Raw genomic sequence first — 144,179 nt, forward strand, 5'->3', positions numbered from 1 at the left:
TCAAAATATCTCCATACCAAATTTCATGAAAATTGGTTCAGTAGCGTGATTGAGTTACAGACAGACAGACAGAGTTACTTTCGCATTTATAATATTAGTATGGATTATAGGATTATACATCTATATTTTTTCATTTTGTAGAGTAGTAATTAAAATGTTGGTTTCAAACAATATAATGAATACTATTTTTTCCTTCCTCCGAATATACCTACCTACTTGTAATTAGGTATGATAATATGTAAACGTCTGATGCACACATTATACAAGACTAGTTCAGTAATTTAAAAAAAAAACATTAAAATATTTTGGCATTGTGATATCTCATTTAGCACAATAAATAATTATTTAATACATTTATAATAAAGTTCCTATTAATATAATGAAATTTATTTAAGTGTGTGAAAAATTCAGAATATAAAGTGCATACCTACATAAATAACGATAAGCATAAGTATGTAGATATTCAATTATTTAGAAAAAATGGGAAAAAATTGAAAAAAAATTACTAGTATTTTTTAATTGGAGGTACACTGGAACTAAAATTATTACAAGTATTACCCATGTCATTTATGGTAATAAACGTCCTAGTATCCTTAAATACCCTTTCAGAGTTCACATTATTGATTAAACAAATGATCAAGGTTCTGACATAGACCTACTTAATACGTTGATAATTGTCCCAGAAACAACTGCTCACATGAGAAAATGATATGGTGCCTTGAAATGCAAACATGGGTAAAGGTTAACAACTTGGAAAAAGTCAGTTACATTTCTTTCGCAAGATTAACATAAAATGAACCGATGTGCTTTGACTATGGGGCTCTGCTCTGACGTTATCAGTCTCTTTGACCAGATCGCAATAAATGATAACGCAAAATACAGCGTGGTTTTATCTGTGGCGGCGCACAGACACGCTCGCGGCGCCCCGCAGCGGCCGTCTGCTAGCAAATATTGACAGCTGAAACCGTCAACAAAATGAGAATTCATTCCGCATAAACACGGCCAGCGATCAGTTACCATTCACGATCACGCCGAAACGCGAATAGCACGTGGGGATCTAATATTAGAACGAAGATACTCGTTTCCGAAACATAACACAATACGGACACAGTGTTCGCCCACATGGACTGTATTGCCGGCACAGAACATTCATAAATGTTTTTTACAAGAAATTGTGTGAATATTAACAATGATAATCAGCCGCAAATGGAGGGAATATGTCACTGCACTCAGTGGTGAGTAATTTTATTACATTTTTAATATTCATTTATAATGTAAACAGTTGTTTTTCCGTACGAGCAACACTGCATAAATTGTAAAACTTGGCCTGTTTATAATGTATTGTGAGTAACGCCTAAGCTTGTCTAGATACAAGTTTATTTTTGTTACAATATAGTTTGGCTTTGAATTATAATTTGAATAAATTAATGAGCGGTATCGACTCTCGATTTAATTCTTCGATAGTCTTGTGTGATCGATATCCGTGAAATACACATAAACCGTTTGTAAATTTGATTATTGAACAATGTGATCTAATATGCCCAATTTAAATATAATAGCCATATTATACTAATTGGTTGCGCAATCATTACGTATATTTATTCAACCGCTAAACGAATTAATTATCTACCCACTTACCTACCAATTTACATTTTGAAAATATTCAATTGAAACCGTTACTGTTAGTTGAAACAGTCCGATAAAAATGTTGTGTAGTATCATAATTTATTTTATGTATTTTAGTCAGTCAACTTTATCCTTTTGATATCGTTAAATGAGTGTTTTTAATACATTTTCATATATTTTAAATTATGTATAATTAAATAATTTTCTAAATTTGATATACTTACCTTGTTGATTCGTAGAAGTGTATCTAATGTAGATAATAATAGGTAACACTTCTTCGATACTTTTTTACTTGTTATAGAGTACACATTGCAATTTTCTTACATTACCTACCTATGTCAAATATTTTCTCTGCTATCCTTCTAGGATCGCAGGACCAACCATCAAAATATATCTTGTGTCTTATAAATAGTATTTAAAGAAATGTAATTAGTCGATTCATTAAATACTGATAAACTTAGCCACATTCAATACTTTTGAAAATAAAATGCGACTTTTACAAATATGGTAGGAAAATTGACAGTAAAGTAAGTTTCAGAGGAAAATGGTAAATAAAACATTATTTATACCATATTCGAATGGGTCAGTATTGATAAGAGTATATACGTAAATGTATTTAAATTTAAAATGAAATACAAACAAAAATTTATATTCAATAAGTTCGATATGAATTTAAAATTAGTTTACGCATTAATGCCGTTCACGTACCTATCCAGAATACACTATCTTCTTATCTTTTGGCCTCATCTCGATGTCTTCATTCATATAAATCAAATTGTTAGTTAAAATTTTTAAATACAGTAAACGTGAAGAATAATTGATAACCAATCAACTTTTCTGGAATAAATAGAAACATACTGTAATAAGAACGTAGAAAATAGGATTATCCTAGAATGTTCCAGAGCCGCGCTCGTAATTAAACTACTTTATTAGACTAAACCCGAGCCGTGACAGCAGCATTCCTTTTTGATTAGTCCCGTTGCAATCGCCATATAACCTAATTGTGAATGAAAAGAATCTAAGTGTTATACCGAGAACTCGGAATAAAATTAGGTTAAAAATAATATAGTGTTGCGCAAATAGAACAAACTTCCAACAACCAAACGCCATTACTACAGATTAAAAAAATTGTGCAATGTTGTAATGATTTTGGCCATAGAAATCTAAATAACAAGACACTAGAAGTCGTAAGCGTGCGTGACCTTGTCGCCACTCAGGTGATTTGCACATCACCAGTGCATTCGTCACTGTTCAGTTGCTCTGGAGACGTATGAGTGTATACATGGTGTGTTTCAGCAATTCCCATTGCGGAAATTCTTCCACAAGTTGTAATTATACTTATAAAGGAATAATATTTCATCGGAAAATATTTTTTTTTAGAAATAATGCCGTTTTTCCTTAAAATTACAGAATATTTACAAGTATTACGAGTGTCACCATAGTAATCGAAATAACAATGAATGACACAGTCGACCATTCTTATTATCACGTTTGTTCGTATTGGAGCAAAAAGTCTCATATACTTAGGGATGTTATTCTAAAATAAACCGTAAATTCGTGCGTTAGGATACATATTCAAAAGCTTAATTTAATAGTTAAGTTAGTTTTCACTAAAATCAAGCTGTCCAATAAAAGGCATAGTTTACTTGTGTGTACTGTTTAGCTTTCGGTTTGAATGTGTTGATTTTGGCGACAGCGGTTTTCATACGAATTATGACAATAAAGCACTTCTATGTGTCTTGTTATTTAGATTTCTATGGATTTTGGCAATAGTATACTGAAAAGATAATAAAAGTTGTACAACGAGATAGAGAAGTTATCACAGATTTGGATTGAATAGATAACCCTAGTTCATAAAAATCAATCTGAACCGCACCTCATTTTGACACCTGGCAACTGTTGTTAGGTCACGAAACTGCTTGTTAATGTTGGCTACTCACGAACAAATTAATCATTTAATTTGTGTGAGTTTTGTAAATAAATACCTTTACCTATACCACCACTTAGTTACTACTTTCCTTTTTATTTTTTTATACATATTTGTAAATTAAATCTAATGATATGAAACTATTTTTTTGCAGCTATGTTCACTTGCATTTCAAATTATTATCAGGCGACAGCTGGTAGTGCTAGATATTTCTATTCCCTATTTCACCACTGACAACTTTTTCTCTTCGAAGAAAGAGTCCTTATCGAAGATTCTATTAGGCTATACATAAAACACCAGCAAGAATGTTGGCAGTTCAGGCATGACAGGGAAAACGCAACATACAAAACAAATAGGGTTACTTTCGCATTTATTATATCTTAATAATTATGAATGCCATACGTCATAGTACAAAGTATTTTATAAAGTAGTTAATCTTACATAGAATATAAATTGTTATTGTAAAGTATACAGTGCGTAATATACGAATGAATAGTTGGGATTCTTTAGATGCATACAATTGATCTTAATTATTTTTAATCACTACTACTAACCAAGGGGCCCCTTTGAAAATTCCATGGTCTTATGCAGGCGCTAGACATGTGATCAAATACGCAAATACCTACAAAGTCGCGAAGTGTGGCACTGACATTTGCCTATTTGTTCAAAGTTTGAACACATATTTGAAGTTTGCCGAGTCGAGTCGGTTTTTCTGCGAACATCAAAGTAATCAAACTTCAAAGTTGCTTCAAAGTTTGTGCGCCCTGCCACACTTGTTGCGTGTGCGCCGCTGAACGGAGCAGTTGTATGCAATAGTTAATCTGTGAGTGGTATTTTGAGCGTCAATAATGGAGTGGGGTAATGACGCAGTAATAGAATTATTTATTGAGCTACTTCAAACAAAAAAATTAAAGGCACTCAAATAAAACAGTCTGACGGAGTCATCAAAATCGTCGTCTATTCTGTGAGCCATCTTTGCGGTAACTGTGCCCGTAAATCATTTGAAATACAAGTCTAGCCGGATACATTTGTGCATATAAAGTTTGATCGAAGTTTTGAAAATGTGTGCTCAAACTTTGATCCCCATGTCTGGCGCCGGCCTTAGGCCAACCGTTATTTCTAGAACGTTTGGCAAAAAAAGTTTAGGTATTCTGCGAAGTATAAATTTCATATGAACGTTTAATATTTATAAGTCTAATGCTATTCTGAGAATTATTTATTGTTTGCTGGTATCATCAAAATCGTCAACACATTCACACCTTGTTTTATGTGAAATCCGATTACTTATGCAGAAAAAGTTTTATACTAAAAAGTATATACACTCGGTATTTACTATTTAGTCAGATTATTTTCTTTGAACGTGATTTAATGATCTATGATCATAATTCATAACCCAAACAAATTGCGTTGCTTATACTAACTGACAAGAATTTTTTTTTTTTAGTTACCACTGTCTTTCTTTTACAATATAAAAAAATACACATAAATTATATAATCCACGTGTTCTATTGTTATAAGGTTTATGTATGAGTATACGTCTGATATAAGCTACTCAATACACTATGATAAAATAATGTCGCCGTCTGTAATTAATTGTTGGTATTATGGATAATTAACGACGTATCAATTAAAAGTTATAAATAATAGTAAAAACCCGTGTAAATATACGGCTAAGGATATCGCTAAGACGGTAAAGGGCATGTCACGTGGTAAGTCCCCAGGCATTGACGGACTTAGTTTAGAGCATATAATACACGCAGGGCCGGAAATTTTTCGCGTTTTGGCAGACTTGTATAATTTATGTCTAAACTTTTCTTATCTTCCTCCTTATCTTATGAAAACTGTTGTGGTGCCAGTTCCTAAAAATAAAACGGGTGAACTTTCGAATTTAAACAATTACAGACCTATTTCACTGGGCACAATTCTGGGAAAAATTCTTGAAAGACTTATTTACCCAGAATTGTCGAAGAATGTTGTAATACACGACGCTCAGTTTGGTTTTCGTCCCGGGCTCTCAACAGATTCTGCAATTTTTAGCGTAAAAAGTGTCATAAATTATTATAAAACTCGAGATACTTCCGTGTACGCATGTTTTTTGGACCTCAGCCGCGCTTTTGATCTTGTAAATTATAAACTACTTTGGAATAAACTGTCTAATAGTTCTGTTCCATCAAATGTTGTTGATTTGTTGAGATACTGGTACGAGAACCAAACCAATTGTGTGCGATGGGGCGACTCGCTGTCTAACGAATATAGGTTAAACTGCGGAGTGCGTCAAGGTGGGCTTACCTCACCAGATTTGTTCAACTTGTATATAAATGATCTGATTGAGGAACTGAGTAGAACGAAGGTGGGTTGTCATATTGGCAGTACTTGTGTTAACAACTTGAGCTACGCCGACGACATGGTTCTTCTCAGTCCCTCAATCAATGGTCTCAGGCGCATGCTCTCAATCTGTGAGCGTTATGCGCTTGAGCATGGTCTGAAGTATAATGTTGGGAAATCACAGGTGATGGTGTTTAAGGCAGGTCGAGGGCCGGATATGGTTCCTAACGTTTACTTGAATTGTACACCCGTTGAACGTGTGGGGCGGTTTAAGTACTTGGGACACTTTCTCACAGAAAACCTAAATGATGATGAGGATATTGAACGTGAGCGACGAGCGCTTGCCGTCAGATGCAACATGCTAGCACGCAGATTTTCTAAATGTAATAAAGAGGTAAAATCGATTCTATTTAAAACATATTGTCAAAATTTGTATACTTGTCAATTATGGTCAAATTTCACTAGAAAAGCTTTTGGCACCATTAGGGTGCAGTATAATGATGCATACCGCATCCTAATGAAATTGCCTAGGTACTGCAGTGCGTCTAGCATGTTCGCAGATGGCGGCATCAATGACTTCTTCGCAATTATTAGATTGCGAATAGCATCTTTTTGGTCACGTATACGCTCCTCTAATAACAAAATCATAAATACGCTCTCCGAGTACTTAAACAGTCCCATTTTTAGGTATTGGTTGTGTGTTCATTTAGGTAGGAACCGTAAATAGTTCAATTGTTTTTTTTTTATATACTGATAAATAAGTTAAAGTTAAATGTCCCAAATATATGCCAAATTGTAAATGTATGTGTAATTATATTATGTATGGATATTGATGTCTGAAATAAAGATTTATATATTATTAAAACGCCCCATGGAATTCACCGCACATAGATAATGATATGTTGTACTATGTAGGAAAATTGCTTAAATAACCCAAGCATAGCTCCGTCACGCTGGAACCCGCTTTAAAAAAAACCTTACTTTTTTTCAGCCTATTTTACCTACAAACGATGCTAATAAATGTAGTATAGGTCAATTTTTTGTAGTCTTATTAGTTACTTAGAAAACATCATTGATATCGTTCGAAGTAAAAAATATAAATAACTAGCGACCCGCCCCGGCTTCGCACGGCGGCCGGCCGGTACCGCGCCGCAAACGCTACGTCCCGCAATTTTTAAATCTGTAATATCTTCGAAAATATTCACTTAAATCATACGGTGTAAAGGACCATATAGATCTATATTAAATGAACAATGTATTCAAGGTATTTAATTCGTTAAGAATTAATGCTGTATTGGTTAAAATCGCTTCGAAAATTAACCATTATTTGTCGTAAAAAGTAAATAACAAAAAAAAGTTATTGTGGGTTATCCATAAGAGATAGACATATACCATCGCGGACTTTTCTGTAGACCTTTTCAACGTGTACAATACTTAGTACATTATTTTGATAAAACTCGTAGGGTTCAGCCTGCGTTTGCAATGTAAGCGGAAAAAATGTAATTATTTACGACATCACATTAGAAACCTCAAAAATAACAGTACTTCTCCACTATTTAATGGATGTTATTATACATATAAACCTTCCTCTTGAATCACTCTATCTATTAAAAAAAACTGCATCAAAATCCGTTGCGTAGTTTCAAAGATTTAAGCGTACAAAGGGACATAGGGACATAGGGACAGGGAAAGCGACTTTGTTTTATACTATGTAGTGATGATAGCGTGTTGATTAGTTTTGGAATGGGTTCCAAATTGATTGTAGTTTATTGTAGTGGCAAGAAAATTCTTTATTTGCGTTGTTTTATCTCAAATTATTGCAAGAAGGTCACAATAACAAGATTTTAAAAAATAAATAACACTTGTTCAAAAACTACAAACGATGCCAATAAATGTAGTATAGGTCAATTTTTTGTAGTCTTATTAGTTACTTAGAAAACATCATTGATATCGTTCGAAGTAAAAAATATAAATAATAGCGTGTTGATTAGTTTTGGAATGGGTTCCAAATTGATTGTAGTTTATTGTAGTGGCAAGAAAATTCTTTATTTGCGTTGTTTTATCTCAAATTATTGCAAGAAGGTCACAATAACGAGATTTTAAAAAATAAATAACACTTGTTCAAAAACTACAAACGATGCCAATAAATGTAGTATAGGTCAATTTTTTGTAGTCTTATTAGTTACTTAGAAAACATCATTGATATCGTTCGAAGTAAAAAATATAAATAATAGCGTGTTGATTAGTTTTGGAATGGGTTCCAAATTGATTGTAGTTTATTGTAGTGGCAAGGAAATTCTTTATTTGCGTTGTTTTATCTCAAATTATTGCAAGAAGGTCACAATAACAAGATTTTAAAAAATAAATAACACTTGTTCAAAAACTACAAACGATTTTATTATTAGTTGAAATTATAAAAATTTCATGCATTCATCAGCATCGTTTGTAGATAAAAATAAATAAAAAAGAAATATTTTTTTGCTCTTGAATCACTATAAACGCAGTATAAGGCTTTCGATGAACCAATTTTTAGTCTTCAAAAAGCTCTACAGTTTATAAAATCGTTTGTAGTATACGATCCTTCAACTGTATCGTAGCTGTTGTTAAAAATACTAACAATTACTCTCTGATTATTGATTAACAATTTTCAATTATCAAAAAGTTTTACACTTTCAGAAATTATAATTAAAAATTCAACTCATTTGCAGCTCAAGTTTTCAATACTTACGAAAGTCCGTGGATAGTTGGCTGTCATTATTTTTTAATACGAAAAACAGCACATACTTGTAAGTCCAACGATTTTGAATTTATATTTTGAGGTATAATCGATGCTACATTTACTGTAGGCACTATAGTAACTGTAAACTTGTGTACGCACGCTTATATTTAATCGGTAATGTCCATATACATATAAAGGTATGCTGTCGGAAGACAAACTGTGAAACTACGAACGATTTCCTTTTCTATTTTCTAACGTCTTAAAATGTATCACTCTATCAAACACTAAGTAGATTTATTCATTCGCACTTATAATCAGTAATAAGCAAGACATACAAATATAAAGGTACTGTGACAATTGTTCATATCGTTTGTAGTTTTTATGCCAGTGTCATTTTATTATACCACTACAATTTGGCTAGTTTTATCTGATTTTTCTTGAAGTTATTTTAGAGGATAAATTATTTTACCAGTACTATAATAAACGATAAATGACAATATTAATTCCAATTTTTTATATTGCACTTTTTTGAGTTTTTTTTCGTTTCGGATGGAATTTATCCATTATTTCATTTTAATTACTTTTGTCGTCTCAGCAGTTTCGGATTATTAAGTGACTTTGTAACATTGAACAGCAAACTACTGAACATTAAAGATATCAAACTCTTTTTTTTTTAACATATATCATGTGCAATTTAATGTACACTAAATTACGAAACTCCCACTCGCATACACAAACACGCACGTGTGGGAAGATGTATGTATGAGCATGAATATTTTTTTTTCTAAAACTACAAACGACACGAAATCCAAGTCTCATAATTGTTTTGAATATATTAACTTATTGAACACTAATTTTTTTGTTTTTTATTGCTTACAGGGGTTCAGCAGCCACTACAAACATATGAGTTTAGCTACAATCAACTACATTGTTTGTAGTTTTTGAACAAGTGTTATTTATTTTTTAAAATCTCGTTATTGTGACCTTCTTGCAATAATTTGAGATGAAACAACGCAAATAAAAAATTTTCTTGCCACTACAATAAACTACAATCAATTTGGAACCCATTCCAAAACTAATCAACACGCTATTATTTATATTTTTTACTTCGAACGATATCAATGATGTTTTCTAAGTAACTAATAAGACTACAAAAAATTGACCTATACTACATTTATTGGCATCGTTTGTAGTTTCTGAACAAGTGTTATTTATTTTTTAAAATCTTGTTATTGTGACCTTCTTGCAATAATTTGAGATAAAACAACGCAAATAAAGAATTTTCTTGCCACTACAATAACTACAATCAATTTGGAACCCATTCCAAAACTAATCAACACGCTATTATTTATATTTTTTACTTCGAACGATATCAATGATGTTTTCTAAGTAACTAATAAGACTACAAAAAATTGACCTATACTACATTTATTGGCATCGTTTGTAGTTTTTGAACAAGTGTTATTTATTTTTTAAAATCTTGTTATTGTGACCTTCTTGCAATAATTTGAGATAAAACAACGCAAATAAAGAATTTTCTTGCCACTACAATAAACTACAATCAATTTGGAACCCATTCCAAAACTAATCAACACGCTATTATTTATATTTTTTACTTCGAACGATATCAATGATGTTTTCTAAGTAACTAATAAGACTACAAAAAATTGACCTATACTACATTTATTGGCATCGTTTGTAGTTTTTGAACAAGTGTTATTAATTTTTTAAAATCTTGTTATTGTGACCTTCTTGCAATAATTTGAGATAAAACAACGCAAATAAAGAATTTTCTTGCCACTACAATAAACTACAATCAATTTGGAACCCATTCCAAAACTAATCAACACGCTATTATTTATATTTTTTACTTCGAACGATATCAATGATGTTTTCTAAGTAACTAATAAGACTACAAAAAATTGACCTATACTACATTTATTGGCATCGTTTGTAGTTTTTGAACAAGTGTTATTTATTTTTTAAAATCTTGTTATTGTGACCTTCTTGCAATAATTTGAGATAAAACAACGCAAATAAAGAATTTTCTTGCCACTACAATAAACTACAATCAATTTGGAACCCATTCCAAAACTAATCAACACGCTATTATTTATATTTTTTACTTCGAACGATATCAATGATGTTTTCTAAGTAACTAATAAGACTACAAAAAATTGACCTATACTACATTTATTGGCATCGTTTGTAGTTTTTGAACAAGTGTTATTAATTTTTTAAAATCTTGTTATTGTGACCTTCTTGCAATAATTTGAGATAAAACAACGCAAATAAAGAATTTTCTTGCCACTACAATAAACTACAATCAATTTGGAACCCATTCCAAAACTAATCAACACGCTATTATTTATATTTTTTACTTCGAACGATATCAATGATGTTTTCTAAGTAACTAATAAGACTACAAAAAATTGACCTATACTACATTTATTAGCATCGTTTGTAGGTAAAATAGGCTGAAAAAAAGTAAGGTTTTTTTTAAAGCGGGTTCCAGCGTGACGGAGCTCCCAAGCATTCGCGTGGTCAGCGCATAGTGGCCTATCATCATTAATTGTTTAATGCATCACCTTCTTTCTAACTACGAATATGTTTGCCACGTATTCATTAGATACTAAGCGGCTAGATTCTTAGATATCTTGTAAGTTTTCAAATGCAACATAGTCATCGGAAGCAAAATAAGGGAAGCTTATATAGTCATCAACTCATTTGAGAAAATAATGTAGTTAAATGTTAAGGGCTATACAACAGTTTGATCTTTTTAATAAAGCTGACAATAACTAGCAGATAAGGGTATATTATAGATAGCATGTGTTCAGTTTCTATCACTAAATGCAATTCTTGAATGAATATCGATTCTTTCAGGACGTGTTCATATGTTCGGAGAATATTGCTACGTTGGACTTGACTACCAAATGTCTTCATGTGAATTAAAGTTCATCTATATCCTAAAATGAATGTGTAAATATTTATATTCTTTAACAAAAAATCTACTTTATATTGTTACATTTAGAAACAAGTAATCAAGTTGACAACAATGTAATATTGAAGTTCGACTACGATTAAACCTGACCTGAATGGGTATCGTTAAATAATTCATGATTGAGATATTGTTATATTGTCTAGAAAATTCTAAATTTAATGTTAAGTTGTTTAAAGATATTTAATATTCATAGACCTTTTGATATAGGTACGTAGAATAACTAGTTACAAAGAAATCATTGCATTTTAATATTATGTTTTTACTTTTTTTCGTAAAATAACAGATCTCTAGATAACACAGAGAAATATTAGTTTTTGATCGGAACGGGTAATAAAAGACCTTCCTGCAATATAAATACACTTGAAACAGAACCAAGCTCACAATTCTGAACAACGTATATTTTTTAGATTTTTAACTTTCCTGAGCTTTATCTTAGCTAGATATTATTATAAAATAAATAATTAAGGAAATATACACTGAAAAGTCATAAAATGTAACAAAAATTATTTTTAATGTGTAGTATAATTACAGCAATATTTTGAGTGATGCAAACAGTTTAAAATCTTACTTAAAAGTCCTGTGACACATACCTATAGGTACATCATTTACCTATCTCTGCAAACTCTCAATGACCGCAGATATTTTACCATTCAGTGATAATCCATCAGCCTATGTTACAAACAATATACAAAAAAAATATTATTGATGACTTTTGTTCTAGACAGGCAGTGACGAATTTGATTCGAAACGTTATAAATAATCAAACACGTTTATGTATTTATTTGATATCGAATTCGTATTAAAATGATTTCCAATTCCTTCCCTAAACGTTATGGTTATAGGCGATATTATAGTAATCAACCTCGCAATCAATTAATTCGCGTATCAACCAAATGTGTCATAATGGCTTTGCCAGATAGAATGCGTTCTTATGGCGCGTCAGAACGCTAAACAAACGCCGCGCTATGACTGTGCTATGACGCCATAATGTATTGTACTACGACCTATTGGCTTTTTCAAATAGAACGCTCTGGTGGTATCTGCCCACGTAGTACAACACAATTCGGCGTCAGGTAGCGCTCTCACTCGCGCTAATAACGCGTTCTATCTGGCAAAGTATTAATGTATATTAAGTATGTATGTATATAATATATTAGCACTTCCTGTTTGTTGACGACGCGTTTCTGTCAAGCCAAGTGTATGAAACACGATATCCTATAAAGATAGACGTGTTATAAAGTTGCAGTGGTTTTTCAGGTTTTCCTTTTCACTGAATATAAATAAAAACTAATGAGGAAGTATCTTTACTGCGATATTCAAATAATATGTTCAATATTTTATTATTTTATGAAATAAAATGCAATTTTATTCATAGCTCGTCCTCATAAGCTAAGTTTGATACATACCTACATGTAAATATTTCCAGAATATAAAAATAATTTATGCGTAATGTATTCTCTATTCTATCAAAAGAAGCTACTTTCCCCAGTAATGACACATTAAAATAATTACAGATTACATTTTCTTTTTATTTATACATCTATGTACTGTCAAATCTACTTTCATAAAAGGGAATCGCAATTTTCATAAGGGGATAAGTCTTATCAAGGGCCTGGTGTCATCAGCCACAAGTCAAGCAAATTTATTTCAAATATATAAATTGGGATTAGTCACTTTACATACAGTTTATATTAAACCAGATAAATAAGATTCACTTTTAATTCGGATGATTATAAACTATTTGCTGCCAACACAATCATGTATTCTTATTTTCGTATCAAGTAATAAGCCGCTTATCATTTTTTTTAATAACTTTAATATTTTTTCCATTTACAACCTAATGAATGAACTACTGTTACAATCAATTTAATAATCAGTTATTAAACATTTTGTTTACTTCTAGAGAATAAATACATTATTATAATAATAAAACATAGGTAGCTAGCGCTACTAGGTATTAAGTATTCTGTGACAAGGGTTTAACTTAATGTGTGAAATTGAATATGTATATTATTAACGAAAATTGCTACAAGACCATGCAAATCTATATATATAAAACTCAAAGGTGACTGATATAATGATCTATCAACGCACAGCACACACTGGACGTATCGGGCTGAAATTTGGCATGCAGGTAGATGTTAGGACGTAGGCGTCCCCTAAGAAAGGATTTTAGAAAATTCAAAGGAGTAAAATAGGGGATGAAAGTTTGTACGATGAAAATTTATCTTTTCCACGCAGGCGAAGCTGCGGGCAACAGCTAGTTTAAATATAAACGGCTTTTTAATATAAGTATGCTTTTATGTTTGTTTATGTTTATTCGATATAAATAAGCAACTTGTTTGACCTGTAACAGCAACGATACTGGTAATGACTAATCAAATTATGAACTGAACCACATAAGCAAGTCGTATAATGACATTTTGATAAGTGAACAATGATATGAAAACCGTTTAACTGTAACGTCACTGAGAACTGTTATAGTAATTATATAGTCATATAAACTGTTTCACAATACAGTTTAATCATTAGCACAATAAACGAGTTGCTAACTAGTAACTGTGAAATACGTTACATTATAACGCGAATCATGTAAAAAGAACGCTGGATGAAAGTGATGGTGTGTGTTTTGGCATGTATCGAGTTTAGCACGAAAGTTATTTGCTGCTTATTTTATTTTTGAAGTAGGCTCTTGAGTCGTGGCTTCGCAACTACATATTTGTTATTCTTATACCACCTCATAACACCAAATAGACCAATAAATCGCCAATGCGCAGCTTAACCGTCAGCGTTCTTTTTACATGACGCGACCTATACATGCCATGATAGGCACAACGCTGTAATATTTTGTCGATTATACATTATCCTATCCTATCCTACTACTACTAATCCTATCCTTATATCCTATCCTACTATTCTATCCTACTAATATTATAAATGCGAAAGTTTGTGAGGATATGTATTAATAAAAAAGTGTTTGTTACTCTTTCACGCAAATACTAATGAACCGATAACAATGAAATTTAGCACACATATAGAAGGTAACTTTGATTAACACAGGATAGTTCCATCCCGGAATTCCCACGGGATCGGGAACTATGCGGGTTTTTCTTTGAAAACGCGGTCGAAGCCGCGAGCGGAAAGCTAGTAGGTTATAAATAAAAATGTTGTTAAGTATTAACTTATTTATAAGACTAAAAGCAATAAAATAACCACTTAACTTATTAATTATTATATATGCGGCTCCCAGACTGGACTTGCAGAACTTGAATTTTGTCCATTTGTGTTACGAATAAAAAACTTTAATGTCATCATTAAGATTTTCAACAATTAAAATTTTATTTCCTCAGATAACAGTTTTACTACGCGTGAATACTCTATTATCGCCTTTACAAATGATACGTATGCTAAATAATAGCCAATGACAAAATAAACGAAAATTAAACTTCTAAAAAAGGAAATGCGGCTAAATATACTTACATTTTCATATTACTTAGTCTACCTGTATTTCGTAGATTTTCCTGCATTTTCAATAATATATGACTGGAAACATAATCAGATATTACATAGGAAAACATTTTGTATTGTTTCGATTTAAGAATTTCCAATGGAATTGCATCGATGATAAATCCATACTAATATTATAAATGCGAAAGTAACTCTGTCTGTCTGTCTGTCTGTTACTTCACGCCTAAACTACTGAACCAATTTTTATGAAATTTGGTATGGAGATATTTTGATACCCGAGAAAAGACATAGCCTACTTTTTATCCCGGGTAAATGATGTAATCCCGGAAATCCCACGGGAACGGGAACTGGGTAACGGGAAACGGGTTTTTCTTTGACTGCGCGGGCGAAGCCGCGGGCGGAAACCTAGTGTAGAAATAAATGATAAGTGTATACAAATAATGTACCTAATATAAATATAAAAAATAATCTTATAATAATTCTATTATGTCGAAATTTGAGCTCAAACACAACAATCTACTTAAGTTTTTATTCAAATTGATAAAACTAATATAGATTTTCCGCAGTAAATTTGAGTTTTTTATAGAAGACCATTTTGATCTTAAAAAATGCATAATGCCTTTTTTGTTCTTTCTGTAAATGCTTTATTTAAACATATGTATAATATGTTTAATTTTTGACCGTCGAATAAAAAATATACTTAAAATGTTCATTATGTGTTTATGTATGATTAATGAATGTATTATTATTGCTATTCGGCGTTTAGAATTCAGGTTGCGATTTGTGAATAATGACAAAATAACAAAATAAATTCTTATAAAGATCACGTACAATACAATAAAAATGCAATTCATCTAATTTATTGTTGTCTTGTAGGTACGAAGTCAGCAAAAATGACCACACCACTTATGTATCTCAACAATAACTAAAAGGAAAAAAAATGCGTTGTCATGTTTTTATTTTATCGTACCGTTATGATTATCTCTTTCATAGATATTTTTACTATATTTTTTTCCTCCTAATAATTATTACCTGAATCATTTTTAACACGCTTTTATTAGCTTGTATGTTTGTATAGCTTTGTAAAGCGCGCTTTTTTCACAAAAATACTATGTATTGGTTATTGCTTGATTCCTAGATTAAGAATTATTTTTAGTTGTATCTATCTTGCAAGCGTGTTTTTTAGTTTTTCAAACTATATTTATTATATGAATATTTGATTTCGGGTCTTAAAGAATTGGCTCAGTTACTAGCAGACAAAATTTAGATGAATAAAGAGAAAGAAATACCATTACAATTATTCTCAAAAGACTCGTTTAACACTTTATTTGTTAATTTTGTGAACGACCGAAATATATAGTTTTCTAAAAATATTCTTAACCTGTTATTAATAGCACGTTACCAGAATACCTACAAATTTGACAAATATTTTATGAAATGTAAAAATATGTTATGTAGGTCATGCGTTGATGAGTCACCCAACTCGAGGTAGGCAAACTTTATCGCGTCATCACGCCACTTATTTGATATTCTTATTATGATGAATATTTTAATTTTATTGTTAACCAAAACTCCTGGGTCCTCTATAAAAGTTTAATAATTATAGATTATAGGTACTTAATCCAAAGTATCGAAAACATTACACTCAACTCAATATGTACCTACTTAGGTAATTGTATAGATTTCAGTAGATTTATTTCGAATATTAAGAATCAATAATCTTATCAAATGAATAGTAAATAGTTAATGATATAAAATTGAAATGGTAAATGAATAATCTAATCCTAGCAATGAGGTTAACTAGATAAGGAATGTTAATAAGTCTAATTACTAAGTCCTTGTCCATCTACTGAAAATTTACATTCTGCGGATGATAAAACTATGATCTTATTCATTGGATTTAAGCTTGATTTAAAATAGAATGTGCTAATATATCACCTAAAACATGACTTTTTAACCTTTAATCTTTTTGTAGATTTTATTTCATGGCATCTGTGGCATGTGTATTCTGATACAGTCCGTCTGGAATGACATACAATTTTTACTTTATATGTATAAATAAAGCTCAGACTGTAATAGTACCTACTTATTATAAATCGACTTACAGTTTAATTAATAATAAAATTAATAAATATGTAATTATAAAAAATAACACATTATGTAGTACCATTTCGGTAGTACTATTATATATTCTGTGGTTGGTGACATTATTCATATTATGATATCTTATGATTTATGTCTCGCCGTTAATAGTAGGTACTTAATTATATTATAATAATGAGTACTTATTAAGAAATCCAGATTCTTTGCTTATCTATAAATTTGTCCCATATTTTAATCGTTATCTATAACTCCTTTGAACCTATCTGATATGCAGATGATAGGCCGAGCGATAATCATATGTAAATTGTTTATTTATGTTATTTTTCATTTGATAATAATTATCTAAATCAATGAAGTTTCCGCCAACACAGCTTAGAATAACCTCGTATAAAGACAGCTGCTGTTTAAGGAAACGCATGGTAAAATATACGTCTTCTGCATGTAAATTGGTTTATCAATATTCAATATTGTATGTAAAATTTAACTTCAAAAGGAAATATATTGGCTATACTATTAATCGATATAAATAGTAACAAATTTAATATTTAGTATTTGAGGTTTTCCCATGAAAGTCCTTTACGCTCATTCCTGCTAATTCAGGAATACTTAACTAAAATAATAGAAATAATTAACCGACTATAAATTTATTATTTCAATAGTAGGAATAATCTTCCCAATGATTTATCAATAATTTGATTTTTTAAATCAATGAGTTACCTTCGTTATTGAATTGCATATAGGTAGCACACATTCAAAAAGCTCCATCATCAGGTTGTAACCATAGAATTAAGATTTTTGTTATATCTACCTATACAGTATATCTTCCAATCGCGTTAGAGTATATATTCTATGCTGTTACTGAAAACCTGTGCAACATTCCTGTATTTATTGTGTAACCCGCGCACCGTAAAATGTGAAAGGATTTAAATTGAATTGAAATACATTTTATTCCCAACTTGAACTCAAAACTTCACTTTTCAGGTATACTTGGGCGAAGTTTAATCAAGTTACTTTTCGACTTAAATTTGAATATGAAACTTTAGATTACTAAATATGCAGTTACTCTGAGTGTGATTTAAAATTCAAAATTAACAACAGTAAAATTCAATAATAAGATCTGTCATCTGTCTAATAAGATCTGTCTATCATCCATTTGAAAATTAAATGAATTAGCATTTGTTGTGAAAATTAGCAATTATTTAAACGCTTAGTTGCAATGAATCTAGGTTCTGTTGTCACATCTAGGTTACCGATTTCAATTGAATAAATGAAATAGAATAGAACATCTTATTAGAATTTTACAGAACTACTCACAGATTTATGCATCGTCATTCCTTAAGCTTTATTTAATTGAACAAAAGTATGATCTTAATTCAATTGAACATTCCACATTACTTTATTATAACGTTTTCAAAACAGCCACTTTCTACCCAACATTCTCTGTCATAGTATTCCTGTTCTCTTAAATTTTCAGCAACACGATCCTATATCGATACAATAAATTGTTTTTGAACAAATACTTCATTTGGATATTATAATAAAGCGCAGCTGAATAAATTAAAAGAGATATAACATGAGTCAGATAATAGCATCATTATACAAAAATAAATACAATACGAAATGGCAAATCACTTCATATCTTTGGTATATTTAAAAAATCTTCTACCAAAATATAATTAATTATTCATTCGAGTATGCAGCTTATTAGAAATGTTAAATTATAGACCTGTACTGTCGTATAATCATGTTAAATAATTAATAACCGGAGTGCGTGTTGAACCACATACAGTGAAGGGTGGAAGCTAGGTTGACGCTTTAAGATTGCGTTTCAACTTTGAGATTATTTGAAGTACATACAAATACATTGAAAGTTTTTTATTGATTTAGAAATTTTCTTTTGGAATGTCACCTATCATTGCTGCAATTGCTATTTCGAATTAACTTTTATTTTATAAGAAAAAATGAAAACATTGAAAGCAATATTGCGAATAAACTAGACTTGTTAGTTACTCGGTTACAAGTTACACTATGTATCTCCTAATTAGGAATATTATGACAACCTAACAAGTAAAACATATAGTACCTACACACAAGGTACATAGATCATAAAATTATTTTTTAATTACCTAATCCATACGAAATTTCATAATATTTAGCAAGATGTTTTCATACCATGAGGTAATCATTAAAAAGTCTCTCGTAACAGGTTTAATGTTTTCGAGATAAAAGAGGATCAAATATCAAGGGTTAGACGATGCATAATGCGTATAATGCAAATTACATGCAAATGTAAGAGATAACATCTACCTTTTATGTTTCTTAAAATAAACCATATATTCGACCGGTATAAGACGCAATAAGATCTTTCCAGATCAAATAAGATGCAAAATTCTAAATAACATAAATTGAGATTGATCAGAATTTCTACTATTGCCAATTTCACCATCAAAAAAAATAGTCATCGTCGTCGTCGTCGACAATGTTGACTGATTCTCAGATCTACCCTGTGCTCAAAATTTCATATCATTCTATTAATATTGACTGAAGTTTGATATTAGGTACTGTATACTGTATTATTAATACTATAATAATATTAATATTTAATGTTAATCTGACTTACACAATTTTTCGAAAAACATTTTATTTTATAGATAAGTATTTAACACAAAATTGTCGTCTAACTGAACTCTATAAATAGACGAAATACAAATAACGTATTTTATGTTCGCTACCAATATATTTTGCTATTGAGAAATGTTATGATATCATACAATTTATCAAAATAAGGTATTCTCTTCATAATATTCAAGACACGAAAAGTACTGTTTTCAATAGTAAACAAAGTACACCACGTATTCCTTTGTTTCTCTGTTTACCTAAAACGTGTACCTACTTTGGTGTACGCTATTGTAACTATTATATTAATAAAATTGATATACATAGTATTATTATCTTTTGTGGCGGTTGTTGTATGCAAAATTATTACATATCTACCCATTGTAATGCTGTTTACTTTGTTAGAAATTCATACGCTGATACCATGAAAAGGCATTTGAATATCTTTATATTCTACAATTACTTACCAATTCCAAGTGCATAAAATAAAATGAGTATAAAAAAAATATTTCACCTCCTCAGACAGTGTGACTGAAATTAAAGAGAGCAACAGCATAGGTATAGGTACTATAAAGTTTAAGGAAAACAATATACTTATACTAATTAATTGTCATCTATTAGGTCGTGTACCTTAGGGAGAAATTTCCGAAATCACTGGTCAGTCTTCCCTCATATTACATTACTAGCTGTACCCCGCGGTTTTACCCGCATTGCCCCGCTCCTGTTGGTCTTAGCGGGATGGTATTGCCTTCCTTGATAAAAGGACACTAACAGTTAAGTTTTCAAATATTACCCGTAGTTCCTGAGATTAGCGCGGTAATAAACAAACTCTTCAGCGTTATAATATTGGTATAGATGATTACTAAGTCTACTACAAAAATGTATACTTGTTAGAAATATACTAAAGAATCTTGATGTATTTTTCAGCGACTCTGATCACGGCGGCGGCCGGCACGACGGTTGGCTGGACCTCCCCGACGCTCCCAAAGCTGCTAGCAAAGAACTCCCCCATAGAAACGACGCCAGATCAGAGCTCATGGATCGCCTCTCTTATGATATTGGCTTCAGGTAAATAGGGTTTAGGAGATACATTTTCGACATGCTGATTTAAGGATAGGTACTGCGCTGTCTATAGAGAACTATACTAGTTTCGTAATGACGGAAAATGGTAAGAAAAAAATTAAGTCAATCGCAGTGTTTTTAAACCCTAATCAGCGACATTTAAACTTTATTTAAATGGTAAATTAAGAAACAGTTTTGAGTTAACCACTCATAACCAAAATTCCCAGTCTTAATATATAAAGATTAAAATATATTATCTGATCTTCACCGTCGAGTCACTTGATCGAAATAGTTTAAATTTGTCGCATTCAGACGGATGACGTCGTTTATACCTGTGGCTATATATATTTTTCATGAAACTAGCCGTGCCGCGCAGATTCACACGCGGACGAACCCGTTAGCTTGTGTTTTTCTGATTTAACTATTATTATCCACAAGTGAAAGAGTAACAAACATACCTACAATATATCCATCCATACAATATATCCATACATCGCAAATAATATTAATCATTACATAACAATAGGTTCCCCTATAATATATTTGTCATTTATTATAACCACAAACTGGTTATACAAATAAACGTGTTTATTTTTCTAGATCGCAATGTAGTTAAAAAATCTGCAAACTATATCTTTATTACGTTGTTTGATAATATTCCACTTATGTCTACGTATTCACGTAATTGTATGTAATTAAGAATAGGTACTTGCATGTAATCCTATAATAGTCTACATGTACAAAATAATCACCATGAACTCTGATCATTGTCCAATTTTAGTGTGCGCTTCAAACTTGAAATATCAGTTGTCAAATTCAATTATCATCTTTAAATCAACCGGGGAAACCAGTTATTACTGATGAAAAAAAAATTATGCATACGTTTACAATGTAACACGAGTAAAATTATTCTAGTACGAAAATCATATTGAAAATAACACTTAGATACAAAGCAATCGAAATGGCTATTTTACGATACAATTTTCGCAATCGGTTATGCAATAGGTACTATATTATTAAATCTAATAACTACATATAGGAACTTAGGAAGTACATATAATTCAGAAGTATTTAAAACGAAGATCTTCCAATGAATTTAAATTAAACATACACGTATGCAAATCTAATGATGATATAACTATTCTAATATGTATCAGGTACCCGCTTTACAGACAGACTAAAACTATCTATACTTTAGAAAACACATTAATGCATTTAATTAATTAAAATTAGTACTTAATATTACATTTGTACGTTTCAGCTGTAAGTCCGATCCCTGCGTCGTACCTGGCCGACAGGATAGGCACAAAGAGAACGCTTTTGCTCGCCGCGATACCATATATAATTGGCTGGATCCTCGTGATGCTGGCGAACAATGTGCCAACCATATACGCAGCTCGGCTCATATCAGGGCTCGGCTACGGCATCGCCTACACCGCAGCGCCTATGTACCTTGGTGAAATCGCCTCCAATGAAGTGAGGGGTGCCATGGCTACTCTAATCACAGTCATGTCTAAGGTAAATGTTTTAAACGGGCAAATAATTGCCATGTTTAAGTAGTTTAACATCATATAAAACGGCTATTGTTGACATTTGAAAAAGAAAATTATAAATAGGAACATTTGTAGATTATATTGGTATTTTTTCAATATCTCATTAGCATGCAGCAATATTCTAATACGATGTATAATAAAACGAGTAATAAGCAACAAGTCCAAAAAAAAAAGATACCTACTCGTATTAAAAAGTATACAATTTGCTCCATTACAAAATGAACATCACATTTAAAATCTTCCAATACATGTAGAATACCATAAAACGAACAGCTTATTTTTTGAATAAAGAATATAAAATATTAGTTTCAACATAGCCCATTTGATGGACGTACCTTAGCCCTGTATAAAAATATTTGATTTTGTTTCAGTTTGGAATCCTGTCACAATACTGCATTGGACCATACGTCTCGATGCTGGGACTGGCAAGTTTTAACATCGCGATACCAATTCTGTTCGTGGTCACATTTAGTGCGATGCCCGAGTCTCCATACTATTTCCTCAAATCGGGACAGAACAATCTGGCTGAAAGATCCTTAAAGAAATTAAGAGGTCGAGACTACATGATGGAAGAACTCGAAAGCATGACTCATCTCGTCAACGAAAACATGAAGGAGAAGAGCCGGTGGAAGGATCTTATCGCCGTCGGTGGAAACAAAAAAGGACTGATCATATTATTAGGAATCTATTTTACTCAACAGTTTTGTGGAAGTACAGCTATAATATCGTATGCGGAACAAATATTTGGAGCTGCCGAAGGTGGATTAGGTCCTCAGGAGTCATGCATTCTATTTGGATCCGTCCAACTCCTAACATCTGCTGTATCATCTCAATTAGTGGATAGATTAGGAAGGAAACCTCTGCTATTGGTGTCTTCGTGCGGAGTCGGTATAGCAAATATTATTATAGGCGCGTATTTCTTTATGAAACATGAGAATAGTGAATACATCGTTAGTTTAAGGTTTATTCCTATCGTTGTGATACCAATATTTATATTCTCTTATACTATAGGTTTAGCTACAGTGCCTTTCGCTATTACGTCGGAAATATTTCCCACGAACATCAAATCAAAAGCCACATGTATTATTCAGATATTCGTGGCAATTATGACATTTGCTGTTACTAAGTTGTATCAAGTAATTGCCGACAATTTAGGTAATTACGTAGCGTTTTGGTGTTTTGCCTTGTTGTCTGTCGGTGGTGTTATTTTTATATTAATGTTACTTCCCGAAACTAAAGGGCAATCTTTTGCTGCGATACAGGAAAAATTATACAGTAGCGAAAAAGTTGTCTATGAAAAGAGAGAAGGTGATGTGGCCAGAGTACGAATTAATTTATGAAAATTGTATTTAATACAGCGTCAATTGCTTATTTGATGTACTTAATGCTTCCGTCCTATATATTTATTGAAAAGCATTCCGCATTTAAATGAGCCCTACAATAGTCGGCTTAAATTGTCTTATTATCTCATTCAATTACTTACCTTACTAATTCTGTTAAAATATTCAAGAAGATGAATACCTATCGTAAAAAATTCCCATGATTTGTTCACTTCTCAAATCTTCGAATATCTAATTAATTCATTCATTTATTTAAATACAGATTAATTTAGGATATTAATATTCGTGTCTCATTTATCAATATCCATAGATAAGCTCCAAGACAAACAAGATTTTAAGTATTATTATAATTTACTAAATTTTATTATGTATGATTATTTAAAATATTAATAGAACAAAATATCGAACTTATTATAACTGGAATATGAGACCATTAGTTGTAAGTAAATAGTATAGTATTATTTCTATTTTTATGTATATGTACCAAAAATGTATAGAAAAAAATGTAAAAATATGTATGGAGTTTGAAACTAAGTTAAATTGCCTGTAAGGTACAGCTGGTAATTATTATACAAAGTATTCTTGAATTGCGGTTAGATGTTTTCATTCAATTTATGTTACTATATATTATAAGCATTATAATAAATCTATTTTTAGGGTAATAATTAATTCACCTATTCGAATAAAAAGCTTTATTACAATCCGATTTCTGGCATATGTGCATTTGCATGTTTTTATATTTATTTTTCAAGGTACTTTAGTGAGTTTAGACGAATATAAATCCTGCAAATGAGTAATTTTGTATTGTTCTAAAGAAATTGATGTCGTAAAATATTTTATAGAATGAAATTTAAGGAAGTTAAATTGTTAATATTTTTCTACTCTACTGAATTTGAAATGCCTCGTAATTTCTTAAGGTAGCATAAATCTGAACGAATTAATATGAATAATATAAATAAATTAATAATTATATGCCAATGTGATGTTATACATTCCTAGTGCCTTACTTATTGTGCCATTTTCATCTGTTGTGCAATCTCGGTTATTTTAATAAAGGGAATCTAACATTAGTATACTTTTAGGAGAATAAAACTATTTTTGATTGTTTATTTCTTGTTTTTTTTGCATTCCTTAAACTTTTACTAAAATTACACCTCACACTGACAGAAAAAGCTAACGCTAAATTTAATTATATACCTAGTTGTTCGTTGCTTGAAATTAAAAGAACTAGGTTCCTATAATCTCTAAGTATAATCTACATATACAATACCTACTAGTTTCAAGACTCATTACAGTGATTTACAGTTATGAACTATAAGTATGATTTTTAATCATATTTTATTAATGGGACCAATATGGGAAATTCTTCATTTTTAGATAAATCGATTTCTGTGCAGAAAATGACAAAAAACATCTAATACCTACTTAAGACTCTTATGAAGTACAAATTACAACTTGAAGTGTTTTATGGACTTGTTAAACGCAAATGATTGTACATAAATTATATACGTACATAAATAAATACGTTTATAATTACTTCCAATTCAATCTTAATTATTTGTATGTTAGTATCTAGTGCCAACTAGGTCAATAAAAAAGTAATCAATTTGTACTCTACACAGGCTACAGAAGTCATAATTTTTACTAAACATGTTTATTGACTTTTTAAATATTAAATGTAGGAAAGATAGATCATTTTCATACTCAAGGAAAACAGCAAAAGATTCTGTGGAAATCATAATTTCAATATGTTTTCGAAACGTTGACAAAAAGACTTTTCCTTTCATGTTTTCCTTTCACTGAATTTTAACTGAGCTTTTGGAATTAAACTTAAATTGATTCATACAAGAATCTAAACTTTTGCTTATATTAAATCTAATAGAATTATAGAGTAACTAGCTTTCCACCCGCGGCTTCGCCCGCGTTTTCAAAGGAAATCCTGCATAGTTCCCGTTCCCGTGGGATTTCCGGGATAAAACTTATCCTATGTGTTAATCCAAGTTACGTTCTATATGTGTGCTAAATTTCATCGTGATCGCTTCATTAATTTTTGCGTGAAAGAGTAACAAACACACATACATCCATCCTCACAACTTTCGCATTTATAATATTACTAGATTTCCGCCCGCGGCTTCGCCCGCGTTTTCAAATTAAAACCCGCATAGTTCCCGTTCCCGTTGGATTTCCGGGATAGAACCTATTCTATGTGTTAATCCAAGTTACCCTCTATTATGTGTGCTAAATTTCATTGTAATCGCTTCAGTGGTATTTGCGTGAAAGAGTAACCAACATACAGACATCCATCCTCACAAACTTTCGCATTAATTATAATGCTACTATTAGGATTGGATAGGGTTCAGAGGAAGTACTATGATTCAGAATGTTATCTATTACCAATAACGAATAAAGAAAAAAAGATAAGAAATCTGTACATTGAATTTTTTTAAAGAATACTTGGGGCGTGATCTACAATCGATATCGAACCTACATTATTATATATTTTATTTATACTAAGAATTATTTAAATAAGAGAACATCGTTGTACCACACGTAAAGCAAGCCAATTTGCGTAGGCGATATAATTTTCTAGTGGTAAATAATTTAATATTAAATCACTGAAAATGTCTGCATAACTATTTTTAGCCATTATGTGATTTCGTATTTGAATAGCTACAAAAATGTATGCAATGTTTAGTTTTTTATGTTTGACGACACTAACATTTTATATAAATACCTATATATATATACTTTGACTCTACTAAATGACTTAATTCATTTTCTAACTGCTTCTTTTGATGTTCAGGATTACCATAGTAGCATAAAAAAATTTAGAGTTAACAAGTTAAAAAAACTGATGAAGTTGCCTTTTAAAAATAACAAAAAAACTATTACTCTCAAATGGCGGATTAAAAAAAATTGGAAGATTTCATTCAAATAATTAAGACAAAAAATCAATCAAAATTAGACCTTATAAACCTGAAACACATTCTATAACTTATTGTCATTTCCTCAATTTATTTGACCCCATTGTCACTAATTGGATGTCAAAAATAGCATAAAAGGAATTTATTAAGTTAACTAATGTATTTGGAAAGTAAATATGTATGTTAAGTTAACTAGAAACTCATATTGTTTTACACATTGAAAGAATGTTTCGAACTTTCATGTGCTACTGCTTACTGCTTTACTCGGTAGGTTTCAAAAGGACCTAAATACATTATAATTATACATTTCTGAAGTAACAAATGCCATATGCAAAAACTACATATTATGTCAAAATCCATGTAATTTTAAAACGATAACAAATCTATTAAACTCACACTTATTATTATTTATTTATATTTATTAAAAATTCTACGCTTTCTACAGTAATCCTAAAAAGTATTCTGCTCTTCACAAGTGCATTCTGTTCATTACTTCAAAACACTAAACAAGATAAAAACAGAAACACTTTCATTCACCTGTTTTTCCACGTCAAATTGATGAAATTTACATAAATTTACCCAGAGATAATTATCATTAAATTATCCAAACATCAACAAGGGGTGACGCTATCCTACGCATTAGAAAATAGAATTATATTTATTCACGGAGTAACGTGTTTAACTAACAGTATGTTTACAGTAGGTATAGTAGGTATAGCATTCGGTTATCGCTGTGGGTGTGTTCATACGTCACTGTTGAATATCTAAATACATCTAGATAACAGTTCACCGTTCACCCGCTTCATTATTGAATATATTATTATTTATTATTATTTTAAAACTACACCGTCAAGCGCATATCATTTAATGTCACTGGGTCAAGGTGTTCATATTATCATGTTTTTCATATAATAAACATTTATTAAGAAAACTAGATACTCCATTTATTGTTTTCCCAATTTAAAATGCTCAATAGCAGTTTTTCTGATAACAAAAACTAATTGGTTTGGGATATAAAGAAGGGACAAGACCGCACTAAATTGTATAATTTAATTCATATTTTATAGTCACAGAACGTATATGAAAATTTTATAAATAGGCTTATAGAGTATATTGTCTATGACTGTACCTTTAGTGAGATATAATCTCAATGTAGAGCAATTGAACAATCAATTAAATAGTAGTAAAACTAATTTACTTTTGAAAAACATGTCATAAACGTCAATTAAACATTGTCAAGATACACATTTTCACGTCCAATGATAAGATTATTTGACACGATTTGCACAATTCTGTTGTTGGCTTTCATCAGATCACGCTAGCAACAGAACAATTTAATGTAAATTTTCAGTATTCGTCCCCGCATGTAGTGTACTTGTGTGCAATTATAAATCTCTCACACATGCTGAATGCCAACCGTGTAACAACGATGTGTATTAATGAGTAATGAGACACACATGCACGTGGTGTGGTTTCCATGTGTGTGTGAGCTTCACGTGTCGAACGGCTGATACCACGTCCACATTCCAGCTCACTCGTGAACGATGTGAAAAGATACAATGATTGTCACATATCTTTTTTTAATTAATAAGCTTGGCCCGTGATAAGGAAACAATGTGTCATTTTTAAAAATAGACCAATAAAACCTTTTCACAATACACTGTGTGTATATACCCGGAAGATAGATAAATCTATAACAATGTTTTTATACATACTTATGACCTTTGTGTAAAACATTTAAAAGTACATAACAAAAGAAATTATTTTGAATTTATTCTGTACGTATTTTAGTAACATTTTAGTACCTACATTCTAGTTATAATATAAACAAATGTTATCAAATGCATCCGTGTAAATATTTCGAAAATCGACTGACTTAATCCCTAAAGAAATATAACGTCGACTGCAAGCAAACATTATACTAACAGGCGAACCTAAAATTTCCCTTCCCTTTAAACAAACAATAAAACTAATATTATTTGTTGATCAAAACAGTTAAATATGTTATAACAACTTCGATAAGATATGGCTGAAAGTGGACGCATGTCGGTATGCACTCTTGTCCTTACAAGCTTGGAATCTTTTCACTTCATTTCTACTTTAAATGGTTTACTTGTCTTTATTTATTTATTTAATACTTTAAAAACATAGAGAAACACTGAAAGAACATAGAATAAAATAAAAACATGTAGAAAATCGTGGTATAGCATTTAGAGATCTTAAGTATTGCGTAAGGAGAGATAATATAATATGAAGGAGGTGAGTGAACAAAAAATTAGGCGTTAGGAAAAACTAATACTAAAACTAATACTAAAACTGCGAAGATTTTTATAATTTTTTATTGGACAACAATAAAGCCATTCGACTTATTCAAATGTAATACGTATAACGTACTAGCTTGGATACCTATTGCAACCAGTCAATAATAAGAGCCAACACCATATAAAATAGGAAAATCCGAATCTGACTGATATTACAAGCACTCTCATAGTACGAGAAAGTATTACTACAATAATAAAAGCTCGTGCCAAAAAATGCACATTGGTTCATCGATTTTGTAACTAAAGCCAGTAGCCACATGTAGAGCTCTGATGTTGATAACGCTTAACCTATTTTATTGTTACGAAAATAAAAAGCAATCATTAAGATACGCATAGATCCGTTCGAAGTGTCGCCATAGTATAAAATACAACAAATAAATGCTTTTTCTTAAATGTTATTAAATATTTCAGGACATTTTTCACACACAGTACTATAATCCCATACTAAGCTTTCGCTTGTGCAGTTATGGAAACCAAATGGTTGATAAACATACTTATATAATTTTAAATGAATACTTATAGATATAGACTATAGATAATTAACATCCAGACAAACATCAGAGCAAACATCGATGTTCATCACACAAATGTTTGCCCTGGGTGGGAATCGAACCCACGACCGATGACTTGGCAGGGTCACTACCAACTACGCTATCCGGTCAGTCAAAAAACGTTAAATGTTACCAGTAAGTTAAAAAATTGAACTATCACTTAATAACTAATATCATAAGCAAAGTTCACTTCTATAAGTTACTTACAGCTTACTGCAAAATTTGATAGATCAACTATTATTATACTACGTAATATGTCAAAGCAAAGCTTTCCTATCTGAGCTTTTATGCTAATCAGCGGAGGTTATGACGTTTATCCTCTCATTAATCTATAGCTCATTATCATAATTTACACGATATTGACAGGTGTTCTCTGTTTCACTATATTGATTTTTGTAAAGTCAAGTAGGAATATTCTTTTTTACTGCCAAACTTAAAAGACTTGTTCAAATCTATAGAAAGTCGTGTTAGTAATACCTAAACTTTATGATTTAAATGATTCTTATCTCTTCAGATTCTTTTAACTTGGATTAGGACAATACCTACATGAAAATTTGTAAAATATACAAAAAATGTCTACCGAGTGGAGCCGGGGCGAGCAAAAGCATATTATATTATAATAAATAACAATAGACCCATGAATGATATAATAGCAATTTTTATAATTATAATTGACGATTTGATTGAACACGCTCTTATCTCATTATCCATACAGTTATGGATATTAGAAGCTAACAAGCATTTGTCATTGTGCACAATTGCATTATCCGTTTATTAACAAACTATACAGGCTATTGCCCGCGACCTCGCCCCTTATATTTTGGTATTATTTTAGTTTTCCAGAAAACGGTACATACTTAAGTTATCTGTCTTATACTAATGTAGTGGCCGATTTGAAAGCATTTAAAGTTATCAATAAAAATAAAGTTAAAATTAATATTGGAGCTTTCGTTATATTCCTGTAAGTTGTATGCGTAGTATATTATTATTAGTCTGTGCTGTAAGTATTTATTGAGAAGATTCCTAATAAGTTACTTTAGTCCATTCTTTAGTCACATTAATGTAATGTAACGATTAATGTGACTAAAGAATAGTTAATTGAATCGTAAACAATGGACTATTGTTAATTATTTAAAATAATAATTTAAAAAATATATTCATGAGTTTTCAATCTGAGGTTTAAAGTTAACTCAAAAATGGAGCATTTTCGTAAATTTTCTAAAAAATCTTAGAGAAAGTGTAAGAAATGTATGCTATATATTCGTGATCTACTCAATAAGCTCTTTCATTTGATACCCCATACGGCATGTTTTGGAAATTTTTATTTTTTTCTTTGTATGTCATATTTAATTACCGGGGTGGGGGTAGGGGGACCACAAAACTGGTTGGCAACATCTGTCTATAGGATGTCTGGGATCTATACAATATAATATATCACAAGTCAGATTTATAGGTCCGCTATTTTTGCAAACGAAACTCCACTGAGAGTCTGGTCTATTTATAATTTTTACCCTTTTTAAAACTGTTTTTAAAAAAGTCATAGATTATATTTATAGAGCTTACAATCTGAAACTTACCGAATAGTAAAAATAATAACAAACTTTTGTTACAAAAATTAAAAGAATTTTTATTTTTATTTTTATTTTTTTTTAATAATAATTGTCTCTCGACAAAACTGCCGATTTCACAAGTCACTGTATCCACATATACGACTCAACACTATAAAATAAATTTTCTTTTTACGACACACCAAGATAGGACTTCACTTTACACTAAATCTTTATTGCCCAGACGTGTTATCAAAATAAAATAAAGACAAAGGTATTATCTTGAAGGTATTATTATAAAATACATTAATAAATAGTCATTATGTAGTTAGCTCATGGTGGAATTGCACATAAGGAAAAAATAAATGAGAAGTGGAAAAATGTGACGTGATATTTATAGTGTTACTTAGTTTTAGTGCAATTTTTTTATAAAAAATCCCAAAAATATGATTGAAAAAATTGTCGATATATTTCGCAATATTTTTCAAGAGTTTGCTTTTAATAAAACGATAAAATCGCTTAAAAATAATGAAAAAGTGATTAATACTTTTAAAAAAATCTTTTACGGTTTTGCACTTCCCCCCTAAAATTGGTTAAATAAACATTTTCTTAAAAAAGTAGTAAAAATTTATGTTTTAATAATAATTTAAAAGAAAAATGAACCATAAACAGTGCTTCAAAAAAAACTTCCACTATACATTTATATTTTCCTTTCATCACTACATAGTATAAAACCAAGTCGCTTTCTCTGTCTCTATGTCCCTATGTATGCTTAAATCTTTAAAACTACGCAACGGATTTTGATGCGGTTTTTTTTTATAGATTCAAAAGGAAGAGCAAGAGGAAGAGTGATTCAAGAGGAAGGTTTTAGTATGTAATTTATTATGTTTTAGACAAAGCGGGCGAAGCTGCGGGCGGAAAGCTAGTTGTAAATAAACAACAATTGCAATCATGACAAAGCCCGCGACCCACAGAACAAAACTTACATTTTGCTAATCTTTAATTTCTTAAAAAGTTTAAATATTTAATTTTAAGACAAACCTTAATTCAAAATTTTCATCAGTGAATAAATAAACACATAAATAAGTTTCTAAATTAATATTTATTTATATAATTAACCAGCTTTCCGCCAGCGGCTTCGCCGGCTTTGTCTCAAACCTATAAATTATATACTAAAACGTTCCTCTTGAATCACTCTATTTATTAAAAAAACGCATCAGAATCCGTTGCGTAATTTTTAAGATTTAAGCATACATAGGTATAGTGAAAGCGACTTTGTTTTAAGTTATGTATAGATAACCGCAAACCTAGAACTATGAAAGATATATAAATATCAAAATATACAGTGTGTTTTAATAGTAATAGCTACCTACAGATTGTTTTAATTATATATCTAAGTACTTGCAACTCTGAGAAATTATTTTCTTTAAAAAATAACCGCAAAAAAATTCAAATATCACACCCAGTAGGTAACTCAATTACTAAAGATAGGTAAAGTGCCTTAGTGTTGTGGATAAAAGCAATTATTTTTATCTCAACTAATGCAAACAAGAAATACGTCATATAAAGCAATAAATAGTACTTATAATTATATAACTCTATAAAATTTTCCTTTATAATCGTTACGGTGCTTCACTTAATTATTTCAAGGTACCCTTTATAAACCAAACTGTTATATCATGTGATGTTATTTTATCTATTTTACTTTTTCTTTAAAGTTACTAGGACAATAATTTCATTTTATTTAACAAAAATAAAATTGTAATAGAGTCTCTACAGCGCAATTCAATTTTTTTTTATTGTAGAATTGAAAACGCATAATTCAAGAAAACTTTTTTTTTATATCTATGTTACAACTTGTTAATTTTTATTTTATTTCCTTATACTTATTTCATTTATAGTCACACGAATACGCGTCCTAGAAAAGGCAAACCAAAATGTTCAAATGATAAAATGGCTCTACATTTCTTTAAATAGATACGCGACTGCTGGACTCGCATAGTTTTGATTAGATAGTTCTCCAAATAATACAAACAACTTAAATGTATTAAGCCCACTAAAGATATCAATGCTTCAATAATTATTTTAAGCCTACCAAGGTCCTAAACTCTTCATTGTCACATAGAGCGGTAATTATGCCAATATACTATTATCTCGTAAGCGTCATGTCCGTTCTGGTGTCCGAGATATTTTTGGATTATATTGGCTAAAAATATATTTGTCTTTGCGAATAATCGAAAGCGGGATGACTCTTGCAGTGTGGAAAAAAGCGTGCTACTGACGCGCTGCGCTCCGTGTGCCGATAGAAACTTATGTGATATCAACATTTTCGTTATCAGTTAGAACCGCTCGAGTCACCGGCAAACCAAACCGACCGATAAACACGGAGCAAAAGCGTGCGCCTACGCCGATCCACCTCATTCCATTCCGCTGTGTGCGATCCGTTCAGTTCGTTCGCCTCCGACAGTGCTTCGTTCAGTTATTCACTCGCTGCCGTCGCGTTAACATATTTTGCGCGTTTTCTCGCATTATGAATCAGCAGACCAACAACACATAAACCTTCCAAAATGAAGCCAAATCGGTTATAACGTTTGCTTTTAAAAACTACATTAAATTTTAGATCGAATATATTATATTGTGATATTTAGCTAGTATCTTCTGTTATTATTTATATTTTACCATGGGGTCGAATTATATTTTATAAAATTTTAATTTTAATAATCCAGTGCTCAAGATAATCTCATTCCAATCGATACAATAAATTTTATAGATTTGTAAAACGTATATAACATTGCAATGACAGCAAAAACTCGTTCACATTGGAAGGAATATGGAACAGCGCTATGTGGTAAGTTCGTTTTCTAACCTATCAGGAATTCGTCGGCATCGACTGCTCATTGCAGTTCGAACTCTAATCTTTACAGTTACAATATGTATTGTTCAGTTTTCAGTTTATAAATAGAGTGGTCATGTAACGCTTTCCTGGTAGAGACAGAAGCTGAGCACAGCATTATACGCAGTCACGTTTTTTGCGAACGTATGTGAGGCTAACCAGTGTCGGCAGACTCTCGACATTTTAATGAAACGTGTCGCATTCCTCACATACGTCAAATGAGCTTATTAGCTTCACATTGCTCTTATCACAGAATGATCCCATGACCTTTATTCATCGTACCACACAATGAAGAATAACTAATTAATTTCAATACATGTTCACACAAAAAATTAAATACAAGATTCCTATAAAAAACATAAAATAACATGTGACATGTCTTCGCGACTACTAAAATCCTATAAACGAGTGATTGGTACCAGTTTATAGATTTTATTATACTGTCTCGATGAAAGCTTTTCTAAATTTAACACCCATACACTATTTTAAAACTATGTCACTGATTAACTTCATTCTCACGAAACAAAAGTTGTTTAAAATCTTCATAGAATTTTTTATCAATGTATTTGTAAACATCGATAGGTTTTTTTCTACATTCGGATCACGAAACATGCCAACTATTTAATATAATAGACTAAAAAGGGATTTCCTGGAAAGGCATCACGCAGGTACATGCTGGCTGCACTCAAAATATTTGTGGCTTATTATAAAATGCTTCAAATGGTAAAACCCGCCTATTCATAACCTATATGTATAGGGATTGGCTATTGACAAGCCCAATCCATAAATGTAGAGTCGACTTTTATTACTGTTTTACCTCAGCGCGCAATATTTTATATCTAAGTTTACTTAGGCATTACTGCGCAAATATTTGCAAATATTTTTATTTGATTATAATAGACCGGGAGATACTGACACAAAATTTCGAGTCATTTGTAACAGGATGGCGGTTCTACAGGGTTCTTAGTACGCAATGACAAAAAGAAAAATGATGGTGTGAACACTGGTACCGGCGGCTTAGTCGCGTGGGCGTTAGTCGAACTCGTCGGAAAATAGCGAAAGTCAAACGATTTGTAACAGTATGGCACTTATTTTTCCTGTTAGTTTGAGGATCAACGAATATAAATACAAAATTTCAAAGATTTTGAAATCTTCACTTATATAAATTAATACTAAATTAATTTTTCAAGTATGACAGCACTTTTTCCCCCTACTAGAAGTATGGCAAATATAATAATGGTCACATTTTATCAAATACTCTCCAAAAATCCAAATGCAATACTGGTACAAAAAGTTTGGCGAAATAAAATTTTTTTGCAAATTCTCGGCGGTATGGCGACCATTTGGAATCGTCCGAAAAGTATGGCATGGCGATTTTCGTAAATGGCTGCACGTCGATGGTTACCTGTGCAAAAGTTCGCCTGATACAAATGGTTGAATAATTGTTGTATTTAAATCAACACATTCGCGTCGGTATGGCGGGCTGTAAGTCACACCGGAAAAGTATGGCACGACACTACCGCCTACTTCTTTTTTATGGGCTATCGGGAAATTCTAAAATTTTTGTGTTACAAATCGTTTGACTTTCGCTATTTTTCCGACGAGTTCGACTAACGCCCACGCGACTAAGCCACCGGTACCAGCGTTCACACCATCGTTTTTCTTTTTGTCATTGCGTACTAAGAACCCTGTAGAACCGCCATCCTGTTACAAATGACTCGAAATTTTGTGTCAGTATCTCCCGGTCTATAAAATGTAATACTTAAAAATATTATTTAACAACAGTCACAAACTCAGAACAAATAATGACATTCAAGATGACATGCAAGATTCTAAGAATGCAAATAAAAGTAAGTAGGTAGGTTTCTGATTGTACTGTAATTATGTTTTCATCAATTACATATGATCAAATCTTAAAAGTGCAGTTTGAATTTTTAAAACAGTATTGTACATGTCATAAAATAACGGAATTTAACGGAAAAAGTAGAGCTGAGGTGTTAAAAAATTAGCAGATTACTTTGTGCCATGTAAAACAAAATATTTCCTTAACCATGAATGTATGTATTACCTACTTATTCATCATACGCTCTAGGTAGAGCGATCAGGAATATTAAAATATATACCGGAGTCCCGTTTCTTTTTCTTCAGGCTTTCCAGTCCTTCACCTAACCCTTTTCTTATAATTAATCCCTTTAAGAAACGCGTAGGGCGTTTCTGCAAATATTCATGATGATCTCTTACCAACAGGCAAATCACTAACTCGATTGACCGATCTGACAAAAAGAACTCATAAGTCATACATTCCCTATTCCCATTAAAATAGTATATTTGTTTCATCAAAGAATTGAACGGGAAGCAATCACTTAAGAAATAATTTGCAGCTCCTCTATTAAGACTTATTTGGCCCGCTTTAATTTCCTAGAATCGCAAACGATACTGAACGGCAATAACAAAATTACGTGTTAACCTTCGTGAAGTTGTTGATTTTAAATCTCAAAGTTTTCTACTTAATTAATTAATAATTTAAGCCAACGTTAACTAATGAAGTTCACAAAAAATTTATAGGTACAACTAAATACATTAATGATTGTTTTACTTAAGACGCAAAATAAAAAAAAAATATCGTTACAATCAGTCTAAAGGCTTAGACAAGATATCAATGGAATTATTCCAGGTATTAATTATTATAAAGATTATCAACTTTAAATCTCTCAAATTAATACAACATATTGTTATTATATTTATTTAACTACGTGTACACATAAATGTACCAATGCAGTCAACATTCCCAAATGAGCCCCGTGAGTTCCGCTCTGGGATAAATTAATAAAAAGCTGCAATTTTATCGAGAAAAATAAAGGTCAATATATTTATAACTATCATAAAATATATAACCTTTATATTTTCCATAAAAATTAGCGAGTAAATAACAAAGTTATTGTTGTTATACAATATTAGACACGGGGCTATAAAATCAGTACCGCTTATTAGCTATTGTAATAATGTATTTATTATTATACATTGTTCTATAACAATATTCACACGAGGAAATCTTTTCGGTAAGTTTATTCATGGTCACGAATCTAATTAGATCATTGTCGGTAATTGGCGAGTTGCACTATAAAATTAATTGGACAATTTCTCGCTTGGCTTTTTATGTCAAAATTACTGTTTTCTTAACTTTCTTTTATTAACATCGAGATGTGATTCATTCTAAAAAATAGTTATGGTTAATCTTTTATACTATCTCAGCTTTTCACATTATGCTTTGAAAATTACAATGAATAATAATAATATTTATCAACATTTAAAGTATTAATATTAATAATTAAGTACAAGCCCCTTAATTATTAATAGTAACAATATAATATTTGTCTATGTGTCTATTAAAACACAAATAATTTTCATCAATAAATCGATTTTCAACTAAAAGGCAAACTTTTCAAAAATCTTCAAACTTGCAAACTTATTCATATGTCTATGATTAATCGAAACTAATTATAAATAATCCCGATAATTTACGATTGCTTAGTAAATAATCTCCGCGAATTCATTTTATGTTGGAATATCTAGAAACGTTGTTTATAAACACTAGAATAACGATTAATGCTTCAGCGATTTAATTCTGAGAAAATAATATGGAGTTATTTGTCTCAGGCAATATTGGCGTTTCTAAGAAATAGTACTTTCACCACATTTGTTATTCCACTGATTCTTATTTGTCTTAACTCATATCTAAGTATTAGGTTTTGTTGTTTTAGAGTCCATATAGAGTAAAGCTTATCAAAAATTGATAAGTTCAAAATTTATAATGTACTAAGTACATTCTATAATAAATTAAAACATTTTATATTTTCCATTTACATAGAACTTTGTACTGAAATGAAATAACATAATAATATAGAGTATGGAGTATTAGGTATTAATACTTAAATAATTTTGAATAAGTACAACTAATTACAAATTTATTGTATCGCTAATTGTTTCATAAGTCCCGGGATATTATCTAACCCAGGATGGAAATGTAAAAAAATTTCGACAGAATATTTAAAACTAATGTAGGTACACTAGTCATAATGTTTTTCCAACTCACAAATTTCTACAAAACATGCATGTGAATAGAAAGGCACGTGTTACATCAATAAGTGATTTATAAGGAAAATCTTGTAACTTGTGAAAGTCGTATGTGGTTTTCGTTATAAATACCTTTTAGTGTATTTGATTTATTTTATTCTACCTACGCAAAGAATTTTTAATATTCATCCGGTAAATTTGGATCCACCCAAAATAAATTTTAATACCCACTCATTCATAGTTTCGGAAATTATTGGGTTCCTACCAGGAAATAAAAATTATTGTATAGGTAGATACCTATGTAAATAATAATTAAAAGATTTGATAATTTGGCTGAAAACAAGAACAAAACATCTAGATCGTTGACACGGATCAAGAATAACACTGGTCATAGTTTATAAGTCCACGATCCGTAGTCACGTGCATTCCTATTTATAAAATAACGTATACTATGTTCAAATTAGATTGATACCAATTTAATCAGAAAATCCAAGGTATAAGATACATTTAAGTAATGATCTTAATTCCAGCTATAAATAAAATAGATTTTTCGTTATATTGAAAATGTAGAGTCGTTCCAATAAAATAGGTCAAACGTAAACGGTAGCCATTAAATTAATACTTATTGTCTGTAAAAATAGACATCTAGTAGATATTTGGACATTACGTATCTCTTCATATATCTATCTAATTAGATCTACCACATCCATAGTCATAAAAATGCTCCATTTCTGTTTAATTAATTCCGCCGTTTCCTTTGTTGGAAAACTGAAAGTTAACATAGGTGTATTTCGAAATAACACGCATCTATTTCTTATTACTAGTTGTTGTTAGTTGTGGCTTTGTAAATTTTTATTCAATTATATTTATAAGTGTATATATTTGTGCAATATCCTTGTTGTCTAACCATGACTAATTTTAAGTTTTTTGGGTAGCACGCTTAAAATGTAGGTAGGTAATATTAATGATATGCATTAGGCAGAGGTCACAATAAAATAACATATGTTACATCACGTCTGTTTTACGGTTTAGATTTGAAACTCTCAAGAACACTGATTTGATTTCATAGACAAATTAATTATTGATGTAGAGCAATCTAATAAAAATTGCGGCCGTGTAGCTTCAAACCAATATGGTTAATTGTAGTTGTGACTTCAAATTCCGCTCTTAGTTTTGCCCTACATACATAAACATAACAAAAATATGATAAAATATTCATGACAAATTTAAATAACTACTAATTTTCATTTTGCGCGCTGTTATAAAATGAACTTTAGTATAGCTTGCGTCAACGCAAGCGCCAATCGCATTGAATTGCGACTGCCCCTCCCCCCGCACCTCCCCTGGACTTGTGATACAAACCTATAATAATTTATAGTTTACACACACATTAACATCCAGTATAAAATACACTTAAATGCGAGTGTGGGCGTGAATGAACATTAAAACATTACACATAAGTATTTTCGTCTGTAACTTAAAACGTAATATTCATCGCACGTTAACAATTTGCACAGCGATCCACTTAGGATAAAAAAGCTAATCTTGCACGTTATTATATATGACTTCGAGAAGTTTCCACATGTAACTCTTATCTTTATGTTATAAAATTAAACAAAACTTCTGAACAATCATTCTTGCAACATTTATTCACCTCTAACAAGGAAGAATAATTATAAATACATGATTTAGTTACTTATTTACCGTTTTCATTGGACGCGTTTTGTTTTCAATTCTTTTAATCGAAATAACCTTGTTTTAAAAGACGATAATAACAATATTTTGTCAGAACCGTACAGTAACAGTAGGTATCAATTTAATACGTTTTTATAAGAAATCAAAATTGTTTTTTTGATGATGAGTCATTGATAAAATAAACATAAATATTGTGCATCACAACATTTGAATTCGCGTAATTAAATCTAGATCAAGATAAAAATGATAATAGCAAATTGCAAAATCATTTTTACATAAAATCAAAATAAAAATGAAGCAATATAACACCAAGTTGTATAGTTTTGAATATTTTTTTTCGCAAGATTAAATTTTAAAAGAAAAATATTATTTAGATGAACAACATAGATCACTGATACCTATTTAACTTATATGTAATTGATTGCTCCTCAAGGTTAATGAGAAACAGATAAAAAGAGAAAGATTTAACTGGGCATTCAGGAATCGTTACGCTGTCCAAGTTTACACCACAACATAAATTCTGAAAGCTGTGCCAACTGGCAATCGTTCTTTGTCCACAAACGCACTACACTACACATTACCCATTCTATACACGCTTCGTTCAAACAACTTTCGTCCAAATTTGCTTTATTTTAGCGTATAATACGACCAACGAACCTAAAATACAGTAACGATCTTTCAAAAAATGAAATAAACATTTTAGTATCAACATTGTTTGACGACAAACTGAAAATTAAATTCTGAAAATATGTATTACATACTTACACCCTAATAATATCCACATGACGCTTGTTGAAAAGATTCTCATCCAATTACAAGACTATTTAAGTTATCTTTAAAAACAAAAAGCTACTTCTAACTTTTATAATACTAATCGTAAAGATAGAAAGATATGGTATAATAACAGTTTCTCATAGAATTATTCTATTACACGAAGCGCTACCCCTTTCTTTACAAAGTGACTTGGTTTCCGCTCTCAACGGCAAAAGCTTCTCAAATTATTTAATTTGCTCTTACTCGACAATTGTTATCCGCGTCCGGTAATTTAATACCAGATAACCTCTGTCGTCAATAGAATAAAAGTGACATTTAATAAAGTCAATAATAAGTACAGTTTGAGATAGTTGTTCAAATTGCAGTATTGATATTTAAATCAACCGATATTAACCATATCCAGTAGAAATCGTAATCGATATTATACATGAAATAAATGCCTACAATTAGCAATCATTACGTGCACAATTAATTCATTATTTCCATTAAGCAATGTAATCATTGACCTGAAACCGCTTTAGCAACATAAATAATATGTACGTACCGCGTTCACATTTTATTTCTTTGTTCAGCAAATTTATTGCATTTCAGTGTTTTTACATGCTTTAAAATTATCAAAGTCAAGTAACATTAACAATAATATGACAGCTGTTATTTACAAGCGTCAAGAAAAATTATCATACATAACTTTCATCACTTCAGATAAAAGAGACTGTAAAAAGATTAATTACAATGTATTCAGTGATAGAAGTAATACTTTTATTGGTGACTATTATTTCCGAGTGTTTATTGTAGATAAATTAGATCGGAAAACGTTGTTCTCAGAAGTTTCCACTAATTTATGATAAGACGGCCACGATAACTGGACAACTTAATTACGCAAATGTAAAAGATGCTGTCCAAAAATCGACTTAATTGAATTAGAAGTTAAATCTATTTTATGACGCTCTTATCTATTAAGCGCATTTATAGATACTTATATCATTAATCCGTGTAGATATCCACGAAATAGCTTGTAAACTTTGAAAATAAATAATGTACATTTCGTAATTTATGAAGTATCTACGCTTGCTCTTTATCTGTCTGAAAGTTAACCGACACCTTATCTAGGTAAACATTTTCTTGCTTGTTTTTCAACACGAGTTACATAGATAAATACCTACATCAATCCGTTCGTGGAAAGCTGTTGACAATTGACGTTGCTTGTAGCATCCTCTCTAATCTTTGTTATTATTTACGTGTCACAAACAATGGTCACAAATACTTATATTATGTCTCTCTCATTTCAGCGACGCTAATTACCGCAACTGCGGGAACCTGCTACGGTTGGCCATCACCAACACTATCCTACCTACAGTCCGCTTCGAGCTTGATACCGACAACATCAGACGAGCGATCATGGATAGCGTCCATCATGATACTCTGCTCGGCACTAACTCCAATACCATCAGCATACTTCGCTGACCGTTTTGGAAGAAAAACAGCACTCCTTCTCGGTGCAATACCGTTTATCCTCGGCTGGGTGCTGGTCATCGTAGCTAAATCTGTGGCCGTGCTCTACGTGGCCCGTATGTTCTCCGGCCTGGGCTATGGCATCGTGTACACGGTGGCGCCGATGTACACGGGAGAGATCGCCACCAGTGAAGTCCGAGGGGCCCTCTCAACGCTCATCACTTTAATGAATAAGGTAATCTAATATCTAATATATATTATAAAGGCGAAAGTTTGTAAGGATGTATGGATGTATGGATGTTTGTTACTCTTTCACGTAAAAACTACTGAACCGATTACAATGAAATTTAGCACACATATAGAGGGTAACTTGGATTAACACATAGGATAGTTTTTATCCCGGAAATCCCACGGGAACGGGAACTATGCGGGCTTTCCTTTGCAAACGCGGGCGAAGCCGCGGGCGGAAATCTAGTCGTCAATAAATTCATATCATAAACACCTGTCTCAATAACGTCACTTTAATTGGTTTACACAGGTGTCTTATAACAGACACGATGAAATGATAAAGGTGTGAATTTAAAGTATTATAAAAACCAAAGTGACCTCAATATTTAAGAACGTTGGGCTAAAATATCCAACGAAACTTTTCTTTATTCTTTGAAGTTATTCCCGACTTATTTGTAAAAAATTATAATAATTGTATATATCTGTATTATTGAAGTATATTAAATCGTTTATATTACGCTTATGTCAAGTTATTCTACTTATCTCGATGTTATTGTCTGAGACGTTGTTACAAAACCATTTCACGCTATATTTACAGTGCACACGGCGCTGTAACTATTATGAGTTTACCAAAGTTAATGAATAAGTGTTTGATGATTCATTCACTTAATAAAGGCGACGCAAATCTTAAAAGTCCAATAAAATTTCAATTGCATTTTTAATGACCAAATAATAGTTATTACAACATTCTTTCGAAATACCTATCTTATATGAGAATTTTTCAATTTCAGGTCGGAATACTGTCTCAGTTCTGCATCGGGCCATTCGTAACGATGCGAACTTTAGCTGCCATCAATTTGATCCTACCCATTACTTTCGTAATTACCTTCATCTTTCTGCCTGAATCGCCGTACTATTATTTGAAATTCGAACGTAGTGAAAGAGCAGAACGTGCTCTTAAGAATCTTCGCAGTGGAGATATCAGATTGGAATTAAAGAATATAGAAATCAACGTTCAAGAAGATATGAAAAATAGAGGCTCATGGGGCGACTTGCTTTCAGAGGCCACCTACAGAAAAGCATTGTGGATCAGCTTGGGTGTATTTACCATTCAACAACTGTGCGGCAGTGCCGCGGTTATTGCCTACGCTCAGGGTATATTTGAAGCTACCGAAAGTCATATAGAGCCATACCAAGCATCCATTTACCTGGGATGTGTACAAGTGGCAACATGTTGCCTATCAGTGATCTTAGTAGACCGTGTTGGCAGAAAGCCGCTCTTACTCCTTTCTGCGTTGGGAGTTGGGTTGATGAACGGCGTAATCGGAACATATTTCTACTTCTATTTGACCAATAAAACGTCAGTCGCTCATCTCCATTGGCTGCCCATAACGGCGCTTCTAATTTACATCGTGTGCTATGCCATCGGGCTGTCAACGGTGCCCTACGTGATCATCGGAGAAATGTTCCCGACTAACGTGAAATTGTACGCCTCCTGCGTGGCTCACATTTACACAGGCATATCCATGTTCGCAGTTCAGAAACTCTTTCAGGTAATATTACTTTATATTTGACGCTTCTTATCTTAGAGCTGATTTCACCAATAATTTTTATCGCGATCAAAGTCATATAAAATGAATTTAAGCGTTAAGGGCTTGGTCTAGTAGTGCAAACAAATGCATCCTGTCATCCTATATGTAAATAATACAAATGTACTAAGGGAAAGTTGCTCCACTTAATTTAAAAAAATTAAATCATTCGTATAATTTAATATTCGTAATAAGTACCAAAAATGACAATTTGAAACAATTTTCGTGAAAATTACACCGGGTGATTTTTTTTTATCAGTACACAAAATTTGCGAATACTTTCTATTGATATCTTCAACTTCATGTTTATATAACTGATCAACTTTTACAAAGAAATTTGGACGAAATATAAAAAAAAATAAGCTTTCCATACAAAATGCATAACTCTATACATTTTTTTCGACCTAAGTTTCTTAGTGAAAGTTGTTCAGTTTAACTAATAAAACGGATAAACAAATTTTGTATATAATAAAAAAAATGTAATGTTTGTGTTAAAAAATTATAAAATAGAAAAATACGCAAATGAAAACAAAAGATATTTATTTCTGACTAGCTTCCGCCCGCGACTCCGTCCGCGCGGATGTCAGTCTTCGCGTCTTCTACAGATTTATTATATTATGTATAATATATAGATTTATATTGATAAACCTAATAAATCTTTTGCCAGCATTCTGATGCTTTATCGGTTGCACTGGATTTATCTCTTTTTTTTCAATCGCTTGAATGATATAGGATGGGTCCTTGATGGGCATCGAATGCTGAAGTCTCGAATCAATCAATTCTGACAGTAGGCAATTTATGTAAAATCTTGATAATGGTCCATCATTTTATTTTGCCTAAACGTTACATACTTTTTTATATATTCTATTTTTAACGAATGATTCACTCCAGTCAAAACAGCAAATAAGCAGACTTCTGCTTCTGAAACGTTTAGTTGTCCCTGAATTTGGAAAAAATAGTCATGATTCTTATCTATGACAAAAGTGTTATTGCACGCCTCATAAGCGAAGCGTTGAGGTGGGTACTACTGTCACTTCGCGCAAAACATCTGATTTTTCAAACTTAAAATGTTTTTATGTATACATACATTGCACTTGTAAGATAATACATACACACACATATTAAGAAAAAACACTATTTTTAACATTCATGATATTTTTGATGTCATTTTTGTTATTTAAACTAGTTAAAAAACAGTTTAAAAAAGTTCTGTCTTGGACGTCCGTGTGTCTGTATGTGCGGAGGATTTTCTTGTTATCACGATAGCGACCGAAATACTTTACTAATCGAGTCTTTTTTTTTCTCTTACGCTTGAGTTTGCTCAGGAATATAACCCTTTCATTTTTCAGGGTCTGATTCGATGTGGTTTAATTGTTATTAAATAAACAAAAATAATAATTAATAAATAATTATTAAAAAAAATTATGAGGCGTGCACTTTTGGATTTTCCAAACTATTTTTTTCGCATTGTATTTCAAATATTAAATTTTTTTTAACCGCATCTTCCGCATTCATGTCTTTTGCCGGAATTAGACATTTAACTTCTACTAGTCCCATTTTCCCTTTTTGATATGGGAGTGTATAAAGTAAATTTTTTAGATATTTCTCGTTATACTTTTAAAAAGTTATTATTGTTATTTTGCTCATTAGGTAAAGTAATTTCGATATCAGTTTTAAGTTTTTTGATACCTGCAATAATAACGTCATAATCGCCTGCACATACTTATCGATTACACCCTGTATACAATCCACCATCCACATTCATAATGTTTTCCTGTCCTCCTCTCCTTTACGCTGTTCACCGATACATTTTAAATGAGTAAATCTGCTACCACTGAAGGATGTTTCATTGTGATCAGCAAATTTTCACCACTGTTGTCGATTATTTGTTTTTCATTTTTAATCAGCAATTGGGAATCATCAGTTTTGTTTTTTGCAGATTGGTGATGTACCCTAACAATACGTCGAAAAGGGAAAGCATCAACGAATTATCGTTTTCGTCCTCTTTTTTTATTCTTCGCGTCTCTGTTACTTCTGTTTGTTTAGTTCTCAACACCCACTGAATTTTCTATGTTATTGTGATCTTCCATTACATCTGAGTTTTGATGATGTGATGATAATCCATTCGTTTTAATATTGGTACTTAGAGTTGGTAGACTAAACTAGAAATGGCGGACTAAATTTGTCAGCGCGTCTGTAAGATCAGAATATAAAACCAACATCCTGTATTTAAGTTACAAAATTAATAATCAAACAACATGCCGCTACGTTGAAACTTGAAAATGACTAGAAGAAAAAATTAAAACACCTCGGATCAATTTTGGAGTAAACAAATCATTTTCCCCGTATGGGGATTTCCCCGGATGATCTTGGGAAGTTCAAGTTCTCAATACAAGTTTATATTATATTTCGTATTTCTCAAACGAAAAATAAACATTTTTGGAACTTCAAAAAAATTATATTATAAGAAAATTTATGAGCTTACTTTAGTTTTAAAGAAATATACATCCCTTTACTGACACCCCGTAAAATAAAGAAATTGTTGCTAATCACCTTTGCAATCTATTTGGTTTCATTAACTTTATGTTCGAAGATAATTTTTTTTCTAGTAGTTACACGCGTATTTTTTTCGTTTATTTTCCATATCGAAATCAAATGTTTAAAAATACGAATATTTGCACAAAACTAAGATAAAAATAATCAATTAACAAAAATATTAAATTTAATGAAGTAGAGCAACTTTCACTTCGGTATGAAGGAAAATCGAGCGTAGAGCACACGTCAGAACGCTCCGGCCCAAGGAGCGCGACTAAAGAAATTCGCTAGGATTTTTCCTAACTATTTTAAATATTTTTTTAATATTTAAAGAATTATCAAAATTCAAAAAAAAATTTTTTAAAGGATTAATACTCATTGGTCTTCAACCAACTCGAATAAATTAATGGAAAAATAACTTTTAGCAGTATTTATCAATAGATTTTGTAAAGCAAAAAATGGGAAATTTAATGAATTTATAACGTTCTGATTAAGAAAATCATAAGTTTTTCGGCAATTGTATTCAGCAGTTTTTAATAACGACTATATAAGGATAATAATGCGCTGATCAGATTGTGTAAATTGTAATCGGTTGAAACGTAGTGAGTGCACAAACTTAGCTCGAAATGTCTTTGGGGGAAAGAGACTTATCTTGAAGGCCTGATTAAGGTAACATAAAGTAACTTTATAAATGTGAAAAAATTCACGCGCATTGCGTATATAACACTAATTGATAAACAAGAAAAAAAAATTCAGTTTATCATTTCATTAGCCGGGAAAAAATTGTCAAATAACTTGTTGAAAACGCAATTTTGCTAGACTGCAGCCTTAAATAAAGATCAACGTTTGCAATTTAAATTTAGATGAGTTTTGCTTTTAGAATAATATTTAAACTAGTTTAAAGTTCAGTCAGTGTCAGTGTTGTCTATTAGTGTCATTTTAATTATAATATGAAATTTTGTATTATAGACGTAACAACTGCTTGGTGAGCATATAAATTAGGTAAACGCCCTTGATCATACGGATTGTCTACTTAGTTTTTTTTTTTTAGTTTTTAACTATCACTAAAAACGCGTCATTGCAGTATTTTTCTAAGGTAGAGGAAAACCTTTGATTCATTTCTTATTTGCTGTTTACGATATTTGCAAGTACCGTTGTCATTAACTTACCAAGTTTAATTGTATAAAATAAAGTTATACTGTACAAATGAATAAACTTTTGTTATTCTCTGTCTGGTATATATGTACAATAAAGTATAAATAAATAAATAAATAAATAAACGTAAATTTTAATTTTTTACGTAGTTTTGAAGAAGATTAGTCTCTATTTGGTTATTATATACCCTATTATCCATGTCTTGTGAACTCTGTTTTAATGGTGAAATCGGTTTGTTTTAATTGAGTTTAACTGACACCAAATTGGCCCATAATTTCAGAAATTAGTTATCCAATGTACCTAACAAGGGGATCGTTTAACTATCAGATAATATAATAAAGTCGACAATAATTTTACAATAGAAAATAACCATGCATATTATATTTGAGGGATCATGGATTGATGACGGTATTTGCTCCAATTGCATAACTAATAATGTTATAAAATAAGAATTCAAAATAATTACTAAAATGAATTTTTTTTGTTATATAATATACCTTCAATACGTTAAGCTTTTTGAATATTTTCTTATAATGTTTATCATCCCTGGATTCATCCCTGGACCCTGTCCCATTGAAATTTTTATTTTTTATAACAATTCATTCATATGTACAGCATATTCATCAACCGCAATAATTATAAAAATAAGCTTGATAGCATTTATAAATGTGTATTTCTTCAATTTCAGGTAGTGGATGATGCCTTCGGTATTTACACAGTATTTTGGGGCTTCTCCGCGTTTTCCATACTCGGCCTGTTCTTCATGCTCGCCGTCCTCCCCGAGACCAAGGGGAAATCCTTCGCGTGCATACAAGCCCAGTTACGAAGAGACGTCGCTCGCGACAACGCTAGCAAGCTGATGACTGTCGAGTATTAATTCGAATAAGCGTAAATTAGGGATCAATTGAATCGAAACATAAGATATTAAATACTTAATTTTATTATAGTTTACATACGTAAAATATAAAAACTACAGAATCGTTCAGATAATTAGTCTGTAGAGCGGTATGAGAGGAAGGACAGTGGGTATGAGGAGGGTCGGCGCCCCAGAGAAGGCGACGTAGTCTTCGGGGTCGTAGTCTTGCGGTAATCCTCTCGTGGAGACGACGCTAGAGTAAAGGCGCGCCGAATCCTTAGCCGTCCTCGTTTTATTCGGGCTCTTGAAGTCAACCAAGTAAAGACCGAAGCGGGACCTGCAAATGCATTTAAAAACATGACGAGTGAAATTATATCATGATTTGACTGACACGGAGTTTTATTTATCTCTTTATCGATAACTGACCTATTTTCGGCTGTCTGAGTTGGCCTAATCAATACAGATAAAAATAGTAATACGTTTTAGACGTTATATTGTATCGAATAATAATATTATGTTATTTTAAGGTATATTGTATTATTACAATAGCTGTTGTGTTTGTATACAAATAAACTTTGTATTACAACGTTATGAATTACTTTGCTTTTTTTTAAGTACTTTCCATTTTATTATTAGAACTTTTTCCTGAACTACATTTTGATAATTATATAAATTTTGTTTAAGTACATTAAAATACAAATCTGTACATAACATTAACTAAACTTATATATATTTCCTAGTCATACATAAAGTGAAGGCGGAAGGCCTTTTGTTATGAATTTCTGTAAAATATCTGTGGAACGGCATTTTAAATTTATAAAATAATTTTATGCATATTATAAAATCAATCATATTACACTACATTATTAAAGTGTTTAACCAAATTCCGCCAACAAATAATATAGAGGAATTTCAATTTAAAATGTAAATGTATTATATTAAGACTGGAATTACAGTTCCTTGACTCAATATAATAGCTAATAACGGTCATTACTTGCATTTCGATACAATAAGCAAGACTATATTGAATTGAGGGAATGTTGTTTGTGTATTACGTGACATTCCAACAATAAATGTAACTATGAAGCTAATAAGTAATAACTGAACACGCAATGTAGTTATTTTTTATTTATTTCGTATAACTTGAATGTAAAAAAGTACCTAGGAATTGAATACGCTTACAATTTTCAACTAGTATTTCAGTTCAGCATAAGTCAGAAAAAATAGAACACCGAAAATGCCCCCGAAACCATTATTGAAATGTCCTAAAATTCTTCGACTAGAGTATGCTAATTATAATAATATTCGGAAAATGTATTCTACGATTTTCAACTATTCTAAAATGATGACACCGTAAGTACATGCTAACTTATAACCAAGGGCTTTGTTTTATAGTACAAAAATATAGAATTTTGTAAATGTGACGCGTATCTTTAAAAAAAGTTTGTTGTCTGTAAAGTCGGTTTACTGACGATAGTTGAACGTGACAACGTCCGATTGTGTTTCTTTGTCGCTCGTTCCGCGCTCTCGCTTGCACTACAAGCCTTACATGGAACGCCTCAGAGCGAGGTAACGCCGCATGAGTCATAATAATTTAAAAGAACATACAATACAAGTAAGTACCTACAAATATTATGTAGATAGAAGTAAGACATTCATAGATTTTAAATGTTACATAATAATGTAACATTTAAAATCTATGAATGTCTTAATTAATAACAAAATAAAATATTTGAGAGCACAACATAATATATAACAGGTGCCACAATATGATATGTACATTGTACAATATAATGGCGCTAATGTAGTTAGGAAGTATCACGTTCTACCGTGAGATACCATGCCCTTCCGCGCTCTTCCATATTACACCCAATAAAAAGAACATTATACTATTAAATACTCACACAAAACCATCATCCCACTCCCAGTTATCCATCAGACTCCAAGCGAAGTATCCTTGCACGTTACTCTTGTCTTCATGAATCGCATGTAACAGGGCATTCAAATAATGACAGTAATATGTGACTCGGGCCTTATCATCTGTACCGCTATAGTCGGCGTAACCGTTCTCAGTGACAATGATCGGGATGTTGTTATATGTTTTAGTGATCCAGGCTAGGAGACGACGGAAGCCGAAGGGTACGACCTGTAAGTGAAGGGCGTTTGAGTTTTGAAGTAATTCAAATTATCTGGTTGAAAGGTTCTGGCGTAGAGGACCAGCCCCCCTAGTCAAGTGGCTTTCTGTTAGCGTAGCGTTCAATAGAATAGACTACGAATGTATGAGATTGACGTAGGCTGTAGATAAACGTATCTACAGGTTACGTCAATCTCATACATTCGTAGTCTATTCTATTGAACGCTACGCTAACAGAAAGCCACTTGACTAGGGGGGCAGGAGGTTATAGCCAATAGCAACGCGTATGGTCTGCTATTAAATTTAATTAAATCTAACAAAAAATAAATTTGAGCATGATAAGTAATCAAGTTATAGAGAATGAGAGTTTTAAATCGATCGGATAATTGCATTGCCTAATTTCCTTGTATTGCAATATGATAAAAAAATATCAATTAAACGTTAAATAATTAACGATCGAATCGAAAAGTAAATGAAATTTCAATATTAATTGAACTATAAAATTACTTTCAAATTCCTATACATTTTATTGCTCAATAAAAACCTATAAACCTAATTCTCTACTTAAATCAATCTGATAATGTTCTTACAGAAACAGACATTAATAATAAATTAAGGCTATTATATTGTAGGTACTGAATATAAGATATTTTGGTAACAAAGAAAAACAACGACTACCTGTTCCAAGAAACCTCAATGATTCGGCCGAATGTTTGATAAAAAATAAAACCGGCCAAGTGCGAGTCGGGCTCGCGCACAAAGGGTTCCGTAGCAGCAAATATAATAAATTACAGTTAAATCAACCTATCTCAAAAACTATAAGAGATACTTTGATCAAACCAAAAATCGTTGAAAGAGTTAATTAGCATGCATCACCTCTATTTTTTTTAGAATTTTATACCCCGTAGTTATAAAAATAGAGGGGGGGGGACATACTTTTTACGACTTTGAGAGCTGATATCTCAAAAACCGTTCACTTTAAGAAAAATGTTTTTTAGAAAACTTTATATCATTTTAAAAGACCTTTCCATTGATACCCCACACGGGTATGTACATCGAAAAAAAAAATTTCATCCCTCAGTTACATGTATGGGGGGCCCCACCCCCAATTCTTTTTTTTACTATTTAGTGTCATATTTTTGTAGCGGTTCATACAACACATATTCCCATCAAATTTCATCACTGTAGTACTTATAGTTTCCGAGTAAATCGGCTGTGACAGACGGACAGACGGACAGACGGACAGACGGACATGACGAAACTATAAGGGTTCCGTTTTTGCCATTTTGGCTACGGAACCCTAATATATGATATACGCGCAAACATCAAATTAAAAAGATTATTAAAAATATGTAGGATAACAAGCTTGATCTAAAATATTATGTCCTTTAATCTGAAGTGAATTCTACGCAATTTTCCCATATTCAGCATGCATGATTCAGATGTGGTTTACCCGAGGCCCGGACAGTAGGAATAATTGCAGTAAAGATTTATGCAAAAAGTTATTAGCGACACCACACATGTAATTACCCACAATCCTATTGCAGTAAAATATGAATAATAATTATAGGTTTTAATTTATATGGAATTAAGTAGGTGACAATTGGAGCTGTGTAGAGTGGAATGAACAAATGTAACATACCTGGTATTTTTTAAAGTTATAACTACCCCAAAAGATTTCTGTTTTAAAGTATTTTTTTTTAAATATACGTATCAATTATAATCTACATATACAATTATATGTGTAAGTAATATGTATAATTTAATATTTATTTGTGAACCTCACCTTCAACCAACTTGACGACGACATTGACGGCCAGTTCGGGTCTTGCACTCGAACTATACCAACGTCATTCTCATGAGATGGGATTTGTCCCACCTCTTCATCCGCCATACTCAATAGGTATGTAGTATAATGATTGAGTCCGAAGAAATCAGCTGTTCCCTTTATAAATTCCACTTCTTCAGGTGTGAATTTTGGTAACCGGGAGCGAGAATAATTTTGTTGTCGGCTCTTCTCGTCTACTAATTTAATTAATTCTGGAGGGTAATTGCCTTCACTCGAGTATATTGGATGCGCGTACCAACCCAACTGTATAAAGGTTATTGATATAAATATAATGGACCATTTTTTCGTAAAATGTACTCAACTGAATTTTATCAAGACATTCATTATGCTTGTTTAAATTATAGAATATATAGAAAAATACATTCTTACGTGAGTTCTCAGATATAATTCAGCCGCTTTAATATCACTGGTAGAATTCGTTTTCGGTTCAGCCCAGTTAGAATCTAGGGACATTCCAATCTTGCCTAAAACATATAAATAAAGATATTATTGATCCATATAATAACATTGTATAAAGTCATATATTGTCTACTTATTGCTATTTTTATTGGTTTGTTATTATCATTGTCAATGACTGCATGCCATGCGGTGTCAAACCAGTTTGTAGATAAAGCGGAAATGTTTTACCCGACAACATATACAGATATGTATCTATTTATGAATTCTTACCTCCGTATACAGGCCGGTACTGTCTGTTGAACAAGTGGTATACGCTGGCATGAGCTTTCAAAAGATTGTGCGTACATAGATACTCAGCAATGCCATGTCTGTTGATCGCTGGTGCCCTGTATGTCCCACCGTAACCTTCTAAACAAGTCTGCATCGGCTCATTGAAAGTCACCCAGTATTTAACCTTATCAGCGAAGTTCTCAAACAAAACATTAGCGTAGTCCGTGTAATAATCGACTATGTGTGCGTTTGTCCACCCTCCGATATCTTGGAGCCTCTGCGGGAGATCCCAATGGTATATCGTTACCATCGGGGTAATTTTATACTTCTCGAGTTCATTTATAAGATTACGGTAATACTGAATGCCGAGGTTGTTCACACCGTTCGCTAGACCGTTGGGCAATATCCTGGGCCAAGAAATAGAGAAACGATAAATGTCAACGCCCAGTTCATGGATCATCTCTGCGTCACGTTTGTATAAGTGGTAGGAATCAGCGGCGACGGCAGGAGTGGACCCATCTCTTACAAAGCTTCGATTTGTCTTGACTAAATGGTCCCATATACTTTCAGTCTTACCTAAACAAACAAATAAAATAGCGTAAAAATAATAGTGGTTGTATAAAATCCGGTATAGGAACTAGTAGAGCCACAAGTAGAGCACACTGCATGACGTCCATACTTAAATGCCATGCAAAGAACTCTAAATTATTAATTTGAATACATATTATATTTTTAAGAATGTATTATGATCTTAATCCACGTCATATTTGTAATAATATTTCGCCTGAACTAATTTGCATAATAGATCTATGTCATAGCAAAAGCAAAATACCAATTGTGAACCGAATACCTTTACCTTCCTTTCTTACATATCGCATATTTTTACAAGGATAGACTACTGGAGCAATTTAAATCAAGTACTCAGGCATCTGCCTGAGTACTTTGCGAACTAAGTCGCGGGTAAAACTTGTTTCTTTTACATTGACATTTAAGAAAAACCCCCGGGAACCTTTGCAATCACTAATGTGAATAATTTGTGGTTACTGGATTACTTACAGGTTATTTTTTTATCACCGACATAATATGAATATTTATATTCGAAATGAACTTCGTATCACCTGCATTTATATATTCGCGAAAAATATATTCCGTTATTTACAGATACTTGGGTGATACTGTGGTGATACGAAGAAATTATGTTTCTCACCTTTCAAACTTAATTTACGAAAATTTGAAGACCAAAAAAGCTAAATCGTTCTAGCCATTGTAATTGGTTGATTTATTTATTTATCTTCTAGATTATAATTAGAAAAAAAAGAAATAGAAAACAGCAAATAAATAAAATTACCATCTTCATCCCAAGCACCCTCTATTTGTATGGCAGCTGTGGAAACCCCGAAGACGAAATTTTTCGGAAAAGTATAGTTTGATTTCGGTCCACCCGAAAAATTTACCGCCTCACTATAACTGAAACAAAAGGAAGCAAATTAAATCGCAAAAATTACAAGAATAAAAATTAATTTTATTTTGTAAATGTACATTTTTTAATTAAATACCAATGTTCAGTGTCGTCACCACTAACTTCCCGTCCGATTAGGGCCCTTCTGGCCTCCTCCACTCAAGCGACAGCTCAAGCCGAGGTTCGTGGTCCCCGTCAAGGGGGGACGCCCTTGTGCATGTCGCTACCAGGGTGAACCTTCAGTTCACCCCCGCGTCCGCGTTAAAATGTAGAAGCCCTTCTGGCTAACATTGAGAGACACCACACAAAAAAAAAAAAAAAAAAAACCACTAACTTTTGAATTTTAAATTTTTTTTACTCGTAAAAATTTTACTTGGATATCCAAATCTAAATTTGTATACAAATTTTGTGAGTTTCAATAATTTATTTTTATATGAAAACTTCAATAAATGAAACAAAAGATTTGCTATGTACTAATCTTATATATACAAATTAATCGCAAAATGTGTTGGTAAGCGCATAACTCGAGAACGGCTGAACCGATTTCGATAATTCTTTTTTTTATTATATTCCTTGAAGTACGAGGATGGTTCTTATGTAGAGAAAACGTAAACATGTACCACGGGCGAAGCCGGGGCGGACCGCTAGTCTTATATATAAAAATGAATCGCAAAATGTGTTGGTAAGCGCATAACTCGAGAACGGCTGAACCGATTTCGATAATTCTTTTTTTATTATATTCCTTGAAGTACGAGGATGGTTTTTATGTAGAAAAAACGTAAACATGTACCACGGGCGAAGCCGGGGCGGACCGCTAGTCTTATATATAAAAATGAATCGCAAAATGTGTTGGTAAGCGCATAACTCGAGAACGGCTGAACTGATTTCGATAATTCTTTTTCTATTATATTCCTTGAAGTACGAGGATGGTTTTTATGTAGAGAAAACGTAAATATGTACCACGGTCCACGGGCGAAGCCGGGGCGGACCGCTAGTAAATAATACATATAAGATATTATAGGTAGATATAATAATATTATAAATATAGTACAACAGATTTTCAAGCTGTTGAATGTAAGTAACAGTTAAGATGATCATAAATTACAAAATGTTTTTTTGGTTAATTAACTTTATCCTGTATAATTCCACAGCAGAAAAGAATTAACAACGTCAAATAAGAAATAACAAAAGCTTTATTTTTATACAACAATTATTATCACGTCATTAGATTTTAAATTCACTTTTTCATTAAATTTTGTTTATCTTATCTTAATATATATAAATCTCGTGTTTGTCGGTTTAGGAGTCCATTGAGGACTCCTAAACCACTTAACCGATTATAATAAAATTCGCACACCATGTGCAGTTCGATCCAACTTGAGAGATAGGATAGTTTAAACATGAAGGTACCACGAGCGAAGCCGGGGAGGACCGCTAGTAATATATATAAATCTCGTGTCACAATGTTTGTCCTCAATGGACTCCTAAACTAAACCACTTAACCGATTATAATAAAATTCGCACACCATGTCTAGTTCGAATTTCGATCCAACTTGAGAGATAGGATAGTTTAAACATGTAGGTACCACGGGCGAAGCCGGGGCGGACCGCTAGTACTTTATATGTTTATATCTTTACATATACAATACATTTTTATAAACACAACATAAATAAGGCATGGAAGCAAAAAATATGTCCTACAATGATGAGGATATCAATTAACTATTGAATTCTTGACATAGACATTTCACGGTCTCATATTGTTTAATGTTTATGTCCTTGACTTACGAGTTTTAACATGTATGTTAGCATGTAAATAAAAAATTGTCATACCTGCTTATTTTTTATTCACATTTGACACGTATTTACAATTCAATTTTATTTGAAACTTTCGGCTCGCCTGTTCCACCTAGGTAGATTAGGTACTTAATATTTAAAAAATATATATTATCCTAATCCCAACGAGGATAAATCAAACTAACAATTTATTTTTTTTTATTTAAATCCGTGCAGCCGTTCTTGAGTAATAAGTTAATTAACACTACTTTCTTTTATAAGTAGGTATATGTATAAATATTTAACAATTTATGCACACTTATAAAAAACATATTAATTATAAAAGATAATCGAAATGCAATTAATTTATTTATATATTACTAGCTTTCCGCCCTCGGCTTCGCCCGCTTTGTCTAAAACCGAATAATATCAAATTTTATATTGTAATACTGTGATAATGTACTGAAACTTTCCTCTTGGATCACTCTATTTATTAAGAAACGCATCAAAATCCGTTGCGTAATTGGTTTTAAGTTTATTTAGGTAAAAGTTCTATTAAATAACAAGCTTTAAATTGTTATTTGCTTTGAAGATTTTCAACCATTTCCATAACATTTCCAACCATATTAATGAATTCTATAAAAACAACTTTTCATTTAAAAATGTTCATTTTTTTTTATTTGAAAGATAACGACAGTGTCATCATGTCCTCGAATTGTTTTCGCGTTTTTAAAAGAATATTGATACAAGTGAATCTAAAAAATTACTTTATGTGTAAATACTAATTGTTCGTTATTCGTAATGAAAATAATGAATATTAGAGTTTATAATATGGGAGTTAAAAATTCTATAAGTATCAACCAGGTATCCAAGACATACTGAAGTCTGAAATAACATTATTGTATATTCAAATCAATATGAAAAAATATTGAAAATACGTGTACGTGAATATAAATGAGAGTAAATATGTTTTGTGTTTCCTTTGTACCTTTATTATCGAAGTAATTGCAAAAGCACAATTTAAACGGAGATTATCATTTACGATACCATCGTATGATCAAATGATAGCATAGATAATTTAAGGCTAAATATAACAGATCGTGTTATAAGTAACATTCATAGGGAAATCCTTCGACTGTCACCTGAACATTTACGGAAAAGCAAACTCACAGACCATAAGGTTAACGTAATACAAACACACGCAAATAAATAACGGCTTTCTATTAAAACATGATAAGGATAAAAGTTGCTTGCTCAACAGTGGCCTTAGTTGCTATAAACTTTATTGCACCTTGCTCTCGTGATCAATTTAAAACCTTTTGCCATTGACACACGAATAAATTAACTGCGTTTTTATAATTATTGCATTTTTACTTTTATCTCTATTGCTCTACATTTTATTGTGTTTCGTATAATAAAAGCATTATACAGTCAATTGAACTTGCATTAAAACGTTTTAGTAACAAGCAATGGCTTTGCTCTAAAGAGACCTGCAATAAAAATATAATAAACAATGCAACATAAAACAAGTCGCTAAATAGTAAATACTGTTTAATCCTTAAGATAACGTTTGTTTGCACTTAAACGATATTCAAATAATATTTCGCATACAATTTCAGGTGCATTGAATTTAAAGTAATATAACTGTTTGGGAACCTACTATATTTTGTTTTAGCAAACGGTGTAGTTTTATGTATTCTGTGGTGGTAATTATTCTTTATCTATACCTATAAAACACTAATATTTCCCAAGACTCAACACACGCAAAATTTTTCAATACACAGTCAAAATTATAGATATTTCAAAGTTTATGTGATACTAAATAACAGTTTTTTAAATAGTTTACTGACTTATAAATTATTCTTTTGTATATGTTAACACGTATATAGCCTTCGATTCAAGGGTGTGACGAAAATCATATTTGATCAATTGTGACTGTCCTTATTGTTAAAACTTATTTTTTTAAACTATATAATACTACTATATAACAATGAATTCACTAGATAAAAGTACATAACTATTACAAACTACAAAGCTTATTAAAATTAAAAGGTCACTGACTTCTAGCTTAAACTCAGATTTGTTCTACTTCAGCCTCTATAAATTAGGTCCCCCTCCGTATTTGTCGATTTATGTAGTACCCTTTCCCTATCTACTTTGAATAGGTAAAAAATTACTCGTCCCATAGAGTAAATTGATGACCTATTTGCAAGGACTTCAGAACTTTTTATCTAACTATATCATATTTTATAATTAATTTCTCTAGTAATATTATTTAGGGCCGATTTTTCAACCCCTGGTTAAAACTTACCCGTCCAATAAAGTATTACACGATAATATTAAAATGTCTCTTGTAAACTGTCAATTGCATGCAATATAATAATAGGTAGATTTTGAAATGTTGTGTAGTTTAATACGTTATTCGACGAATAAGTGTTAACCGAGGATTGAAAAATCAGCCCTTAGACTACCTATATATGTTTGATTTGAAACATATCCTATCTATTAATTTATCAAAATATTGAATACCTACGTTTAACATCAATGCAATAGTTTCATTTGAACACCATTTGAATGGCATGAATTACATGAATGGAAGTTAGTTATGGTAGTTACTCTTTCGCGCCAAAACGACTGAACGTATTTTGATGGTACTTGGCAGTGCTGTAACTATCAGCAATTCTTGCTTTTGCCCGTGGTACAGCTATTACACAATAACATTTAAGTGCGTGATTCTATAAACCTGAAATTATAGTACTTATAATTGTAATGTAATTTGTGCCGTTATTACAAAATAAACAATATGAACTTCAGGTTTTCCTAGGTAAACTGGCTGTGTATACCTAAAATTATTATTTTCAGGCGCAAAGAAAAATTGTTAACGATATTTACATTGAAATACAGATGCATAATAATATAAAGAAATAGCTATGCCGCGCGGTTTCACCCGCATTGCTCCGTTCCTGTTGGTCTTAGCGTGATGATATATAGCCTATAGCCTTTCTCGATAAATGGGCTATCTAACACCGAAAGAATTTTTCAAATCGGACCAGTAGTTCCTGAGATTAGCGCGTACAAACAAACTCTTCAGCTTTGTAATATTAGTAAACCATGTCTGCTGCTCGTATTGTTCAATAGAAAGAAATGCATATAATTAATACTAAAACCGATTAAACCTAATATCATGTAAGATACTTGTTGTTATTATGTTGTTATTATGTTGCAAATATGTAGTAGGTAACAATTAAGTAGTTATACTTATAGCTATAAGGTAAAACTTTGTTGAATTTTTTATCTACATTGTAATACATTATTGTAACTAGATATTTTTTCATCTTTTCATCTTTAGTTTTGAAATAAATGTTACCAAATATTTGTATATCTCTAAGATAATATTATCCTATAAACTTATCTCAAGTTTTACTTACATGTAAAAAAATATCTTATATTCTCAAATGTTTTACCTGATGAGAGTAGTTAGGTATTAAAATTTGAAACATACAAAAAATGCGGGGCAATTCATTAATAATTCAGTTTTTAATTAGTTGCAGAAACAACATTGTGTTCTTAATAGCTCGTTAAATACGTGATAACTTACCAAATATTGTTTAAAACAGCAACAAATAAAATAAACTTAATCATTTTAAATAATAACACTTTTACGATAAATAATAAATTTCTGTATAAAATATCACTTTAAATATCACACTTATTTTATAAATTATGTTGAGTGCATTGCTACGAATACTAGTTTAGATTTGTTCAAAATGCAGTGACGGTATTCTGAAGGCTGGCAAGGAAGCGTGCAATACGCACACCTAACGAACGCGCACTGCACGTTCAAATATTACTTCGGTGTGGTATCGGTGCAACTCATTCCGCAGACACACTGCAGGATTGAGAGCAATCCTTGCTATATAATCATTACGTCTCGCTGCCAGCTCAATGGCAGATAACCAAATTGAATCTTAGTTGATACCTACGTAGGTACCTATACGCGCAGCAAAGGTGCAACGTTCATATAGATATCCTATCAATTGGTGCATTTTTAAAACCTATTTCCACAATATTTCGCTATAATCATTTTGATATAATTATGAGGAAAATATTTGACAATCAGATTAACACTATGACAAGTTTAAGTTTATGTATCTAAGGATTTAGATACAGAAACTTCATCAGAGCTGAAAATTGAAATGCATACGAAAAATGTTGACACAGTTTTTTTCAAGGTACATAATAATATTTTCGTTGATAATATGTATTATATATATTATATTATGATATCATCGTAGATATAAATAAAAAGACACCAAATTTATTACTGGTCTTTTTTCTATAATTGCTCGTGAATTTTAATTATCTTAAATGTAAAAAAATAGTCAGTGTATAACAAAAGTAATTATACTGTAACTCATTTCGTTAACTTATCAAACACAGAAAGGATGTAGAAGATTACTTAATATATTTAAATTGTTCATCAAATAATTATTTTAACGCATTTAAATTTATGAACAATTCATTTTTATTTTAATAGATATTATTTGCATCTGAGAGATGAATATCGGAATAAAAATCGTAAATTAAAATTATATAAATAAACATCGTCTAAGTCCTAAGATATCGTAGACTCTTAGACAAAATTATTTGAATGTAGGTAATCCGTATCGCATTGTTTAGTTAGATTCCAATAAAGAGGACGATTTTAAACCACACATGTATGAACTTTTTTTGCATGATCTTTGGATATGAACAGGTTCTCATAACCTTTTTTTACCTCAAACAAATACAAAATAAAATTGATATACGAGAAAAGGTCAATCAAAATATTATTACCTATTAAATACTATAAAAACATGGGCCACCTATGAGTCTACGACAATAAATAAAATACGTGTGGCACTCGGGGACTGCTGCGATAAAGCTATTTATTCCTCTGAGTATTGCATGCTATGCCTTCAAGCCACACCTCCGTGCCCGTCGGAGTGGGGAGCGTGAGGTTTTTTCGTTACGGAATTTCTCGATTCGGTCCCCGCGCTCAAGGCCCGCGATAGAAGCTATTATAGCATAAAAACTCGGAGTTATAAAAACTGAAGAGTAATAGTTTTTCTTTTCCCTTTCCTATAAATTCAGTCGATTTATCTAAGCACGAGGCACGGCACACGTGCTGATTGTAGGTGCAAGGCTTCGTCGCGGATACATACTTACCTACGTAGTATCCGCACTTATCCGCAGGTCGTTTAAGGACATCGATTAAATAATTAAAATTAATTGGAAGGATCTACGTCAAATGTAGCTTTGCCTCTCTGCTTCATAAATTCGATGCATTCATGTACCCACACTTTTAAATCTATGTTTACATCCTTTATAGGTAGTCAAGTTTACGAAACACGTGACTATGTTATGTGGGTTTTATTAATACAAAAAGCAAAGGTACTTTTTATTCGCGCGTCACCTCACCGTTCAATCACCCTTTATTTCAATGGTATTTAAGTCAAATAATCTTCCAATCTATTCACATTTTAAGCAAGTATAGAGGTCAATCAACAAGGAAATCAAGACAGAAAGTCTGTGACCTTTTTGTTGGAAAAATAACTTTGAAATTATTTTAATAGTTCACCCACTTCCATGTAGTTACGTAGGTACTCAACAAAATTTAATTTACATGCCTTCTATCATTCACTGATACAATCGAATATAACAATAATTTGGAAAATCCAAAAGTGCACGCCTCGTAATTTTTTTTTAATAATTATTTATTAATTATTATTTTTGTTTATTTAATAACAATTAAACCACATCGAATCAGACCCTGAAAAATGAAAGGGTTCTATTCCTGAGCATACCTACTCAAGCGTAAGAGAAAAAAAAAGACTCGATTAGTAAAGTATTTCGGTCGCTATCGTGTTAACAAGAAAAAGGATCCGCACATAGAGACACACGGACGTCCAAGACAGAACTTTTTTAAACTGTTTTTTAACTAGTTTAAATAACAAAAATGACATCAAAAATATCATGAACGTTAAAAATAGTGTTTTTTCTTAATATGTGTGTGTATGTATTATCTTACAAGTGCAATGTATGATACATAAAGACATTTTAAGTTTGAAAAATCAGATGTTTTGCGCGAAGTGACAGTAGTACCCACCACAACGCTTCGCTTATGAGGCGTGCAATAATTATAAAGATTATAGAATTATTAATCTACTAAAATTCATTGCAATTCGGGTTTACTTGCTCTTGGACCTTAGGCAATATCAAAGAAAATGCAATCATTTCAATAATGTAATTTCCTATTAATTTTTACATTTAATTCACATGCCTGAATTTTCCTTGTGGCTTTTACACATGGGATGAAGTGTTAAAAGTACATAGAGAAATAATTATTAATTTTGTTAGAATATCCTCAACTAATTCATAATAAATATGTTATCACTGTATGACGTATAATTTTCAGATATAAAGAACTTCATACATACAATAACACGTCATTTTAAAACTCTCAGAACAAGAGTAGGTAATTTTAATAAAAATCTATCAAATTGTTAACAAACATAACTAGTTTGTTTATTAATCTACTCCTAATTCCGATGCAATATATTAATATTATTGCATAATGCAAAAACAGCATCCGAGCAGTTTAAACGAAGGAATGCATTTAATCTATGTATTTTTATTTACCGTAACGGTTACCTTGACATACAATACAGATATTTACATTGAACAAAAAAATAATAGCGTTGTCAACATGATTTATTTGTAACCAACAGATCATAACGAAATAATAAAAAAATAAGAAACTCAACTAAACCAAAATCAATGAATCAGAGTACCTACGGTAATCTATAATATAATACATACATACATACATTATATACACCAATATATAAAACAAAGTCGCTTTCTCTGTCCCTATGTCCCTATGTATGCTTAAATCTAGGGATGTAACGATACCGATACCGATACCGATATATCGGTATCTCCGATAATAAATCAACCGATACCGATATTTTTTTATTAAATTCTTTCTTTTCTTTTATGTTTTTGCATTGTATTCATTCATATTGTTTTATTTCTGTTTCTGTAATAGTGTTAAGGAAGAGCGGAACCTCCTGGCACAAGCATTTTATTTGCTTACTAGGAGTGCTCCAATCACAAATTTGTTTATGTAAAGGAAAGAAATAAATAATTTTGAATATTTTTAATTTTTAACGTGATAACGTTTTTAAAATCGTTTTAGTCGGGTGACATGTTCATAAACTTGTGTCACACCAAAACCTCACGAGCGCGATCGCAGGTATAACGAGAGAGAGACGGACCGATCTCCCGTTTCATCTCGAGCGCTGCCACTGCATTATGTTATCACGTAAACATCTCGATCGTAAACCTACTTTACAAACAACCAATTTTTTTGATATTAAATAATTCAAAAACCCGCGCCCAATGAACGATGCGGGAGGCCGCCTGCGCGTGCGCACTTTGTTTTCTGAAAAAACTCTACCAATAGTAAACTTTTATTAGGTACTGATTGTATGTGTATTACTTAAAGTTTAACTGACTTCGTAAAATAATAATACTAAAATAAATGGTTTTGTTGTTTTTTGATTTGGCATTTTTATTTAAAAGAATACGATTAACAGTTGTCTCTGTTAAATGTTGGTAACTTTTTATGCATAATTCACTATTTATTTTTCTACCAAGCCTTCGATATCGGTATCGGTATCGGTATCGCCGATACATTACTACAAATATCGGTATCGGTATCGTATCGGCAAAATCATGTATCGTTACATCCCTACTTAAATCTTTAAAACTACGCAACGGATTTTGATGCGGTTTTTTTTAATAGGATAAAGTGATTCAAGAGGAAGGTTTTAGTTTATAATTTATTATGTTTTAGATAAAGCGGGCGAAGCCGCGGGCGGAAAGCTAGTTGTTTTATAATGAAAATCTGTAACAAATATGACGTAAGGAAAAGTCATTGAGCTACTATTATAATTTATAGGCCGGAAGATACTGACACAAAATTTCGGGTCATTTGTAACAGGATGGCGGTTCTACAGGGGTCTGAAAAAGAAAAATGATGGTCAGAACGTTGGTACCGGCGGCTTGTCGCGTGGTCCGTTAGTCGAACTCGTCGCAAATCCTTTACAGCTGTCCCCCCTAGTCAAGTGGCTTTCTGTTAGCGTAGCGTTCAATAGAATAGACTACGAATGTATGAGATTGACGTAAGCTGTAGATACGTCTTCAGCTAAGTTCATCTTATTGTATATCACATGAGACAATCTACAACAAAATGCACTATAATTAGGTACAAAATTTTATAGAACGAATACGAGGTGGAAGTTAATAAAAGGAAATAAAGCATTGGCTGTTGATACCAAGCTAGTTTAAATTTAAAATATGCACCTCGACTAATTCATTGTCGTGAGTTCCGCATGTAAATAATTATTATCTATAGAATCATTAAAACTAAGCATAAAATCACAGTCAATCAATCATTATTAATGTTTAAGATTCTGCATATTATTAAATAGTACTTACCTTTGAAGTACGTACGAAGTTAATGCAAACGTATTTTGCGTGATTTAAAAAATAACCAGATTTAAAATTATTTTTCTAAATTATTAACACTTGTATTTTCCAAAGAAGATAATTTCCGTGAATGTTCGTTTTATATTCTAAGGTGACAAGTACGCATATCCTATCCGTACTCATACTGAGACTTTCCACTTGGAAAACCCTGAAAACAAAATACCCAAGCTTGAGTTGTAATAAAGCTCATAAAAAGAGCATGCAGTAAAAATTATTATTATTATTTCGCACTAGGTAATATGTAGTTTTAAAGACACCTTATGAAATTATGAAATGATTACCTTAGTAAACGAGTCTCGTCATTATCTTTTTGTGTTTTTACCATAAAATATAATAAGAGAATATTTATGTCTTCTTGCGTTCAAATATGCGTTCAAATATTCTTAACTACAAAAAAAATAATGGGACCACGAATGCATCCGGTGATTTCAAATAAATAAAGAATTGCGAAGCACAGATACAGTCGAATTGAGTATCTGCGGCTGATAAAGTGTACTTATTCAAACTTAGATTAACCTCGTATGTCAACGCTAAGTTAACCCTTTAGGCTAAAACAGAAGCGTAGCGTGCCTTGGCGGGGCCCCGTATAAAAATTTGTTTGGGGGCCCTTAGGAAAGGTTTAAAGATTTCTCACAAAAGAAAAAAAAATGTTTGCATAAAATTAAAAGAAATATTTATTCATCATAATTATCTATCTGTATTCCAAAATTTTTACAAACAATTCAAATTAAATATACACACAGGAGGCCAGAAAATTGCTTTTTTTTACTTTTATCATTTCTGAAAAAAAAATTGGGTAGTTTTTAGTAATTTTTGCTTACGCACGTTGGGGGACCCCTTGGCGCGGGGGCCCCGTATAATTGATACGGCAGATACGGCGGTAGCTACGCGCCTGGGCTAAAACGACATTAACCTTAAGAAAAATAGGAAGTAATGCTAAGCGAAGGTCAATTATCAATTTCTTCATAAGTCATTTGCTACCTACCTAAAACATGTTCTCTTATACCTAACGCCAATAATACATTCTATCATAGTACCTAGACACATACTGTATCAATGGAACCGATTTATGAGAATTTTATATCTGGATTCGGAGTAGGATATCTTGTAAAAACAATGTGCATGGTTCAGTAAAGATCGAACAGCCCAGATAGTATTCGAAATTGGGAAAAAGACGTGATAGAGAAGCCTGATTGTTGTAAGCTGAACCTTCTCATGCTCGCTGGTCAACATACAGACTACTTAAGTTTAGAGCGTTAGTATCTACCTACCTAGAAGGAATATCGAGTACCATCCAGAGTTTTTTTTTAATTAGAAATCTAGAAAGTATTTAATGGAAACGGTCACTAGCTGTGGTCACTAGTGTGATAGTGTCGGCATCTGCCAAAATCCATTCGCAAGTTTTTACCTCAGGCGCACATAATATAAAGAGCAATGCTCTTAGAATATAAAAAAAAGTTAAAATAACACACATACATGCATATTATATAATACCACAGACTAATAATAATATACTTCGACAATAATACTAAAGGCTCCCTAACAATTCTTCGGAACTCACAGATAGGTATTAACTACCTTATGACCTCCAACATTGTCTTAGCTTCCGCCCTTCACTTTTACACACCAATGTTTTAAACTGAATTTTTTAAAACGTAGTTATGAATAATTAATATATAGCCTATTGAGAATAAAAAAAATTGTCTACTTAAATATTTAATTGTAACACTTACGTGTAAACCTCATTACTCCTATAAAAATATAGTTCTGCCTTGACGCTTTAAATTTGTAGGTATTTATTATGTTACATTTAGGTTGTAATTAAAAATTCTATTACAATTTATTTGTCCATTGCAATGTTTCATTTTTTAAGTCTTCGCGTTCATTACTTAGCCTTACTTAACTTCAAGTTTGTGTGATCACCAGACACCACCCTAATCCCATAGTCATCAAGTAATCAATCAATCATCAAGTATAATTGACAATTATTTTATTGATACGGTGGTGACTATATAAATAATATTCATTTTTTTGAAGCAAAAAAAATGTTATTGTTTTGTAAGTAACAGAAAAATATTGTAGGTAATGTTATTTCATTTTCATGAGTAAAACACTAGATTCGCGACTTTCGATTTAAGTCGCATTAACCAAATCAATGACAATATATAAATAACTTTAAAAAACTACAATTTCATCAATGTTTTTAGAATATCTTTTTCAATTGTAAAGTTTATTTACCAGTAAAATTTTGTCTAGAGCACCATCGCTGTCCATATCTTTTCTTTTTTTTCTGTTTTTCTAATGATTTTCTTCGTTTGAATGAACCATTCAGCACCATAGCTTTTTTCACTTCGGAATTGGGTAGTGAAAGATTATTTTTTTGAAGTTATACTTCTTTTGGCGCGATGGAATTTTTTTAACAGCATGAAGTTAGTTCTAGGTGGTATGAAAATTGATAACTATGTTCAAATTTTATATTCTAGTATTTTTTTTTATAAATTCAAATTCAATTCAAATATAATATTTGTTTGCTCGTATATGGTCATTAAGGTGTTATACAATATTTTTTTCTCGCATATGCTGCTATTTTAAATGGCGTGCAAATTTCTTTTTTACAAATTAAAACATTCAATTAATAACAATTACAAAAATTACACATAAAGTTACAAATTTAAATTAAATACCAATTTAAGAAGTTGTTAGGCTTGTAAGGAGGGCCCGAGGGCCCACAGCAAAATAACTTCCTAATATTAAATGTATTTTGAATAGATAATTTGTTGTACATAAACAGCATTTAATAATAATAATTTCATGATCTTTTATTTTATCATAGAAAGTTGGTCAATTCCCACGAACCCAAGTTAAAATGCAAAAAAATCAAAAATGTCAACTGTATTGACATTTCAATGACAGCTATCTCTTTAAAAAGAACAACTTTGGATTTCTTGTTTGGATCTTTATCGCCAAGAAAATAAAGATGTATTTCCAATGTCAGAATTTGAAACGAGCAGAAGCAGTTGTTTATATGTCAAAATTATGTCAATTTGACAAAATCGTCACAAAAGTTGAAATCGTTTCGGTGTTTTCAATCAATCCATAGAATCGAATGAAGATTAACAAAAGAGGACAATTCGTTAAATAGAATATAATTTAGCTAAAGCCGAAGAAGTTCAGACAACAAATCAGATAACGTAACTGTAAAGTGCTATGTGATGTGTGCTAAACATAATTTTTAATCGATTTTTCCTGTGATGTGATATTTTATTTCATTGTGCAAGATGAATCTATATATTGCTTTCGTAAATATCTTTTTATACATAATAGTGTCATGTGACGCATCAGGAACAGATATAGCCTTAGATGCTAAAGCTACTTTGCTTCATAGAATAGATAGTTTGAATCTACTTATTTATACATGTCTTCTTACTCTTACTGTACTGACTATCTGGGTATTTAAACATCGTCGTGTGAGCTGGCTCCACGAAACCGGCTTGGCTGTTATATATGGTAAGCTAAGACAACAGTGGTTCTTAAAAATACTCCTAAAGTTGACCTTGATATTAAAGGTATCTCAAACAAAATATACATATTGTAATTGACAGTAGACATTTACCTAAATTAGATAGATAAGATTAAAAGTATCTACATGGAGTATCAATTCATTAAAGTTTATTGTACTCAATACAATACATAAAATTCATTTGGTGCAAAGTTTTAACAACAATAAATGTTTTCAGGTCTCATAGTAGGTGCCATAATCCGCTATGGAAGCAGTACAAACGAAATCACATACATTGATGCTCACCCAGACCCGGACTCCAAATACAACCTGTCTGTCCCACCAGACATGGTGCGATTTCACTTTCCAGATAAAATAATACCTGGAGGTCAGTATATCATTTTAAACAGCACAAGCAAAAAGCTATGAAGGTTACCTAAACTAATAGTGTAAAGAGGAAAGGTTAGATTTTTTGTTTGTTACCTCAATACTCACTAGTATACCTAACTAATTACCAAATACTGATTTTAAAAATTCTTTTAACATTAATTAATGCCATACTATACAGTATACTTAGTTGGATAACTTGGATCGACCCAAGTGAATCTGAGGAAACTGATAGATCATTATAATATTATTTGATGTATTGCTTTACCAATCAATATAATTTCTAAACTCTTACTTACTAATATATTTGTATTGCAGATGCTTCTATACCAAATAAAACATATGCTTATAGCTTTAGAGGAGAAATTGTGAATGTGGAACAAAATGAAATAGATCTCAAAGCAACATTTGATCCAGAAATATTTTTCAATATAATTCTACCGCCTATTATTTTTCATGCAGGGTATTGCTTAAAGCGGGTAAGTCCCAAATGAGTTTTTAATAGCCACATTTTTATTCATCATAATCAAATAAGATAACATATGCACAATAAATGTAGATTTTATCACAAGCACAAACATTAGTTTTAATCATATTTAAAGATATCTGCCCCAAACCAGATTGAGTTTATATTTTTATAATGATGGCTATACAGAAACATACACATACAAGAAGTTCTATTGGTACGTGAGCTAGTAATGTTTTAAAAAAAGTCATTTTAGTATAGTTGGGTTTTTGATATACTGTTTCTCTTGCTATTTCGGTTAGAGTCCGGGTTGTCTGGCTGGTGGTAGTGGTTGCGTTTATAAACGTTTAACATTGCTAGCTCCTATAAAATATTTTGTTAGGATGATGACACTTAAATAACTAATAAAATATATGGAAATATTAGTCAGTTCAATAAAGAAACGAATCTTCAATGGCGGCCAAAGCTGACTTTGACAGATGGTAGGATCATCAAAAAAGAAAATAAAAATAACGTAAATTGATAATTATTTTATTAATTATTTCAAATTGTTTGTTGACAAACTTTTTTGTTATTGTATTTGTGTATTTATATAAAATTATCATATTTACGTATACAGAATGTAATAAAATCCCCATAATACTTGTAATAAGCCCATAAAACTGAACAACTTTTCCCAAAGAACATATTTTGTCAAATTCCAATAAAACATTATTTACTTTCGCAAATGCATAATTGTCATTGTAAATTTATGATAAAAACTATTATAGGGAAAATCAAATACATTTTAGTGATTTTATTTTTCCATTTTTTTTTTGCATACCGTACGGCCGTGTGTGAGCGAGAGGGAATGATAAGCGCCGCCATTGAAGATTCGTTTCTTTAAAGAACTAACTAATACAGAATAGTTGTTATTCTACCTGTGAGATATACATAAAAATATTATGGATGGAACTAAAACTATCAAATTTGTGTTACAGTACTAGGAAATGGCAATTCGAACATTTATATTAATTAACATTCATATTAATAAACAATTGTTGAAGGAAAATTTTGTGATTGATAAGGAAAGGTATTCATAGCACCAATAGCTAAAATAGCCTTTGTAATATGTATGTTTTGTAAATAAAATATGAAGAATTAATATCTGTTTTCATATTCTTATAAAATTTTCGTTTACACTTAATTTCTTATTATTGTGTTATACTTCTAGACATAGTCACATTGTTGAAAACACCACTTCATTTATGAATACAAGCTATTTACACACTATTTATTTGTGAATACAAATGACTTTGACTTTATTTGAATGTTAAACAGGACATTATACTGTAAGCACTTGAACATACTGAATTTGCAAGTTATTTTTAAGATAATAATATTTTCATACAACTTTAACTGCTTTTTAGTCCTCTACAAGATGAAATACCATATAAAATGGATTCTACTTTACTAGTTTTCAGATCAAATAATTCTACTTTTCATATGTTCTAAATATTTTTTTTTAATTATTTTCTTCCAGAAATACTTCTTTCGTAATTTAGGTGCTATATTGACGTTTGCTATGGTCGGAACAGCGCTCTCTGCTCTCGTTATTGGATCGCTAATGTATGGATTCGTTCAACTGATGCCTGCGTCGCTGGCTTCGAGTTTTACTTTCCTGGACACCTTGTATTTTGGTGCTCTAATTTCGCCTACTGATCCATTGACTGTACTAGCTATTTTTTCGCAATTGAAGGTATGTTATTGTTGTCTGAACTATAAAATTTCAAATGAATTAATATTTTAAATAGAAAACTTTGGACATTTCTTATACATATATTGTTATTGTATTAAATTTGAATGAAATAAATAAACTACAAAGAACTAGAGCGATTATGAAAATTCAAGAAAAGATTATAAAGTTACTTTGTTTCTGCCAACCCAAGGGCGCGCAGCTAGTTTTTATATAAACACACTCTTTAAATAAGATTACTTTTAAAGAACAGCACATGACATTAATTTACTCTTTGTATATTTACTTTTAGGTTGATGTCAATCTCTATGCAATGATATTTGGTGAGAGTGTTCTCAATGATGCAGTGGCTTTAGTACTCAGCGGGTAATCTTTGTATAAATTTATTCAGTAATTAAAAATAGATTGCATGCATGCACTTTAAAAGAACTGGACTCCTAATCATTAAAAATAATCAAAGCGTGTCCGAGTGGCGTTATATAAAACTTTCATTGCAATTATTCCCTTATTTTTTGGCAATAATGTTCAAAGTCCACTTTTATAAAAGTCTGCCTATTACACACGTCGGCAGAGTTTTGCTACAGGCAATTTTTGTTTGTGATTGAGTTGTTAATTGTAAGACAATGTTTGTGTGTCTATTTTTAAGATTAAGATTCAATAGTTATATTCAAAACATAATTGAAGTATTAAAATACTATCAATTAATTGATTACAGATTGAGTTTAAATTATTCAAATAATCATTCTTAGTTTATGTAATTAATACAGTTATGGCATGATATTTTTATAGTTTTCTGCTGGTATATCTTCTGCAAGACCTAATGTTCGAAGCGATTTAGTTAATGAATTGTGCTATCAAACAATTACTAATAAAGATATTAATAAACATGAGTTTCTCGAGAAAACGCAATTTATGAAGTAGAAATTAATGGAGTTTATTTACTTACTTTAAAAATGATATTTCAGAGCCATACAAAATTATGAGAAGAGATACTCAACGGATGGTGAATTTGAAATAACAGCATTTTTGGCGGCCATTGGCGACTTCATCGGAATTTTCAGTCTTTCACTAATTGTTGGTGCTCTGATGGGATGTTTGACTGCATTTATATCCTTTTTAAATACATTTTTATGACTTGCCTCAGTGTAATACAGCCAATTTTCGGTTAATTATTAAAATTTATTTGAAAATAAACTAAAAATACTAATTTAAAAAAAAATCTAATTTTTCCAAAAATTTCCTTGAAATTAAATATGTTCTTTGTGTACATTTTTACGTTATACCTTTTTCAAATAGAAATAGTATGTGTTTGTTAATTATTTCCTTAACACCGCAACACATGACAAAGTTCACTCACGTGCGTGATTGGCCGCTGCTCGAATCTGCTCTCTTCGTGCTCATGTCATATGCTGCTTTTCTTATTGCGGAAGTTTGCGAGCTTACAGGTAAATTTTTGTTTATTTCTTTTATATTTTGAATCGAATGGATACCGATTTTTGTGTTATTCTTAAAAAAAATTCAATGAAGGAAACTAATAGAACTTTTTTTTCGTTGTGATATTTCTAACTATTTAATTATTTTTATTCGATTATAAATCAGCCCTATCACTTTTGTAATCGAGTTAATAAGCCCGGTTTTGTAAAAATATTAAGAATTTTTTTTTCTTTTTCATAATACAAGACGGCGCAATTAGTTAACAATTATTTATGATTTTACATTAACAAATTACATCTTTATTACAGGTGTCGTAGCTGTACTATTCTGTGGTATATGCCAAGCGCATTACACATACAACAACCTATCTGCAGACTCAAGGAATAGGACGAAGCAGTTGTTCGAATTGCTCAATTTCCTCGCCGAGAATTTCATATTCACTTACATCGGCGTGTCTATGTTCACATTCCCGAAACATCACTTCGATCCATGGTTTATTATTGCTGGATTTGTATCCTTTTTAAAATAAACAAACGAGTTTTCACACATTTGTTTTGCAGCTTTCACAGCTTCCTGATATGATCTGTTCAGTTTAACGGACAAATAGTGTATGTAAATTTACTTCAAAAGAATCAAATTATCTGTCAGGGATAATATGAGAAAGTCTTAAAACATATTTAAGTATAAGAAAAAAATATATTTGAAATATCCATTTCACTATTATGTATAAATAATGGCCAATTTTTTACTTTTAACCGAAAATATTTTAATGAAAAATAATAATAATCCTTAACATAAACTACAGTTAACCTCAACTCTTGGTCGGGCTGTGAACATCTACCCTCTGTCATTCTTGCTGAATCTCGGACGAAAACCACCTATACCCCTGAATTTCCAACACATGCTTTTCTTCTCTGGTAAGTTAATATTTATTTGTACTTTTTATTAGTAGATTTTATAATCATAAAGTTGAAAATATAAAAAAAAATCCGCTGTCTATCTGATCCGGATGTTACTTTTATACCTATTGACGTGAATAATATTTACTATCACACAAAAATATTATTAAGTTAATAGATTATGATAAAACAAAAACAACACGTGTTTTGTCATAAATACATAAATGTAATATCCTGTCTTGCACTTTAAACAAAAGGAAATCGTCTTGCTAATAATTATATCTTTTGTTTATAAGATAAAAATTGCATTACACTGTATAAGCTTTGATAATTATTGATAAATACAATAAATAATAAAGAAATAAATCAAATATATATGGCGTCTTGTATACGTAATGATAACAACTAATAATCTTGTTAACTTTGGTATTTTTCTATTTACAATAACTTTATATATAATTATGATGCCTTTGTTAGCATTACGGCTGAAAATAACTAGTCATAAACTAATAAAAAATAATCGTTTCTACATTACACATAGTCATTTTATTTAGTCATTAAAATTTTCATTTGTACAATGATAACCCTAACCTTAGTATGTCATTGTGACGTCATTCATAATGAGTGAATTTTCCATTGTAGGAATTTTAAGTCCCATAAATTGCAAAGTGACTATATGAACTTTTTCGAGTGTTCGAATAGCTTTCTTGTTTTAGGTTATATTTCAAGTCCATATTTATATATTATTATGATACCTAAAAATCTTATTTCCTCTATGGATTTAGAGAAAACTATAATTAGCCTTTAGATGCACATCACAAATGATTAAAATAACGCCCACTGGACATCGAATAAAATCAATTGCGCTTAATGGAAAGCCAATTAGTTACAGCTATAATCGTCACAAATAGGTAAAGATATTAAACTAATATTATTATAATTTTACTTCTATTATAGTAGAGCCATTTTAATAGGCAACATTTGACAGTTCAACAAAATTCAACAACGTAACCTAGTAACGACAACATAGAATAACATGATATTTCGTTTTGTTAGAACTGCACATTTGCTTAACTTTTTTCAATTACGATCACATATTTATAATAATAATGACCGATACAAGTAATTTTAAGATTTCATTTTACTGATAAACCATTCTAAACATAATAAACAATTTCTGAATTGAAGAACTGACGTCGCTACAATTTTGTGTCAATAAACCTTTTTTCTTTTTAAATACCAGAGACGTTACTCTAAAAATCGAAATCTGACATCTAGAATCGAATGCATTGATTACTTGTGAATAAAAATCATCATAAATTAATAAATTCGATTGACAAATGTTTAAAATCCGTATCGATTAATTCACTTTAATCGATGTTTTTAAGCAGGTTACCTCTCTTCGAAGATAAAATTGATAGACGTCAAATGTTGCCTATTAAATTGGCTCGACTATAATATAATATGAGCTATTGATGGTTTGAATGTACTACTTTCTGTTACAAACTGAGTAATCATATTAAATTCAATAAATTATTCATAGTCTATATGAAGAATTTGTTTTATTGATTGAGTTGGATTGGATTTTAATTTAAATAAACATTGGTGGCAAATTAACGTTTCAAGCTATCATGGTTAGGCTCGCACTGAAGTGTGAACTGGTACTAACAATATGCTATCAAGTATCCCATTTCATACGGTGAGTGAGGGATCTGTAGACCCGAAAACAATCCCTAAATGCAAAGTACCTGCGACAAAACAAGTGTTTCTAAGCGGAAGTGACCATAGGTGGCCCATTTACAATAAAACCTAGTCTTAAGATTAATAAATTATTTGTTTCTCATCATCCAGGACTCCGAGGGGCCATGTCTTTCGCACTGGCTATCCGCAACACGGTATCCGAAGCGAGGCAAGCGATGTTAACAACAACATCGCTAATAGTGATCGCGACTGTGGTGCTACAGGGCGGGGCCGCGACGCACGCGCTCGCTTACTTGCGTATACCCACTGGGTACGAGCTTAGGTTGAACGATCATTCCATTTTATATTGTGCATGCAAATTAACGAACTAATCACATTTCATTGCTCTTTTTGGGTGGGTTGTGCTCGATTATTTAACGTGTTAGTTGCAAACACATTAATTGTTGATAATATGCTTTCGTGAAAATAGTATTTCTAAGTTTTCGTAAAGACATTCTTAGACTGGTCAACTGGTACAGCCCGCTCTCAATCATTGGACTAATACTTTTATTATTATTTTTAGTTCAATATTAGCTTTATTTATTTATGAATATCATCCAATATCTGTTATACTTATGATATGTTAGAAAACCAGTGGAAAAGATTATATTTTCCTGTGTTGGTGCCTTAATTTCTAAAAGGTTGCTTGGTAATTTTAATTTTTAACCTATTCTTATCTGCTTCTAAATCTCTGAATTAGTTTGTAAACTCAAGGTATGCAATGGTGCAATTATAATGCAACTTGCAACTCAAGATAATTTACCCTAACTACACAATTCTTTTACCATACCATTACCATAGACATGACATAGTCTGTAATATTTTTCATCTCGTGTCTCCCCGTGAAGCAGCACTGAAGCTCAATACATAATTCAAAGATTTTATTCGCAAAATAAAATATGTACTTAATTTACTCTACAATTTTTATTTAAAATTGTAAGTGAGTTTATATGTCTACAATCTACATGAATCCTGTTTTCATTTTTACAGTCAAGGGCAGAACGATGAAAGTGACGCTCTACCATTCAGAGACGTGAGAAATGTAAGTATATGGATATAAAAATATTATATTGCACGATGCTGGTATCTGAGCTAACTTTAAAATACACATTGCAAGTTTTTTTCTATTATACATAGCAATCTCTATTCTATTCTGACGGCATATGGTACAAAGACAGTATTTAATATTATGTAAAAAATAATAGTGCTAACAGATTGCTCTTGCTTAGCAAATTATATAAATGCACTAATTTTGTAGTACTTTATGCTTTGTTGTTACGTTCAGGTAATGTTTAGAAACATCGAATCTTTTTAGATTCATCACTTCGTGTTTACGAGATAATCAAATATTAGTTTAGTCGTCATTCAGTGTCTTGTTATCCATAAAATGTCGCTTCACTCATTAGTAATGCATCCTCACAAAATAAATCAATATATAATAGTAGGCAACATTTTGATTTGTAATGTTCAGTGTTGCCATTGCAAATTTAATAATTTTTTTTTAATTCCCCAATTTATTGACGTATCTGAATTTTTTGAAAAGGAACTTATTAATAGCTATTATAAAGCTGTTTCAAGTCAAGAAATATCTTATTTTTATGTGTGTAACAAAGTGAGGTTGCATTATTACCAGCAAATTGCGTAACGTACTCGGATCAGTACCGCGCATGTGATTAACAAACGATTATTGTGGCAGCTGTACCAGGCCACGGAGATGGGCAGCCCGGTATGTATATACAAGAGATATTTGCAGAGCTAATACGTGTGCTTCTGTTACCATTATAACATTCATTCAGATCCATGATAATGCCTATCGTTTTAGGATACCATCCAACGCTAATAATGCCTGAGAAATTTCCGCGAAGCAATTTTGTGAAAGTATTCGATTTAATTTCGCACGAATTAGGTATTAATCTGTTTTCAAATATGGAATATTATACAATTTTTATTTTAAAATAAAAATATTTGTCACCAGCCTGCGGAAATAAGTTTGGGGCTCCGAAATTTGGACGGACATACTGGCAGTTCTGACAGAATATCTGTAAGCCGCTTTTATTGCATGCGGAAATTTTGATGGTTTCTAACCATTCATTAATAAGCGCATAATTGCATGATTATCTTCTTTAACTTTTAATATTTTTTTCTTACCTGAGCAATAATATTACCGAGAATAACACTGACATTTCACTGGTATTGTGCGCTTTCTTTGCATGTTTTATGCTAAAAAGGAAATTAATTACTACTTATTCTTTCTTGTCTGTCATCTTTTCAACTTACGAATATTTTATCTGTATTTCTTTGCATGACACTGCAGTATTAATTTGCATGAAACATACAAAAGAAGAATGAAAAGGCACGCATTAATCATTATGCAATACTGCATGTTATATTATGTTCAATTTCTTTGGTTTTAATGTCTAGAGCGGCCGCATGGTAGTTAAGTGGGGCAAAGACGAGAGCGGAGTGATAATGCCTTGGCAACTAAACTATCAAGAAGTATGTAATTTACTTTTCTTCTTTTATGTGTTGTACTATACAAATGCATGTGCTGCATCCAATTTTAGTTTTAATGTTATCTCTATTTTTAACTAAATGTGTTTTATTTGATTTAAATTCATATCTTGCCATTGAAGACTATAAAAATATTCGTAATTGCCCCTTTTTAATTAAATTTACTTATCCTTACGCTTAACCAAACGTGTTAATTCTGACCTTCCTCAGTTTCTAACTTTGTTTTGTTACTTCATGTTAAATCAAAACTCCTAACCTTTTCTCATTGCGTTATTTTTGTATTCATCAGGATAGCCAGCGAGGCAGTGGTGACAATGGTAGTGAGAAGGCCAGACTGGCCAAGCTCTGGGGTGCTATAGACTCGCGTCTGCTCAAACCTCTGCTAACACACGCGAGACCACCGCTAACAGAGACTTTGCCAGCGTTCTTCAGACCTCTAGCACGTTTATTGACCACCACACGGCAATATACCCAAGGGGTGAGGAATTTTTATGAATTAATAACTCACACAGACACAATAGAAAATCTATTGTGTCGTGGACCGATCGGGCCGTTCGGGGCTCAATGGGTTAATTGCTTTAGGATAAGAAAATACAAAAATATAGTCGCAGGTCACTCATCGCTGTAGGTAATTGGTAAACGACACGCCACCGAAAAAGATGGTAGTAATACTTATAAATAACGATTAGGTACCTAAAAAGTATTTTTTAAGAATATCCAATTTCGATTTACTTAAACTCAAGCTTCTGTTTTTTTTTCTGACGTGATATTTATTAAACTTCATTTCTCAGTCTCTTCAGTTATTTATAAGAAATATTTAATTAATTTTTCAGGATAATAATGGTCTTCGAAGGACCGATTCAGACTCCGACTTGTGTATTGATGAGCCACAGCCTGTTCCTACAAGTATTGACCCACAGGTATTTTAAATGTAATAATAATTACTATGCCTCATTAGTTATTTGCTTGAGCATTGGCTTTATATTCATATTTAGTTAATTCTTGAAGTTATTTACTACTATATACATTTTCTTTTTTGGTTGCAGCTATCTTTTAGCGTTCGGAATGGATATGGGAATATATAAGTTTTTATCGTTATCGATCATCGACTGTGATATAAGGTCTTAAACAGTAATTTAATTAGAAAATTTAACATTTGTTTTTAATTATTGCACGCAGCAACTTTGGCCAGGACTAGTGGACACACGGATTTCTGTAGAAGGTATAACGGGAAGTAATATATAAATGATGTTTGTGCGATTGCTCTTTGTGCCACGAATTTTTAATGAATTTGAAAAGAAGTCGCGACTTCGATTTAATAGCGTATTTCCGGTGTTGTGGAATACGGTAGCTTTCGGAATGTCCAAGCGCGTAGTTGTACAAGCCGTGTTTAGTTTTTTGTAGATAATTATGGGTTTTAATTGTCGCGTCATGGAATGAGACCAGAATTTACTTATTCGGGTGTTTTATTTTTACATAAAAATCTCACTTTAGGTATATAATAAATTTATTTTAATATGTTAGATAAGATGTCGCATTTAGTCTCGATCCATGACCGATATATTGAAACTCCAATTTAAACCAGAAATATAACCTCCGATTATAAATCTTTCTATTAGATAGGTACATTAAATTTGTACACATTATCTCTTTTCATCTTGATCTTAGTGTATTTCTTTTGATAGTTGTAAGGTAAAATCTTTCTTATGTATCTATTTGGAAGCACATTAAATAGCTTTATGTGTTGTGTGCAAATTATTTATTAAAGGACACAGTTTAGCACTTATGTATTGTATTTTCTTAAAGATAACACAACAGTGCACATGAAATTATTATTATCCATGTCAAAGATTTTTCTTTATATTTCTTAAACTGGAAGCTTCTTTTGATTGTAATCCATTTAATGGACATATTACGAGTTCAGAAAGGTTGTAAAATTTTTCTTTTTTTGTTTTATATTTGTTATTGTTAATTTATTAACCATACACGTCCCTCATTTGGCTTGTAAAGCGTAAAAAATTTAGGATTGTATTAAATTGAATTTGTTTTTTATTTTTAAGCATTTGTCCATCAGAAATTTTTATTAAGTAAGTAACAAAGAAAATGTCTTAGATTAAGGATTAGTCTCCTCGACCAATCCTTAATCTAAGGAAAATGTAATAAAATCGGTTCAAAACAATGTCGACCAATACTTATGAAATATAATATCTGTATAATAACATTTGTGCCATCTAATACATATGTCTACAAATACTTCAGCGTAAATAATTCATGACATTCATAATAAAGTAGTATATTTTAAGCTGAACATCTTCTTAATTACTCTATTAGATTAGATATTTTAAGATAAAATCCTAATAAAATAAAACCTAAATTGATAGAAATAGTTTTGCTTAAAATGCAAGTACATAATTTTAATTAATAGATCAGAATAATTTGGTTAATATTATAATGGATGGATAAATTATCGATCTAATAAGCTTTTTGCCTTTAACAACTTGGTTGTTGGTTGCTTGAACAAGTAAAAGAAACAGCAAAATTTAATATCTCTATTTTGTATCCAATTTGGTAACCACTCAACACTGTGACCAACATTATTTTCATATAATGTTTAAATGATTATCACAAATTTATAACCTTTCATTATTTAATTGAATTGTCTTAAACAAGTGTGATTTTATTATCTCAATAATTGATTTTTCACCAAATTTTTAAAGAACATTTGTAATATTTAATAAAACTGAACCAAATATCTTGTGTTTAATTTTATTAACAAACCATTATGATATCATTCCATATTACATACTACATTTTAAGCACCTGTAGTTTGTTTTTTCAACAACATCCTGATTTCATCTGTGATTTCAAATTTTGGGCCATGTCCAGGAATTATCCAATTTGCTATATCGGCAATCTTTGTTCTATTTGTCAATTGTTTGGCAGGATCCTCTGATCCTGCTTCTTGCCAAATGCTTTGGTTATTAATATCTTCATACTTCTCAAACAAATCACCTTTAACAAATAATAGTATGAATTTAATTGATCACAGATACACACAACAAGAATACTCATAGACTATCTTTCTTACCAGCTATTGCTATATTCTGTCCTTCAGATTTGACTAGAACTGTTACATCTGATAGAGTATGTCCAGGTGTTGGAATTATTTTAACAAAATCATTTATCACATACTCTTCACCTAAAATGTAGCTAAAGTGTTATGCATTTTAAATACCTACACTAAGTATTACACTTCAATTTAAATTTTTACTAACCATTTTCAAATGGATGAATATAGTACTTATCTCTAAATGATATGCTAAAACCGACTATATGGGTTGCTTTAAGAAAGAGATTATTATTGCCGGTATGATCTGAGTGTCCATGTGTTGATACCACAAAATGTATATCATCAGGGGTTAATTGATGTTTCATTAGAGCTTAAACAAATTCAATGAAAAGTGAAGTAAACACACAACATAGTACAAACAATCCTCATCATTTATGCAATCATTTTATACCAGTTAATATTATTTCCGAGTCCCAGGGAGTCATGGTATCAACAATTATATTGTGAGGACCTTTTACCAAAGTACATGAACAATTTGCCATCATTTCACCCTCATTATTAATAAAGGAATAACCATCATGCAAAACAACCACTTCACACATTTTGGAATATACCTAATATCTGTATTTTTAACGAGTAAATTAATCAATTCCACGAAAAGTGAACTCTTATCCTTTATTGTATGATATTCTTATATAAATATAAGTATTTCGTATAATTAAACTATATATAATACGAATAATACTTTGTATGCAATCGATCAGCTGTTACACATGATCAATTGTCATACTTGAAGTTTATAAACAGCTGACACTGACATGATACCTGTAAACAGATGATCAATACTCCCAAATTCTAAGGAAATTTTGCTCACATTATGTGGAAACAATTTGATCAAAATGTTTATATAAAACATGTCATATGAAAGAAGTCTTATGTATTCCATATCAATTTTGGTTGTTTGGTCGTCCTCAATTTAGGATTAGGATATTTCCATGCCAAAGTTTTTATTTAATATAAAAAGGTAACACCTCTTTATAAAAAAATACTATTCAATTAATATATTTTAATATAAATGAAAATGATTTATAGAATAAATATAAATATATGTATTTATATAAAGTTTACTAATGCCTACTATATCGTTTGGTCAAATTTATAATCTTATGACTAGTAACACTAACTAGGTGATCCGTCCCTTTCTTGAGCTGTCTTTGCCGGTTATTTTTAGGTTAAAATTCTAAAATAAATTCAAGAAAGCAGCAGTGATACGTTTGTCATGTAGGTTATTTTAATGAGAAAACGTGCGCAGAACTTAATTAAAGAAATATTTAAGATAATTGCGCACTTATCCTCCTTGAAACCCCTTTGTCAAGTGGCTTAGTCCCATTGTATTCTTTGTTTACCAAGTGTTATGAAACAGTAAGAGGCACTGTCGCTAAAGCAGCGTCAGGCAAATTAACAATGTCGGGAGATGTACAGCCGAGAAAACGTAAAGATAAGAAAAGGAAAAAAGGTCAGTATTGATTTGATTTATTTTATTCTTCACAAATCTAGATGAATATTATTCCGGCCTGTATATGTTACAGATGAGCTTGGCGTAGAAGAACCTCGTGGCACAGCTGCTGCTCTCGGCGAAGGCGATGTTTTCATACACACTTACCATGATCATGGCACTGGTGGACATTGGTGTGCTAAAATAATATTCTTTTCACTCCTGGCTGTCTTAGTTACATTAATTGGACTTATTATATTGGAAAATAGAGGCCTTAGTGAATGTAAGTATCTAAAAATGTGTAAGTATCTTCAAACATATTTGCTCTATAAACAATACAATAAAAATTATTATTGCACAGTTGCTTTGTTATTGAGTTCAAAATATAAAAAAACTTCACAAACAATGGGTCATAAGTATTTGGAAAATAAAATAAAAAATATTTTATGTGCTATGTTAAGTTTAATTCGTGATTATTTTACAGTGGAAGCTAATGCTGTTGAGTCCAAATACTCTGGGGTTTTAGAAGGTTGGATTGAGGATGTTCCAGATGATGACCACCACGATGAACATACTCTAGAATTGAAACATCCGGTAAGCAGCTAATGTACAATCAAAATCAAATATTATTTCACATGAGGGTCAATTTTCATACTATCACAAATTTATAATCTATTCTAAATCACAATTCTATAATTCCAACATGGAAGCTCTGCTCAGATATTTTGTTTAAAAAAATCAATTCATACCTGTTCTACCTTTTTATTATCATTCTGTCTTATTTTTTGAATAAACATAAATATTACATTTTCATTTTTTTATTCAAACTTTTGATTCAATTTATTACTACATATACTTGTTACACAGACACATTATCACCATAATATTGATTCAAGGCTGCAGAAAATTATATCTTTACTTTTAATTAAATTAAATTGCTGAGCACCTGCATTAAAGTTACATTGCAACCCAAAATATAAAGGCAAATATTTTTTCTATTAATTAATACATAGTAAGTTAACTTACTAAGAGGGAAAAAATTTTTGTATTAAATATCAAAAACCTTATAACGTTTTAAAAATTCTACTCTTATTTCTAAACAAATATGTGTTTCAAGCGCACATTACAGTTATAGATTCTTAAATAAATTTTGAATTCCTATTGTACCATACTGTTTGTAAACATCACAAGGATGATGAAGATTTACATGATGATGATCATGAAGATGTAGAAAGTGATCATGAAGAGGAAGATGATGAACATGAAAGTGAGGAAGTTGATCATTCTGAGGATGAAGATGCTGATGAAGTACAAAGTGATGATGAACAAGAACAAGAGGTGATTAATAATAGCTTTGAGTTGCATTAATAACCTTTATTTATGTATTTTTTCACTACAATTTTTATCTTTATTGTTAACATATGAACAGGAGGATGAATCTATTGCATATAGTGCTTACCGAAACATTTATGAAAAAATCATAAAGAGCAGTAATATAGATAAGGATGATGCAAATGATGAATTAGTTGATGAACATGTTGAACAAAATGACGACGATGCAGATGAAGATGATGTTGAAAATAATATTAATGAAGACGATGATGAAAACGAAAGTAAAGAAGAAGATAATGGTGATGATGATGAAAATGAATCAAATGAAAATGTCGATGATGAAGACCAAATCGACGAAGAAAATAATGATGATGGAGACAATGATGATGAAAATGAAGTAAATAACGATGATGATAATGAAAGTAATGAAGAAAATGATGAAAATGAAGTGGAGAGTTTTAACAATGACGAAGTTGATGAAGACACATGGCAGAATGATGAGGTTCTCAATCATATTAAATGAGTTCCAGTTTTAGTTTAGTTTGGGGTTCCATAGTCAAGTATTGATTTCTAGTTTTTTTTTATCCATTGTATTAAATTAATACAGTATCTATGGAACCCTGTGGTGTGTGCACTGTTATTTTGTAATCGTGATAATCTTTATGAGATACTAAAAACAATCATATACTTCTCTTTTGGTTTGATTGGCAATTAACAGCATTGCTTTCTAAATTTAAATTTAACCAAGAATTATTTTGAAGTGATATAATAACATGATATATCTATATATATTTATTACTATTTTTTATGAAACATGTTAAAATTAGACATATAACATGAAGAATTTAACAATAATTTAACCACACTCTTAAAAGCATGTGCTTTTAGACCTGTATCAGTTTTATTGATTGGATTTTGTTTTTTAATTTTTATTTACATAATTTGTAAGTAATATTATAATACCTATTACATTATCGAGAATAATGCGAGTTGTGACTTATTAACTGAAATTGATTGCGTTTATTTTGTTAGATTTATTTAATTTACTATGTCGAATGAATTAAGTATTATTAATAAAATAATTTGTCTATTTGCTAGAAGGCTCTATCTATATAGTTATATTAAAAATATCTCCACTTATCACAATCTCGACTGACGCTAGAGGCCCACCACAGATTCAAACCTCATGTACAGAATTGAAAAGTTTCACATTTATTTATCTTTAAATTGGTCAATAACAAATTTCATTACAGTCCTACCTCTGTTCATTTACGTAATAGAACAACAAAAGTTTTAACAGATAAGTTATAACTTTTTTTAAATATTCGTGTTGTGAGGAAGATAATAGAAACCGTTGCTCGATTAATTTTTTCATAATATTCATTGAGATATACATATATGGAGACGACACCGCCTACATCACTTATGTTCCGCTCAACATACGCCATATGGCGTATGTTGAGCGGTTTTTTTTAATGGTTTTAAAGTGAAACGCATCAAATATGCCTTCGTGTGTGTTACGATATTGCACAAATAATACAAATAACATGGAAATGTGCAAAGGAATAACTTTCATCGGTAAGAACCTAACTAGATAATAATTTTTAAAACTTAGTTAGAGCAAAAAAATGGCGCACAGATTTTGTTCGTGGTGTCTCCTCCATACGTATAGTAATATTATCTCAATGATAATATTATTTATTTTTTGTAAATTCATAGTACAAATCAAACCCAAATACAGTCGAATAGAGAAACTCCTCCTTTTTTGAAGTCGGTTGATAATTGATTTGTCTTTTAGGTCGAAGATAACGAAAACGATGACGATGATGACGACGAAATCGTTGAAAAGATCGAACGAGAGATATCTGATGAGGATATTATATCTGGAGAGGTTACCAATATGGATGAAATGAAGGAACATGATGATGATGATGATGGTAATAATACAATCTTTGTAGTATTATACCTTATGTATGCTGTCTCATAAACTATAAAAAGCTATGCTTTTTTTTGAGGAAAATAAATGATTTATTTTAATAGCAAGAGCTAGCAGTGTTCATCTGTATAAATAAAAAAAATGTAATGTGTAAGCAAAGTAGAAATTAAAGTAGTAACCCCTTGTAATACTAAAATAATTTGGAAAATCCAAAAGTGCACGCCTCATAATTTTTTTTTAATAAATATTTATTAATTATTATTTTTGTTTATTTAATAACAATTAAACCACATCGAATCAGACCCTGAAAAATGAAAGGGTTCTATTCCTGAGCATACTCAAGCGTAAGAGAAAAAAAAAGACTCGATTAGTAAAGTATTTCGGTCGCTATCGTGTTAACAAGAAAAAGGATCCGCACATACAGACACACGGACGTCCAAGACAGAACTTTTTTAAACTGTTTTTTAACTAGTTTAAATAACAAAAATGACATCAAAAATATCATGAACGTTAAAAATAGTGTTTTTTCTTAATATGTGTGTGTATGTATTATCTTACAAGTGCAATGTATGATACATAAAGACATTTTAAGTTTGAAAAATCAGATGTTTTGCGCGAAGTGACAGTAGTACCCAGTACCCACCTCAACGCTTCGCTTATGAGGCGTGCAATTAAGTATTTTCAGTGGTTATATTAATTTACTAGCTGCGCTTCACGGTTTCACCCGCGTAGCTCCGCTCCTGTTGATCTTAGCGTAATGATATATATAGCCTTTACAGAATTTTTCAAATCGGACTAGTTGTTCCTGAGATTAGCGCGTTCAAACAAACAAACAAACCCTTCAGCTTTATAATATCAGTATAGATTATTTTTTATAAATCTAAACAGTCCTTCGTATCGTTTTTTTTTTTGTGTTACATGTTTTCTTAAAGATTCGTGATTATTAAGTTGAATTTCTAGAAAGTAATCAACACTGCAAAATATCAAGGAAATTCATTATTCACCTACCATCATTTTCTCACAAACAGATGCATCAAAAGAAGAACAAGAAGAAACAAAAGAAGATGCGACAGAAGATGACGATGAACCACCAGTCGAACGCATCACAATACCACCAGCGGGCAAGCCATACACAGAAGTAAGTTTATATTTAGCTCATTTTGTGCAAAATATGTTGTTTTGCACGAAGCCGAAATCTCAGATACTCTATAGTATAGCAAAAAATTGAGTCTATATAAACCATAACCATTCTAGCATTGTGTCTTTTTTGCGGTAAAAATCATATTATTATTGTGACTGTGTCGTGATTGTTACAGCTTAAAATTATTATTATACTTTCCGCATTTTTCCATTAAAAAGATGAAACTTCTACAGCATCATATTATCCAAATTACTAGTAATCTATTATAATATCATATACTATTATCTCCTTGAATTCTCAACTTACAAATATTATTTTTTAACAGATCGAAGAAGAACCTCTTCAAAGTACACCAGACACGCTCGCCGCAGAGGAAGAATACGAAAGACAACAAGAGGAATTAAGGCGGGAACGTGAAGCACAGGCCTCACAAGGCAGTGAGTATAGTCATAGACATTTTTTATTAAATATTTCTCTTTTTTTTTTCGCTTCCCGCTTTATTAATACTTTTAACACGATTAATTAGAATGTGCCTGTTGTGTGGTGGTATTATTTGCATATTTCACTAAACATAAATGTTTGAAGAAATGAAAATGTGTTCCTCTTTAGGTCCATTTAAATAAAATTCTACGTATTTTAAGTGTTGCACTAAATACATATCACGAATATTAACCTTGACTAATTCTTAAATTTTATGTTCGAAGTAAAAAAAAACTTATAAGTACTACTAAGAATAAAAACATTCCAATTTTTTTAACATCCATTTTAAATAAAACAATTATAACATTTTCTATCATTTTGAAAACAAATAACTATACCTACGTAAATACGTGGCATATCGATATAGCATACTTAACGAATTAAATACGAAAATAAACTTCTTCTGGCTGCTGTTTTGTTTTTGCATAGCATTTGACATACATTTGATTTGAAATAATAACAAAAACGCCCTCAATGGCTGTAGTTGTAAGCTATCTTAAGGATTTGTAGCTTTAGTTTTTTTTATTTTTTATTAACTTAACGCTATTTAGTTGCAAGCATTTATATTATTAGGATATATTTATATAGGATCCTTATTAATTTATGAGCTGTGATTATACGATATGAATACTATAACCACTGATTTTTTTTTCATAAAAATCATAATCTAATTTAAGTAGGTACTAAAAACAAATCTATATAGAAACCTTCCAGAAACCACGAACAAAAATATCGTGGACTGTTTCCCATGGTAATTTCTTAATACCGAAACATTTTATATGTATTTTATCAAATTTACAAAATTACATGCCTGAATATCGCGTGTAAATATTATAAATACACCACAGCAATTGTAATCAAACCAATTTAACAATAAAAAAAACAAGGTAGTATTTTGCTTACTTTTAAGTATTTCCACATTTATGTATAAAACGTCTTCCAGTCACGATTCTACATATTATTCATCGCGATACAGTTTGCAATGACGTCAATCAAAATACAGGAAAATTATAGTGTATTGTTTAAATGGTGATAGATCGTAATTTTAAAATAATTTGGAAAATCCAAAAGTGCACGCCTCATAATTTTTTTTTAATAAATATTTATTAATTATTATTTTTGTTTATTTAATAACAATCAAACCACATCGAATCAGACCCTGAAAAATGAAAGGGTTCTATTCCTGAGCATACTGAAGCGTAAGAGAAAAAAAAAGACTCGATTAGTAAAGTATTTCGGTCGCTATCGTGTTAACAAGAAAAAGGATCCGCACATACAGACACACGGACGTCCAAGACAGAACTTTTTTAAACTGTTTTTTAACTAGTTTAAATAACAAAAATGACATCAAAAATATCATGAACGTTAAAAATAGTGTTTTTTCTTAATATGTGTGTGTATGTATTATCTTACAAGTGCAATGTATGATACATAAAGACATTTTAAGTTTGAAAAATCAGATGTTTTGCGCGAAGTGACAGTAGTACCCACCTCAACGCTTCGCTTATGAGGCGTGCAATAACTCAAATTAAATAATAAAATTTCACAAAGAAATATTTCTTGAATGCTTTCGGTAGGAACGGCGGACAATTAGTGAAACAAAAATACCTCGTTGTTGAGAACGACTGCGTAATTCCGCATCGCCCACGCACCTCGTAAGTCGTACGAGAAACTCGCTTATTTGTGTCAACTGCAAGTGCGAACGTGCACGTATGAACTATTTATAAAAAGTATTCAATTTACATAATACATGACATGAATTCAATACTCTCACTGGGATTAGACATTTACCATGGCTTCGTTCGTATGGAAGGTAAATTTAACTATTACGTAACACTTGCAAAAGCAACGCGATCAAAATAAATCGAATGCTAATATTACTCAAATTTTACTACAAACACTTTCTTACATTTGCCAGTTTTTACCATTTAGTGGAAATTGACAGCATTATATTTAAAGACTATAATGAAAGCGATGGATAGAAAATGAAAATAGACGATTTCGGCTAAATCACGCGTATTAGTTACGGAAACATGTGTTCTGAGATGGCGCATATGTTGCAGTGTGGCTGAAGCTGGTGGTGGGCGGCGCACTGCTGGTCGCCACGCACGCGGTCGTGCGACGCGCCACAGCACGCCGTGGTGCGTACTTTCTCAATATATTACGCGATTTCTTTTGTCAAATATAAAACAAATATTCAATTTTTATTTAAGTTTTCATAAATTTACATTCAATTTCGATAAAACTTATACTTAATAGTAAAATTAATCTGACAGATGAACCGGATAATGACGAACAAGTAGTTAGGGAAGATCCACCCGTGATAGATAGGCGTATGACACTTATTCCACCAGCGACTGAAACGAAACAAATTATTCAGCCTGTTCAAGAAGAAATTGTACAAAAGACCGCACCTGCACCTGTACAATCTGCACCGGTATTGAAAAGAGATTTAGAAGACAATAAAGTCGAAATTAAAAAGCATGTTGAAGAAGTAAGTAAAATACTTGGCCTTGGTTCTACAGACAAACCTTTTCAAAGACTATATATGCTTTTGTTTTACATTTCCTAGGAAATTCAAGAGCATGATAAAGATAAAGACAATGAAAAAGAGCTTTACAGTGACGAAGATGAGGAAGAAGAAGAAGAGATAGATGAAGAAGAATTAGAAGAGGAGGAGGAAGAGGAAGAACCGGTGAAACAGGAAGTTATTGCTAAAAAAGTTGAAGTGAAAGAAACTAAGAGTGCCGTTGTTGCAAAAGCACCTCCAGAAGTAGAACCCGATGAAGATTCAGAGGACGTTGAAATAATTGACGAGGAACAGATTGAGGAAGAATTGGAAGAGGAAGAGGATGAAGTGGAAGAAGAAATATCAGATGTCGATGACACGGAATTATTAAATCGTCTAGAAGCTAAATACGGTCGACTGCCGGAACCAGAGAGGCCGGGCAAAAACAGTAAACACCTCTCGTCAACGTGTACTCGCTTCATAACCACAGCCTTGGCATGCGCAATAACATAACATAAATTCTTATTTGGCATGACTAACATGTGAGTGAAATTAACTTTTGTTTGTTGTCCGTGTTATTCTAGAATTACCCAAATGATAGCTGTAAGTTCAAATTGGTTTAAAAATTAAAGATACATTCTACCTACTTCGTTGTTGATATTCTTTGGTGTCGTAAAATATTAATATATTTTAATTACAAAGGTTGATGTGTGCTGTTGATGTAACAAATAAATCTACAAATCATGATTATATGTAATGTATATTTTTGCAGAAGGTGGTGGAAACAGTATAGAAGACGACTGGCCGGGCGAACCTAACGATCCCTACTGGAGTGAACAACTTGACCTTGCCGAAGATGAACTTCGACAGGTATGAATATTCCTGATACTTTCTCGAATATGTAAACTCGTGAAAACAATAGAAATGGGATATCCACATCGTAAAGATTAAAAATCTGTCTACTCTCGGCACTAAATAAGGGCTGAATTTAAATATTTCTAAATTATCTTTATAAATAAGTATATGCATTGTGCCTAGAAATGTATGCTAGATAGTATGTCGGCCATTAGCTCAATTTTCGCTTTAACCGATCTTAATTTATTGTATAAATTATAATAATAAATTGTAAAATTTTGAAAACAAAATTTCAAAAATTTGCTTTTATGGTACTTTAATACCAATTCTTAATTTAGAATATTTTATTTATTGCCTTTCAGGATTGGCTAGAATAACACTTTTTTGCCTATAACTGCTCGTTGTGCCATTTTTTTCATAATTTCCTCCCCTAAAATCTCGTCATAAGATGCGTCAGACTGTTCTTCGCGCCCGCACCCTGCGCAAAGTTCTTCTGGCGATCTCTTGACGATAATCCTTAGAATAGTTGCCATCCCCTGTATCTTAAGTGTCTGGTAGACATTGTAGTTTGTTTGAAATGTTGTGTGGATATGCATGTGAATGTTTTTTTTACTAACGTATGGAGGGAGCGTGGTCTGCGTGCGAGCGACGTGTGTCAGCAAAAGAGCTACAGAACAGTGCTCGCGGGCAATGGCTCGCTGCGAGAACTTTGGACATGATGGCTGAAGCAAAAAGGGATAATAAATTACTGTCCCGAGCTATTGCAGCATATCTACAATTGCTCAAAATGAATGAGCGCTTGTCTGATAAAAGGCTGCTGGAAATCGCTCAACGGGCCATCGATAGAATACAGTTTAGAGGTTGGTGTTTACTCCTTACATGTTGTATAAAAACTCGAAATATATTACATTTAAAAAAATACTGAATAGTAGGTATTTTTATGGTCTCTTGTATGTTAATCCTACTTTTTAAAATAGTCAATTCGTTGTTCTAAAACAATACATCTACCTACCAATAGTTATATTAATATAATGCCTGTTTTAGGAACATATTTGAATGCAGAACCAGTATACCGCTTACTTATCCGTCGGTTTCCAGATGATGTTCACTATAGAAACAATTTAACAATATGCTTCTTGATGGCTAACAGGTGAGAGATTTGTATTCTGACTAGTGATTAATCAATTATTTAAGTACGAAATAACTATGTATGAGTACATACTACATATTTTGTTTTCGAATTTCAGAGCCGACCTAGCAGACGAAGTCCTCAAGGAAACTATTCGAATTTGGCCAAATGATCGTGTAGCTTTAGCTCATTATGGTTTCGTTTTAAAAACGCAATATAATAAATTAGAAGAAGCCATAGTATATTTACGAAAAGCTCTCGAAGGCGATACAGGGCCGGCGTGCGAACCGCGCTTTTATTATCATTTAGGTGATGCGCTGTTACTACTGCAGAGGTTTGATGAAGCTCATGAAGTGCATAAACGTGGAGCACGCCTTGGCCATTTCCTCTCTCCATCTCAAAGATCTCTTTACAACGTGCCACGACTGAAAGGTCAACCTTGGTGGTCCATAAAAGAAACGCCATATGCAAAATTAGCACAGGCCTTGGAAAAGTCATGGCGTGAAATTTTGAAAGAAGGCCTAGCTCTTAAGACATTATACGAAAAAGAAAAAGAAGGCTTAAAAGAACGCGGAGAGTGGTCGCAATTGGATATATTCGTGAGAGGTCGAGAAATTCCTGGAAGATGCAAGAAAGCGCCAGTTACTTGTTCAATAGTTCAACAAGAAGCTGCAGCTGCGGGATGTAGGAGAGGCCAAATTAAATTCAGCTTAATAGATCCGGGAACCCATGTTAGACCTCACGTCGGCCCAACGAATTGCCGACTTCGCATGCATTTAGGCTTAAGTAATACCAAAGATACCTTTATAAGAGTGGATAAAGAAACCAGGTAAGAGAAAATGGTTTTAGGTAACGCAATTAGTGAAATTTAGAAAAAAAATTCAAACATTTATTGCAAACATTTAAATACCAAAACATAACTTTTTAGTCTAATTTTCTCTTTCCACCAGAGCACTATAAAAAAAGACGGGTTGCACTCCGGGAGTGCCGGCAGAAGTGAAAACTTGATTATTAACGTGTTTGATATCCATCCGTCTTACGCTTTTTCGATCAGGTCACGTGTCCTGGCGCGAGTTTAAGATTTTATACCCAACGCCGCTAATGAAGTTTTCACTTCAATAATGCCATTTTTAAAAGCTAACAATTATTTTCCATAGGCAATGGGAAGTTGGTAAAGTATTCATATTCGACGATAGCTTCGAGCACGAGGTGTGGCACAACGGCACGGCGCCGCGGCTCGTGCTCATAGTGGACGTGTGGCACCCGGACCTCACGCCCGCCGAACGACGCAGCTTACCCGCGATATAAATTATCTGTGCTATGCGATTCTTCTTAGGAATGTCGATGTCCCAATTTCAAAAAAATGTCATATGTCAATGTCACTCGCAAAATACGATATTCTTGAAATCTTTGTTTTTGCATTTCCATAATCGTTTGTTTTTTATTGTCTGTCTCAAAAGCCCTATCTTATCTTAGATCGTTAATTATTTTGAAGTAATGATGACGAAACAAAATGTCGCAGAATCGATCCTGTTCTTGTTTGAATCGCATAGTATTAAGTTTGTTATTTTTATTTTTTCCACGACGTGATCTGAAATTTAAAAAAAAAAAACTAAAAACTTAATTTTGAACGTCTCCACACCATTCTTTGTTTTGTATGAAAGATTCCCAATGTAGTTTGTCTTGTGATTAATAAATAAAATAATATTGTTAAATGAAACATTATGTATGATTTGACTTCTTTAGAAACTAGATGTAATATTATTCATAAGTTTTAAGTCAATTAAATTAAGAGTCAATTGTTTTATACCTATAACTTATAAGTATGTTTAAATTATAAGGTAAAATTACAATTACAATGCAGCCCTATTTTAGTAACCTTTAATGCTATTTTGAATTCCAATATCTCAAAATAATATCTTTAATGAAATTGAATTTTCTGTTACAACAAATTAAAGCATTTTCAAAGTACATACAATACATTATGTTTTAAGAAAGTACTTTTAGGATTTATCAAATTGTTTTCAACCAATTTTTTATTATAGATATATTATGTTTTGTAATAATATATTTACAATGCTCATATTTATGCAATTTTATTTCACATTCCATATAACGTCACTAAAATAAAACTACGTAATAATGTATTTCGTGTATATTTGGTATAAAAGTTTCCCAAATTTTGTTTTAAAAGTAATCTTAAACTAATAAAGCTCATTTTGTATTTTAGTTACAGATATGGTGTGTATAGTATACACGCATATTTTAGGAGATTAGGTGGAAAACGACATACGTCACTCTTACTGTCTAGTATTTGTAAAGTTAGAATTCTTATATTATAAGAAAAAATATTGCTTTGTTTGGACGGATACAAATTTGTGCAAACAGTTTGGAATGTCGCTTTAAGTACCTAGTTATAAAAAGGAAATAACAAATTCCAACGTGATCTATCACGGCGAGATTCATAAAAGTGAAGAATAATAATATTTTTTGTATATCATGATTTTGTTTACAATTAAAAAGAATGTATTTTATACATCAACAACAATGACTAAAAATATCTAAGTACATTATTACCTACCCAATTAACAGTGATGTCTTATCTCTATACTTAAAGTTATGTTTTTAACAGAAAAAGAGTAATTTACTTAAAAATATCAGGGAAATTCGTTGAGCTGCAGTGAGCGTTACTAGAACTTAGAAGGACACTTATAAAATTTAAGGCACTACATTGTAAGGGTCATTAACTTGTTGATATGCTGGTGGACCGGGAGCTTGGGGCGTGGCTCTTGCGGTGTAGGGAGGAGCCGGAGGAGGAGGCGCCTCCCAACCTCCATCGACTGGATATCCCCCATACCCATTAGCTCCATACGGAGATTCATTTGGCGACATTGTGTCAACTCTTGGCTCGTAGTTTTGGGCGTCATATCCCCGGCCAACATTATCATAAGATGACACGTTTGTATCGTAGTTGCGAGGAGGCGGAGGATCGTATCTGTTAGGCTCATTATACGGACCGACGACGTCGTGGCCGCGTTCGGACTTAACACTTCTCCGTACGGTCTCATACCTATTTGTCATGATTGGAATAGATTCTGCGGGTGGTGGAGGTAGTTCATACGTGTCTTGTGATCGTAAGGTACCATCTCGGTCAGTTGGATGATATGAATTCGGGCGAGCTGCATGGAAATTCGAATATGACGAGTGTGCTGACGTTGGCCGCGAAGGTCTCGGATCCGACGGTAATGACGCATTAGATGCCATATAACCAGCGTTTCTGTATGACCGGCGCGATCTCCGCGTCGAGGATCCCGCTGCGCCTCTAGATCTACGTTTGACACGACGCGGTGTCATGGGTTTGAGAGAACTTTCACTCATATTTGTTTCGGTGGGACTTAATTCTATTGTATATACTTGACGACGTGGCAAGGTACCTTTATCTGAAAATAAATATAAATACTTCGAATTAGCTTCAGCATATAATTGATCATTAATTGATCTGATACAAGTTTTATTAAGTACTAGTTGTGTGAAAGTGATTAGCCAAACTTCAGAAAATTGCATTAACAATAATAAAGAATTTTTCACTTTTCCTCATATCTTGTATATTTGTATTCCTGAAACGAAAAAAATTATATTACCTGAGGTAGGCTTCTTTTTCTTCATTGAACGGTAAGCAAGAATTATGGCAAGCGGCAAGGCTATAATAGTGAACAGAGCAGCGACAGTTGACTGCGCTAGTTCAACATGATGCCACTGGAAGAAGCATCCATCAACATGAGCTGGTCTCCAGGTCCCGGGCCCATCAACTTCCCCCCACACAGGCTGGCAGCCCCATCCATTGCTCTCCCACCAGCTCACACTGCCTGTCCCCAGTGATAAAAGGCCACTTTCCTACAAACAGGGTACTATCTTAATATATATAAATATTGTGTCACAATGTTTGTCCTCAATGGACTCCTAAACCACTAAACCGATTATAATAAAATTCGCACACCATGTGCAGTTCGATCCAACTTGAGAGATAGGATAGTTTAAACATGTAGGTACCACGGGCGAAGCCGGGGCGGACCACTAGTGAAATATAAATTAATCTAGTTTGATTCATACTTAATAGCAGTTCAAAAATTAGCTGGGAATGCATAGGTACCATTCCCTCAACATCCTACTGATATCTAAAATTGTTTTCTGCACATCGGATACTTGGATTTTTCAAGCTGCCATTAAGTTTGAATCATACTGTGTTTGTTAGTATAGTAAATTAATGTATTAATCATGATTATAACCCTTATAGATGGATTCTAGATGAAATATGTTATACCGAAAAGTATTTACCATTCCAAAAATATATTCCCAACAAACTCAATAGGTATAAAAAAACATGCATTTAACATAGGTAAATAATTAAAATTGCAAAAACTCACTCTGTTTAAAGTTCCAAGATTTAGATAATAACATATCAAAAATGTATTCCAAGTCAACCACATCAAACTCCAAATAGCATACTGAAAATTGTTCAAATAATGTCAAAACACCTTAAATACGAAATAATTGATGTATTTAAATATCAAATTACTTACAGCAAAAAGATATTTTGTCACATATTGCACTGCTCCAAAAGATCCAAATATTATCAAGAGGATATTAATAAAATTTGTTATAATAGGTAACCACATATACCCTAGAAAATCAAATACTTGGCGCTGTATAGTAACAATCTGTAAGAATTCAAATCATTAGAATATATTCTACCCGAGTTATTTCAGCATCTTATCAATATATTTAAATTTTAGTAATGAATAATGATTTTACAGCATATAAAATTGAAGAACAAGTCAAGAATTAGGGCATCGATTTAACATAACTCTTGTTGCTAACAATGTGAAGTTTTGTACTTGTTAACTGAACGTGAACAACAGTTTTTAACATTATAAGATTTAAAATATAATCGAGTGATAATCATATACAATTTATAAAAATAATTACCAGTTCGAGTATACACACAATCAAAAGTACCGTTCTAAGGCTACAAACTGCCATTTTTAAAACTAGGAGCCACACAAGAATGTGTTTACAATAACAAATTCATTTCTTGTTGTAAATTGAAGATCTCCATTCACAAAAGCTAAGAATCTTCATCGTAAATCCAAAACATAAAAGTTTATAATAGTCACTGTAGGTACGTGCATGAAACAAAAGTTTATTAAAAATTTGAAAGTTCTAACATTGTGAGTTGTGACACATGAGTATGACAATAGTGAATTGACAGTGTGACAGTGATGACACATTTTCATAGAAATATGAGAAGTTTTGACGCTGTCAGAGGGGCGTTGGTTTTGGTTTGCCCAAGGTTTGCCGCATGCTGATATCTAAAATTTCCTTTGTTTTAGGGAATTTAAACAAAACCATTTCATTCTTTGGATTTTTTTTTTGTTATTGTAGTGTGTAATGTGTAAACCTGTGGTGTAGACGCTGAAGTCACGATTGCGTAATAATTAATTTATGTAGGTAATTTAAATATCAAATTACTTACAGCAAAAAGATATTTTGTCACATATTGCACTGCTCCAAAAGATCCAAATATTATCAAGAGGATATTAATAAAATTTGTTATAATAGGTAACCACATATACCCTAGAAAATCAAATACTTGGCGCTGTATAGTAACAATCTGTAAGAATTCAAATCATTAGAATATATTCTACCCGAGTTATTTCAGCATCTTATCAATATATTTAAATTTTAGTAATGAATAATGATTTTACAGCATATAAAATTGAAGAACAAGTCAAGAATTAGGGCATCGATTTAACATAACTCTTGTTGCTAACAATGTGAAGTTTTGTACTTGTTAACTGAACGTGAACAACAGTTTTTAACATTATAAGATTTAAAATATAATCGAGTGATAATCATATACAATTTATAAAAATAATTACCAGTTCGAGTATACACACAATCAAAAGTACCGTTCTAAGGCTACAAACTGCCATTTTTAAAACTAGGAGCCACACAAGAATGTGTTTACAATAACAAATTCATTTCTTGTTGTAAATTGAAGATCTCCATTCACAAAAGCTAAGAATCTTCATCGTAAATCCAAAACATAAAAGTTTATATTAATCAGTTCTTTAAAGAAACGAATCTTCAATGGCGGCGCTTATCATTCCCTCTCGCTCACACACGGCCGTACGGTATGCAAAAAAAAAATGGAAAAATAAAATTACTAAAATGTATTTGATTTTCCCTATAATAGTTTTTATCATAAATTTACAATGACAATTATGCATTTGCGAAAGTAAATAATGTTTTATTGGAATTTGACAAAATATGTTCTTTGGGAAAAGTTGTTCAGTTTTATGGGCATATTACAAGTATTATGGGGATTTTATTACATTCTGTATACGTAAATATGATAATTCATATAAATACACAAATACAATAACAAAAAAGTTTGCAAACAAACAATTTGAAATAATTAATAAAATAATTATCAATTTACGTTATTTTTATTTTCTTTTTTGCTGATCCTACCATCTGTCAAAGTCAGCTTTGGCCGCCATTGAAGATTCGTTTCTTTATTGAACTGACTTTATAATAGTCACTCACAGAACAATAAAAACAAATAGAAGTGCGATAATGTCATAATTAGTATGAAAACCAGTGTCGCCAAACCCACACATTTAAACCGATAGTTATACAGTACACTACAAGTAAACTATGCCTTTGATTGGACAGCTTAATTTGAGTAAAAACTGACTTAGGTTATAAATTCAGCATTTCAATATGTACCCTAACGCACCATGTTACGGTTTATTTTAGTATAACATCCCTAGGTATATTAGCTGTTTTGTTTCTCATTGCACAGAAATTCCAAATTCGAAAAACATTCAGCTACTCCACAACAGAGGGCGTTAGTTTTCGATAGATATAACTTTGAACCTCAACACATAGAGATAAGGTTGAAATTTGTGTCACTCAACATTAATGACATTAACTTGATATTTATCTGATGCTATGCCCTGAGGGATGTCAGCCTTGTTATCGATATCGAGATATCGATAATTCACAAATAAATATTTTTTGTGTATTTTTTTTTTCTTTTATTTATACGAGTATAGTATAATGTGTCACATTTTGGAGTATGTTTATTACTACTAAGTACGTCTTTTTATATTATTATTATTAAATAAAAAACGGAATAGAATAGTATTAATCTATATTTACAAAATACAAACAGAAAATATGCATTATTTTAAATCTTGGAACTGCCGTAGGTTTGCTGTATCGATGGCCTTTGTTAGACTGCTTAGTGCTGTTCGGCATTCAGTTAACTCGTCACGTTGCATTTATCCATTTCTCTTTTAAATTAGCCTCTTTGGGAAATCTGTAAATAAATTGGACAAATGAAAGCTAAGGAAAAATAAAATAAAATTTAATATTTATAATGTTTGTCTTTTCTAAAGTATCGATACTGTCGATATGCGCCACAAGCATCACTAAAGCGACATTCGTTTGTTTATTGCAATAATATTCCAGAAATTCTTGTTTGCTGTTCAATCTATAATAGTACTAATTTCTTACGAATTAAGGTTCATTTTGACTAGATATTTGTATACAATTTTGACAAATTACAAGCGAAGATATAACATAAAATATTATATGTAAAATAAATAAAAATAAGACTTACCGATGGTATGAAATGCCTCCATTGCTGATATTATTTCGTCTGCTATCATTTTTGCACTCTTATACCGAAAAACACGTCCTAATTAATGAATAAATACGGAAAAAAGGTTTGACAGCTGACAACCGACTCGAATATTTTTCTGCGCACAACTGAGAGCAAGTTAGGTGATCTTACCTTACAAGTGACACGTGGGCCACGCCCACATCACACTTCTATCTACTTTACTGTTCTGTGTAGTCACTGTAGGTACGTGCATGAAACAAAAGTTTATTAAAAATTTGAAAGTTCTAACATTGTGAGTTGTGACACATGAGTATGACAATAGTGAATTGACAGTGTGACAGTGATGACACATTTTCATAGAAATACGTAGAGGGAGAATGTACTAGAGATCACATCGGCGTATACCCGAACGAGATGGCGAATCCTTACGTCAATGTTGCCAACTATTACAAAAACTTTTTATCCGAAAAACTGGCAAAATATCTATAAATGTTTGGGTATTTTTTTGTAAGATAGGTTTATGAAGAAAAAGACAGATTTGAAAAGATTTTGTTATTTATTAACTTAACTAGCGACCCGCCCCGGCTTCGCACGGGTGCAATGCTGATACTAAATAGTAAATACACTACAGAAAAATTATGAACGTTGTATATAAAAACATAGCGGCCCGCTCCGGCTTCGCACGGGTATAAAAATATATATAGCCGGGCGGCTGGCCGGTACCGCCGCAAACGCTACGTCCCGCAATTTTTAAATCTATACTAATATTATAAAGAGGAAAGGTTTGTATGTATGTATGTATGTATGGTTTTCACGCATAAACTACTGGGCCGATTTTGATGAAATTTGGCACAACCTTTTATTGCGAAATATGTACCACGGGCGAAGCCGGGGCGAACCGCTAGTATATATATATATATTCACTGTTGTATTGTATTGGTTCTTTTTCCACACCACCTGTGAGGTAAGAACCTTAGGTGCGTTTTTTTTAAAGAGGTATCCCCAGTAGGCCTAGTCCTCCTTTTTGGCATGCATCAATATCTGGAATAAATCGGACATTAGGTACTTTATATTATATCTTATTATATAATTATTATATATAATTATAATATCTATTTATATTATATAGAAAAAAAATTGGACTTTGTATGGAAATCTGTCAGCTGATTAGCGAAGTTTCCTTACAAAGTCCAATTTTTTTTTACGAATTCAGCAAAGTTGTAGAACAAAAGTTGTTCAGTTTCATGAGTAGAAGCTCCTGTCTAAATTTTTCAAATGTCTTACCTTTCACCTTGTATATCTATATCAAATGAACAATGTATTCAAGGTATTTAATTGGTTAAGTATTAATGCTGTATTGGTTAAAATCGCTTCGAAAATTAGCCATTATTTGTCGTAAAAAGTAAATGACAAAAAAAGTTATTGTGGGTTATCCATAAGAGATAGACATATACCATCGCGGACTTTTCTGTAGACCTTTTCAATGTGTATAATACTTAGTACATTATTTTGATAAAACTCGTAGGGTTCAGCCAGCGTTTGCAATGTAAGCGGAAAAAATGTAAATTTTTACGACATCACATTAGAAACCTCAAAAATAACACTACTTCTCCACTATTTAATGGGTGTTATTATACATATAAACCTTCCTCTTGAATTACTCTATCTATTAAAAAAAACCGCATCAAAATCCGTTGCGTAGTTTCAAAGATTTAAGCGTACAAAGGGACATAGGGACAGAGAAAGCGACTTTGTTTTATACTATGTAGTGATGACTAATACAAACATAAAAAAAATCTTATAATTAAGAGTTAAGGATGGTGTTGAATCCTTGACCTTCAAAATTATTGACCTTTAAATAAAATTAACTTGTTATAAAAGTTGCGTACCTTGTCATCCACCTCAGACATTTTTTTTGTTGCATAGTGCATCCTAACTTTTATATATTTTCCGCAGATGGATTTAATTAAAAGTGAATAGTGACAGTCTAAAAATAATTGATTTTTAAAATGATCACTTATTCTTGAAAAAAGATTTTCATTAAGGCATCTTTTGAGACATTCTTGAGAAATAGTATGAAAATAATTTTTCTTACTCATATCTCTATTTTGACGGAAAATTTTCTCACTAAATGTACAAATGGCAACTACATCTTTACTAGGATATTGCAGTCCCCCCTTGTCTTTTTTATACAAGAAACTTTTAAATTTATCCGCAGTCAAAACTGACGTACAATCAGGACACTTAAGTTCTTTTTTCAGTTGACTTACAACAAACCCTGCGATATAAATAATAATTTGTTTCGAAAATTCGGTCAGTTTACTAGGATCACTTAAATAGTCGTGGTCATCCATAGTGCGGATAAAATCAATGTCACGTATCTCAGAATCATCAGTTTCATCTATTAGTTTAATTCTTTCTGTGGTTTTATTTATTGCAATTTCCGGTTTGGTATATGTTAGTATATTTATTTCCTGTAGAGGAATGCAATTACCTGTAGTGATGTGTTTAAGTTCACCATGGACTAGCATCCGTTTGAAAGCGGATTTAAATTGTTTGGCTGTAGGGTTATTGTTAAATCCACCTTTAGCCCTAATCGCGCTAAAGAAATACTCCAAGTGATCTTGGCTAAGCTTATACGTACACAGAAATTGTAAGGATTCACTTCTGGCATAATTTTCGTATAGAAAAATTATCCCTCGTATACAAATCATAAAGCCCAAAAATCCAGTCTTTCGGTTTGTATTAAGGATGGGCATGCCACCTAAATGTAACTTCATTAAATATTGATATATTTGTTCAAGAATCAATTTAGTATTTAAAAAGTTTCCCTCGAATAGAGGTTTTTTATGTGTATATGCATTCATATTTCTTGAATTTAATATGTCAAACAAGTCATTTATATTTTTAATAAATTCTACTGTAGCCTCCGAATTTGAGAAATTATCTATTTTAAGTTCTTCGTTACAAAATTCTATGGCATCAGCAACAGAATTACTGAAAGTCTGAGCAGCCAACTTTACTTTCATGATCTGTTGCCTAAAATTCATATGAGATCTTTTCAGTTTATTAGCTAGGTGAAGTCCTTCATTTTCCTGCAAGTCAATTAAATGTTTGATGTATTCCCAGGAAATAGTGCGTCCCTGCCTATCAATGATGGGTCCTTTCTGAGCCAAAGTATTCCGTACTAATTTAAGCATATGTGATGGATCTGGGTATATAATAATTTTTTTGTCACCTACTTGGAAAGTAGGATCTATTTGAGTATCTTGTAAACAACACCCTAATAATTTAGCCATTGCAAAGTTTGTTGGACAGCCATCGAATGTAAGTGATAAAATTTCTACTCCACATTCATCATGAACGGTTTTAATACAGGTCTGAACTAAATTGGCTTTTTGGTATGCCGAAATACCATCTATTAAAAAGTACCCTAAAGGTATTTTCCAACTACCATTTATAGCAGTTAGCATAAAGACAAGGGCTTCCTTAGCTAATTGACCACTACTTATATTATTGCCACAATCTACAAACCCTATACAGTTTTGACCATCAAAATCTACATGCTTTCTAATAGCCATTTCATCGAAACATAGGGCGCAAAATAATTTGCGAAATGGATTCACTATACTATTAGCTAATTTGAGTAGTTTTATTGCTTCTAAAGATTCTTTACTGATCCCTGGACTACCGTCTATACACTGGTACCACCGTGAAAGAGTTCGTGGGTGAGGAAGGCATGTATTGAAATATTTTCGAACATGATCGTAGGCTCTTGGACTTATAAAGTGGAGAGTTAATGCAAATTTTCTTAACTCTACAGAATACTTCCTAGGTGCGGATTCTTTACAAATATATCTTTTTAAAAAGTCCTTATTTGCCGTTTCTATAGATGACAAAACATCAGCAGATTCTTGATTTATTAAACATCGGGCTTTTAAATCTTCTAATATGCTGCACAGTTCTGCATTCTTTTTCTTTAACCGCCACGCCCTTGTCCTCAATACTGCAATTTTCTTTTTTCTTTGCTCGGCTACACGTTCTTTATTTATTAATTTTTTTCTTAATTTGATTTTTCTCGGTGTTTCCACCTGGAAAAAAAAATATTAAGTTATTTTTTGCAAACTTGAAACAGAAATATATAATAGAAAAAAAATCTTTAATTAAAAAGTATTAAAATAATACAGTTTATATATTTGGGGAAATTAAAGCATGTATTAGTTCAAACTTCAAAACTATGTTACAGGCTTTAGATTCCCCTCACAATTATAGTAGATTTGATTCCTTTTCCAACTTAAATAATTTTACAATTTAAAAAAATATAAGACCACACAGATGTACCTAAATAAGACAAAATATACTACTTATACAAATAACTCTAAACAGTTACAGTGCTCCCACGGTAACTCTTCAAAATATATTTTTTGGTCACGCTATAAAACCACGCTGTGGCAACATTTCCTATACGCCATTAAAGATATCACTTCGGCTGTTCTTTAACATTTGCTACGGTTTTAGTTATTGCGCGAGCACTATATAGTTTCACAACGGCGGCTCCTGCTCCTGGCTCCGTGATCGGCCACAAGCGCTGTCACCATGCGCTGGCACCGGCGTGATGAAATTATTACTATCTACTTCATTGTTTCAGAAATAAATGTATTCATTCATTAATTTATTGTTGTATATGAAATAATGATATACCTCAAAACTTGGTTCAGGGGCTTTCGACTGTTTGCTAGTACTAGGTAGCTCAGTAATATCCTGTAAAGATAAAGTTTAACTTCGGTAAACCAGAAAATTCAAGTAACATAAATGTACAAAATGTACCCAAATGAAATTATTACTAACTAGCTATGTCCCGCGGTTTCACCCGCATTGCTCCGCTCCTGTTGGTCTGTTGAGATAATATATAGCCTAAAGCCTTCCTCGATAAATGGGCTATCTAACACCGAAAGAAATTCTCAAATTGGACCAGTAGTTCCTGAGATTAGTGCGTTGAAACAAACAAACAAACTCTTCAGCTTTATAATATTAGTATAGATATATATTTCACCATAATTTTATAATATAATCAATTTACCTCAAGACTTGGTTCAGGGGTTTTCGACTGTTCTCTTGTATTAGGTAGCTCAACAACATCCTGAAAAGATTAAGTTAGTTGAATCAGATAATACTAAGAACATCCATGTACAAAATAAAAGGTGTAAAAAAACCGGTGACTAATCCAGGCTTCACACATTCATATGAGCCGTGTACACACACAACAACACCTCATAAACTTCCTCTCCACGGTATGTCGTGCAGTTCTAAAATAGTGTAGTGTTGTTGCTCGTGGGAAAGTGCAATGAAATTATTAATTTACCTTAAGACCTGGTCCATGGACTTTTGATTGTTGGGCAGTACTCAGTCGCTCAACAATAATATCCTAAAAAAATAAAATTTGATTTAGTATAAATAGAAAATATACCCCTATAAAAATAAATTAATAACTTGTTTTGTTTATTATGTAGACGTAGCAACAAAATCGGTCTATGAATATTTAAACTACAACATTTAAATCCAAACTAAATGCATCACAAAAATTACTCACTGTTGTAAAAAGTGTTGGAATTGCATTGGGCATCAAAAAGGTTTTTTTTTTCGTTTTTCGAAAATAACGCGACTCAAAATGTATAGAACATATTCTGTGACTTTTTCCTGGTAACCAGTTCTTCCTTCCGGTAGCTCGAATCCATCTGTTTAATGTACTTGTTTCTTATGGAAACCTAAAAAACATATTTAATATTAAAAAAAACATTTCACGATTTTGGGGAAAATTTTACCCTGTACTGGTATCCCTAATGTTAATCACATGATTATACCATAAATTTGAAACTACGTAAAAACAAATGGCGTCCTGAACAACAAGAACACTTCGTAATTTAGTCGGATAACACAAAAAAATGTTTACGTCTATTTCGATGAAAATATTATATATTTGTAGATAATTTCACATTAGAGTTAATGAAAATGTATCAACTATATCCAGTTCTATAAAACAATATACTTCAAATAAGTTTACTTACGTGTGAAAGGTAATATTTGGTAATCTTCGTTCCGGCCGATTTTTACAACCAATCACACTACAACGCACCATATTTTCACTTAAAGTCGGATTAAAACAGATCACTGTCAACGTTTATTAAACTTTGAAGTCACTTAACAGCGAGAAAAAACAGAAAACTAGCAAAACAATGGACTGTAGCCGCTTGTTTGGGACAAACTGCCTTTGTCCCCAACAAAAGAAATCGCATAACATGAGAGAAACAAAAAACAATGTTTCTGTCTCGCTTGCTCTTAGCTTTATAGTCATAAGTGTATTTCTCTCACGCATTACTTGTCATTTTAGTGCCTCCTCTATGGTTCATTCTCACTCTACGTAGAAATATGAGAAGTTTTGACGCTGTCAGAGGGGCGTTGGTTTTGGTTTGCCCAAGGTTTGCCGCATGCTGATATCTAAAATTTCCTTTGTTTTAGGGAATTTAAACAAAACCATTTCATTCTTTGGATTTTTTTTTTGTTATTGTAGTGTGTAATGTGTAAACCTGTGGTGTAGACGCTGAAGTCACGATTGCGTAATAATTAATTTATGTAGGTAATTTGAGCTATTGAAATAAAAATAACTACGTTAAAAAAAACCACTTCAAAAAGGAAAAGCAAAAAATAAAAAACATTTGATGTACATATTATTAATTACTAGATATTATTTAGTTGTGCTATTTACTATATAGGTATGATGCCGGTGCCAAGCCAATGTAAAACTTATGTTAATAAAAGCATCTACAGACGCTCCGATTCGGTTGGTGCCAACCATCCGACCACGACCAAATCGGAAAGTGAAGAGAGCGGTCGGTCCGACATAATTATTATTCTTCGTAGTACATTAATTTTTAATTATAGTTTTGATTTCACAATGCCCGGTCTACACGGGTTTAATACCAAGTACTTAGTCCTTTTAATTTTTATTTAATACTTTTTAGTGTATTTTTCAACAGGAATCAAACGAGCCCAAACTCGATAAAGTTGAGTCAATTAATAGGCATGACGACAGTATCCATAAATGTTCGAATTAGTGTTTTTAAGGGAAAATGTATAATATATAAATTAAAAATAGTGACTTAGAAATATTAAAAACATTAAGATTAATGAGATTATCAATAAAATAAAACGTTGAAATTCTGCAGTCGGCCATTTTGACTGAAACACGCGTGACGTCACGTCTACGTAAACAACTCACAACAACTTCGCGGCAGGTGTATTTTGTTGTTATGAATATGCTGAGAATACGCATTTTTTTTTTTCTATTTTTTCACGTATGCTTTATCGACTCAGAACAGAAATATAATTGCGAATTCACGAATATGTGGTTCGGGTTTCTCTGCGTCAAATTTATACAATCATTTCATATTATTTTCTAACTTTAAACAATTACTAACACTTTTTTTGGGTATTATTTTTATGTAGATTCACATTGCAATACTGCACACTACTTATAAACTGAAATTAGATTCTATAACACTTTATAATTAAATATTTGTTTAATTTTACTTCGCTATGCATACAGATAATTACGTATTTACGTAAGAGTGACGTCACGCCTACGCCATGACACCTGTGAGCTGTTTTAGTACAGTTAATAAATATTTTTTGAAAAATGGCTTTTATCTTCGTTAAATTTAAGTATATTAGCGAAATATAGGGTTTTTCTTGTTTAATAAACGTATACACACATTATGGAAGAGGTTTTGAAAATCTTTCGTCATGCCTATTACTTAGTTCCTATCGCCACCTTCCATCCTCAAATCCATGATTCCATCATCAAATCAGCAGCTCTATGCTATCCAATTTACATACGTATACAAAATTTCAGCTCAATCGGTAACCGTGAAGTGAATCAAAATAACTTGCTTGATTTTCAATTAAGTCATCGAGATCAGACAAAAATGCTCATAAAATAAAAACTACTGGGCCTACCCGAATCAAATTTTTAGGGGACCAATTCGAAACTATTCCGCATCAAACAAAAAAAAATCACGTAAATCGGTTCAGAACGAGGTTCAGAAACTTCGGCGTAATCGGTGTACATATATAAAAAAAATGTTGTGTGGTTTTATGAAACCACGGTAAAAGTGAAACTGTTCGAACGGTTCCGAACACTGCTTTGTGTAGCGCATGTCGCGTGTCGGTCGGCTGCCGAGTAGGTATACCTACTCGGCAGCCACGATACACGCGACATGCGCTACACAGACCAAAAAGTTTGAGACGATGTAATAAAAGTTTCACTTTAAAAACATACCAGCCGAATTGATAACCTCCTCCTTTTTTTGAAGTTGGTTAATGAGATAAGTAATAAGCAAAAATAATTATAACACACAATAAATCCAACGATCTGATGAAAAAACGTCTTAGGAACGTTTTACAAAAGAACAATAATTATTTAAAAGCTGCAATAGTTCGGAATTACGCTTCAAGACGAATTTTCTGTGTAGGACTATATCATATTATATTTTATTGATAGTTAATAATTGAAATCATTTTCTACTAATTTCAAAAATCCTAACCGCCGACCATGTTTTATTTCTGCAGCAATATGTCTTTTATATTATTAATGTTTTTTCAAAGTTTTTTATGTGATTATACACATTAAGGGTGCACTCACACACATCAGTCACCGTCACGGCACGTCACCGGACAGGATTAAAAAAAAATATGTATCAATAGTTCTAGTATGACTCTGTTCCCACACGACAGTCGCCGGCACGAAATCTATCAGTGACGTCACCGGTCAGGCACGTCAAATAATCTTTCCATACATGTATCATACTTTTATCCCCACTCACCCGGTGCCGTCACGTCTCAGTTCAGTCAGCGTCGTGCTACCGTCAATAATTGCTACATGTTCTCTAGCGTGACACACGTCTAATCACTGACTAACCTGATGTATGTGTTCAATGATTCAGTCAAACCGGCGACGTGACTGACGGACAACATGACGGTGACTGGTGTTTGTGGATACGTACACAAACCGTCACCGATCAGTCATCGGTGCCGTGACGGTGACTGATGTGTGTGAGTGCACCCTAAATAAGTCGTGGGCATAGTGTAGATGAAATACAAAATATGAAATGAGATATGGCCACGACATATTAATATATAAAAATAGTCGTGCCCTGCGGTTTTACGGGTGATGATAAAATAATATTGCCTTCCTCATCGACAACACAACCACTGGTGGTTGTGTGGTCGATGGCCTTCCTCTTCCTCGATAAATGGGCTATCAATTAAATAATTTTTCAAATCGGACCCAGTAGTTCCTGAGATTAGCGCGTTCAAAAAAACAAACAAACTCTTCAGCTTTATAATATTATAGTATAAAGTATAGATGAAAATACAACTTCTTATTTTATTATAATTTTAAAAATATTAGATTTTATCAATATACACGCACCCTCTAAAAATATAAATAGAAAGAAACGGTGACTTTGCAGTTTCAGTGTTTGTAATTTTGACATTTGACAGTAAAACTTGGATCAATAAACCGTCGGAAAGAAGTTAGCAGCTTGAATCTAGTCTAGACTTGTATTGATTTTTAATTATTAACTACGAGAAGCGAGCGGTGTATTCGTCTCTCTCAAAGTTTATCGCATTGTCACATTTTCTCACCTTCATCTTCCTAGTTTGAGGTGTGTATACAGAAATTGTGCACTTATTCTTTAATTTGAAAGTAGAAATATTTTCCCGGTAACCTTAAAAATATTTTCAGACCCAGAACGACATGGCGGCTGAAGCTCTAGTTCCTTTGGAATCGAATCCTGATGTTATAAATAAGTTCCTTCAGAAGCATGGAGTTCCTACTAAGTGGAATATTGTAGATGTGATGGGACTGGAGCCTGAAATGCTATCTTGGGTTCCGAGTCCAGTAGTCGCAGTTACTCTTTTGTTCCCAATATCTGAAGCATATGAAGAACACAAAAATAAAGAAGAAGCTGAAATTCTATCCAAAGGCCAAGAAGTCTCCAATAATCTTTTTTATATGAAACAAAATATAAGCAATGCTTGTGGTACTATTGCAGTTATTCATGCAGTTGCCAATAATACAGATAAGATAGAGATTGCTGATGGTCACTTGAAGACCTTTTTGGATGCTGCAAAGGATTTAGACCCAGCTGCTCGTGGTACTTTGTTTGTCAATAGTGATGGCATTATTAATGCTCACAAAGAACTGGCCCAAGAAGGACAAACTCCAGCTAATCCCGATGAACCTGTTAATCATCATTTTATAACTTTTGTACATAAGGATGGAGTATTGTATGAACTGGATGGTCGCAAAGCTTTTCCGATTAATCACGGTCCTACAACTCCGGCAACTTTCCTGGAAGATGCAGCTAAAGTCTGCAAGGAGTTTATGGCTAGAGATCCAAAAGAAGTTAGATTCACAGTGATGGCACTGGCTGCTACCGAGTAATGTCTTTCATATATTATTAATCTTCAATATTTATTTTTTTCTACTTGTGCTTGTAACTGCCAAGCTTTTAGTATTAAATTTTGTCTAACATTTGAATACCAAAATTTATATGCTGTGCAAGCTTACATGTGATATTAAAATGTGACTGTACTTTTCAACTTGTTTTATTTTGATTGTCCATTATGTAAATAGTACTCATCATAGATCAAGTTTAGGTTCACATATTAAAATTAAACAGTTAAGAAATACAAAAAAGATTTATGGTGTTATACCTATTTACATTTTTTTTAAATGTCAAAAAAATATAACCCTAAGAGCATATATGCACTATGCGGGTAGCTGCATTGCGGGTAGCCGTCCGGCTGACCGCAAGCACAATTATGTACGTAATATTCATTTCTATGCGCACTGTGCGGTCTGCGGTAGCCGCATCGCAGTGCGCATAGAAATGAATATTACGTACATAATTGTGCTTGCGGTCAGCCAGACGGCTACCCGCATAGTGCGTATACGCTCTAAGGCCTCTTGTACACACGGTTTTTCACTGTGAAAATAGTACATATATGGTAAATTTGCCTTGTGGCGCTCAGTCACCAGTGTTCTACATGGTTCACTAAGAAAGCTTAATTTTCTAGGCAAAAAACAGTATATGTACAAGATCTTAAATGTATTTAACATACAAAGAAATATGAGTCATATTCAAAAAAGTTGTACGTCAAGAAATGGTTAGTAAATGGTATTGTCACGAAATGTCATGAAATGGTAAATGTAAAGATGCATACTCAACAGTGACATTTCTGGACCATCAATAAATGAATAGCCTATTTAACTCTAGCCTAACCTATTTTGCACTGACTTTTGGCATTCATGTAATAATACCTATAATAAAACAAAAATATAAAACCTCTGGTAAAGAAAATTTGAAAAACTTTCGATTCGACCTTCTAAAATAATAAGGAAGAGGTAATAATTAAGCACATAAAAAATTTAATTTATTTACTTAATTAATAATTAAAAATGAAAAAAAAAAAAAAACAATTACAACACGTGTTATTTTACTAGTGTGTTGGACATTACGCTTCTCTTATATCAATATCATTGGCAAATATATAATTATCGCCATTTCTCAAAGGTTCAGGAAGATATTTAACAATTTCCTTATTATTACGTAGTTTTTTGGTTTAATAGTTCATATCTGAAACTTTTGAACCGATTTTAATGCACTGTTCCCTAACTAAATCCATAAAAAAAAATTGTTTCAATTTAGTTTCAAGTTTCTGAAAAATATTTGCACAAACACATAAATATACTCATTCATATGAAAGTTGGCACACGTGTTTAGAATTTAATATAAACTATTGTTATATAAATATAGCAAAATGCCTACATTATCCCATACTCTTCTTGAATTGATAACTTCCACACCAGTGAAAATGCAGCCTTAGAGCTTGACGTCACTAAAGTCATGAAATGGTCGTCAGTAAATTGGTGTAACATAACCTAAAAATTGTAAAAATGTCTCGCGTATTAAGGTTATTCATTTTCACAGTTTACTGCCTTAAAATGTCTAGTTTCTTAGAGCTAAACACTGATAATCAGTTTTTTATACTCACATTTAGTCCTTCAAACTGCGTTACGAAATGGTATTATATTTTTTACTCCGCACAGTCTTGGAACTTGGAACAACATTTGTAACAAGAAAACAAAATGACAGTCAACTTCTAGGTTGTCTATAAAATGGATCGGTGTTTCCATCTGATATTTACAAAATCTGCCATTGATCTACTAATTGCTGCTAGGAGAAACCGCCTCAGTAATAAATGTCAGTAAATGGTGTACACTTTTAATGACAAAATGTTTTTAATCATTTTTATTACTATAATTTAATTGTAATTATAATGCTATTCACTGCAACATACTGTATACTCTAATTATTTATGTGCCCTCTTTACAATGTGAATATAAATACGAGAATCAATCCAAAATTGCTGTTTTATAAATTGTGTGTACAGGAGGACACTAAAAATATATATGGAATGGATTGGGTAATGACAAAATAAAATGATGATTTCTCTTATTATTTGTTAGGAACAAATGCTATTGATTATTAATTATATAAACAATAACAAAAAGTAAGCTATATGAAATTGAAAAATATCAAAAGTGAAAAAAAAAACAGGTTTATGGCGGGTTTGTTCCTTACGGACAGCATAATAAGAGACAAGGTACAACTTTTTTGAATATGACTCATATCTATTTTATATTTATTAGTGTGAAAGAAATGAAACAACTCATAGAAAAATAGGTATGTATTTTCATAATATCACATGTTCATACTATCAAAATAGACGATAAGATTTCTTAAACCTTAATTATAGTCCTTTCCACCTAAGATGATTTCTGTGACACATCGATTTTTGACACGTATAGAGATGTCGGTTACTGAAATCGTATCAATTGTTTCCGATAATCGATAATATTCTATATGGAAATGAAATCGATTTGAATAAAGTACCAAAATTAGTTTTTTCGGCATTTCGCCAACAATTAACTAAGGAAACTTAGCAAACAACAGCAACAAAAATCAACAATAACAATTAGTAACAATAACAGAATACCACGTAAAGTATCAATATAAAAATGCAACTTGTATACAAGGCTGACGCACTCGTACAGACGATTGACTCGATTGACAAACGATCACAAGATGGGCGCCGATTATATGATTTTCCAACTCTATGATTTTTCAACGATCCATTTCATGTACACGAATTGCGTAGGTATTATATTTTTGTGTTATTTTATTTTATTTTTCATTATATTAAACTAAACAATACTGTTTTTTATTTATAAGCTTACGATGTTTCATTTTTATATTTTTGGTAATAATGCCGCCATAAAATAAAAATATTATGCACTAAAATTATTTTGACTTTTTAAACATAAAATACGTAATTCGGAACACGATGAAGTGTCACAGGAATCATCCTAGGTGAAAAGGACTATAATACAAAATATATTTAAATATACTAGTGGCTAATAAGTTTCGAGGGCTTCTTTGCTAAAATTAGTTAAATTCGGAGCCTTTAGCAGATCTCCTAAGGTAGCTGTCTACCAAACTCGTTTTATTTGAGCAAACACAATAAGTTATTATATCTCTGGCCCAGATGGTACTACTTCTTGATCCGAGGCATTTATAGATCCATCATCTGTAAAATAATCAAAAATAAGAATTGAATTTTTAAAAGATGTCATAGTTATCATTTTATTTAATAGGATAAGTATAATAAAGGTTACACGTGAATGAGAAGTAAGTCATCACAGCCATAATAATGTATTTTAAGATGTAGAATATATAATTTTAAGACAAAAATATTATATCTATATTAATATTAAGTGTTTGTTTGTTTGAACGCGCTAATCTCGAGAACTACTGGTCTGATTTGAAAAATTCTTTCGGTGTTAGATAGCCCATTCATCGAGGAAGGCTATAGGACACAGGCTATATAATATTATCTCGCTAAAACAAACAGGAGCGGAGCTCTGCGGGTATAGAATATTGCTCAGTTAAAAAAATCTAATACAGAATAGAATAGTAACATTGCAAAACTAAAATATTCATTTAATAATAAATTACTTACTCGCAACTATTAATGTATTGTGAGTTAATTTAGGTAGAGAAACTGTGAAACATAACCCTAGTAAACATGCTGCGCCGCAAACTATCGACAATGCATAACGGTAATACATTGCACCAGACTGGTCGGCACTGAAAAAGAAACTTTTATGTATTAACTATATACCAAAATTAATTAACTAAAAATTTATTTATAGAACCTCACAAATTCTGAACAAGGTACTAGATCTGTGCTATAGGTGAGCCGTGAGGTTCAATGCAAATAATTGGAAATAACTATGTACTTAATTGGTATCTTCTTAATAAATATCCATACCTATTTAATACTCGTTAGTTGTTCCCTATTTGCTTAAATGCAGAAAACAAGTTTTAGTGAATAAATAAACTAAATAGAGTACAACTTACTATAGCTGTATCAAAGCTATTGCAATTCCACAAGAGAGCTTATCTGTAAAACTCATTAAACCATATACAAAAGCAGATCCTTGTGTATTTTCGCCAACTAGGTCAGCTGTTAAAGAGAGGCTGGTCACTAGCATTTGTGCACCACCAAATCCTGTAAAATATTATATTAAAATTAATATTCTCCTTATAATTCCTGTAAAATTTATATTTTAAATAAATAAAAAAACAAATATGTTATTAATTTCCTATTGCTTTTGAGTTTTATGTTCTAATATACAAAAACAGATAATTTGTTATATTTATAAGTAAGTTATCAAAGGGCTGATAGACATAATATGGTTTACTTAATTTATTAATTATATTTGTTTCAATATTGACAGCAGAAAATGATAAACTAATTGTCCTATGTACTAACCTATTAAAACAGCAACAATATAAATGAAATAGACTTTAAAATTATAGTCAGTGTCAAAGTAAATCCACACAAAACCACAAAGGGAAAATGCGGATCCGATAAAATAGCTTAGTTTTCTAGTGATTGATCTTGGCGCCAACCTCTGCACGCCGGCAGCCGCCAGACTCCCGAGGTACATAGCCAATGGCACTACAGCAAGAGAACGAGCAGCTAATCCCAAAGTGCGGTGCAAATATAAGGGAATCAATACTTGAGAAACATTCACAACAAGCCTTGTACACATATAAACACCAGCTACCTAAAATTTTCAGGGGTTTAGTTTAATATTGAAATGTTAAATGATGAAAGCAATGCTTTTAATGCACAGATTAATATGAGAAAACAAATGTTTTGTCTTTCAAAATTAATGTTTATGTTAGTATAAGTAAGCAGTGCATCTATTTCAATGCTTCTTCAAATGTAGACCTACACAGTTGTTGCATATACTACAGTCTACACAATAAAACATAATATTTAAGGAGTCACATTCCACATTATAAAAGATAAAATTACAATGTGGATGGTTTAATTATGGATATTTTTTAGGGTTGAAAACGTTTATATAAGAAAAAAATAATACATAAATTACTACATTTAAAAAAATAGCAATTGCATATAAAATTATAAAGCCTCTAAAAAAGTACCTGATATAACAACCATTTTTTAAAAATACTGCAGTGAAATGTTGCATTTTGAGTGTCTTCTGCTATTGCATATCTAGCTTGTTTTTCTGTTATACTGAAGTGAAATAGTATAGTTGCCAATGTTCCAATGCTTAGAACAATTAACATTATCTGTTTAAATTTCCAGGCATCTCCAGGACCAACTTGCTGAAATTTTAAAATATTTATTATTTACATTACTAGAAGACTATTATAGTATTGCAAAGTATCCATTGAATATTACATAATTCAACAACAAAAGTTAGTGAATTATACTTGCAACAATGAAAAATAATATCTTTAAAATAACCAAACACATTTTATTTGACCAGATTTTTTTCATATATATTTTCATACCTCCTTGTCACATTGTCCAGTGAAATGTAAAATGGCCCATGTTATAAGATACACAAACAAGTTTGAGAAAACAGTAAATCCATATCTGTAATCATAAAAAAAATGTGAATACCTTAAATTTTAGTAAAATTAAAGAAATAATTGTAAATTATTTGTATGGCCTATATTTAATTGTTTGTACTTTGTAGTTGATACAGAAATTAATATTTAATATTCATCAAATGTTATTTGAGTTTAACAAATATCGGCTACTAGTTAAAGCTTAGAAAATGTTCTTATAACATTTGCAATGATTTAAAATATTGTAATGTTTTATGTTTTGTTTTTAGTAATATCTATAACTTTTGTATGCAAGATTGTTATACTTAACTTATTGCTGTAAGATGAGTACGGACATGTGGATCTTCAGCTAGTTCTGGTATTAAACTCAAGTGTGATATTTGTACAGCTGCCCATCCAATTTGAAATATTAAAATAAATGATGCATAATAATACATCTGAGCCCACTTATGTGTTAATGAACATCCAATACATTGAGAGAATATAAATGGAAAAGACATAAGTACACATGCTGAACCTGGAACAATTGATTAATTAATTAATCAGGAAGTGATTTAGTTATGATTAATGCAAACCATACATACCAAACAAATGCCAAAGCTTTCTTCTGCCATACCATGCACTTACAGAATTATTTGTGTGATCGGAATGGTATCCAATAAAAGGGGTGGATACAGCATCGACCACTTGTCCAATTAACATTAAATATCCAGCTTGAGAGGCAGTAAATTCAAGCACAAGGTGAAAAAATACTAAGAAGTACGTAAACCATAAACTAGCACATACATCGTTCAATATATGGCCAATTCCATATCCGAGTTGCAGTCTTAAACTCGTCGATATATCAAAAAATTCATTATCCATTGTATAGGTACCAAAACTACCTCCAAAAATAAAAAACCACAAAAATGAATCAGCGATACTTTTTACAATAAACAACATAAACAAAAGATGACATTAATACAAATATATCCAATACATTTGTATAAAAGAGTTAATTAAATATATCTTTTGAAACACACGCTTTCAATAAACTTTATACTATTAAAACTATAATTAAAGTTACAAAATATTAATTATTTGCACTTTGCAGTTTAAAATTCTCACAGCTGAGTGCTGACAGCTAAGTATTTGACAAATGACAAGTATCAGCTGTGCCACAGAGCAAGTAATCTGCGCTCAGCAAATCCTATGCACAGATTATTAAAGATAGTTAAAACATATTACTTGCTCTGTGGTTAAAACGTTTATGACTTCCTATTTCCATTAGGAAATAGAGTATTAACTCTAAGCTAAAATTTAGATAAATAACAAGCATCTAACCCAATCTAACCACATTGTCCTAAATTTAGGAACTAAATCAAATAATGGATCAATCGTTTTAGAACCAGTTGCAGTGTGTGCAGAAGTAATTGAAGATAGTTTTACATAATATTGTAAAATCTCATGCTTCCTATTTATTCAAAGAAAGGTCGTAATCTGCGATAAATAATTTCTGCATCACAGTACTGTCCGTTTATCTAAAATATAAGTTCTAAATGAGCTTCTAAATTTTGTGCCTAAATTAAGTGTTGTGTAGCTTTGCCGTGGGACTTTTTTGGTGGCGAGTTCTCTATTATTTACTCTGTGGTCTATACGTCATTTGTCATCACAGGCCACTGTTGTCATTTGTCAATCGCAAAAAAAAGGTTGATGTCTAGTCTATAAAAAAGTTAAATATAAATATTTACTAATTTACTAGTAACAAATGTAATGTTTTAGATTGTATTTAGTCTAGTTGTGAACTTAAAACTAAAAAATGACGAATCCTTTCTTTCTCTGCTTTTCCTTATTTTTATCTACCCAAATATTCTGTGTTACCGGTGATGTTTTTAAAGAAGAAATATTCATTAAACCCTTACTTCCCATTCATTTATATGTTAATTTTCAATTCATCACACAAGTAACTGGTGGCGCTTGTAAGTTATTTTTACATTGATTATAATATTTACACTTGTTTTTGTCTCGTTACTAATTTGAAATTTCACATTGTTTATTTCCAGCTGAGCATTCTCATTTAGCCCCACGTTCACTACGAGAAATTATGTCTCATTATCAAGTTGAAGAGTTACATTTAACTTTAACTGAAGGTCAATGGAGACATAAACAATGGGGATATCCAGTCCTGGATGCCGCACCTGGTGCAGAACTATATGCATGGTTTTCTCCAAATGTTTCAAATATAGATGATCAATTTAAGAAATTGAGTTCTACTCTTTCTGGTCTTTTTTGTGCTTCACTAAATTTTATAGACAATCACAATACAATATCACCACAAATGGCTTTGTGGCCTCTAGGAGCCATGCATACAAATATTAATAGTACAGCATATTTGAGATATGCTTCACTACCCAGAGAAATAGTATGCACTGAAAACTTAACTCCTTGGAAAAAATTACTGCCGTGTGAATCTAGTCATGGATTTGCAGCACTTTTAAATTCAAGGCTAATTCATAATACAAATTATCATTCTATAGGAATCCATGTGAGAAAAACATGCCAGAATGAGGATTGTACTGAACATAATTTGGAGATAAAACAAACTGTTTCTCTTGTGTATGACTTTAAAATAATTAATAATGTAAATTGGTCATTCAAATCACTATTTGGACAAGGGCTATTCGGGGCATGCCCCATGTCCACATCAAGCAAAATCTATGTTGATATAACATCAAATGTAACAGAACCATTTAAACTATCACCCACACCAAATAGTATAGTTCAGTCAAGCAGGGGTGGAAGTGAAACCATATTTGCAATATATGAAATAAAACATGACACACCAATGATAAACATTGGTGCAAAATATGGAATACACACTAAATTTTTAGTACCAGTACCACCACCTCTACATTTTAATAGATATGTCCTGGGATATGGAAAGGAGTTTGGTGGGATAGTAACTGAAATTGTAAATAACTATTGGGCACCAATTGATATTGTATTATTAGAGAATGCCCCGTGGTGGCTGCCAATACAATTGAGCACACTTAGAGTTAATGGAGAGGCTGAAAGTAATTTAGTAATGAAACAGTATTATTCCCCAGGCAGAAGTAGACAGAGGCCATACCACTTGGAATTATTGCTAAGGTTGCCACCCAAATCAACAACAACAGTGACAATTGATTTTGAATTTGTATTCTTAAAATGGCAAGAATATCCACCAGATGCTAATCACGGTTTTTATATAGGGTCTGCAATAATTGCAGCAAATTTACCAACAGCAAAAAATTATACTAGTCTTCCTGTAGACGCTGTGTCTTTTGATTCAGTTTTTAATGCTTCCAAACCATGTAAGTATAAAACAAATTTTACTAATTTAATTTCTTATTATGTTTCATAATGTTATAACTTGATTTTTTATATTTATAGGGTACTCTGCAGTATTCAGAACCAATGGAGCAATGGTCTCATTACCTACACCTGACTTTAGTATGCCATATAATGTTATTTGTCTTGCGTGTACTGTTGTTGCATTGGCATTTGGCCCTCTTCACAACATATGCACCAAAGAATTAGTATTAAAACCAACAGGATCACCTCTATCGTTACGCCAAAAAATTATTAACTTTTTTAAGAAAAAGAAGGATTAGTAATAAATTGATATAAATATACAACAGCATTTTGATTTCAACTTTCTCTTCAATAAGAATATGCTTTATCACTTATCCCATTTAAAACAATTTTGAAACATCTGTTATACAAACACCAGCATATTATTCTGTTGGACAGCCTCACATCTGTGCTCACATTACCACACCAAATTAAAAATTTATTTACAAGTTAGTAACTATACTATATAGGGTATATAATATATTATGTAGCTGTACATACATAAGGCGGCCTTATCGTAACTTTCTTTTTAATTAGCGATCTCTTAGTTTAGATTGTTAGGGATAAAAAAGGTAAAATAAATACGGGTGGCTCTTAAAACTGAAGCAGAGGGAATACAAAAAAATAAAAATACATATTTCTCTGCTGCGTAAGTAAATGAATCTTGTTCTGTTACATTGTCACGTATAAATTGCTGACTGGATTTTGATGAATTTAGACGTGTAGATAGTAGTAAAATAGATTTGTACGTGCAAATCCTTTCTGGGCTATAAAAATAACTTCTTTCAATCCTTAGTTTCAATCATAACAAATCTTTGAAGGATTTATGGTGGATCACTAAATAGTGCCTTAGTTCTTCGTAAAGAAATATATTATTATCTGTAGTTCTACAAAATATCCATATAGCTAGGTAATAAAATCGTGGTAAAATTAGGCCAATCACGCCGCAAGTATTATTTTAAAAAATACTTTGAATATTTTTTAAAATAATACTTCGGGCATGATCTACAATCTAATATATAGGCGAATCGAATATAGTTTTTAGAATGTTTGTGTGTTTGTCTGTACCTACTCTGTATTAATGGGCTAAACTTAAAAAAATACTGCATGGATACGCGACTACGTGGGCGAAGCTGCTGGCGGAAGCTAGTTTGAAATATGTGTTGCCGTTTTTAATGTTCCGAACCACAAAACGAAAGGAAAAAACGGAACTCTCATAGATCACTTCGATGTCTGTCTGTCTGTATGTAAAGATGATTATTCGACAGAACTCGTGGAGGTCTCTTGAAGTTGTGAAAAAATCAAACTTCTCTTGATCTAAGCCAACACAATCAAAAGATATTCGTCTGCTGAAAATTTTCGACATTCGCAAGGGAATCAAAACCTACAGGGTATTCCCCGTGAACGAAAAATCTTTTATCTTGGTAAGAAGCAAGGTAACTTCCAATAAAATACTTTTTTTTTTATTTATATAGTTAACTAAGTATTTCTGTGATATATTAAAAAAAAATGCTTGAAGGATGGACTGTCATTAATTAATAATCTTCAATCGTTTTGTAGCACACTGTTCTCATTTTCTTCTTTTATTCAACCTTGGTATACTTACGTATTTGTTAGTAGATAATAATTATTATATTATTAATCTGCAAGTAGTTAATTATAGTGCATATATATATCTACCTATAAATCATATCTTTTACGTCGATGAAATTTTAGATAAGGTGAAAAAAAAATTAGGTAAGGTCAATGGGTAAGGTGTCAAAATGTGTGTTCTAACTTCTAGCTTTTATAAATAGCTGCATGCTTCGTTCGGCTCACTTGAGATAATATATAGCCTAGTTGGGTCTTATGTACCTATGTCCAGGCTAAACTCAAAAAGTATTTCATACATTTACTTAAAATATGGTAGGTACAGAGCTATAATAGCCTATTGGGACCCGAGGAAGGACATAGGATAGGTTTTATTCCGGAAATCCCACGGGAACAGGAACTATGCGGGTTTTTCTTTTACTACGCGGGCGAAGCCGCTGGCAGAAAGTTAGAACATATACGGGAAGATACATAAATATTTTTTCTTCATATTTTTGGTCTGTTCTAGAATGAGCAACGATAATATGGACAAAGGAGAAAACGTTAAAGAAAAATCAGTGGAAAAGATCTGTAAGTAGTTACAATTATTTAAAATAATTTGGAAAATCCAAAAGTGCACGCCTCATAATTTTTTTTTAATAAATATTTATTAATTATTATTTTTGTTTATTTAATAACAATTAAACCACATCGAATCAGACCCTGAAAAATGAAAGGGTTCTATTCCTGAGCATACTCAAGCGTAAGAGAAAAAAAAAGACTCGATTAGTCGCTATCGTGTTAACAAGAAAAAGGATCCGCACATACAGACACACGGACGTCCAAGACAGAACTTTTTTAAACTGTTTTTTAACTAGTTTAAATAACAAATAACTATGACATCAAAAATATCATGAACGTTAAAAATAGTGTTTTTTCTTAATATGTATGTGTGTGTATGTATTAGCTTACAAGGGCAATGTATGATACATAAAGACATTTTAAGTTTGAAAAATCAGATGTTTTGCGCGAAGTGACAGTAGTACCCACCTCAACGCTTCGCTTATGAGGCGTGCAATTACACAAATATCCTAGTTACCTAACTACCTAGTTAGTAGTTAACTAAGGTACTTTTAATTTGCTTTAATTTTTTTAGATAATTTAATAAAATGTAAACGATGTAAGCGAAACGTGAAGTGTATGCAAAGAAAGGTTTTGAATATTGGAAAAAATATATCTAACCACATTTGCGATCATTGTTTAACTGATTATTTTCTTCATAAAACAAGTAAAACTCGAATACATAAGAAGATTTCTTACAAGAAAAGTACATCAAAAAACTACATTAAAGAAAAGGTAAAATTATGGTTGACAAAGATTATAGAATTGTTGGATAACAATGTGATTTTTATGGATCCCACTTATCCTAGTACTAAATCATCGATAAAAACATCGTGTAGTTATAGAATATCGTTGAAAACTGTCCAGGAACCTAAAATAGACTTTTTGTTTAAAACCACGAAAGATGTGGCATCTTTGGCTGAGGAAAAGCCGGAAAAAATGAATGAATATGGACTTATATATAATGAAGATTCAACAAAAAAGGGAATAATTACTTCTATTGAACTGTTGGCGCCCTCTGAAGACGAACTAACATTATCATCTGAATCAAGTCTCAGAAAGCCGCCGAAGAAATATAAGCATGAACTACATATTTTGAGAAAAGAAAAGGATAAAGAACATCATTTAACGATACAAAAATTGTGCAGTCACAAAAATCTGTTTCAAAAGAGCGTTAAAAATGATTTAAAGATGCTTGAAGAAAACAATGATAAGTTCTCCAACTTACCAGATGATTCAAGCTCTAAAAACATTAGAAATATTTGCGGTAAAAGCTCTTCCTCTGATTTTCAAATATCACAGTCTGTAGAAAATTTCAATTCATCATTTTCCAGCCTGAAGGATAGTACTTTTAAGACCAATTTTAGTTTCTTTTTTCCTAAAGAAAAACTTAAAAAACCTGTTAATCGTCAAAGAAGTTCCTCAGAGATTATAAAAGAAATAACCGAAAACTTACTAACTTTGGAATTAGAAAAAACTAAGAAACAAACAGATCAAATAAGTAAATTAGGAGCAGAAAAGAGAAACGACAAATTTCAAAAACAAGTACAAAAATCTGACCTAGAAAAAATAATCCTGCAACCAAGTATAAGGGACAGTTTAAAAAAAGTTTTGCACAAACCAAAAGAAAAAACAAAAGAAAAACATAATGGTACATCCACATGCGCCAAGGATCCACTTGATGCAAGAAAAAATGAGAGTGAAATTCAGAAAAGAGATAAAAAGCTTAAAAAAATGGATCAGACATCAAAGGAAAAGGAACAACATACACAGATAAAAAACAAAGAAGTTGAATTGCAGTCCGAAACACAGGAAAAAGACGACTTAGGTTCCGAAACGCCGAACGCAGCCAAAGATACTGCACAAAAAGACAAAGATTTTGGCCTAGACATCATCAAAGCAAAAGAAAAGGACATGAAATTTAGAATGAAAAACAAGGAAAAAGAGAAATCTAAAAATTATAACACTCAAGTGCAACCCACAACCACGGAATTATCTATAAGTAAAGTCAAATTGAGAAAACCATCTACCGACGATTTAGTTCTACAACTAGTAAAAATTAAACATTCCGAAGGTGAACACCGTGTAGTACCGAGACGCTGGTCGGAATTAAATATTTCCCCGCTGATCATAAAAAGACATCAAGGTCATAAATTGCATCAATGCATGCCTGGAACCCGATGTTTATTTTGTGAAGATTCTGAGCTAGAACTCGATATAGATAACATTTTATACAACGAAGAAAAAAAAGAAGAACTAGGCGATATTATTATAGGCACAAAAATTCAGAAAAACCTTATTCCTAAGAAAAAAATATGTAAGGAAATAGATGTTTATGAACCCTTAATTTTCAATACTAAGTACGAACAAATTCAAGAAGATAATTACGTGAATGAAAAAATCAAGTCTTCAGAACCTCTCAAAAAACAGGTAAGAAGGTGCTAGTCCGCAAGTAGTAAGTGTTTCTATTGCAGTCCAGGAATTTTAACAACCAAAAAAAATTTTTTTGTAAAAAACCCGATTGAGACGTACTTACTTACTTATTTAGATATTACCTACTTCGACGAATCGGAGCTTTATAGATTTTTCTATGGTGAGGTACGTGCCATATGATATATAAACATTAGTAATAATAAAATTATGTTACTCCTACAGTCTAAAATTGTGTAGTTGTCTTACTCATTGGAGTAAGACGAGAAACAGGGAAAGAATTAAGGTTATAGTGGTAGATATTTTTAATAATTTCAGTCAGTAATAGTTATCTTATTAATAACTTATCTTTAATTGTATCAAATGTAGATCCGTTGGTTGTAGGAATTGGTGTATGAATAGGTGTACAGTTCGTTCAGAGTAGGAATCATTATTAATATTACCTTATAGATATAGACACTAAATTTATCCAGTGTTGATGATTAATAAAAACAGATTTAATACTGTTGCTATAAAAATGTTAAATAAATGCATTATACCTTTTGATTTTTATACAATTTACCTAATACCACAGACTAATAATAATATACTACGTATACAACTAATACCTATATATTATAGCAAGAAAAAGAAGTGACCAAGGGTGTTATGCGATATGCTTTATCAGATCGCTCATTCATCGAAAAAGGCTGGACAATATTACCAACTGAAAAAATTGTACGACAGGTACTTTATTACTATATCTATAGGTACCTATGTTAATACAAGAAGCACAAACGTGGATTCCAAAGTCCATTATACCTCGATAATTTAGATATAAACTACGTATATCGACTCATCCATCCAGTATCGCTTTTATTACGCTCAAAATAAATAACACTTATATTTTATAATATTGATCGAAGCATGTCCTAAAATACATTTCAACTTATGTATTAATTCCAAAGCGTCTTTAATACAACAGGAATAAAATATCTACAAGAAAATGCTCTCGGACAAAAAATGCAAACCATTCATATTTACCTCACAGCTATCAATGCAACGTTTATAGGCAAAATTCATTACTGATGTCGAATATTTATAACACAGATGAATGTATATCGTATGAAGCCCGCAAATCCGGAATTTAATTGGTTTGAACACAACAAGAACAAAAAATTAATGCTGTATGACACTGGAGAGAAACTAGCAGAAATTGATGATTATGGTAAAGGGCACTGGTTTTATAGAAATGGATGTAAGGCGCTGGATTATTATGATGCCGAAGGTAATTTTAATAATGACTTAACTATAATTCTATATTCTAAATCCAATATATTCAATCCTAATTATTATTATCTTTATAGAAATGCATGCTCAGCAAAGATATGTCATATACAGCAACGGGGAACCCGATGACCGTGGGCGATCACGGCCCCTAACAATTTTAGCCATGTTTGATTATTTAGGAAATGGTATTGTTTTCGATCACAAAGGAAAAATAAGGTACGTTTTTACAAAGTTTTAGATTTGATAGGTAGTTTTGAAAGTAAATTTACGTTGAATGTTTTATTTTAAGGCTTAAATATAACCAAACAGAAGGAGTCGTATTAGATCGGAACATTGGGCCAGTTTCTCATTGGAAATGGCATACATTAAACGATCCTCCTGTTTTACAACAAATTTTGATTGATACTCATTTGACCCATAAAGATCCTGATATTCTAAAATTCAGTGGACCTGGAGATGATATTCCGCGACATGAAAATGAAGAAATGGTAGCAATCGAATTCGATAATTTTATAAAAGAAAAAGGCAAAAAGTTGTCACAAAATTTTGAACCATTTCAAATAAAAATGAAAGCACTAAAAATTAATGAAAACTTTTCACTGAGGGTTCTCGGACAAGATAAAATTTACCTGACATTCCGAGATGGATCGACAAATTTAAAATTAAATTTAGGTATGATACTGGATCACAAAGAAATCGTGGATACGGACATTGCTGAAGTTGGGGAAGTTTCAAATAGCCTCAAACGTTATCCTGCTCCATCGTCTAGCATAGCTGCTCTGCAGGAGAGCATAGAACAAACAAAGCGTATACAGAGGGCTCGACTAGAACGTGAGCGACGTATACGGCCAAAACAGATCTATTCTAGTGCAGATAAACTCATATCCGGCGTATCAAAACCTTTGCGAAAGCCAGTCCTCCCGGTGCATTCACACGCAACAACAAATACAACAGAATCCCAATGTAGGTGTAGAAAACCTTCTCTTAAAAATTTGTATTATGACACTCGTTTAATTTAGTAGTAATTTATTTTGTAAAATTGTTAATTATTTTTATCCTGTTGTTCTATAAGGTGTATTTATAAGTTTTTGAAATATAAGTTATAGGACCCAGTATTTGTAGTTTTATTTATGGGACACAAGACTGAGACACTTGAAGATTTTAGGTATTAAACCAAGGATACAAATAATAAAGTACAACATATAACTTTAACTAAATATATTTTCGACCGAATTTCGGCCATATTCTATAACAGCCTTTCCCAACCTTTTCCTAAGGCGGACCCCTAGTGCCACTTTACCATGATCCACGGACCCCTAGCGCCACCTTATCATGATCCGTGGACCCCTAAAAAACTAATTCGCATAAGACAATCTATATTATTTTAATAATTGATTGATTTCTTGCAGTGTTTTTGTATGAAATAGCTTAGATAAATTATTCCATCTTAAAACTGAAAAATACAAATCCGGCCATCAGAATAGTCTGGTCACTAAGGCTTTCGGAATTTTCTTGATTTTTCTGCGGACCCCCTGGGATATGCTCGAGGACCCGGGACCCCTAGGAGTCCGCGGACCCCAAGTTGGGAAACACTGTTCTATAAGGAATATAAACAGTGAAATATGCTTAACTACCACAAACCAACGAGACAGTCAAAAGTTTGAGAATAAATACTCTAATCACGAAATCTCAAAAACGTATAAAGGTGAAATTTGGTAGGAAGCTAATTTAGACGTTCCTTAAGAACAATGCATCAAAGGCGTCTAGCCCTAGGACCTTCATCAGTTTATATCAAAAGTCCTTCATTTTTTAAAAAAGCTCCTTCACCCGCGCTTCATACCAAAAAGGTACAACTATTATATCCTTACTAATCCCTACAATATCATTATTATGCTATAATCCATACTAATATTATAAATGCGAAAGTAACTCTGTCTGTCTGTCTGTTACTCAATCACGCCTTAACTACTGAACCAATTTGCATGAAATTTGGTAAAGAGATATTTTGATACCCGAGAAAGGACATAGGATAGGTTTTATGCCGGAAATCCTACGGGAACGGGATTTTCTTTGAAAACGCGGGCGAAGCCGCGGGCGGAAAGCTAGTAACATTATAAAAACGAAATTAATAATGAATCGCTAACTGAATGTGTTGGTAATCGCAAAACTCGGGAACGTCTGAACCGATTTCGGTATTTTTTTTTTTATAAATTATTCCTTCTAAGTTGAAGTACCTACCAGGATAGAAAACGTAATCATGTGCCACGGTCGAAGCCGGGGTGGTCGTGACCACGTCGTAACTCAGAGTTTTTATGGTAAGTATACCTACCAATTTTTTAATTTATGAAGAAGTAGAGGTTAGAGTGACAAAGGATACTTTTTACCGTCTTGAAACGTTTCATTCCCATGAGAATTTATTTTGGGCACACGAGCGAAGCTGCGAGCAACATCCCTGCAGTATATATTTTATATTTAAGGGCTGATTTTTCAATCCTTGGTTAAAACTTATTCGTCGAATAATGTATAAAACTACCATTTTAAAAACGTATTCTAATTGCCCGTATTTGACAGTTTACGTGACATTTTAATATTATCGTGTAATACTTTATTGGACGGATAAGTTTTATCCAAGCATTGAAAAATCGGCCCTTAATAAATAAAAAATAATAAATAAAGCCACGGATACACTAGGGGACAAATGGAGCAACATGTTGCGGAACATGTTTCTCAACAACTACGTGGGATGTGCCGAGATACATGTCGCGGAACATTTTATCGACCACACTTCTCAGTGTTTATAGAAATGTCGCCCGAGGAGGTATCATTTCCCCACACTACAGACATTTTAAAGGCACGTTGCGTACGCGACTACACTCGGTGATAAAAGGCGCAACACTGACGCGGGACAAGTGCGCTCGCTCTCGAGGCGGGAGCAAGCAACATGCCCGGCGTCACGTAAAATGTTGTGGGTCATGTTGCGGGACAAAATGTTCCCTAGTGTATCCGGGGCTTAAATATTTCAGGACAATTTTCACACACGGCACGATCATCCCATACTAATGCTATGCTTATTGCTTATGCTTTCGCTTTTGTTAGGGAATCCAGATGGCTGATAAACATACATATATAATTTTAAATAAATACTTATATAATTGAGACCCAGACACAGAGCAAATATCTATATTTTTATTACTCAAAGACCAAAAGATGGTAAATAAGGCAAATAAAGATCATAGGTTACAGCGGCCGCGGCCGCCCAATCGCGTGGAATAACAGAAGTCGAACGATTTGCACCAAAATTCTTATGCTTTTGAAGGCGGTAAAATAATGCCATGCTTCTCTGCCCGCCAAACCGACGAAAATACGTTATTTAAAAAGAAACAGGATCAGGCTAAATTTTGCACAGCTTATCAAGTTATGTTCAAGCTCTCTCCTCTTTTAAGTTAAGTTTTAAGTGTTCAAGGCATTATACAATGGTATTAGCTCAGATATTAGCTATTAGGTACTATAGTTCTGGACCATGGTTATTAATTCTATCTGTGCGCTGAGTGGTCACTGAAGAAAAATCATTTTTAATATTATATTGTCAAATTGACATTCTTGATTATTCTTGATATGGTTTTGCTTAGTGGTTTTGTATGATAATATTTGAGTTTTTTAATCATTTTATTGTTAAAGATTTTAATTGGTATAATTATTATAGCATTATATTAACAACGAGGAGGGTGAAACTGCACACTATGTTAGTTAATTTATTTAAATAACAATATAAGTAAACGATATTTTCATATTTATAATACAGATCGAGTCGAAAACAATACAAACGTTAACTTAATCTTATTAATATATTATTACTAGCCGTCCGCCCCGGCTTCGCCCGTGGTACATGTTTACGTTTTCTCTACATAAAAACCATCCTCGTACTTCAAGGAATATAATAAAAAAAGAATTATCGAAATCGGTTCAGCCGTTCTCGAGTTATGCGCTTACCAACACATTTTGCGATTCATTTTTATATATAAGATAATATCCCATCTTTATTAATTTGTATCTTACATTTTTAGTATTAAATAATAACAGTAGAACCTGGGGCTGAAGTTTAATTTATTAATCAAGTGTGTGATATTTTTTAGATTTTTAAAATGCAACAGGATAGCATGAGCGACTGTATTTTGGGTACAGTCGTCTACACAAATGATGATCTTGTAAAAAAAATTGGTGGGTAATTCTTTTAATTAGCCTAAAAATTCATTTATTTTATTGTATATTACATGTTACCAATCATTCGCTTTATTTTTTAGAAAGTTTTATAAAATGCCCACGATGTAAACAGAAATTAAAATACTATAGAAGAAAATTACTTAACGTAAACAAATGCAAATACAAAGGCGTATGTGGTCACTGTATAAACGAGTATTTAATTCATAAGACAAGTAAATCTCGATTAGATAAGAAGCCAGTTGCTAGAGAGATATCAGTAAAAAAATATAGCAAAGAAAAGATCAAATCATGGCTTTCAAAAATTGTAGATTTATTAGAAAATAATGTGATTCTTTTAAAAGCAGCAAAACTATCCAAACATGCTCATGCTAAGGAAAAACGGTATAACAGATACGAGCCTTTAACGAACATTGCCGGGCCTAAAATTAATGAAATGTTTAGAACAACTGATGAAATTAACCAGGGAACTTTAATGAGAGAACAAGATCTTATAAAAAAACAAAAACGTGATATAACCTATAATGAAGATGTTCAGTTCGCTACTAGTGCAAGAAATATTCACAAAGCGAAATCTTATGACAATTTTGCAAGTCCACTCGTGAATGATGATGATAACTTAACTTTATCTTCTAAAGATGATATTCGGGAGCGACCATCATTATTACAATATAAGCTACAGAAATTGAAAAAAGATATAGAGGATGAAAAGTCATTTCCAATGGAGATGCACTATGACAAAACAAGATTTGATAAAAATCTTGACACTAAAAATGAAATATTTGCAAAACAAATAGAACAGTACACAAAATCACCTGAAATGTTAAAAATCAATGAGATAATAACAAAATCAAAAGATCGATTAAAATTAAAAAAAAGTAAAAGTCTTTCGAATTTATCTGATGTTTTCGAATTAGAAAAAATAAAACTTTCTGAGAAAGGAAGTGCTATTTCAAATATACAAAAATCCTTTTCTGCAGAACAATTAAAGTTGTCCATAACCGATTTAACAGATAGCATACAAGAGCAAAACTTTAGTTACCTCTTCCTAAAAGAGGAACGTGGTAAAAAAACTATTAAAAGGCAAAAAAGTTCATCAGAAATTATAAAGGAAGTTATGGAAATGTTAAGTGTTCGTGCAGAATTAGAAAAGATAAATAAGGAAAAAGAACGACAAAGAAAAATAGCAGAAGAAGAGAGAAAGAAACAAGCACGACTCGAAAAAGCAGCGAAATTAGCTGAATCAAAGAAAGAATTGGAAACACAAACAGAAAGCTTATCAGTAAAAATAAATGAAGTTGAAAAAAAAGATGAAGTTAATTTAAAAGATAGTAAAAGAGAAAAGAGTGGGGTAAAACCTCAAAGCATTAAGCCTGAAATAAAAGCCAGACAGTCTAAATCAGATAAAGAATCATTAAAGTCAAATAAAAAGGACGAAATGAAAAAGGAAAAGGAAGATCGTGCTACGTTGGAGAAAAATAAAAAAATGAAAGAGAAAGAGGAAAAAGAAGAGCGTCTTAAAATGGAAAAAGAAAGAAAAATGAAAGAGAAGGCTGAAAAGGAGGAGCGTTTAAAAATGGAACAAGAGAAAAAATTAAAAGAAAAAGAGGAAAAAGAGAGAATCAAAAAAGAAAAACAAGAGCAAATGCAAAAGGAAAAAGAGGAACGACGTAAACAAAGGGAAGATCAAGACAATACTTCAAAATTGAAAGAACCTAAAATGGAGCCAAAGTCGAACGTAGCTTCAGAAAAAATACCTATAAACAAACAAGATACAGTAAGGGATGTAGAATTGAAATTAAATAATAAACAAGTAGAAGAAAATAAGCACTTGAAGGCACTTGCAGATGAAAAACAAAAGGAAGAGGCATTTGAAAAAATGGCTCTTGCCAAAACGGAAAGAAATATAAATAAATCCAAAGAAGAACCGACAGTGCAAGAATCCTCTAAACCAAAAGAACAGCCCACGACAAAAGAACTGAACATTAATAAAGTTAAACTAAGAAAAGGTTCGTCTGATGATTTAATACTACAACTAGTTAAAATAAAACAAGCTGAAGAAAAGAAGCAGAAAACAAAACCAGTGCGTTTGTCGGAATTAAATGTATCTTCTTGTACAATGAAAGCTCATCTCAGACATAAATTAAGACGTGGGGTGGAGTGCACGATTTGCGAAGATTCTGAGCTAGAACTCGATGTAGATAACGTTTTATATAACCAAAATAGAGAGAAAGAACCTAATAGTATCATTATAGGTGACAGAATTCTCAAAAATAGGATTCCAAACATTGAGACACCTGTGAAGGGTAATCTGTTTGAGCCCCTATTATTTAAATCACTATTTCAAGAAGAAACCTCATTTGAAGTTAAAGATGACAATGAAAAAAAATCTGAAAAAAATCTTCCCGCACCTTCTATAAGACACGTGAGTTAGCATGGACTTAACTACATAACTATTAACTAGGTTTATTTATATAATTTACACACGGAGACGTATAATAACTATACCTAATTTAATACATAATATAACATAGTTGCACATCAATGTTATAATAATTACAAAAGAAGTAATGGATATCCACTGTGCACATTGCACACACAGTTTTATCTACATTGCAACACACGTTGGTGATTATTTATATAAACGTAGTCTAGGACCTAGGTACACTATAGTAATGTAAAACAGAACGATTGGATTACGTGTTTGTTTTAAATTAATAGGCTCTGAAAGTACTGGATCGATTTTACTAAATCTTTCATCGGCAGAATGCTACATTATTCTTAAGGGACATAATAAGCTATATTTCTCATACCGGTTCAACTTGGGCGGAGCCGGGACATACGGTTAGAAGAAGATGCACTTGTACGGTTCAGATTCTTTTAGAAGGTTAAAGTATCTCGGTTTTTGAGATATTTGACATTTTCGATAATTCCACTCTTTGCCACCTTCATTTTGGTGGCAAGACTATGAAATCTTACTATCTGTTTGGCATGATGTCCCTCGATAGATCTCGCTATCGATGGTAAAACTAAAATAGTTATAAAGGGGCGCCTTTTGTCATTCAACAAAATGATACGCTCGTTTTGTTTACGTCACAGGATTTATTTTAATATCATTTAAAATTGCAAAGGGTTATTTTTGAAGTGAAACTTCTTTATCGGGGGTGGACAAAAATTTTGTGAGACATTTTTTGCGTTACGCCGCGCGCGTTACATTTTTTGCGTTACGCCGCGCGCGTTACATTTTTGCGTTACGCCGTACTCGTGACTATATACATGTTATATTAAAGTGATCAACAAAATCAAAGGGTTTGTTTTAATTCTAATTCCAGTGAATTTCTTTATTTTTCTAAAATTGTATTTAAAGTTAACCTCAGTTTTTGATTGAATTTTTTAAAACACCAACACGTGGGCGTGATCATGTTATTTATTTTTCAAGTTATTTAAGCTTAACCTCTGTCTTAATATGTATATATTATGTACTATGTGCGTCATTAATTTCTGACTGTTTCGAGATTTGGTGCAAAATAAAACAGTGTGTAAATAAAATTAAACAATTGAGTAAAAGTATAATTTCATAGATAACACGTTGAGAAGTTCCCTGTATAAATATATAATATACATATCTTGTATAAATACATACATAATATGCCTATAGATCTTTAGTCTTTACTCAATTGTTTTATTTTATTGATTTTTTACAAATTTTATTTACACACTATTTTATTTTGCACCAAATTTCGAAACAGTCAGAAATTAATGACGCACATATTATATATACGTTTTAATATAGAATATTTTTTATTTTACAACCTTTACAACTTGATCATTAGGAATTTATTACCTCTATTGTTCGAACAAAAATAAGTTACCGACTTTAAGAACGTGCCGACAATGTAAGTACACTATTGTTTCTTAGAAAACATTTTAGGAGTATACGATAATAAATCTATGACTCACGTAAACACGTGTTTGCTTGATTGGTGTCAAGTGTTCAATTATAATTTTATGAATTCAAAATTTATAAACTCTCTGTCCAATCAAAATCCGCCTAAGTCGAAATCCTTTATAAGCTGAAAACGGCCGTGGCCGGCGTAAATATTCAAATAGGTAGCGAGGAGCGAAGCGACGAGCATCTTAGGTTAACTTTTGAACTACCGCACGAGCCGAGCGAGCGAAGCGAGCGAGTTGCAGCAGCGGCCGGTGTAAATATTTAAATAGGTAGCGAGGAGCGAAGCGACGAGCATCTTAGGTTAACTTTTGAACTACCGCACGAGCCGAGCGAGCGAAGCGAGCGAGTTGCAGCAGCGGCTGGTGTAAATATTTAAATAGGTAGCGAGGAGCGAAGCGACGAGCATCTTAGGTTAACTTTTGAACTACCGCACGAGCCAAGCGAGCGAAGCGAGCGAGTCGCGGCAGTGGCCGGCGTAAATATTCAAATAGGTAGTGAGGAGCGAAGCGACGAGCATCTTAGGTTAACTTTTGAACTACCGCACGAGCCGTGCGAGCGAAGCGAGCGAGTTGCAGCAGCAGCCGGTGTAAATATGTAAATAGGTAGCGAGGAGCGAAGCGACGAGCATCTTAGGTTAACTTTTGAACTACCGCACGAGCCGAGCGAGCGAAGCGAGCGAGTTGCAGCAGCGGCCGGTGTAAAGATTTAAGTAGGTAGTGACGAGCGTGTGCATTATTTTTTGAAAAATAAGGACATAAAGAAGTTTCACTTCTTACGTGTGTACTCTAGTACACGCACACATTTTTTTTTTTTTTTAATTTTCGAAAATATTTAATACCTCGAAAACCAAAGCACCTCTTTCCTTATATAAAAAAAATTCAGTACCAGTACCGTACAAGTACAACGCGAACGTCTTCTACCCGCCCATACCCATAAAATGGGTTTGGATGGGTAGAAAACGTTGTATTTGTACATGGGTTTATCCAAAAGTAATGAAAATCAACATTAAGCAACTAGATCATTGTTAAAATATTTATGCATATCTCTAGATAGTCTTCTTAATAGAAAATATACCTACTTCGTTCTTTTTTTTCTAAAATCATAATTTCCTAAGAAAAAAAAACTTTGACAACATCCTTAAAAACCCCTCGTAAGCGGCTATCACTTCGCTGTCGTCTTTAAATTTTTTGCCTTCGAAGGTGTTTATTGTGCCAAAGAAAGAGAAAGAAATCGCTAGGAGCTAGATCTAACGAATCGAGTGGTTATTCAAGCAGTTGGAGTGCTGATTTTTGAATTGCAGCCATCGCCACTGACGCCTTGTGATGCGATCTTCTTCTCGTCGGATAACATTCTCGGCATCCAACGTGCGGGAGACCTTTTTCATTTGTAATTAGTTTTTGAGAATTTTTTGAACTCTGCCATATAAGATGCCTGTGACCTCAACTATATGTCTGATGGTTATTCTCTGTTCCACCAACACGATATCTTCTATTTTTTCACATTATCTTCAGTGAGGGACGAGGATGGTCGACTTTCGCGATGTTCATCTTCCATGGATGATCTGACCAGCTTAAACTCCTGGACTTAGCGTGCAACCATGGAATATAACTATGGAAGAGCAGACTCCCCCAATGTTTCCACCAAGTGGATGTTTATGTCTTTACTCTTTGATACATATTTTTTTCAAACAGAGGTGCTTGATGATTTCATTTTTCTTCGCTTTTGATGCAATCTCTTCAACATTTCGTATTCAAATTAATGTAACTTCTTGGAAACGTGGCCTGCTGATAAGATTTTTTTATGCTAGCTTAGTGAGTACTATATGAGCAAGCAAAAAACATTTATTTTTTATTTCTATGTCCACAGGAAATACCCGATTATCATTACTTTTGGATCAACATAGTAGGTAGTTATAGTAAAATACTAAAATACGAACTTTTTGTCGTACATACTATTTCAATACAAACTTTTTACGTGAAAAAATAATAACGTTCAACTTCATATTCACAATGTCAACATCATTCATTTAATTTTGTTAGCCTTTTTACATTTTGTCTATTATAACTTAGTAAATGTTTTAACTAATTTTGTAATACCTTTATTTTGCAAGAAATAATTATATTTTCATAGTCAATTTTATTTCGAAAGAATGTCGAAAACTAAAAAAGCCGATACGACTACAAAGGTCCAGAATCAAAATATATCTAAAAGCACGTTTTTACTAGTAAAGATAATAAACATACTCAGTGTTACAAAATACAGTCACAATTTATATCCCTACATAATTATAAATTTATAATGATTATAAATTTTTACATAATATAAGAAGCGGAACCGCAAAATTTTAAAATATCATCAAGATTTCGTTTATTTTTCAGACGGAGCAAGAAGTTGCCAAAGGTGTTATCCGTTATGCTTTGTCAGATCGTTCGTTTATTGATAAAGGTTGGACTATGCTACCCACTGAAAAAGTTGTGCGAAAAGTATTTTTCTTTTCTTTTTTCTTTATTTGTATGAATTCTCTTTATTTATACAAAATAGCATTTTATAATTTTAGTTTACCCTAGCTAATAGCTTTTCAACTTAACAAATTATAATATACTAACGTATCTAATGCCCCTTCCCATAAGTATTATTAGGATGTTTGTATGTATGTTTGTGACTATTTCAGAAAAAAAGCTATATATTATAGGTTTCTATTAAACTAACATACTTATACCACAGACTAATAATTATATACTACGAATACAACTATACAACATATACTAATATTTTGAAGAGTTTGTTTGAACGCGCTAATCTCAGGAACTACTGGTCCGATTTGAAAAATTATTTTAGTGTTAGAATAGACTAATAATAATTGTATACAAGTGTTAGGTAGCCTATTTATCGAGGAAGGCTATAGATTATATAACATCACGCTAAGGCTAATCTAAGGATCCACGCGGGTGAAACCGCGCGACACAGCTAGTAGGTTATAACTTATAAGTATATGTACCTACGTCAGATTAACTCATGAGTTGCTTTCTACAAGCTACTAGTTATTATTCTGTGCTTTCTGTTACTCATGAGTTAGGTATTGTTGTCGAGTTGAGTTAAATTCATTTTTAACGGTGGATTCACGCACGGGTGAAACCGCAGACACGTACGGCACATCTAAGTATAATTTTATTATCTTTATAGTTATATTTTGTTTTTTAACTATTACAAATACTTATATCCCCTTACAATATTATAATAGATGAACGTCTACCGTATGAGGCCCGCACATCCTGAATTTGATTGGTTCGAACATAATAAAAATAAAAAGATAATGCTATATGACACCGAAGAGAAACTAGCAGAATTTGATGACAACGGGAAGGGTCGCTGGTTTTATAGAAATGGAAGAAAAGCACTCGATTATTATGACGCCGAAGGTAATTAAAAACGAATAAATATATTGAACTAGTCGCTCATCGTACTCTCTACGGATTAATAATAATAAAATATTAACTATCATTTAGTAATAATGTGGCTTCTATTGTAGAAATATTTTTTTACTTACTTATTATATGTCGTGTAATTTTGTCACAAATATTGTAAAATTTATAAATCCAAATAGTTTATCTTTAAGTATGTTGTTAGAATTAAAATGAATCATTTCAGAAATAAATGCCCAGCAAAGGTTTGTTATATACAGTAATGGGGAGCCTGATGAAAGAGGTCGTGCACGACCATATACAATTCTGGCTACCTTTGATTATTTAGGAAACGGAATTGTTTTTGATCACAGTGGAAAAATAAGGTAAGTACTTAATTAAATTAAAAATCGTTACCCTAGAATTGATATAAAGGCCACAGTAGATTTTAATAAAAAAATCTTCTTTTGTTTTAAGGCTTAAATATAACCAGACTGAAGGGGTTGTCCTTGATAGAAATATAGGTCCCGTGTCTCATTGGAAATGGCACACATTAAACGATCCTCCAGTACTACAGCAAGTTATGATTGACACTCAAATGGCACATAAAGACCCTGACATATTGAAACTTGGTGGGCATGGTGATGAAAAACCGAGAAACGATAACGAAGAAATGCTCGCAATTGAATTTGATAATTTTATTAAAGAAAAAAGTAAAAAGTTAACTCAAAAGTTCAAGCCTTTTCAAATTAAAATGAAAGCACTTAAAATAAATGAAAATTTTTCATTGAAGGTTCTTGATCAAGCCACAGTGTACTTGATATTTAGAGATGGATCTGCTAATTTAAAATTGAATATAGGAATGATCCTAGATCACAAGGAAATTGTCGATACAGATACGGCTGAAGTTGGAGAAGTCTCTAATAGCTTAGAACGTTTTCCGGCACGAACAGATAGTTTAGCGGGCTTGCAACAAAGCGTAGCATACGCCCAACGAATCGAAAGGGGTAGACTAGAAAGGGAGCGTCGATTGCGACCTAGTCAATCATGCGCAAGTGCTGATAAACTTACAGCTGGTGCATCAAGACCTTTACGAATTCCCTTTCGTACGGCTTCATCAAGTACATCTACGAATACGACTGGATGTTGTTGTCGATGTAGAAAGCCTTCGACGAAAAATATTTATTATGACACACGATTAATTTAATAAAGCATATAAAATAATAACTGTACAATAAATTTACATAAGTTTTGTGAATAAGTTGTTTTAAGAAAATTCATTTGTTTTGATCTATACACGAAATGTTTGCAATCGAATTCAGATATTCACGAATAGCGCGCCATTCGCGAGAGAAAAGTATTTTATTTCAAACTAGCGGTCCGCCCCGGCTTCGCCCGTGGTACATATTTACGTTTTCTCTACATAAGAACCATCCTCGTACTTCAATGAATATAATAGAAAAGAATTATCGAAATCGGTTCAGCCGTTCACACGTGATGCCGTGACAACGCGAAACGGGTGCAGACCCGCCGCCTTTTTAGGCCCGATTCAGTGCGACGCGGACCGTCCGCACGCGGACTAGGTTTTGCGTCCGTCGCGGATGATTTTGTCGTTCAGTGCGCTAGTAGCGCAGTAGCTCCCGCCGCGAAGCGCGTCGAACGCGGCAACTGATACACAAAAATAATCCTTATGGCATGATTCTGTATTCACGCGCGATGACTTATAGCGTATTTCATGTATAAGTTTGGTGTTTCTACACCGATTTACATGATTCTTTTACTATAAGCTGCCCAGGAGTATGAAGAATAATTGTGCCAAATTTGGTTAAATCCGTCGTGTAGTTTTAGTTTCTATAACGAATATACAGACAGACAGACAGACAGACAGACAGATAGACAGACAGACAGACAGACAAAAATTTTACTGATTGCATTTTTGGCATCAGTAGCGATCCCTTATCACCCCTTCATAGTTTTTTTTAAATATATTTCATGTACAGAATTGGCCTCTCTACAGATTTATTATAAGTATAGATTAATTATGACAATAAATTACAGATTAAATAGGTATCAATTACACATGTCCAGGATTTTTTCAGTCAACCCATCTTTAATAGATTTTTTAATAGACTACATTTATTATAAAATTTGTCTCATTCTATTATCACGCCGGTGAAGGTCGACCCTATATTCGGATCTTAGACCATATCGCTTAAAGGACTATCGAGTATTGATTGATGAAAACCTTTCAACACAATAATAAAAAAATGTTTCCAATATTCTTGCGGAAAGTAATAACATAGAAAGAAAGGGCTATTTTTTTAGATGTATATTTTCTTATGTCTGATTTGAATTGAATACCAGTATTTATACATTGACCATAGACGCCAGCGTCTGGCAAACTCTAGTACTAGCAAGTCTAAGAGCGTATACGCACTATGCGGGTAGCCGCATTGCGGGTAGCCGTCCGGCTGACCGCAAGCACAATTATGTACGGAATATTCATTTCTATGCGCACTGTGCGGTTGCGGTAGCCGCATCGCAGTGCACATAGAAATGAATATTACGTACAAAATTGTGCTTGCGGTCAGCCGGACGGCTACCCGCAATGCGGCTACCCGCATAGTGCGTATACGCTCTAAGTAGCAAGTACTAGTGTTCTGTGGGCTCACGTGTCACGTCTGGCAAGCGTCTGGCACATTATTTCAGGCACAGCGCCGCGCTAGAAATTAGCCTGGATACAAACTTTTAGGTTTTTCGATCAGAAATTCAGATTCTCGATTCATAAAATTTCAGATCTCTGAAATTTTCGAATGTGGTTATTTTAACTTGGTCCATAAGATATCTAAGGCGATAGACAGATGGACAAACACAGGCTGTTTTCCAATTACAGAGCATAATGCGACTCAGTGGCACACAATGCCGAATTATGCTGATGCTTAATTGGAACGTGAAACGCACCAGCAGGTTGCGCTAAGTTCAGTGTTGAAAAAAAAAAATATTCATAGAGTTAGGGCGTATTCAGAAAGAAAGCTTGAAACTTATAAGCGCTTATCGGCGCTTGTCATGTTCATATATTTTCCTGCGCGGGTTACCAGCACTGACAGGAAAATATATGAACATGACAAGCGCCGATAAGCGCTTATAAGTTTCAAGCTTTCTTTCTGAATACGCCCTTAGGTAGCAATAACCTCATTAATGTGAAAATAAAGTGGTTTACATAATAATTGGTTGAAAAATATTTACGGTTATTTTAAGTAAGTAATTTGGATTTTGATTATTTCATTAACATTTTTTTCAATGTTTGTACCTTCATCCATACTTATATTTATTTTTTTTAACACAATTTGAATTAACTTTGATTATTTCGAAAAAACTACAATGAAACGAAAGCTTTAAAATTTTTTCCAACAATTAATAATTACTAACGATAAATCGATTGCACGCATCAATTCACGCGCATTACTTTTTCTAGTGCTCGATTGTGCAAAGCGTTGCTGTAGTTGGAACATTCAACGTTAAGCATTATGCCGCATAATGCGCTCTAGTGCTGTAATTGAAAAACGGGGACAGATATTCAGGGTAGTCTCAGTAATAGGATCCCGTTTATTTTCTGTACAGCCGAACCCTAAAAACAAATGCTATGCTTTTTCCGTTCGGATTTCGGAAATATTAAACATGATTTGCTAGCTTAACTTTAAGGCCGGCCACATACATCAGTTTTCCTGATACGTTTTCCTGATCCGTTTTCCGAATCAGGGCCTCCGAACGCAGTAAATTCATACAAAAGCAATGAATGTCACACACATTCGATAACTTTCCGTACGGTTTTTTCTCCGTCCGTTCTTTCCGAATGCAAGCCCATGCATCAGGAATTCCTGACGGAAAAAAAACGAAACGGATGCAAAGCTTACATACATTTTGTATGGCCCGCCACACACATTCGAAATTCCGAACGGAACATCAGTCAGCGCGGCGCGATCGAGCTGAGCGGACCCGTACCGTAGTTATTGTTGGGACACCCACGAATACGTAATATTTAATTATTATTCACGATGAGTGACATTGAACAGTTAATAATTGGTGTAGAGGGGTACCCATGCCTGTGGGACCTTAATAACGAAGATTATCATAACAGGGATATGAAAGATCTTGCTTGGCAACAAAATGCTCTAGGCGATAAAATGAACATGATAAAACTTTTTACAAAATAAACATAATTATTTATTTCATAACTATTGTTAATACATATATTATAGTCCATTGAAATGTTACATTTTTTAGGCCTAATCTTGCGTTTTTTAGAGGACGTAATTTTATTTTTTTGATATGTAGGGGGGGTCAGTGTGAAGCTAAAACCAAGTTTGTGGGGTGATTTGTGGGGTGCCATCTTGAAAATAGCGGTTGAAATGGTTTTTACGATATATCTCTTACACTATTTATCCGATATTTTTTTTTTTTAACATTATTTATTGTAAATTAAATTCTCTACAACTTTGGTCCATAAGTTTTTGTTGTAGAACTATAAATAAAAAAGTTATAAGCGAAAATGTTCATTAATTATTAGAGTAATTTATATTTTTCAATAAAACTTTTTTTTTATCATTTTACGAAGAAATGATATCAGATCATTTTTGTAGATTGTATTTCGAGGAACAACTTTTCGAACGAAATTCATGCTTCTTCCAAACGTGTGCACTCCACTGAAGCTACTCCAAGACTAATCTCGATATTACGAACGGAAAAAAAAAGGATGTGTGTGGTAGTCGTACGGAATTTTTCGTGATAGGGCGTTTGTCCACTACAAGGAATTTTACGGTCCGGCATTCCGATTTTTTACGGTCCGGTATGGCACGCAATTAATCTAAATACTAGCTTGTGCACTATACGTAATTTTACTGTCCGACATTTTACTTTTCCCTATTCCGGATGGTTTTTGAGTTTACGAGTCGCTGTAGGTATAATTGTTTTCGAATGCCCACTTTCTTGGATTTTACTCTTTTTATTGCATATGCCAATTGAAAGCAAGCTCTTGTTTTACTTTCTTTTAGCTGGCAATGAGATTTGAGAAGTCGGCATTGTTATTTTATATACATTGACCAAGCATTGACCTATAATTATTATCTAAGTAAGTGTTGGTAAGTTAAAGTTCAAGTGGGAATAGCTTTAGCTCCTCGTCACCGATTAAAATAAATAAGTGAAACACGCATTTTAAATCTCTTACGGAACTTTACTTTTTATTATAACGAAGTAATATAATATTTCACCTTCTATATTTTTTACTCGTTTCTTGTAAAATACAAAAACAATCATTTATGACAGCATTATACCGCCAAACTTCCTTGAACTGTACCGCACTGATCCGAGTAAAGACGGACAGGTGCACAAGCAATTCATCGGTTTTTTCATGCCACACCGGACCGTAAAAAATCGGAATGCCGGACAGTAAAATTCCTTGTAGTGCACAAGCGCCCATACGGTTTCAGAATCAGGAAAACTGATGTATGTGGCCGGCCTAATAGCTTCGCTTCTAAATTCCCTGGGACATCCGGAAGTGCCTAAAGATCCTTGCGTCTGTGTCCTTGCGGCACTTCAAGTGTTTATTCTATGCCTTCTATGGTCAATAACGTCAAGAAAAGTCAGTGTCAATCATGTCAATTGTCAATGTTCAATTTTCATGTCATAGAAGTTGACGTTTCACTTTAGAAGTTTAGTATGTATTGGTGGAAGATTTCCTTTTGTATGTAATTTCTTCTAATAAACGATATTTTACAAAATATTTATAATAATATCTTGGTATTCAGTTAGAATTACATTGTTTATCGATATTGTATGTGCAATGTAATTATTCGGTAAAATTTAGTATCTGAATTTTTCAAAATGGTATGTATCTTATAAATCTGAAACATTGTTTTATACCATGGCTTTTTAATTGTTGCGTTATATATTCTATTTTTAGAGTTACCAAGATGAATATGTGGGCTCCTTTCCTAAGGACTTTAGTTATGGACCGTTTGAGCAAAATGGTGAAAGTGATAATGGGTCATTACAGGAAGATCATAAACCCAGAATTCTTCTTATGGGTCTAAGGAGGTGTATATCCCTGATGTTATTTGTTTTAATTTAATCATGTCTGTGATTTGTGTGTAAACAAAAATTATAAAATTGTTTGTATGATTGAAATTGCAGGTCGGGAAAATCTTCAATTCAAAAAGTAGTTTTTCACAAAATGTCACCGAATGAAACATTATTTTTGGAATCAACAAACAAAATTGTTAAAGATGATATCAACAATAGTAGTTTTGTACAATTTCAAATATGGGATTTTCCAGGTCAGATAGATTTTTTTGATGCAACATTTGATTCTGATACCATATTTGGTGGATGTGGTGCACTCGTTTTTGTTATTGATGCCCAGGTACTAGAATTAAATTATTAATTTATTAAAAAATAGTTTAAAAATTATGGAATGTTAGCCATTAAACATTAATTTAATTCTATCCATACCATTGTTCTATGAGAAATGAAGTTCAGTAGGTATTTCTTTATTTTGTGGTATAATATATCTATGGCTTATAATTTTTTTAATCTTTTTGGCAGGAGATAGCTTGTTTTGTAAGAATGATATGAATAGATGGGTGCTTGTTTTATTGATTTGAACATATGTAATGCAAGAGACATAATAACATTAAATATAAAGAAGCAGTTACAATAACTTTATTGTATTTTAAATATAAAGGCTTACTTAATCTTTTTTTTAGGATGACTATCAAGATGCCCTAGATAAGTTACAACTGACAGTAACTAAAGCATATAGAGTTAATAGCAATATAAAATTTGAAGTTTTTATTCACAAAGTGAGTATTAATATTGATTATTTAATTTTTAAACAATTCTTTTCATAGTTATTTGTATAAATAATGCTGTGTACATTTATAGGTTGATGGCCTTAATGATGACTACAAAATGGAAACACAAAGGGACATACATCACAGAGCCACGGAAGATTTGGCAGAAGCTGGCCTTGAACATGTCCACTTGTCATTTCACTTGACTTCCATTTATGATCATTCAATATTTGAAGCTTTCAGCAAAGTAGTACAAAAGCTAATACCCCAACTGCCTACATTAGAAAACCTTCTCAATATTTTAATATCTGTATGTATATAGATTATAAATAATTAATTATATTACTTAGTTAATTTATTGTGAAGTTTCACATCATTACACAATTGCACGCCTCATAAGCGAAGCGTTGAGGTGGGTACTACTGTCACTTCGCGCAAAACATCTGATTTTTCAAACTTAAAATGTCTTTATGTATCATACATTGCACTTGTAAGCAGAAACGTAGCGTGCCTTGGCGGGGCCCCGTATAAAAATTTGTTTGGGGGCCCTTAGGAAGGGTAAAGATTTCTCACAAAAGCGCACGTTGGGGGTCCCCTTGGCACGGGGGCCCCGTATAATTGATACGGCAGATACGGCGGTAGCTACGCCCCTGCTTGTAAGATAATACATACACACACATATTAAGAAAAAACACTATTTTTAACGTTCATGATATTTTTGATGTCATTTTTGTTATTTTAAACTAGTTAAAAAACAGTTTAAAAAAGTTCTGTCTTGGACGTCCGTGTGTCTGTATGTGCGGATCCTTTTTCTTGTTAACACGATAGCGACCGAAATACTTTACTAATCCAGTCTTTTTTTTTCTCTTACGCTTGAGTATGCTCAGGAATAGAACCCTTTCATTTTTCAGGGTCTGATTCGATGTGGTTTAATTGTTATTATATAAACAAAAATAATAATTAATAAATATTTATTAAAAAAAAATTATGAGGCGTGCACTTTTGGATTTTCCAAATTATTTTTTTTTTTTATTTGCAGTATATATCTTAATATTTTGTATTCATTTCAGAATTCAGGGATAGAAAAAGCGTTTCTTTTTGATGTTGTTTCTAAAATCTACATTGCCACCGATAGTTCTCCTGTGGACATGCAAAGTTATGAACTCTGCTGTGATATGATAGATGTTGTTATTGATATATCATGTATCTATGGGTATGTATAATAATTAATCAATCTTTAATTATTGGAAAATAAATACATATAGACCTGAACAACGTTAAATAGAGATTCTG

At 32.0% G+C, this 144,179-nt stretch overlaps 13 protein-coding genes across 16 annotated transcripts in view; 9 read left to right on the forward strand and 4 right to left on the reverse strand.

Moving 5' to 3' along the window:
- The first annotated feature begins 919 nt into the window (after positions 1–919).
- Positions 920–23,992, forward strand: LOC149907652 (facilitated trehalose transporter Tret1-like). The gene is made up of 4 exons (XM_090102683.1): positions 920–1,235; positions 20,713–20,853; positions 22,109–22,365; positions 22,772–23,992. Exons 1-4 carry the CDS (start codon positions 1,190–1,192, stop codon positions 23,738–23,740), a joined length of 1,413 nt encoding a protein of 470 aa, XP_089958809.1. The 5' UTR covers positions 920–1,189; the 3' UTR covers positions 23,741–23,992.
- A 9,529-nt stretch (positions 23,993–33,521) lies between these two features.
- LOC149907653 (facilitated trehalose transporter Tret1-like) lies at positions 33,522–48,724 on the forward strand. Its single transcript, XM_090102685.1, has 4 exons — positions 33,522–33,931; positions 41,809–42,206; positions 42,991–43,752; positions 48,167–48,724. The coding sequence occupies exons 1-4, from the start codon at positions 33,880–33,882 to the stop codon at positions 48,353–48,355; spliced, it is 1,401 nt and encodes a 466-aa protein (XP_089958811.1). The 5' UTR covers positions 33,522–33,879; the 3' UTR covers positions 48,356–48,724.
- On the reverse strand, positions 48,401–60,090 carry LOC149907654 (myrosinase 1-like). Its single transcript, XM_090102684.1, has 7 exons — positions 59,820–60,090; positions 54,335–54,453; positions 52,987–53,562; positions 52,687–52,781; positions 52,255–52,560; positions 50,239–50,480; positions 48,401–48,671 (listed from the first exon to the last, which is right to left on the reverse strand). Exons 1-7 carry the CDS (start codon positions 59,861–59,863, stop codon positions 48,461–48,463), a joined length of 1,593 nt encoding a protein of 530 aa, XP_089958810.1. The 5' UTR covers positions 59,864–60,090; the 3' UTR covers positions 48,401–48,460.
- Positions 60,091–67,876: 7,786 nt separating this feature from the next.
- On the forward strand, positions 67,877–79,594 carry Nhe3 (Na[+]/H[+] hydrogen exchanger 3). Of its 3 annotated transcripts, XM_090102687.1 has the most exons (17): positions 67,877–68,323; positions 68,554–68,703; positions 69,021–69,181; positions 70,691–70,906; positions 71,196–71,269; positions 71,869–72,010; positions 72,243–72,348; positions 72,646–72,848; positions 73,143–73,254; positions 75,088–75,259; positions 75,967–76,018; positions 76,673–76,702; positions 76,952–77,017; positions 77,398–77,472; positions 77,777–77,965; positions 78,321–78,407; positions 78,667–79,594. In XM_090102687.1, exons 1-17 carry the CDS (start codon positions 68,095–68,097, stop codon positions 78,730–78,732), a joined length of 2,130 nt encoding a protein of 709 aa, XP_089958813.1. In that variant the 5' UTR covers positions 67,877–68,094; the 3' UTR covers positions 78,733–79,594. The 3 variants fall into 3 exon arrangements, with proteins under 3 accessions (XP_089958813.1, XP_089958816.1, XP_089958814.1); XM_090102690.1 differs by lacking the exon at positions 76,952–77,017; XM_090102688.1 differs by lacking the exon at positions 76,952–77,017 and having other exon boundaries at positions 75,088–75,247.
- Positions 79,595–80,103: 509 nt separating this feature from the next.
- On the reverse strand, positions 80,104–81,335 carry LOC149907656 (metallo-beta-lactamase domain-containing protein 1). The gene is made up of 4 exons (XM_090102686.1): positions 81,009–81,335; positions 80,763–80,927; positions 80,576–80,686; positions 80,104–80,499 (listed from the first exon to the last, which is right to left on the reverse strand). Exons 1-4 carry the CDS (start codon positions 81,157–81,159, stop codon positions 80,300–80,302), a joined length of 627 nt encoding a protein of 208 aa, XP_089958812.1. The 5' UTR covers positions 81,160–81,335; the 3' UTR covers positions 80,104–80,299.
- A 412-nt stretch (positions 81,336–81,747) lies between these two features.
- Asph (Aspartyl beta-hydroxylase) lies at positions 81,748–93,519 on the forward strand. Of its 2 annotated transcripts, XM_090102691.1 has the most exons (16): positions 81,748–82,073; positions 82,147–82,335; positions 82,537–82,646; positions 83,244–83,390; positions 83,482–83,886; positions 85,183–85,321; positions 86,349–86,458; positions 86,787–86,898; positions 89,005–89,082; positions 89,218–89,435; positions 89,514–89,898; positions 90,223–90,320; positions 90,931–91,165; positions 91,350–91,455; positions 91,553–92,263; positions 92,592–93,519. In XM_090102691.1, the coding sequence occupies exons 1-16, from the start codon at positions 82,022–82,024 to the stop codon at positions 92,740–92,742; spliced, it is 3,246 nt and encodes a 1,081-aa protein (XP_089958817.1). In that variant the 5' UTR covers positions 81,748–82,021; the 3' UTR covers positions 92,743–93,519. The 2 variants fall into 2 exon arrangements, with proteins under 2 accessions (XP_089958817.1, XP_089958818.1); XM_090102692.1 differs by lacking the exons at positions 83,244–83,390; positions 83,482–83,886 and having other exon boundaries at positions 81,749–82,073.
- A 55-nt stretch (positions 93,520–93,574) lies between these two features.
- On the reverse strand, positions 93,575–96,688 carry NKAIN (Sodium/potassium-transporting ATPase subunit beta-1-interacting protein). Its single transcript, XM_090102693.1, has 5 exons — positions 96,421–96,688; positions 96,015–96,152; positions 95,859–95,939; positions 95,076–95,328; positions 93,575–94,874 (listed from the first exon to the last, which is right to left on the reverse strand). Exons 1-5 carry the CDS (start codon positions 96,472–96,474, stop codon positions 94,153–94,155), a joined length of 1,248 nt encoding a protein of 415 aa, XP_089958819.1. The 5' UTR covers positions 96,475–96,688; the 3' UTR covers positions 93,575–94,152.
- Positions 96,689–108,663: 11,975 nt separating this feature from the next.
- Positions 108,664–109,789, forward strand: Uch (Ubiquitin carboxyl-terminal hydrolase). The gene is made up of 2 exons (XM_090103380.1): positions 108,664–108,849; positions 108,930–109,789. The coding sequence occupies exon 2, from the start codon at positions 108,942–108,944 to the stop codon at positions 109,629–109,631; it is 690 nt and encodes a 229-aa protein (XP_089959506.1). The 5' UTR covers positions 108,664–108,849; positions 108,930–108,941; the 3' UTR covers positions 109,632–109,789.
- A 2,136-nt stretch (positions 109,790–111,925) lies between these two features.
- Positions 111,926–116,321, reverse strand: LOC149907660 (major facilitator superfamily domain-containing protein 12-like). The gene is made up of 8 exons (XM_090102696.1): positions 115,791–116,321; positions 115,516–115,723; positions 115,147–115,231; positions 114,772–114,957; positions 114,089–114,386; positions 113,674–113,824; positions 113,273–113,400; positions 111,926–112,840 (listed from the first exon to the last, which is right to left on the reverse strand). The coding sequence occupies exons 1-8, from the start codon at positions 116,146–116,148 to the stop codon at positions 112,782–112,784; spliced, it is 1,473 nt and encodes a 490-aa protein (XP_089958822.1). The 5' UTR covers positions 116,149–116,321; the 3' UTR covers positions 111,926–112,781.
- Positions 116,322–116,873: 552 nt separating this feature from the next.
- Positions 116,874–118,862, forward strand: PIG-T (phosphatidylinositol glycan anchor biosynthesis class T). Its single transcript, XM_090102695.1, has 3 exons — positions 116,874–117,164; positions 117,249–118,538; positions 118,618–118,862. Exons 1-3 carry the CDS (start codon positions 117,005–117,007, stop codon positions 118,836–118,838), a joined length of 1,671 nt encoding a protein of 556 aa, XP_089958821.1. The 5' UTR covers positions 116,874–117,004; the 3' UTR covers positions 118,839–118,862.
- A 2,845-nt stretch (positions 118,863–121,707) lies between these two features.
- Positions 121,708–125,486, forward strand: LOC149907662 (uncharacterized). Its single transcript, XM_090102398.1, has 6 exons — positions 121,708–122,035; positions 122,396–123,198; positions 123,820–123,924; positions 124,288–124,465; positions 124,545–124,683; positions 124,757–125,486. Exons 1-6 carry the CDS (start codon positions 121,708–121,710, stop codon positions 125,484–125,486), a joined length of 2,283 nt encoding a protein of 760 aa, XP_089958524.1.
- Positions 125,487–128,609: 3,123 nt separating this feature from the next.
- Positions 128,610–137,245, forward strand: LOC149907663 (uncharacterized). The gene is made up of 6 exons (XM_090102399.1): positions 128,610–128,685; positions 128,769–131,110; positions 135,016–135,120; positions 135,879–136,056; positions 136,286–136,424; positions 136,516–137,245. The coding sequence occupies exons 1-6, from the start codon at positions 128,610–128,612 to the stop codon at positions 137,243–137,245; spliced, it is 3,570 nt and encodes a 1,189-aa protein (XP_089958525.1).
- A 4,492-nt stretch (positions 137,246–141,737) lies between these two features.
- RagC-D (Ras-related GTP binding C/D) overlaps positions 141,738–144,179 on the forward strand; it is a 3,763-nt gene continuing 1,321 nt past the window's right edge. The window contains exons 1-6 of the mRNA XM_090102698.1: positions 141,738–141,921; positions 141,998–142,131; positions 142,228–142,456; positions 142,800–142,895; positions 142,978–143,196; positions 143,957–144,099. Of these exons, the coding sequence (XP_089958824.1) occupies positions 141,919–141,921; positions 141,998–142,131; positions 142,228–142,456; positions 142,800–142,895; positions 142,978–143,196; positions 143,957–144,099 (824 nt within the window). The 5' untranslated portion in view covers positions 141,738–141,918. The remainder of the gene's footprint in view (positions 141,922–141,997; positions 142,132–142,227; positions 142,457–142,799; positions 142,896–142,977; positions 143,197–143,956; positions 144,100–144,179) is intronic.

Source organism: Colias eurytheme, chromosome 6 (genome assembly GCF_061535395.1).
Source record: "Colias eurytheme isolate Ceu_HAF_F1 chromosome 6, ilColEury1 Martin Lab GWU primary, whole genome shotgun sequence".
NCBI classification, from domain to species: Eukaryota; Metazoa; Arthropoda; class Insecta; order Lepidoptera; family Pieridae; genus Colias; species Colias eurytheme.

Excerpts from the sequence above, each read along its gene's own strand:
- LOC149907660 (XM_090102696.1), bottom strand. The coding sequence starts at position 116,148 with ATGTTGTTTATTGTAAAAAGTATCGCTGATTCATTTTTGTGGTTTTTT. Across the intron at positions 115,232-115,515 it reads ACTCATCTTACAGCAATAAG|ATATGGATTTACTGTTTTCT; the intron begins TTAAGTATAACA and ends TTATGATTACAG. Across the intron at positions 114,958-115,146 it reads CTGGACAATGTGACAAGGAG|CAAGTTGGTCCTGGAGATGC; the intron begins GTATGAAAATAT and ends TTAAAATTTCAG.
- Uch (XM_090103380.1), top strand. The coding sequence starts at position 108,942 with ATGGCGGCTGAAGCTCTAGTTCCTTTGGAATCGAATCCTGATGTTATA.
- LOC149907654 (XM_090102684.1), bottom strand. The coding sequence starts at position 59,863 with ATGATTAAGTTTATTTTATTTGTTGCTGTTTTAAACAATATTTG. Across the intron at positions 54,454-59,819 it reads GCTGTTTTAAACAATATTTG|TTATAGTGAGGCGGTAAATT; the intron begins GTAAGTTATCAC and ends CTTTTGTTTCAG. Across the intron at positions 52,782-52,986 it reads GTACCGGCCTGTATACGGAG|GCAAGATTGGAATGTCCCTA; the intron begins GTAAGAATTCAT and ends TATATGTTTTAG.
- LOC149907662 (XM_090102398.1), top strand. The coding sequence starts at position 121,708 with ATGAATGAATATGGACTTATATATAATGAAGATTCAACAAAAAAGGGA. Across the intron at positions 123,925-124,287 it reads CTGAAAAAATTGTACGACAG|ATGAATGTATATCGTATGAA; the intron begins GTACTTTATTAC and ends TTTATAACACAG. Across the intron at positions 124,684-124,756 it reads GATCACAAAGGAAAAATAAG|GCTTAAATATAACCAAACAG; the intron begins GTACGTTTTTAC and ends TTTTATTTTAAG.
- NKAIN (XM_090102693.1), bottom strand. The coding sequence starts at position 96,474 with ATGGCAGTTTGTAGCCTTAGAACGGTACTTTTGATTGTGTGTATACTC. Across the intron at positions 96,153-96,420 it reads TTGTGTGTATACTCGAACTG|ATTGTTACTATACAGCGCCA; the intron begins GTAATTATTTTT and ends GAATTCTTACAG. Across the intron at positions 95,940-96,014 it reads TGACAAAATATCTTTTTGCT|TATGCTATTTGGAGTTTGAT; the intron begins GTAAGTAATTTG and ends AACAATTTTCAG.
- Asph (XM_090102691.1), top strand. The coding sequence starts at position 82,022 with ATGTCGGGAGATGTACAGCCGAGAAAACGTAAAGATAAGAAAAGGAAA. Across the intron at positions 83,391-83,481 it reads ATGATGAACAAGAACAAGAG|GAGGATGAATCTATTGCATA; the intron begins GTGATTAATAAT and ends ACATATGAACAG. Across the intron at positions 90,321-90,930 it reads CCGAAGATGAACTTCGACAG|GGAGCGTGGTCTGCGTGCGA; the intron begins GTATGAATATTC and ends TAACGTATGGAG.
- LOC149907663 (XM_090102399.1), top strand. The coding sequence starts at position 128,610 with ATGCAACAGGATAGCATGAGCGACTGTATTTTGGGTACAGTCGTCTAC. Across the intron at positions 128,686-128,768 it reads TGATCTTGTAAAAAAAATTG|AAAGTTTTATAAAATGCCCA; the intron begins GTGGGTAATTCT and ends TTTATTTTTTAG. Across the intron at positions 131,111-135,015 it reads CCGCACCTTCTATAAGACAC|ACGGAGCAAGAAGTTGCCAA; the intron begins GTGAGTTAGCAT and ends TTTATTTTTCAG.
- LOC149907656 (XM_090102686.1), bottom strand. The coding sequence starts at position 81,159 with ATGTGTGAAGTGGTTGTTTTGCATGATGGTTATTCCTTTATTAATAAT. Across the intron at positions 80,687-80,762 it reads TATTCATCCATTTGAAAATG|GTGAAGAGTATGTGATAAAT; the intron begins GTTAGTAAAAAT and ends GCTACATTTTAG. Across the intron at positions 80,500-80,575 it reads ACAGAATATAGCAATAGCTG|GTGATTTGTTTGAGAAGTAT; the intron begins GTAAGAAAGATA and ends TATTTGTTAAAG.
- PIG-T (XM_090102695.1), top strand. The coding sequence starts at position 117,005 with ATGACGAATCCTTTCTTTCTCTGCTTTTCCTTATTTTTATCTACCCAA. Across the intron at positions 117,165-117,248 it reads ACAAGTAACTGGTGGCGCTT|CTGAGCATTCTCATTTAGCC; the intron begins GTAAGTTATTTT and ends GTTTATTTCCAG. Across the intron at positions 118,539-118,617 it reads TTTTAATGCTTCCAAACCAT|GGTACTCTGCAGTATTCAGA; the intron begins GTAAGTATAAAA and ends TTATATTTATAG.
- LOC149907652 (XM_090102683.1), top strand. The coding sequence starts at position 1,190 with ATGATAATCAGCCGCAAATGGAGGGAATATGTCACTGCACTCAGTG. Across the intron at positions 1,236-20,712 it reads ATATGTCACTGCACTCAGTG|CGACTCTGATCACGGCGGCG; the intron begins GTGAGTAATTTT and ends TGTATTTTTCAG. Across the intron at positions 20,854-22,108 it reads TCTTATGATATTGGCTTCAG|CTGTAAGTCCGATCCCTGCG; the intron begins GTAAATAGGGTT and ends TGTACGTTTCAG.
- Nhe3 (XM_090102687.1), top strand. The coding sequence starts at position 68,095 with ATGAATCTATATATTGCTTTCGTAAATATCTTTTTATACATAATAGTG. Across the intron at positions 72,349-72,645 it reads GGAAGTTTGCGAGCTTACAG|GTGTCGTAGCTGTACTATTC; the intron begins GTAAATTTTTGT and ends TCTTTATTACAG. Across the intron at positions 77,018-77,397 it reads GCAGTTCTGACAGAATATCT|AGCGGCCGCATGGTAGTTAA; the intron begins GTAAGCCGCTTT and ends TTTAATGTCTAG.
- LOC149907653 (XM_090102685.1), top strand. The coding sequence starts at position 33,880 with ATGACAGCAAAAACTCGTTCACATTGGAAGGAATATGGAACAGCGCTA. Across the intron at positions 42,207-42,990 it reads TCATCACTTTAATGAATAAG|GTCGGAATACTGTCTCAGTT; the intron begins GTAATCTAATAT and ends TTTCAATTTCAG. Across the intron at positions 43,753-48,166 it reads CAGTTCAGAAACTCTTTCAG|GTAGTGGATGATGCCTTCGG; the intron begins GTAATATTACTT and ends CTTCAATTTCAG.